This window comes from Miniopterus natalensis, chromosome 12, assembly GCF_054644295.1.
Source record: "Miniopterus natalensis isolate mMinNat1 chromosome 12, mMinNat1.hap1, whole genome shotgun sequence".
In the NCBI taxonomy this organism is placed as follows: domain Eukaryota; kingdom Metazoa; phylum Chordata; class Mammalia; order Chiroptera; family Miniopteridae; genus Miniopterus; species Miniopterus natalensis.
The window spans coordinates 22,949,034-23,093,212 of NC_142092.1; the positions used below are offsets into that span (position 1 = coordinate 22,949,034).

Genomic DNA, 144,179 nt, shown 5'->3' on the forward strand with positions numbered 1-144,179 from the left:
CTTTCCCTCCATCCCAATTGTGTTGCTTCAGGTTGTTTCTGAAATATTAGAATTCAGTTTTTACTACTACACCCTGCATTGAGACTATGAGACTATGAGAAAAAGAGAAAATTCGAATGTAAATGAAACGTACTGTATTTGACTCTGACTGAATCTCATTCTGCTGTCTTCTCCAAGGCCCAAGGCCTGACATTCTATTTTTCTTGAGTCAAGCTTTACTCTTATTTTGATATATTTTGTAATAATAATATTATATCTGTTTGGGGCTTTATAATTAAGAAAATATTTCCACATGGATTATTTCATTTGGTCTCACAGGGAAACTGAGGGAGGATGATGGCCCCGTTTTTGAAAGAAGAAGCTGATGTTCATAGGAATTAAGATTAGAATCTGCATCTTCAGAGTTCAGGTTTATTCTTTGTACATCATTGTGGTCCAGGGAGCCACGGAAATAGATTTTCTTCCCTTTCTGTCTTGTCTCTTCCCAGTAGGTGAATATTAAAGTCTTGGTCTTTGCCCTTATCTCCTAGTTAAGGAATTACTATGATATAGAGAATGAACTATTGCCCCATATACAGGTAGGTAAGAAGTTACAGTATTTAGCTGAATAGTGACTAAACTAAATTAATAGAAAAACTTGCAGAATAAGGCGATTATTAAAAGCATGGAGTTCAGTGATGAGTAACAGAGTAAACCTAAAGTAACAGTGGGTTAAAGCAGGAGACAGGCTTACATCCTCTGGTGTAAAATTCTGGAAGAATGGGCTGGTATGGTGACTCTGCTTTGCACACATCCCAGAGACCCAGGTTCCTTGTAGCTCACAGCTCTGCAGCCAATGGTGGCCCTGTTTCTCAGGTACAAGGCAGCATCCTCTATCTGTGCAGTAGGACTGCGGGAATCATAAAGACAAACCCATGAATGTAAAGGTAGAAATCCTCACCTTCATGGCTGGTTAGGCATGGCCACCCTGCAAATGTGACATTTGCTGGAGAACTTGAAAGTGGTGAGGTGGAAAGGAGGACATCTGGGGGAAGAATGCTGTGCCACAGGGAACAGCAAGTAGGAAAGCTCGGGAGGGAGGCAAGAAGGGAAAGGTTGATCTTGATTTGTTTGAAGAAAAGCAAAGATGCCAGTGTGGCTGGAGCAGAGTGAGCAAAGGGAAGGCAGACACACAGGAGAGAGATGGGAGATGTAAGTGGGGAAAAAGAATACATGGTGCCTATGGCTCACTATGAAGGCTTCAGCTTTTACTCTAAGATGAGAAGCCATTGGAGGTTTGGGCAGAGAAGTGATTATATAATTAACATTTAATAGGAACCTCAACTGCCATGCTGGGAAATGCCTAAAGAGGAGGCAAGAGGAGAAGCAGGGAAAGAAAATATGATGCTATTACAGTCATCCAGCAGGGTTGGTTGGTGGTGGCTTGGACCAGGCTGCTAACAGAAGTAGGTAGAAGTAATTGGATTCGGGATATGTTTTAAAGGAGGAGATCATTCAGGTTATATTGCTGTGTAAGTGCATTACTACAAATGCAGTGGCTTAGGACAACACAAGTTTATTATCTCCGAGTTTTCACAGGTTAGGAGTCCAGTTGTGGCTTTCCTGGGGTTATCTGCTTCAGGTCGTCATCCGGCTGCAATCACAGTGTTGACCGGGCTCCATTCCTATCTGGAGGCTTGATTTAGGAAGAATGTTCTCCCAAGCTCGTTCGTTTTGGTTGTTGGCAGAAATCATTTCTTTGTGACAGAACTTACGGGGGCTTGCTTCTAGTTCAGCAGGAGAGCCGGGCTGCGGTCCGCAGGGAGAGTGGAGTGTGATGTAATGCAATCATGGGAATGGCATCCCATCACCTTTGCCTCATTCTGCTGTTTGGAAAGGTCGTACGTTCTGCTGCCACTGAAGGAGAGAGGAATTCTGGATACTAGGAGGCTGGAATTATTGGAGGTTACCATAAGGCCTGTCCATCACAGTGAACAAACAGGATTTTTTTGGTCTGTTTGGATGCAGAGTGTGAGACAAACTGGAGAACAACCGAAAAGCTGAAGTTGCCATTAATGGAGAAAGGGAAGGCGAAGGTAGGCAAGACGCAGAGCTCAAATTTGGCTACATAAAGTATGAGTTGCCTGTTACACACCCACACAAAGATGCCAAATAGATAGTTGCATGTACAAATCCGGAGTTAAGAGAGGAGCTCAGAGATATAAATTTGGGATTCATTAGCATATAAATGGTGCTTGAAGCCAAGGAATGAGATCACTAGGGAGTGAGAATAGACAAAAAACAGGTCCAAGGACTGGACTATAGGCTCCTCAACATTAAAAAGTCAGGGAGTTACCCAGCTGGTGTAGCTCAGCGGTTGAGGGTAGACCTATGATCCAGGAGATTACAGGTCCATTCCCAGTCAGGGCACATGCCCTGGTTACGGCTCGATCCCCGGTAGGGGGCGTGCAGGAGGCAGCTGATCAGTGACTCTCTCATCATTGATGTTTCCCTCTCTCTCCCTCCCTCTCACTTCCTCTCTCTGAAATCAATAAAGACATATATTTTTGTAAAAGTCGGGGAGTCCAGGAAGAAGCAGTGAAGAAGTGAGATAAGAATGAGATAAGAGGAATACACAGGATTGTAGAGTCCTTGAATCCTTTACATATTGACTTAATTTGTCTAAATCTCAGAATGCAAACTTTTTCCTTATGTCTTAATTTTGGGAGACACCCATCTACCCTGCTTCCTTTCTTCTCTCTGAATGTACTGCTCTTTTGAGTGGTCTGAGATCCCAGATATGAATGGAAACAAGACTTGATTTTGTTGTGAAAGTTCAACACCCAAATTTACATTCTTGCCCAAATATGCCAACCTAATTAGGCCTGAGTGTGGGCAATGTGGTCAGTGGGATTATATGAACTGTTTTATTTTGAGGCTGACACCATAAAAAACCGGCTGCTCTCTAAAGAGTACACCCCCTCAGGTGTCAAGTGACACATGTCATGCACTACCTCAAAAGTTAAAGGGCTCAAACAGTGACAAGAGAATGAGTCTTTCTTTAATGTGGAATGAGCCTTTCTCTAATGTGTATTAGATGTGGATAATAGAGGCATTTTTTTTTTGGTCTACACCCTTCTGTCAAAATTTATTTTAGTATCCATCGATTATGTACAAAAATGTATTGTGATCATTAAAATGTAAAGCTTTTCTATGGGCATAATAAACTAGCATGGGCTCACCTAATCATACCCCGAATTTCAGGATGTATTTTAATACATGTTATTTTTGATAAAATCATTTCTGTTCTCATAGAACACAGAGAAATAATCTTGAAATTCTAAGTGGTTAAATTAGAAACAAGAAGACTCCATTTGGGGTCCTAATATATGGTGACGGGAGAAGATTTGACTTTGAGTGGTGGGCACACAGTGCAATATACAGACTTTGTAACATAGAAACCCCCACCTGAAACCATATGATAATATAAAGCAATGTTACCCCCCAACATTTAATAAAATGGCAAAAAAAGAAGACTCCATTTGGGCAAATTCAGTACATTAGAATACAATTAGCATTGGAGGGAATGTAAATACCCAGGCACATACACTGTTATTAGCTGTGCATATTGAAGCTATGTTACTTGATTCGTAGGCCCTTTTACACATGAACAAAAAACGTAAATGTTCACTTGATAAAAAAATATGTTTTCTGCAAATACCACAAGTGTTTTTTAAGGTGTTGTCATTGCCCAGCAAAGTCAGAATTGTGACTTTGTGACAAATTATGAAGCCCATTTCTTATTCGGGAGGCACTGATTTAGACTTAATCATATTTTCAAACAGTGTTCAAATAATTCTATCAGCTCTCTTCCACAAGTTAGGTTACAGTCCTCATTTAACAGATGAGGGAGCAGAGGCAGAGTTCAACATCTCTCTCTAAACACAGGGGACCACACGCTGCACTTGAGCAGCTGCTGGCTGGCTCCTGTTGGACCACACAGCTGACATCTCAATGGGGCCTGTTTAGTCCGGAAGCAGGAGTTACAAGCAGTGTAATGAAATGGCTGCATTGCCTTTCGGATGGGCCTGGAGGTCAAGTTAGTTTATTTGTTTTTAATTTAACTAAAATTATAGGCTGGCTGAAAGATTCCATTGTTGGTAGGGATCTTTTGAATAGCCACACAAGCCTTTTGGTCTCTCTCTTACTTTCCTCCAACCCCTACTCCCATTTGCAGGATTAGAAAAGCACATTAATCTTGCCAGCGTTGTCAGGAGTGATCAGCGAGTTTTATTAAAAGCCTTGGGATTGCCTGAAAGGCCTCCTTGTCTGAGTTTGCAATGAAAGAGACATGTTAAGATCTTGGGGCACATTGTCGGGACCCCTTGCCCTGCCCCTTGGACTATGAGCTGACATCCCTGGAAGAAGCACAGAAGCCGTCCTTTGTTGAAGGGATTTTGCCAGTGGACGGAAACAAGCTGGCCCCTGTCGGCATGAGCTCTCTCAGTTGGGATGGGCTGAGAGCCCTGCTGCTGCTGCTCCTCCTGGGCTGGGCCAGCCCCACCTTCATCAGTGTGAACCGTGGGGTCAGGGTGATGAAGGGCAGCTCTGCCTTCCTGTCAGAGGATGACCTGAAGTTTGCCATCCCCAAAGAGAAGGACACTTGCAAAGTGGAAGTTGTGATGAATGAGCCAATAACCCAGAGGGTTGGGAAACTCACTCCGCAGGTAGGTCATGTCCCAGATTTTCTATTCAGTAGTGTGTATGAATGTGAGAGAGAGAGTGTGTGTGTGTGTGTGTGTGTGTGTGTGTGTGTTGGCGGGGTGCGGGGTGGAGGTGGTGGGAGAGAACACAAAACAAAGACAGCCTTCCAAGGATTAGAATAGGCCATCTCTGGTGTGGTGAGATATGGTCAGTCTTTATGGGTTATCCCCTCCTCAAATGATCTCACCCATTGCTAGTCAGGTGCCTTTGGATAACATATCAGGATTTTGAGACATTTTTAGGACACACCTGTCACTGCAGAATAGCAAAAGTAAAACAGGAAGACATTTTCATCTAGTAACATCACTTGAATATTCCCTTGAGTATGGGAATAGACTTGGAAAAGAAATGTGGAGATATTTCTTTTTAATTATCCACTGTTCTTCAAAAATGTCTGCATAAATTTTTTTCCTTTAATCAAAACCTAGGAGATCTTGTCATTTAAGAGTATTTTATGCTCAATCCTTTTGTAGGGTGAAGAATTGCCTTCTAATTCACTGTTTTTTAAAAAAAAATCTGTATTGTCACATATTTGCTTAAAATAGGAGTTTATTTCTATACACAATAGATATATTGCTTCTGATTTTATTACTTGTTTCTACTGAGGCTTAATTTTCCTCCCAATGCAAACAATTCTGAGAATATTCAACACTGGATGCTGCTTCTGGAAAAATACATCATTTCCATTTTCTGAACTGAGAACATTAATTTTCTTCTCCATTTGACTAAAGAAACACATTCCTTACATGAAGTTATTCAAAAGTGGTGCTAGATGTTGTAGAGACTTAGACAGATGCTTCCTCAAATGGACATCTCTAGTCATCCTACTTACGACATTTAAAGTTATGGTCCAATTCTGAAGTACATCAGAATTCTGTGGAGGGCTTATTGGAAGTATTTCTGATGTGATAGTAACCAAATATTTCCCTCTAGTTTCCCATGAGATTTGCTTTTGTCAGTCAGAGAGCTTCAGATGGGCATCTAAAAAATGCTAGTAGATAATAATGGCCCCAGGTCCCTAAGTGTTTGGTAATTGCACTATCTCCTCACTTTTTGTCAATACAACTTACACTCTGAAAATGTATTTGATTGGCACCTACCACTCAAGGAGAAAGGAGAGACCAGAATGAGCAGGTGACATGAATAAGCTCAGTTGCAAGCAACAGAGACTCAACCCTTGGAGTTTTGGGGAGCAGCAAGATAGGATACTAATCCTCAGGGACTGTGGTCCCTGTAGGGATATATGTAGATGCTTTATAAAGACTGATGAACTGACAATTTGGTACCTCTTCCAATCAATATATTTTTTAAATGTCCAACATTTATTTAGAAGTGAGGCTGAATATTTTGTGGGGCAAGAGAAGAAAAATTCCTTCTGGTAGCATGCTGGGGCACCCTATGGTACAGTTGTGTTTAGCTCTGGCCCCAAGCATGCCCCACTGAACAAAGCAAAAGCCCTGTATTCACCAGATTCTCCCTTCTTTGAAAGCAGTTTGGGGAAAATGAACTGTTACTTGAGCCAGCCTATGAGGGGCATGTCTTCCCGTCCCAAAGAGCCTATGACTTCTGAACATATATAGCACCTTTTCTGAGAGTAATGAGATTGTCTCTATTATATCTTTTCTATGATGTTTCAGTGGTCCTCACCATTTGGCTGGCTCTGGGGCACTGGAGAACAAAACGGGATCTAAGTGACTAAAACTAGGCTAAAAAGCTATTTGGTCACAAGGATGAAGGGTTGTAATAGATCTCCCAGTTATCTTCATTTCAGACATTCTCTGGTTTTAAGACAAAATTCATATAGAAACACGATATGGATCAGAAACAACAACATGCCTGGCTGATTTAAGAAAGTCTGGACTGCTAGGGAAAGGAGCAGGACTCAGACTGTCCCCAGATGGTCCCCTAGTATGCTGCTGCTCATTAAAAACACACACACAAAACAAACAAATTTAAAAATGTAAAAAACCAAGTCCTGAATGTTCAGTGTATGTATTTCCAGAGGTAAACCTGACATCTCAAAATGCATTTATATCATACAAAGTAGATGTGTGATTTACACCTAAAATTTATTCTCTGGGAAAGGAATCCATTAAAATGTGAAAAATTTTTCACCTTTTTTTGTTCAAATGTTAGAACTTTGTACCATAAGGAAATCTATATATCCAGAAAACGTTTCTCAAACTGACAGGTGATCTTCCCGTTTTTTATTATGATAATTTCAACAAAAAAACAAGATTGCCAAGTAAATACTGCTTTTTTTGAACAGTGTGCTTGTTTTAATCCAGGCTGATTTAGCTCTCTCCAGCAATTTATTTCTTATGAAGTTTTTGAAATGAAGCATAGCCACGTACACACACGCACACACATGCACACACACACACAGCTTACACATTACTCTGTAATAGATCTTACTAGAATGTTGAAAGCAAGGCTTATGTGAACTCATTTCTTGCAAGATGACTGTATTAACAACACCCTGCTGTGTAATGAACAGTTTTATTTGATCTGCTCAGAAAATGTTTTGTTTAACATCTGTTCAATTAGTGTTTTCATTTCGTGACTGAAGTTTGTCTTAGGACGAACACGTTCATTTTCCTATTGGATATTTGGGAAGGGATTTCGATCCGCGCACACCAGTACCTTCTGTTTAGACGACCCTCCTGAAATAGTCAATTACATAAGGCCGATGGCAATGCGTTTTCCTCATGTTTTAGGGCAAGACTTCCTCACACCCAACACTTCTCACACCTGCCCCAAAGCAAGAAATTTCCTGGGTGGAAAAGCACCCCACTTTAGCCCTGAACTTGCTCTTTTGAATAAGAAATACAGCAGTAAGAAAACATCTCTAGTTTGAACCAGTTCACTGTCATTAGAGTGAGTATTGAGTTAGGAATGTGTGACAATTTAATTATAAATTGTAATTGAAAAGCAGTTGGAGTGGAAAAAAACAAAGCTAGACAGTAATTAGAAAAAGATTTAGCTCTTTTTTGTTTTACTTAGTAAATTTATGGACAATTATGGTTGTTGCCTTTTATAAAAGGAAAACATATTATGAAACATAAAACAGATGTTTCTTTTAACAAAACAGATTGTCTGTTTATTACCATGACTATTTGTCAATGATATGGGAAAGGTCTTTCCTTTATTTCCTTCCCTGTAGTAAATTAAAACAGGGAACCAATGATGTCGGTGGGAAAAGATCATTTGTATTAGTGGTAAAGTCTTCTCAGAGAGGACTATGTTGTCTGTAAATGTTTGAAGCTGTAATGAGGTACAGGCTAAACACCATGAACCCAGCAGTGACAATGTGTGAATACTTCAGAGGAACAGTAAGTCCTCACTTCACATCATTGGTAAGTTCTGCGACTTTAAGCTGAACGATGTATAACAAAACCAATTTTACCATAGGCTAAATGATATAAAAAGAGTTAAGGTCCTATTGCACCTATCTCATCAGTGTTATAACAAAGTGACATTGAAAGAAACATTATTTGAGGACCTGCTGTATTTCTTAGAACTCGACAAAATCAGAAGGGGCAGAATGAGGATCATGGTATAGGTGGAAGAGAAAATATATCTTTTAAAAACTAGGGTTCTCGCCCGGCCTGGCGTGGCTCAGCAGTTGAGCGTCAACCTGGGATCCAGGCGATCGGGGTTCGATTCCCAGTCAGGGCACATGCCCGGGTTGCGGGCTCGATCAATGACTCATCATTGATGCTTCTATCTCTCTCTCCCTCTCCTTTCCTCTCTCTGAAATCAATAAAGATATATTTAAAAAAACAACAGCAAAAAACTAGGGTTCCCGAAATATAATAGCTAGCAATTTTCTTAATAGTTCTGAGTGAGGCAATCCAGTTAATTATACTTTTACTTGAATAGAGGTAATTGCCTTTAGATTGCTATTTGTCTTATCAACCATTTCTATTATTACATGAATTATAAAAGCAGTCTCTCAAACATATGAGAAACAGTTGTGGGTCAGGTTTGTCTCTGATGAACCACAATAGTGTCCATAGTTAGTGCCTTCATTTTTGAATATAAAAATGCTATTTGGAAAAGAAATAAATAAAAGGTGAAGAAAAAAACATATAGAACTCATACAGTGTATTCACAGGTTGTGTAATGCATGCCTTTTAGTGCATATACACAGGTATATACTCTCTTACTCAATGGCCATGAACTCCTGAAGAGTATGGGTAAATAACATTTTGATCAATGGAACCATATTTCAAATGCACAATAGACTGTAAAAAGATAATTGTTTAGAGAGAAAATCACTCCTTAATTTATCTACGTGATGTGATTTTCATAATTTAGATATTCTCAGTACAAGACACAACTGTATAAGTAGGATGGTGAGTGGGCATGGGGGTTGGTATAAGTGGTGGTGGTTAAAACACACTCACACACACATGCACACGCACACACACAGAGAACAAAACAAAACAGGATGTTAACAGACCATCACTCTCCAAGCACTACTGCACTGCTGGAAAAATTGAACCTTGTACCAATTTTCTCACAGATCTTTATCCATTTCTTCATGTGAACTAGGTCTTTGATTGCCATTTTCTTCCCAATGAAGTAAAGTATATTCACAACGGTTGCCCAATTCTTGATGAAGACACCGTGAAGCTTAGACTTTATAGGTAAGCAGCACAGGAGCATTGCTCATTCTTTGCCAGATAATTATTCTGTGTACTTCTCTTTCTGTGGATAGGTATTACCATGGGGGAGTTACTAGATTCCAAACAAGGAAGTAATCAGTAGAAACTGGAGGCCTGAATGGGTGAGGCGAGAATTGTAGCCAATGCTCAGTTATCTTTATTTGTATCGTCTTCTTTGGGGCTTTTCTGTGGCAAATGATTAGCCCTATCCTGTTTCCTGTAGAGTTCTTGTACAGGTATCTCTGGAGCCAACCTTCCCCTTATAATGGGAAATGAAAATTATAAACTATAAATTCTTAATGAGAATTAGGAGGAAAATATGTTCCAAAATTCAGTAAAGTTCATTTTGATGAGCATCTGCTTATTTCTAAGAAGTGCAGAATCATTTATTTTTAAATGTATTAGATAATTAAAACCTTTTAAAAATTAATTATAAAGTGAAACAGAGTGACCATGTGACCCAGCAGTTCCACTGCTAGGTATATATACACAAGAGAAATAAAAATCTATGTTTATGCAAAAATTGGTACACAAATATTCATTGAACTATTATTCATAATAGCCAAAAAATTGAAACAATCAAACTGATGAATGTATAAACAAAATGTGGTATATCCATACAATGGAATATTATTTGGCCATAAAAAGGAATGAAGTACTTGATATATCCTATAACATGGATAAACCTTGAAACCTTCATGCTAAATGAAAGATGCCAGGCACAAAAGGTCACATGTTGTATGATTTCATTTATATCAGATGCCCAGATAAGGCAAATCCATTAAGACAGAAAGTAGATTAGTGGTTGCCAGGGGCTACGGGAGGGAAAATAGGAATTGATTGCTAATGGGTATGGATTTCTTTTTGGGATGATGAAAATGTTCTGGAATTAGAAAGTCATGAGGGTTGTACAACCTTGTGAATACTAGAAACCACCGGGTTGTGCTTTAAAAAGGTGAACTTTATGGTATATTAATTATATCTTAGTAAAAAGTTAATTTAAAAATTAAGCTCATAGTTTTGTTATTGCTTACTTCATATAAACAACTGAGAATTCAGTATGGGTGGAGTAGACCTTTATATAGTTTTTTACTTGTTTTTGTTGCTCTTATGAATATTTGGCTAAAATAACTCAATGTGAATTTCCCTTAAGCACTAGACTAATAAAAAAGAGTTTTATAGAAGACATTGGAACAGTGACTCATTCTATAAACACTTACAATTACTTACTATAGGTCAGGCCTGTCCTGGGCATAGGAAACACAAAGATGAGGATATATGGACTCTTGGTGCTCATAATCTGACACAAAAAACAGGTCGATAATTGTTATGCAGAGCGACAAGTGCTGACAGAGAGACATGAGCAAAATGCTGTGTTCAGAAAACAAAATGGCACTCAAGGATTCCTTAGGAAGCTATACAATCTGCATACAGGGCTGTTTGATCTTTCTGAGACTTTAAAGTTAAAAAAAATTAACTTCATAGGGACATAAAGTACAGCATAGGGAATATAGTCAATAATATTGTAATAACTATGGATGGTGTCAGATGGGTAATAGCTTTATTGAGTTAGTCAATTAATAAGTTATATAAATGTCTAATCACTATGTTGTAGACCTGAAACTAATATAATATTGTATGGGAGCTGTAATTGAAGCATACAAAATTATTTTAAAAATAAAGGGGGATATTGGGGATGAAAAAAAAGAGTACCTGAGCACCAGTAAATTTTGCCTTTGCTCTGTTCTCCCCACAGATTTACCGAGACAGACACCTTCACGGAAACCTTTATCCTGCGGGTCTATCTCCTAGATCCAGACTGTAACATTATCCGTATGAGTAACAATGTACTGGAGGTGTCTGAATTCTACGGCCTGTCCCGAGCCATTGATAAGAACCTGCTCCGATTTGATTATGATAGAACAGCTACCCTGGAGTGCACAGTCAGGCTGGACCCTGTGGGAACTCGGCTGCCAGCCCACGGCCAGGTGGTGGTGGTGGAGCCTCGGCCAGAAGAACCTCGTGGAGATCAGCCACACAGTTTTTTCCCTAAGTCTCGTATGAAATGTTTTAATAATTATCTAGCTGTTACCAAAACTGACAAAAGTATCTGTAAATGGTCATCCTCCACTATGACAGAGTTTTTGCTTAGTATAATTTGTAGCTGGTTGAAAAATGGAGGTTAGTGGTTAAGAGTGTGGACTTTGGAATCACACAGATCTGAGATTGAAAACTGCCTCTGCTACTTATTTCCTGCATGATTTTAAGCACGTTACTTAACCGGTACAAGCCTCTGTGAAGTGGGCAAAGATGACAGCTGCTGCATAGGGTTGTGTCAGGATGGAGTCAGTGAGCACAAAGTGCTTCACGCAGTCTGGCTCATAGTAAGTGCTCAAGAATTGTCAGCTGTTATGATTAATAGCAGCAACGGCAGTGGTAGTAAGAGTAGTTGGTGTGTTCATTAAGTATTAGTAGACTATGAGCAGGTTTGAGTAGAGCTGGTAGGCAGCAGCCATGGTTTAAATCCGGAAGAGTTAATAGATAATTTTCTTTCTGTTATTAATTTAATCAATATGTTTTGGGCAACTCCTATATGGTAAATAGTGTTCTAGGCATTATGGGAAGACCAAGAAATAGAAGGGATAATCACAATCACAGTAATAGCTTGAATCTGGACAGCAGTTTACAGCTAAAGACATACCTACACATGTCATCTCATTCAGTCAAGAAGTAGAATATCCATTTTGTACTTCAGGGAAATGTATAGAAGGCCACTCGAAAAAGAAGTGGCCTCTGTGTATGTATCATATGCCCAACAAGGGCAAAAAATGCATTTGGGCAGAGACATGAGGACTATTGGAGAGATGATTATGGTTTTCAGTAGAAGAGAGCAGGTTGATTGAGTTGGTCAAAGAACGTTTAAGGGAAAATTTAGTAAAAAGAGTAAGTGGACATGGAGATGTACGCAGGATTCCAGTGTGTGACAAGCACAATGGGGAGAGAATTTCAGTGTGTAGATCAGCCTAGTAGAGAGAGATTGCATGATGGATCCCTGGAGGAGGGTGCTGTAAAGGGAGACTGTGGCTGGACTGTGGAAGGGTTACAGTGAGCCACTGGCCTATTTTTCAGAGATGTTCAAGCACCAGAAAGTGCATTTCATTATTATTTTCCCCCAGTGTAACTTTTACTGGGCAAGGATCTCATGAGACAACTGGTCACCTGCTCTTTTTAGTAAAGGAAATTATAGACTTTTAGAATAATGATAACAGACTCAGTGAATGGTTGGAGGGCACACATGAATATTCTTGGGGTGTTGAGAGAGAATAAGTACCCACAGGAGAGAGGATTGGCTTTTAAATTTTATAATCGTTATGTTCAAGTGACTATTTTAATTCAATGCTGTACATTCTAGAACTGGGAACAGAACTCAAGTGTCCAGGTGGAAACTGTACCCTGGGACTGAAGAAAATAGGAAGTCTCAAAGTGAGCTGTGAGGAGTTCCTGCTGATGGGGCTTCGATATCAACATAAGGATCCTCCTTCTCCCGACATTGATTATATCTCCATCCGACTGGACCTCACAGATAGCAGGAGTAAGATCGTATACAAGGTAGAGTTTGGGGTGTTGTGTCTGTGTCCCCAGTTGATTCACAGAAAGAGAGCCAGTTCCGCGGGAGTGTTTATGTTGGTTCCCATGTCATGGAGAGTTCCTGGGCCTTGTGCATGGAACTGCCCAGTGACTCATTAGAACTGAAGGCTTGTTTATTCTGCCAGTAAGTGCTTAGAATAGTAGCTTTTGGGTGTAATGTTAGTGTAAATAGCTGAGGTGATGGTGTGCCAGTTAAACAGCTTGGCTGTCTTCTATCTCTGGACTGGGGCCAGTTACATGCTACCTTTCCCTTCCATATTCTTCAGCTTGTTATTTGACCTTTTGTAACCTCTTCTCTTTGATGCCTCATTTCCCCCTTCTTTATTAGAACCACTTTTCACTTGTTAGAAGAAATTGGGGTCCATATGCCCACTCTGTGAGGCCATGGGAAACTGGGAGGGAGGGGACCTCATTCTCACTTTTACGACTGCAGCAGATTGTACCCTTTTCACTCTTTCAGTCTTTGAGACGGAGGACTGGATCATCAGGGGGACAGGTCTCCAAAGGCCTCCTCCATCTTCCAATTTCTTTTAAATTCTCCTTTTCTTCCTCTTGATCGCTTCACATTGAAATGATGACATAAAGTAGAATCAGTTTATCTGAACTATTTAACAAGCTACTCTACTGATTCATGCATCCTATAATTTATTTACTTGGGTAGCTGAGGAGACTGTATACCAGCTGAAACAGCTTGGGTTTTGTGCTGATATACAATGATCCAAGATGACATTTGTGAAAGACCTCCATCTTTCACAGTATGACTTCTCACTAGGATTTCTCCTAAGAGACCCAGATATTGAACATTATTATCCCCAAGGAATTGACAAGACATCAAATAATAAGGAATTGATAAAATAGGATCACAAAATTTTAGAATTGAGATTTGGAAAAAACTTTGAAGTAGTGTGGTTAAATTGATTAGGTAATCCTAGAAGAAATTATATGCAGTAAAATCTCAGATATCTCACTTAGCAGTATTTTCACCAATCTCCTAAGACAAGAGAAACAAAGGAAAAAAATAAATGAATGGGACTACATCAAACTAAAAAGCTCCTGCACAGCAAAAGAAACTGTCAACAAAATAAAAAGGGAACGTACTCACCAATGATATATGTGATAAGGGGTTAATCTCTAACAACATCAGGGGGCAAACAATCCAATAAAAAATGGGCAAAAGACCTGAATAGACACTTCTCCAAAGAGGACTTACAGATGGCCTATAGATATGAAAAAATGGTCAATGTCACTAGTCATGAGAGATGCAAATTAAAACCACAATGAGGTATCACCTCACACCTGCCAGAATGGCTCCATCAATAAATCAACAAACAACAAGTGCTGGTGAGGGTGTGGAGAAAAGGGAACCCTCGTGCACTGCTGGTGGGAATGCAGACTGTTGCAGCCACTATGGAAAGCAGTATGATTGTTCCTCAAAAAATTAAAAATGGAACTGCCATTTAACCCAGCAATCTCACTTAGGGAATATATAGTAAGAATCCTGAAACACCGATCAGAAATAATATATGCACCCCTGTGCTCATGGCAGCGTTATTCACAATAGCTAAGATCTGGTAATAGCCCAAGTGCCCAACAGTAGATGAGTGAATAAAAAAACTGTGGGACATTTATACAATGAAGTACTATGCAGCTGTAAAAAAGAAGACTCTCTTACCCTTTGGCACACCAAGGATAGACAAGGAGAGTATCATGCTAAGTGAAATAAGCCAGTCAGAGAAAAACAAATATTACATGACCTCACTATATATGGAATCTAATGAACAAAATAAACTGATGAACAAAATAGGTCCAGAGGCATGGATGCATGGAACACATGGACAGATCTCAGAGGGGAGGGAGGTGGGGGGAAAGAGAAGAGATTAACAGAAGGACATATATACATATATGTATAACCTGCGGACACAGACAACAGTGTGGTGAAGGTCTGCGGTGGAGCAGAGGCTGGGTGGAGGGGGACAAGAGGGGGGAAAGGGGGGACATTTGTAATATTGTCAGCAATAAAAAAATTGATTAGGTAAGGTACTTGGAAAGCTTTCAAAGTATAGATTTGAGTCTAACATTTAATAGTTAAGATCATGACGCTGGGCTCATATTGTCTCAGTTTAATGTCTGTTTAACTAGCTGTGTGACTCTGAACTTTATGCCTTATTTTTTTATTCTTAAAATGGGAATAATAGTACCTACTTCTTAGAGTAGTTGAGAGAATTGAATGATATAATTCTTATAAAGTACTTGGCACAAAGCCTGGCACATAGTAAGCACTACACATATTTTGTTAGTTAAAAAGCTGCCCAGTAAAAAAACTGATCATCAACCAGGTTTGAAATAACTGGGTTAGCCCACGTTATTTTATATTAGGGCGGGAGAAATTGCATACCTTGCCTATACATGGCTGTTTTATGTCTGAGGCAAAACTAAACCCGAGGTCTCCTAACTACTCGTAGATGTCTTCTGTTTGTTTTGATGTGAAATTCCTTTTACTTTTAATGCTTTCTTAGCTCCATTAAAAAAAAAAATAGATCCTTTTTTTTTTCTCCATGATTGATTTTCCTTCTTTTCTTTCTATACCGAGTTAGGGCTTTGTTTATATTTTCAGGTCAGTGTTTTTGGGAGTTGACCCCTTTAAGTCACCTTCTTTGTTTATTTAGAATTAACCTATTTCATAGTCAATTTGGCATGTCATAAAACAGATTCTCTTATGAATATAAAAGTAATATGCTCAGTGCAAAGAATATTTTTAAAAAACACAGAAAGCAATAAGAAGAATTAAAACTACCAGTATTTCTACCATTTTAAGACACCCCCCCCTCACATACACATACACATAGTGGGGAGACATGTACACCAAAGTTAGTTTTGTTTTATGGAATTGAATTTATGCTATATTTAAAATTTTGTATTTTTTATTATTTTTATGCTTGTACAAGTCTATCCCCATCAAGTGACTAAATGACTTGACCCATATTTTTTTCTAAAATTTTAAAGGTTTTCTTGTTTATATTTGCCTTTTTAATCCACCTGCAACAAATTGTATTATATTTTGAAACACAGGAATAGTTTTTTCCAAGTAGCCAAAAATTTCAACACTCTTTGTTGAACAATTAAGCCATTTTCCTTGATTTCCAATGATTCTTCTATTGCACAGAAAGACATTATGTATACTTTTTCAAGGCTAGCTCTTTGTTCCTTCGATTTGCCTATTTATTGCTGTGTCGACACTGTATTATTCTAAATTTAATGATTGGTTTGTAATAAATACACTTTAATATTTTACAATCAAGTTCTGCCTTAACACTTCTTTACAAAACTTTCGTATTCATGCTCACCTATTCTTAGTTCCAGATAAATAAGCAAGTAATTTATGCTAGTTTAAAAATAAACCCCTAAGTATTTTTATCAGGATTCAATTAAAACTACGAATTATTTTGGGAACAATTGGAACATTAGGACATTTACTATATTGAGTCTTCTCATCCAGAAGTGAGGAGTCTTACTTCGTTATGTTTCTTTAATTTTGCAGTTTTCATCACGTAAGCCGAGCACACTTGTTAAGTCCAGTCCTGGGCAATTTGTTCCTGTAAAATTATTGTGGGAAAATAGACTCTTTTCCCTCTATTATATCTTCTCATTGGTTACAGATGATAAATAGGAGAGCTATTTTTTGGTATAATTTTCTTCTCTCTGGCTTCTTTCTTGAGTTCAATTATTCTAAGAAACATTTCAATTCTTTGGGCTTTTACAGACCATAATTATATCTTTCACTAATCATGATGATTTTATCTTTCCTTTTTCAGTAATTATTCCTGCTATTTCTGGTCTCTTCTCCACTGGGTTTGCCAGGATAATATTAAATATAATGATGCTAATAAGAAGCCTTGTCTTGTATAAATTATCATATCAGCTGCCCACGCTGTTTTTTTAATGCTTCTTGCCTTGGATTTATCTTTCTTTGAAACTGACATGGTCACTTTTGCTTTTTTTTCTTACATGATAACTTTGGATCATCGTTTTTTGTTGTTTTTTAAAATATATCTTTATTGATTTCAGAGAGAGGAAAGGAACGGGAGAGAGAGATAGAAACATCAATGATGAGAGTCATTGATCGGCTGCCTCCTGCATGCCCCCGACTGGGGGTGGAGCCCGCAACCCAGGCATGTGCCCTGACCGGGAATCGAACCCTGATCGCCTGGATTCTAGGTCAACGCTCAACTGCTGAGCCACACTGGGCCAGGCTGCACTTTTCTTTAGAAGAGAGAAGTTTCTGCACTTCCAGGCTGTGGGGCTGGTGGTTTGGGGGAGTGTTGGAGAGAGAAGTCTTTTATAGGATCAAGCACTATGCAATATGATTTCATGCTCTCTGAGTCTGGCAGATGTTTCCAGCTGCTCCTTTTTATCTGGGGCAATTTCATGTTTCCTCAAAAGACACCCCATTGTGGAGGCCTCTTACCTGTAGATCTCTCGTCTCAGGAGGATGCATTTCTGACCTGAGTGGTCACTTGTAATTTTTCCTACAGCTCCAAGGGTATGACTTACACTTCCAGCTTCTTGCTGCTGGGGTTCTTTGGCCTTTCAAGGATGCACCCTAAAAGTCAGGGTCCAGGATGACCCCAGACCAACTCTCTATCCCACTGGGCTTATATCTGGGAGCATTCATGTATTCTTTGCCACCACACACAAGGACTATTGGCTGATCCAGCACAGCTACCAATATCCTCCTGCCTCTGGCCACTTAGCTCCTCAGGTGTGAGCCCAGCTTCAGCCCTGTATGTGCTCCACCTGTAAAACACATTTGAAGGCTGGTCTCAAGAAAACTTCTCTTCTGATACCTGAGACAAGGGATGTAGCATTGCTATACCCTTCCTCTTTGTGTAGCATTGGTTGTCAAGGGAGTGACTCAGCACAACACAGAGCTCCCCTTTCTAACAAACTCTCTGTCTCCTACCTCTCTCAACCCTTTCATATTCTTACAGTGGGGAGAGGGACTCTGCCCATAGTATCTGTCTCACATTCACTTTGAAATCTGATATCTCTCTTATTAGAACTTCAATTGAGACAGAGCCAAGAAAAATTCCATTTTTAACATTCTGTTATATACTGAATACAAGTCATTGTCCAATGACCAGTGTTCAGCAGTATTAAACCAATGTGACTCTGATGCTCGAGCCTGGGTCCTTCAGCAATGGAAAACATCAAACCCTGTGATAACCAGCATTTCCTGCTGTGAGGATTCTTCCCACCTGTAGCACATGTTGTGCCCTAGGATCCTGTGATGCACGTCCAGGGTTTCCCTGGAGATCCCCCGCTGAGGGCCTCTTCCTCGCAGGTCTCTCATTTGAGGAGGGTGCATTGCTAGCTAGAGCAGTCTCTTGCAATTCCTGTTACCTGCTTCTCACTTGGAGATCTGGGGTTTTAACAAACTAGGAAACGTAACCACTTTTCAGTTGCATGAGTATCGAGTGATAAGAACACTTTCCTTCATTCTGCCCCTGCCTGCTTTAAAGCTACATGACAGGAAGTGGATGGGGGGGACAGGGGTGTGCGGAGGTGACTAGCGGTGTGTGCCACCTACTGCTACATGCTTTCCTTTGCTGTCTTGTGCAATCCTCAGTACTTGGGGGTCTAGTATTCCCATTTTACAGATGGAGGAAATGAGATTTGGGTATTAAATAACTTGTCTAAAGTCATACAGATCATAAGTGGTGGAGATAGAATAAAAGCCCAGTTCCTTATGATGCCAAAATGGGTGCCATTCCTCAACCCTGGCTGCGTGTTAAAATCACCAGACAGCTTTAAAAATACGTTTTCTGCTAACCTCCTCAGAACGATTGAATTAGAACCTCTGGAGAGGGAGCCTAGGCATCAGAATGTGTTAAAAGCTCCCCCATGATTCTTCCGTGCAGCCAGATACACCCTCCAGGCTGTGGAGTTATGTTAAACATCACACTATTAACCCTGTGTGTTCCATCTTTACTTACATAGTTTTCCCCTTCATATTTTCTTTCTCCTTCAAAAGTCAGAGAGCGCGTGGTTGCCCATCTACATCAGAGCTGGCTTTCCTAATCAGGCTCCCAGGGCGGCGTTCATGGCCATGTTTACCCTGGAGGTGGATCAGTTCATCCTGACCTCTTTGACTCCATCAGTTCTGGACTGTGAAGAAGATGAGACCCCCAAGCCCTTGCTGGTGTTCAACATCACTAAGGCCCCGCTCCAGGGCTTTGTGACCCACCTGTGGGATCACACCAGGCCAGTCTCCTCATTCACCTGGAAAGATCTCAGTGACTTGCAGATTGCCTACCAGCCACCAAACAGCAGCCATTCAGAGAGGAGACATTACGAGGTAAGAAGGAAGGGAGACAAAGCTGCTAGCCTCTTTGGTGTTCACAATGTTATTTAAGAAGCCACTTTCATCAGCTTTCAGGTTGGTTTGTACATTCACTGCCTCTGAAGAGAATCAATCACTGTCAATCAAGATGCAAACTCAAATGCCCAGAGAAGCCAGGCTGGTGATGCAAATAAGCAGACCTTCCTGGAAGGGACACTGTGGGGACCTGAAGAAAGAGCTGGTGCCCTGGAAGTACAGACGTGCCTAGTGTTGCTATAGTTCTTGTTGTCAAGAAAAGTTGGAAGTCTATAATTTCTTTGTAAAAATGTTTCAATTTTTAAATATAGAAAACATTTTTTAAAAGTTAAAATATATTGTGCCAGCTACAAAATATTTATTTCTAAGGTCCCCATTTGGCCCAGGACTCACCAGTTTGAGAACTCTGTTGACCCCAACAGCCTTCCTGCATTACATAGACCACTGATGTTAGAGATGAGTTTCATTTATAATTTTTTATTAATGAAATCTTTTTATTCTTTTTTGTTTGTAAAAGTGTTTTACTGGGCTCCTTAATTTTGATTAATAACACCAACTTAGGATAGATGATTCCATAGTCTCATAAGATAACTAATTTCACCATCCAACACTTTCCATCAGGAAAGTCCCCTTTCCGTTTAATCTAAATCTTTCCTTGTGGCCACTTCAGCCTTTCCCCTCTTGTTTTGCTTTCAACGGGAGGACAGAACAGCTGGTTACAGACTTGCACATAATAACCCTTCACATACTTAAAGACCTACCAGCAAGTTGAAATTTAAATGAGCAGATCGATATAGACTTGAGTTCAGGTTTATTAAGGGAAATGAGTGTCCCTGGGGTTAGCAAAGTTGTCCTCCATCTAATTTAGGCATTTGCAGCATTTAGTCTCAAGGGCAGACGGAAGACTTCAGACTGTAAGTGCTGTGTTTCGTCCTGCGCTTTGATTTTCTTCATTTCATAATAGTAAGTGGTTGCTTTTGTTTTCTTTCCTGTCCTCACCTCTCTTTCCTTTGATATTATGAAGTGATTTCTCATTAGCTGGCCCGGTTTACCTGCAGCTCACAAATAAAGCGCTTCGACTTTGCTGCCTCCCATGTGCATTTTCTGGCACGGTGTAACGGAGCCTCAACACAGAACTTGTTCAAATGTGTGATATTTTTGCTAGAAGGCAACTCAGTTATCTCAGTGGAGATTATGCATTGTTTCAGCATTGTGAGTGGGAAGCCCTGGGTCTCTGTAGAACTTTGCTCACTCAGTTACCTGGGGTGGGACCGCTGAGGGCAGAGCTGTGGCCAGAGCTCCAGAAGCCAGCTGACCCTCTCTGAGTTGTAATGCCAAGGCCAGTCTACTCTTTCAGTCAGTTTGCCTCTTTGGGAAATTTCAAACTCATTTTATTAGGTACTACATATATTTGAGAAGAAAATTCCTTAGTGACTACATAACATGCAATTTCATGCGGTTCAACCTAATATTTACATTACACCTGCAAAAGTACTTCTCCCACCTCAACATAGTCTCATTTTTAGTCTGTTACCTGGGCACCCTAGAAGCTGTTTCCTCTGTTAAGCCGTATTTGCTGATATGTTACTGACTGATGATTGCTCTTAGTCTCTCAAATGGACCACACATCCTTCCAAAGTAGGCAGTGTGCCTTCCGTTTCTGTATCCTACCTCATCCTTCTTTGTCAACACCTGGTAAAATACATACATATCACATAATAGGGCTCAAGACTTATATAGCTCCACTTAGTAGTTATGGATTTCATGAGCAAATAAAATCTGGATATTTAAAGGTATGACTAGTGGGATAGGTGCCTCTAGATTACAGCCTCCTAACAACAGCAGCAGTGATGGTTTGGACTAGAGAATTCTTCGTCATGGGGACTGGGCTATGCATGGTAGGATGTTAGTAGCATCCCTGATCTCTATCCACTAGATGCCAGTAGTGTCCCCTCCACAGGCACACGTATATGTGAGACCATAATTGTCTCCAGACATTCCAAATGTCCCCTGGGGGTACAAAACCACGCCCAGTTGAGGACTGCCTTAGACCCTATACCGTTGAGAGAAGCTTGATTGGTCTGATGCTGGGCTGACATAGTCTCCTGAGCAAATGCAGGGACATTTTTTTTTTCAGAGTATTGGCTTATTTCAGGTTAAGAATTCTTTTATGGAGAAGAAAATTTAAACATACCGATAAACTAAGGAACAAGTTCTAGAGTCTGGAAAAGTGAGATCAGGTTGTCAAAAATGAGATCAACCAGAGCAGAAACCCAAATCTGTTTAGCCTCCTTCTGTGGCACACACCCCAGAATAATGCTATTTTATATTCTCTATATATGGCTCACATGCAACTGTTTATTTACAGGTGGAGTTGGAGGTATATGACTTCTTCTTTGAAAGGAGCACGCCAATTACCGTCCACATCTCCGTCAGAACATCAGATACAAATGCCCCGCGAGTGTCCTGGAACACAGGTGCAGTGGAGGGTGCCAGGCGGCAGTGCCCTGAAGGGAACACCAGAAAGTATCTGGGTCAGGAAAGAAAGGCAGTTTTCTTCCGTTTCACACCCAAGGCAACTGAAACCCACACCACCTAGGGCATCAGATAGTTGGTTTGGTTTGGTTTCTCCTCTGGGGAGGGTAAGAAATTAAAATCCAGAATTCCTGAATCCTGAAGACAAGCTCTTCCTTCAGCAGGAGGTAAACCAGAAAGACAACTTTCACCTGAGCGAGCGAGGCGAAACAGTGACTGTGTGTGATACTGAGCTGTAGTTGGACGGAGAGAGAAAAGGTCTCCAACTCAGATTGTTCAGAGGGGTGGAAGGAAGGCATACACGGTGCCTTCTACATTGTCTCTCTCTCTCTTTTTTTAAAAAATATATCTTTATTGATTTCAGAGAGAGAAAAGGAGAGGGAGAGAGAGATAGAAACATCAGTGATGAGAGAGTCATTGATTGGCTGCTTCCTGCACGCCCCTGACTGGGGATCGAGCCCGCAGCCTGGGCTTGTGCCCTGATAGGGAATCAAACCCTGATTGCCTGGATCCTAGGTCGATGCTCAACTGCTGAGCCACGCCCCACAGGTGTTTGTTTTTTTTTTTTAACATCATCTCATTTTTAAGCTGGTTTGCATGGAAACCACAATGTATAAATAAGAGCTTAAACTGCTTTATTTGTTTTAAAAGAAGGCTTTGCTCTGCCTCTCATTTCTAACTGAACTTACAGTGTAATGTATATATTTTGTTTGGATGTAAATGTCGAATGTAAATAAATATTTTCTTTCTTTCCCACTAATCCCTTCAATAGTTTTCAAAACATATTTATAAGCAGTGGTAGTAGGTTCTATTAAGGGGATAGTATCTGTGTCTGATTTAAATCCTCAGGTGGCAGCTTAAATGAGTTGCCTCTTGTATTTGTGTGTGTGTGTTTTTGTGTGTGTGTATGTGTGTGTGCTTGCATGTGGGTATATGCACACACATATATGTGTTTGTATGTGAGTTTCAGTAGAGATGGAGAACATTGGTTGAGCAGCCTTGATTTATAATTTTGACTCTATATCTCATCTACCTCTATTAGAGGGGGAATGAAAGAAAAGAAGGAATTGGTAACCTTTAGTTTAGCCATAATCACATATTAGGTAGATTATTGCTTGAGCATAGAGACTTAATAGTCTGTATGTGTATGTGTGACCTGTGAAACCCAGGATTGTTAAAAGAGCTCCAAATCTGGTTTTGGCTACTCTGGACATTAGATTCCTTTTTAAAATAAATTTTTACTTATTGTGAACTTACATATTCATCATTGATAACTTGGAAAGTGCAATAAATAGAAGAAATAGTAAAAAAAGAATGAATAGTAATGAATGATCAAGAAAAAAATGAATGAAATAGTAATGAATGAATAAAGTCATTTGTGACTTCACCATGAAGACATAAGCCACTGTTAATATTTTGCTATATCTATTTCTAGTCTTCTTGCCTGCCCTTTTGCTGTGTCCCTTGTGATACCTTGTCCTGTGTCATACTGTGCACTCTTGGCTTCAAAACTGTTATTACCAGTCATAGAGATTGTTTATATGTACTTCTCTTCCACTCAGACCTCCTCCCTCCCTCCCTCCCCCCCCCCCCCCCCCCCCCGTTCCTTCCGTCCATCCCTCCCTTCTTTCCTTAAATATGCTGCGTCTTAGCCCAGGTTCCCTAGCAACAGCTACTGAGGTCGGTTGCATGCATTAACCCTACACCAAAAACAAGAGAAAGCGGAAAAGGGAAGTCAGGGTCGTGTAAATAAGCTGGTCACAGGTTTACCAGAAAATAAAGCTGATAATGGCCTGGTAGTGCCGATGTCTCCAGAAGGAGATGGATCACTGCTTGTGGGAAGAGTCAGGGGTGGGGTGGGGACAAGCTTAACAACCTGTCTGTCACCTCCCTCCCATCTCCTGTCTCATCTTGGTCAGGTTGCCTTACTGGATATTAACTCCCACATGTCCAGGTTGTGTTACCTGTTACCTGGCCCCTCTTAGCAGCTGCTGCGCAAACTCTTGGAGTCCTGAGGTATAGGACCTGATCACTGTCACTAGGGAGGTCATGTCAAAACCTGACTCTCACCCCAGAAGACAGTGAGGTAACCAGTCAGATCAGAAGACGAGACAGTAGCATCCAGGCCTCCACAAGTGGGAGGATTGTGGGAACTCTCCCTAGAGAGCAGGCCAAGGTCAGGGAGGCAGGGTAAACTGGCAGATCGGAGGGAAAGCATTAACTGGGCCTGCCAGTATACTATCTTTAAATTTTTAAAGTTCTGTTCCTTTTCAAGATTCTCTGTAATCTGTTGGCTCGCAGCTCCACTGGGCAATGGCAATAGTTAAGGATGCTCCCTGTCTCTACCCAGAGTTTAGTCTGGAATCTAAATTCTTGCTCTGAGCAGTACTCACTTCCTCTCTCCAAACTTCCTCCAGCCTGCTGGGTCCAAGGAGAAGGTTTTATTTTAATTCCTTTAGTTACAAAAGTCTCTTCCTTATTAGGGTCTAAACTAAAATACAGTCCTCATTGTAAAGTGTCAGACACTTTACATCTGACGCTATTAAACACTCCTTGCACAGCAGCTCTGGATTTGCGTATTTAACCACTTTACATTCTCTGTGCTGTGGGCTGCTTATGAACTCCAGTTACAGCTGACCCTTGAATAACCTGGGAGTTAGGCGTGCTCACCCTCTGTGAAGTCGAAATTGGGGTATAACTTATAACTCCCCAGAAACTTATCTATTAGTAGCTCCCTGCTGAGTAGAAGCCCTACTGATACCATAAAGTTGCTTAACACATATTTTGTGTGTTACATATATTGTATACTGTAAGGCAAGGTAGAGAAAAGAAAATGTTAGTAAGAAGATCATAAGGATAAAATATATTGACAGTATTTATTGAAAAAGTGGACCTGTGCAGTTCAGACCTGTTGCTCAAGGGTCAACTGTATATGTAAAAGTACTTCTGACTCTTTTGCCCACAAAATATCTGGATGTAACCTTTGCAAAACTCCTTGTGGACGTTTTTGAACTAAAGACCATGGTGAGCATAACATCTATTCTTTCCTTTGGTATTTATTTTCTGACACCCTCATGTCTCTAAAGCTGTATCACAAGGAACCAATGGACAGATTGGAGTTAATAGCACTAAAAGTGAAAATATTAGAAATAAAAGTTAAATTCTGGTTTCTTGAAAAGCTTTTGAAAGGATAACTTTGGGTTAGTTTTGTGAGTTAAAACTCATTAATTTTGTCTTAAAGTACGCCTGTTGGAGTGTCATAGACCATTTTTGTTTTGTCCTGCAGGTCTGAATCTCCTGGAGGGGCAGTCTCGGGCCATCACCTGGGAACAGTTTCAGATTGTTGACAATGATGACATTCGGGCGGTACAGCTAGTCACCGTGGATGGCCTGCAGCATGGACGGCTCACAGTGAGAGGTGAAGCATCGACCCGTGTGACCTAGAGAAGAACCCAAGAAGAACCTTCTCCAAAAGCAAATCATATTTAAGAGGATCTATACAGCATTTCTTGGGCCCCATTTCTAAATGAATTGCCATATCCCAAAAATCTGGAGATCTTAAAACATTTGTGTTAGGGTGCCTTATGCTTGGCTCATTATTTAAAGCTCAGATGCCTTATTGGGCTCCTTCTAAATATACTCCTTAATTGATTATCTTATCCCAGTTGGAAGACAAAATATTTCTCTCATTTCTCTGTTTCAGAGAAACATATTGAAAAACAGAAAACCACGCTTTTAAAAATACTTCAGTAATCATTATATTATTATGATATTAGAAGCAGTTACCATAGTTTAAAAGAAATGAATGTATAATTATAATTATAAGGATAGTAGTCAAGGTTAATGAGCCTAATAAAAATAATAGCCATACTTTATGATGATATAGCCCATTCCTTGTAATTGGCTCAGAGGCTTTAATTCAATTATCCTCTTAGTTTGCCTAATTATAAAGTGGGAAGAGAGCTCTTATTATCATTCGTGATAAGGGAATTCTGAAATCAAAAATAAAATGATAAATTCTCTTGTCTAATCCCAGCTTAACACGTGGGCCTGTCATTTAGGGCGGATGTTCAGCTGCATGTCAGGGAAACTCAATTACAGTGGCTTAAAAATTCAAAGTCATTTTTCCTCGTGTGACAAGTTGTCCAGGTGCAGATATTCCATATCCCTGACGGCAAAAGCTCTCTTCTGCTTTGTTGGTGGTCACAACATGGCACCTACACCGCTAGGCTTCGGTCTGCATTTGAGGAAGGAAGGAAAGATAAAGTCATGCCATCTAAGTTTGCTGCCTTTACCCACCTGTCCCAGGAGCCCGATCCAATGCCTCGCATTTCTATCCCCTGCCAACTCACCCGCATTCAGTGGAGCCTGGGAACGTGATTTTTTTAAATGGTCAGATGCCATTCCAAATAGAACTAGGATTCTGGTGCCGAGCAAGAAGCAGAAAGTGGCTACTGGGCAAGCAGCTTGTAGTATCCATTATACTAGTGTTTAATCATGATTTCAGCGAGGTCTTTACATAAACGTATAATGTGGGGAGAGTAATGAGGCAGCTGCCATCAAGGATCACAATAGTTTATGCAGAGCGAAACAGTGTTGATTAATACTGTGAAATGAAGTATAGAGAGAGCAGTAGCCTGTCAGACAGTGATGTTCTGAGCTCAGAAGAGGTAGGAAATAGTACTAATATTTATTAAGTATTTGCTTTGCACCAAATATGGTGCAAAGTATTCTACATGCTCTATCTTATACAACTTTATGAAGTAAGGTACTATTATTATTCCCACTTTACATATGGAGAACCTGAGACTTAGAGAAATTAACTTGTCTAAGGTCATGCACCTAGAAAGTGGCAGAACTGGGATTTGAGCCTAGGTCATTTGATACCAGAGCTTTAGCTCTTGGCCAATAAGTCAGTAATTCTCAAATTTTAGCATGCATTAGACTCTCTTGGAGGGCTCGCTAAAACACATATTGCTGGTTCCCACCTCCAGAATTTCTGATTCAGTAGGTCTAGGGTAGGGCTAGAGAACTTGTATTTGTGGTAACTTCCCAGATGGTGCTGCTGCTGCTGGTTCAAGATCACACCTCTAAGAAGTTCTGCCATGTAGGATGTGATAACAATGAGTTAAAGACTAATTATAATTTATTGTAGGCTCACTATTGTTTCAGTCCTCTCATCCATACTAGGAAATATGAGGTAGGTATAATTTCTGTTTTATAGACGAGTCTCAAATAAATTAAATACCGTGCCCAATCTACACAGCTAATAAGTGTTACAGCCGACATTCAAAACCAGATTTGTGGACGCCCAGAGCCCACTAAACAATCAGTGCTTTTTCCCCAAAAGAGGAGAGTATCAGCTGCACCACCTTCCTCGATGCCCTCTGGTCCAGTCCGCCTTGCACCCCTCCTTCAGTCAGTGCCCTCTCTGCTCTCTCCTCCAGGGGGGAAAGGATTTCTCTTCACTGTGGCTGACCTGCAGGCTGGGGTTGTTCGCTATCATCATGATGACAGCGACTCCACCAAAGACTTTGTGCTCTTCAGGATATTTGATGGTCATCACAGCATCCGCCATAAGTTTCCCATCAATATTCTGCCCAAAGATGACAGTCCCCCGTTCCTCATCAACAATGTCGTTATTGAAGTGGAGGAGGGACATACGATCCTGATCCAGGGTTCCATGCTGAGAGCTTCAGACATGGACTCCAGTGATGACTATATCTTCTTTAATATCACGAGAGCTCCTCAGGCTGGAGAGGTCATGAAGAAGCCAGCGCCAGGATTGATAGGTAAGTTCTGGGCAGTTAAGATTGTTTGTGTCAAAATTTGTGGGAAGGTGGACATCAGTTTATGAGGTGAGGTACTTTTATTATTCCCATTTTATAGATGGGAAGCCTGAGACTTAGAGAATTTAAGTTGATCCATTCAAGGATGGGCATCCAGAAAGTTCCAGAGCTTGGCCCAAAGGTAACCATTACACTTGGAAAAATTAAGTCTGCCAAGCACAGTGATAGAACAAATAATTTGAAGAGAGAGGTTTGGCCTATTGTAGATTATTGATAAAGCAATTTCATGAATAACATTTCCTCATATTTTGTTAGAATACTTTTATAACTACTTAAAGTAGTCAGGAACAACAAAATATGGATCAAGTAGTTAGTGTTTCTTGACATGTTTCTTAAAAATATTTTTCTAATGCTAAGTTCTCTACATATTTTAAAATATATCTTTATTGACTTCAGAGAGAGGAGAGGAGAGGGAGAGAGAGAGATAGAAACATCAATGATGAGAGAGTCATTGTGATCGGCCGCAGTCCCCAAACCGGGCATGTGCCCTGACCGGGAATCGAACCCCGATCGCCTGGATCCTAGGTCGATGCTTAATCACTGAGCCACGCCCGGCCGGGCTCTACATATTTTAAGACAGATGTAGAAACTTTAATTTTTCTCTGCTTTGTTATTTATAAGCTTTGATAAAAGCTTTGGTGAAGATTGCTTGGGTACACACAACATACGAGGCAGAGAAGACTTGGAGATAAGTCGAATATCTTTATACCCAAACACTTGGAGTTGGTTACAAAAATATTTGGTGCTTTGTGGACCCAACAGGCTATCCTGTCCCTGGCTTCCTCCAGAGGGACCTGTTTAATGGCATCATCTACTATCGTCACTTTGGTGGAGAGATCTTTGAAGATTCTTTTGAATTTGTCCTTTGGGACAGCCATGAACCTCCAAATCTCTCAGTGCCACAGGTGAGAGGCCATCTTTGAGCACCTTCCCAAAGTCTTGTCCAGATATTAGTCCTGGGAGATGTTATTAGATACTACGTGAAAATAGGTTTCAAGGTTCAATGATTGAGAAGCAATGGAGTAAGCAAAATTAATTCAGTTTCTTTGCAACACCACTTTTCTACCACTTACCTTTCTAACAACTTCTGTAAATTTCTGTGTTTGATATTTCAAAGGTTATTTAACCATGGGACTTTTTTATATAGACCACCTCACAAAATTTGCTGTCCTCGGAGCATTCAAGAAAACACTGACATGTTATGTGTAGTCGTTTAAATATAGGCTCTGGAGTTAGACTGTCTATGTTTCTCTCCTGTCCTTGATACAATTATCTGACTGACCTGTGCCTCGGTTTCCCCATCTGTAAAACGGGATTATACAATTTCCTTATAGAATGATTGTGAGAGTAAGTGAGATAATACATATAATGTACTGAGAACTTTCAAGCACATGGTAAGAACTAAGAGTTTTACTACCACTCAAGGATATCATTTAAATATATAGAAAGCAGAAATAATTGTAAGGGGGCATTCTCATATAAAAACTATAGAAAATGGAGTTAGTGTAGGGTCTGGACAACTATAAAAGGGGAGACTCTTTGCAAGGAGAGGGTGGTTGGTTGTAGGAGTGAGAAAAAGAGCTGAAAATAAGTGATCACCTACTACATGTAGTTTATTTTAAACTATATAGTTTAAACAATACTAAAATGCCATATAGTTTATGGCATTTTATCCCTAATATCTTGGAAGGTAGCACTATAGGGTTCTAAGCAAATCTTGAATCAGTTCTAGAATGACTACTTATACTATGTGTCCTTATTGGATAATCTCAAAGAAAGCTGTAAGATAAGGAATCAGGCAGGAATCAAAGGGCAGGCAGAGAAAGGATGGAGAACCCAGGTCTACAAAGAAAGTCAGGTGTCAGCCCACAGAATATCATATTATGAACACTGAGGGTCAAAGTTAGGCTTTGTCACTTTGTGTACTGATGTATCACATTGCATTCTGATTCCCTACAAGTCTGTGAGTGCTTGTGACCATAAGTAGACTGGAGGCATAGGAGCCCAGTGATTGGTCTGGGCATTAGTTTCCCTCTGTGTGGGAATGGGTATTTAATAACGTCTTTGTTACAACCAAATTTCAGTAAAATGTGAACGGTTTATTTCTCTATGGAGTTTGTTAAAATAGGATTTTTCTCATTCACAGACACACACACAGTAATTGTTTAAACAGGCATCAATGTGTAAAGAAACATCAACTTAGGCGGTCATAAAGCATGTTGAAAAATGTGCCCACCAAGAATTAGTACAGTGGTATAAAAAAGCATGCTTGTACATTCTTTTTACACAAAGAACGCACTGGAGAATAAATTAGCATGGAAAATGGTCTCTTTGAAGGCACAATAACTATTGTTTCCTTATTAAATCCAGTTTTTCAATTAAGTGGAGCCTCACTGATCCACACTGTGGCTGGGAGGTCCCACAGAGAATTCCTCAACTTTGTATATTAGCAAAAAACTATAATTGGGAAAAAAATTTGTGATACAGACTCCAGGAGACCAGAGAAATGACTGTCGTGTTTCTTTATTTTGAACACTGGCTTTAGTTTTTAATTACTGAAATGCTTCCTAATAGAGTAGTACACGCTGCAGACTTTTGTAAGGGTAATGATGAATGGAGGCAGCAAATTAATTTATTGAACCCCTACCACCAAGTGCTCACTGTGCTACTAGTTATCTCATTTGATCCTGACGACACCATAATAGTCACTGTTGTTATTCCCAATGTGCAGAGGGAAAAACTGATTCCAAAGGGGTTCACCAATTTGCCCCAGGGAACATAGCTCACTGGTGGCCTTGCTAATGTTCCAGCATTTTTTATGTCATAGTGAAAGCTTAACCATGTCTTGGTTTTTGCTTTGTATGTCAATTTAAAAAGGAATGCACTTCTTTTTCAAATTGGGTGTTGTGAACCCCATTATTGTAGGCAAAATTGACACTGCTGATCTGTGCTTCAATGACAATATCAAATTTGTTAAATTAAAATATTAAATTTATTAAAATAAATCAAAACCAGGATAAAAATACCCACGATACCAAGCAGATGTGCCCTTGCGAGAGAGAATAAGTCACTGATTTCTCACAACCAACTGTGGGTTATTGTAAGAAAATATGATGATACAAGCCGTTGGGCAGTCTCCTTGTCCTCTTGCAGACCTGTGAGTGCTTTAAGAGTTCTTAAAATCTCACACAGGGCACGCTTCCTCATTCCATTAGCAAACACTGATGAGGTGCTTTCTACCTACAAAATCCTGTGCCAGATGTTGTAGAGCTACAGAGATGGACATTTATCAAGCACCTACTATGTGTGAGACATTTTTATCCATATAGGGATATTTGATCCCCATAACAACTCTGTGAGGCTGTTGGCATTACGCTTAACTTACACATAAGGAGATCGACATTTTAAAATGTTGAGTGACTTGTTCAAGATCAATAACTACTAAGCGGCATGCTTAGGCCTTTAACGGTCCGTTCACTGCCAAATTCCATGTGGTTTGTACTATATTATGATCCCCCTCTTATGGAACTTTCAGTCTAGGAGAGACTGACATGTGAACTACTAACTAATAACACAATACAACAAAATAATAATGTTTCTCGAGGGATAAGAAAAATTTAGGGACAATTAATTCCTACTGAGAACTTGGGGAAAGTTTCAAGAAGAGCCTTCAAGGGTAAGAAAAACTCAGATTGCTGGAGAAGGTAGGAGAGAAGAATTCCAGGCTGAAGAAACAGGATTCAAAGCATAGAGGCGCGCTTGAGACAAAGCCCCCGACCTCTGTGCAGCTGGAGTGCTGGGTTAATGCTGAAAGGAGTGAAAGATAAAGTTGGAAAATAGGGTGTGTAAACTGTGGAGGGTTATATATATATATATATATATATATATATATATATTCACAATCAATATGTTAACAGTAATTTAAAAAACTCTATAATATTGGCCAAGAAATAATCACTACAAAAAATCAAAACCAAAGCCAAACTGTAGAGGGTCTTAGACGCTGTGCTAGGGAGCTAGAATAATTCTATCCCTCCTGGGTGGTGGTTTAAGATTTTTGAGGAGTTGAATGACCTGATTTGATTTGTATTATTTAAAACGATAATACTAGAGGTATGTTAAGTCTAGGTTAGCTGTTGGAGTTAGTGCTAACAGAAAGCTGTTGCAATAATGTAAGGAAGAAATTATGAGAGCTGGAGCTAGGCCAGTAACAGCAGGAATGACAGCTGGGGTGGGAGTGGGGTGTGGTCACTGCATAGGAATTTTACAAGTAGAAACTCTGGGAGGTGTGTGGTACATATGTGGGCAGAGAAGGAGGAGCCAAAATTTATGTCAAGGTTTTTGGAATCAATAACTGAATAGAGGGAGGTTGAAAAAGCACAGGTTGTTGTTGGAAGGGAGATGTAGAAATACCGTTGTATATAGCACTCATGACTGCATTAACTATAATTGTGATAATTATGTTCTTAAAATACAATGTAAGATGGGTGGAGAATGTTCTATTTTTGGCTCACCTTCTTAATGGCTCCTGAAACATTTCAATGAAAGTATGTTATAAATGACAGTTTTCCAAAATCATCAAAAACCTCTGTGACTAGGTGATTGTGGGGTGTTTTCTTTGATGTCTTTGGTACTTCAGATTAATGGTACAGATCATTTCTTTACAGGTGGTGACAATTCATATCACTCCAGTGGATGATCAGCTTCCAAAAGAGGCTCCTGGAGTTTCTCGGCATTTGGTTGTCAAGGAAACGGAGGTGGCCTACATAACTAAGAAGCATCTACATTTCATAGATACGGAATCATATGACAGGGAGCTGCTCTATACAATAACAACTCCTCCAATTTTCTCTTCCAGTCACAGGTATCTGTGAAAGGTCATTAGTTGAGGGTTGTGTCTAGGACTGGAGAGTCAAAAACGTCAATCTGTGGTGCTGTAGTTCAATTGCTTTGTTGGTTAGACATGAACTTACATTCAATTCAGCATTTACTCTAATTTCAAACTTACACCCCCCTTCCAAAGCTGAGTTAATTGGTAAGTGACCTGCATCTTGTAGTGTCTTCAGCTTAGTTGGCTAAAAACACTCTTTAATTCCCTTTTCTAAAGAAAATGCTACTTCTTTCTTTTTAGTAAAATGTATTGAGTCTTCATAACATTACTTTTAGGTATTGCAGGCCACAAAATGGTCATATTCTATGATCCCAATCAAGAAGAGTGACATGAATAGACCGTAGGCTGGTGTCACGTACATGACAGCAAGGAAACATTTCTAGGATGAGAATAATGATTCTCTTTCATGATGTCAAAGCAGAAAATATTATACATACTTTTTGCAATAGTGATGAAAATGGCATTGATGAGATTGGACTTACTATGGCTAGAATCCCCAACATAAAAACAGAATATGAAGATGGAATCTTTTGTTTCTTCCCACAAGGAGCTTTTTTAGTTTTATAAAATTTGGTTATAGGCTATTTGACTTAATTTTTGTTGCTCGGAAAATAAGCTGATGTGTTCAATATTTCTCTTTAGACATTTGGACGCTGGGAAATTATTCATGGTGGATAGCATACCAAAGCTAACCAAAAATCCTGCAGCGCAGGGCTTGAAGTCATTCACTCAGGTAGGATGCTGTGCTAAAATGTTGGAAGTGCCCTCAGAGAAGTCATGGTGCTCCTAGTATTTCCCTTGAGAATGATGGCCTTTCACATTTGTTACAAGTGCTTGATGTCTTTACTCTTTCTGCTTGTGCATTTGCATTAAGCATGCAACATCTGTTTGACAATGCTTGATCAAGCTGGATATGATTTCAAAATCTTGTAATTTGACACAGACGTTTGCATTGTTTTGCTAGCAGGGAGCTGGCACATAAGTTTTTATTCTGCCAATTTCAGTTTATCTAATATCCTACCATATTAGTGTGCTAGAACTGCCATAGCAAAGTACCATAAATTGGGTGGCCTAAAACAACTGGGATTTATTGTCTCACAGTTCGGAGGCTGGAAGTCTCCTGATTTTCCCTCCTGGTTTTTAGAAAATGTGATTTACAAAGGAGACCTTTTTACAGTGCTCAAACTGATGATGGTGGCATTCAGAATATTCCATATCATTATCATGATAGGTCCCTGAGACCTCGATTTCCGAAAGTTTCTAACCTTGCAAATTGACATCCGTGTGTCCATCTCGGTTTGCTTTGCAGGATGCTGTGAACTATATGAAGGTGGCCTACATGCCACCCATGCGTGATATAGGCCCCCATCTACGACACGTCCAGTTCATGTTTTCCATCAGTAACCAGCACGGAGGCGCTTTGCACGGGATCTGTTTTAACATCACGGTTCTTCCAGTGGACAACCAGGTTCCTGAGGTGTGTGCAGTGTGTGTGACAGGAAGGATGGAAGGGGGGCGGACGAAAGGAAACCTAGGAAGGACTTTAAGGCATATTGGAAATGCTAACTTTTCTTTAGACGTTTTTAAGGAACCTTCTTGTTTTCTAGTCACAGTGTAGGAAAAAGCATGGGGAGGGGGTGTCCTTCACCTCCCATGGGACTTTCTGCCTAAAAGGTGAGATTTTTCAGTTGCTGGTTTTGGCATTGTTTTCAAAGCTTTATCAGAATCTCTTTCATTTGCTTTTCTTTCTGCTGAGTTTCACATGTTGATCACGGAAAGGGGATTAAAATATGGGTTTCTTAGCAACCAGAAGGGCTTATTTGCTCTCACCGCAGGCCAGCTATGCTACTCTGTAATCTAAAGAAGCTTTTAATTTTCCAAAATGAATTAAGATGGGCCCTTCCATTCTATTCAGTCCCACTCCCCAATCTTTATACAGCTCTAAAGTACTGGGGTCTCTCATTAAAACTGAACTACAAAGGCAATGCCACCTTGAGTGTCTTATCTGAGAGGCTGAGGTTGAGACTGAGAGTCTGTTCTATACCCTGCCCCCTCCCCATCCGAGTGCTAGACTTAATTAGCATGGCTGTTCCTGGGCTCATTTTCCCCCTAAGAAGCCAAAAGACAAGGTAGGATTACCCATCCATTAGGAAGCTGAGGGGACTAGAACCTACACATGTCTCATCCCCACGGAAAGAGGTCGTCTTCACAGGTAGCCACCTGGAATACACCCAGAAAAGCACTGACGTTCCCTTTCTCGCTCACTCCTCGCTATCTCTACACCTGCCCAAGGCTGTGGGGCACAGGCTCCCCTGGAGGAACCAACGAGCTTACCCACCCACAGAACTTGGGCTGGGTAAAAAACAGTATTTTTGAATAATGAGTTGCCAACACTTAGTCATCAGGAGGTTTCATATTGAGCCGGGATTTCTGGCTTCTTTTGAAAATTTGGAAGCTCTGGCAACACGGAGCCCACATATCCCACAACGGTTGGAAAAGGCATGTTCTCCGGTCACCAAAGTCCCCACCCAATCCATACAGAAATTTAAATTACTGGCCGCGCGCCTCAAGCCTGTGCGCTTACAATTTTTGGTAGACGATGCACCAAGGAACGCAGGCAAAATAATCTGAACTCTATTCTTTGACTCTTTACCTGGCAGAAACCAGATCACATTCTGGTGGAGAAAATAGTTTAGTAAACAGTTACTTCTATTAGGTTTTATTCACACCACCCTTTTCTATGTGTGAGAGAGAGGCCTGAAATAGCCCAGCATCTAAAGAAGGCAAAACTTTTCTTGAATGATCGTGAAGAAATACTCTTTTATGCAAAGCAGTCCAAGTCTTTGCCTGGAGAAAGATGATCCATGGGGCAGACCAAAGATGCCGGGAGCAGTTACCTCCTCCATTTGAAGGTTGATTGAATAGTCATGAAGAAGACTTGGAGCTGAAGTGGCGTAGTGGCTTCTGTCTTTTTTCTACAGTCTATGGGACAAATGAAATAGTATCTTAGAGACCTGAGAATGTTAGAAATAAAATTAAATGAGTAGTTTCAGGGAAGCCAGTCACAGGAGTGGTTCCCTGATTTCAAATACCCACGTTGGGCTGGGCTGAGTGATAACCACTAGGGGATCTTGACACCATGCTAACCTGAAGTCCCAGAGCTTAAGCACTGGGTCCTGGCAGGGGCTGAAAGGTTAATGATAATCAGTGGGGAGCAAATGAGCCTTCTGATTTTATTTTTTGAAAGTTGTTCTAAAGATATATATAATATTTATACATATATATAATATTTACAATCATCTACTGTAACAAAGTGTATTCCTTGGGATGTTAATTGATGCAACTCAGAAAAAAATGAGAATGCAGACAAGGACCTGATCTCAAAGATAATACTCCTCTCTCAATGAGAGCTTCCTTTATTTATTTCTCCTACAAACGGTGAAAATGTAGGCTTGGCAAAATGAGGGTAAGGCCTCTGAGGACAGAAGGGGTGAAGGTGGTTGTAGGGAGAGAAAGCTCTTGCTTTTGTTTTCCTTTGCTGTTGGAAATAGTTTATTAAAGAACAGCAGGCAGCCGTCTCAGGGTTGCGGGTCTCATGATGTCTGTGGTCTAGGGGGGCTGTCCTTGGGACATCTGTGGATGCCCCTGGCAGCTGTGCGCTGCTGGGCAGGAGGGTAGAGCAGGGCTCTGAATGGAGCTGTGGCTTCTCCTTGCTGACTTCCCTGTCCTCTCCTGGCCCTTGTCTCATCTTCTTTACCACCTCTTTCCTTGGGAATGCTCTCCTTTCTGGGGGCAGCAGCTGCTCTGAGGAGAGGGGCTGCTTCCTCGGAGAACGCTGCGTCCTCACTTTGGCAGGGCACCCACCCCAGATCACCTGCGAGGAGCCCTCAGAGCCCGTCGCTTGCTAACCCAACTGTATCTGCTTGCGTTGCTTCTGTGTAGTAATACAAACTTGGGGAAATGCTAGTTAAACAAACAACCTTTTCTATTGTAGGATCGCAGAGCATAGAATATATATTATGTTCCTTATAAATCTCTAAGGTGAAGATGTTGTAGGTAACAGTTCTCTAGAATTATTTGACCATGAAGCATTTCTTTGTCAGCCCTTCTAACTTGCTTTTTACTTGCAAATGAGTTACTAGTCAGTTGAGCAGTGGGTTTTTCTATTATAAGCATATCTTTATGGCTTCAATATTTAAGTCTAATGTTTGAATAAATCCATTTCTCTATTTCCTATGGGACCTTAAAATTCTGACCTACTTCCATCTCTAAAATACTCACGATAACTGATGTTTAAAACTCCAATTGATTTCCCAAGTCTTTAAGAATTTTTAGGTTGAAAAAAAGAGATTGTTTTCTATAAGGGAATTTGATATAGGTTTGCTCAGTTTTAGATTAGGGTATATGTGTTGAGCAATGGTAGGTGGGGACGTGATGATGAATGTTATTTTCTCATTTTAGCTCCACTGATGGTAACCGATCTGCTGCTTTTACTGTACAGGGTCTGGCAATGAAATGTAGATATTTTCAGGTTTATAGACCTGCCTTGCTTCTTTGTATCCATCAATGCTTAGAATCGGAAGCCTTTATAGTAAACAGTATTTTTCAGCTGAGATGTTCAGCTCTGAGCTTGACTCTTTTACCACGTTCTTGAAAAATTATTTAACAGGTGAATATGGTACTGCAACTTTTTTATTAATTTAATGAGCTCTGTCTTCAGGGATATCTCATGGAACAAGGCTCAAAATGTTTCTTTCCTTCTTTCCAGGTGCTCACCATCCCCCTGAGAGTGGCGGAGGGAGGTCACTGCGTTATCAGCACAGAGCACATTCTGGTGTCCGATGTGGACACCAAACTGGACAATATCTACCTCTCCCCACAGAGGCTGCCCCAGCACGGAAGGGTGGAGCTGAATGGATTTCCTTTGAACGCAGGGGGCACATTTTCTTGGGGAGACCTCCATGCCTTAAAAGTTAGGTTAGAACATTTCTTGGCTTTTTTTCTTTCTATGCTTTGGCTCCCATCTGGATCAATTGTGAGGCAGAGTAAAAGAAAGAAGTTTGTCCAATTCATTCAGAAGTACTTTCGTGCCACCTAATACTTTCAAGGGTCAGTTGAAAATTAGGAATGACAAAATTTTAATTTTCCTCCAGACATTTTTTTCCCCTCTGGCTTGCTGTACAAATGGGAATGATTTTATGGATATTTAAACAGTGAAAATTTATTACCACGAATATTAAATTTGCTGAAACTGCACATATCACAAGTGATAACAGTCAAACTAGATGAATATGGACTGAAATAATCTGTAAGGTTAATCTCCATAATTGAACTTGGCTTTAAGAAAAGCCAGTTTCATAACCCTGGAAACTCTGGGATAGAATTCTGTTTATCGATGTCTTTAGTGTAAACTTTATTATATTCTACTGGAATGGGGATTTACAGGCAAACAACTAGGATAGGCTGGGTAGATAGGGCATAGAGTAGGAGTTGGCTTTCTGACAGTCAGGGATAGACTGACTCATGGTCCTACAGTAGTTCCCCTTACCTTGAACCTGGTCTTTCATGGTTTTATAAGAAACTTTTCTACAAAATCTAGTTAAAAAAACCCTTCTCTGTGAAACAGTGCAAGATACTCAAAAGTAATATTTGGCTTGAACAACATACTGGTTAATTTCTCACAAGTTCAAGTTATAGATAGGAATGTTAGGAATGTCGGCCTTTCTGATACAGTATAGTAGGGGGTGTTAGGCATCAAATGCTTAGTTCCACGCTTGAATGTTAACTGGTATAGGATTTGTGCACAAGATCAATTTTATCGCACAGTTTAGTTACATTGTTCAATCTCCAATATCTACATCTCTTTTCACTACTCTTTTCCTCATTAAAATTTTCTGTTCTTTTGAAATCCCAGCTCTTAGCCACATGTTAGAGAGCTGTTTAAGTAATTCTTACTAGGGTGTGAATGACGGATAGGAAAATAAAAGGATCAGTATTTGCCAGCACATGTAGTTCAAGCATTCTTCCAGAGACTTGCAATTATGTTTTTAAAAACTTAATTTTTACATCAATCAAACCCAACAAGGTAGATGGTTCTGTTCTCCAATTATAGTTGAAACTAAGGTACAAAGAGATTGAGGTCACTTAGCTAGTATATGGAGGAGTCTGGTTTTAAAAGAAGCTCTGCTTAACTCCATAGCCCATGCCTTTGGATGTGTATTCCTAGACCCAGTTGCCCTTTTTAGTGGTTTTAGCATGGTGAGGTAGCATGAGCACATTATCCCATATCAATCTGTTTTTAATAGAAATATCAGAGAGCGTGACAAAATAAAGGAGACAGCTTGTGGGAGGGATACTGGGGCTGGGAGGTGAACTTTCTCTGCCATTGGCATAGAATCCCAAACCTGAGTCCCTAGCCAGAGTATGGGGAGGCTAGTCCTGAGTAAAATGCATTTTAGCCCTGGAATTTTTCATGTGTAAATGTACACACACACACACACACACACACACACACACAATGTACTATACTATTTTTAATGCAACTTTTCTGTTTGTTTTTTTTTTTAACTAACTTTATTGAGATGTAATTTACATGCCACACATACACAATTCACTCATTTTAAGTATACAATTCAGTGACTTTTTGTATAATCATAGATTTGGGCAATTCTCACCATTATCAATTTTGAAATGTTTTCATTACCCCAAAAAGCGGTGCTGTGCCCTTTATCTGCCACCCCCCATCCTTCTCTTCCCAGCCCTAGACAACTACTAATCTATTTTCTATCTCTGTAGATTTCCCATTCTGGGCATTTCATATAAATGGTATCACATAATATGTAGTACTTTGTGACTGGCTTTGAATAGAACTTCTAATTTAATTTCCTAAGTCTTATTTCCTTTACTGAGTATCTTAAACAGATCGTTGATAAGCTAAAAATTTGGCTCAGTGCAGCAGCTATTTAGAACTTACCATGTATCACTGCAGTGGGCTGGAGAGTAAGTGGAAAGTCTAGGATTAGACAATTTCTTTAAGAAACTTGACTGAGAATGAAAGGAGGCCAAGGCTAGACCAAGGACAAATATTTTTAAGTCTAAAATCTTTATAGATTGGGAGGAAGAGAGCTAGTAAATAGAAAAGGGAAAATGGCAGGAGAGAGGCAATAAATAATTTATAGATCAAAGTTTTAGACAAGAGCCGAATAGACCCAGAGCACAGGCAAGGATTACCCTTAAAAGTGGGGGAGGAGGGGGAATCATCAAAATCCACACAGTGCCCCACTTTTACCTGCCTACTGTTACCTGGCGCCAACCAGTGTTTTCCGTAAGTAGACAGGCGCACCAACTGGTTCCTGTTGTGCTGCTTTTTGATTTGGGGAGAAATTATGAATGCATATAACACATTTTTCCAGGGTGGAGCAATTTTATATTCAGGGATACTTTAGTGGTTAAATATGTGACTTTATGATTATGTTACGTTTTATTTTGTTTTGTTTTTTTCCATTTAAAAAACATATATATCTTTATTGATTTCAGAGAGAGGAAAAGAGAGTAAGAGAGAGAGATAGTTTCAATGATGAGAGAGTCATTGATCGGCTGCCTCCTGCACACCCAGACTGGGGACCGAGCCCCCAACCTGGGCATGTGCCCTGACCGGGAATCGAACTGTGATCTCCTGGATCCTAGGTTAATGCTCAACCACTGAGCCACGCCGGGCCAGGCTATGTTGCGTCTTTTTATATTTATTGAATATATGGCCAAAGCCATGGAAGAGCTCTTGTGTTGGGCATCTCAGTGGACTCTCATAGTGGCCTTGACAGGTCAGTGACAAATGTCATCCCCACAGGTATCAGCATGATGGATCCGAGGTACTTCAGGATGACATACTCTTGGAGGTCACAGATGGCACCAATTCAGTAGAATTTGTTCTACACATTGAGGTGGGTAGAAAGTTTCCTCCCTGGTTCATATAGAAATAGAACATCTGATTTGGAAGCTTCTTATAGTCCCTGATAGAATTTAAAACACACAGACTCCAAAGAAGAATATGCCTGCTTACGTCTGTCAGCGTCTCAGGACAGGCAATAGACAGCAAAGTTGTACGGGTGAAATGGGCAATCTGTTTCTCTCTCCAGTCCATTTAAAGATAGAACTGCTCTGACCTCAAATCCATAAACTTAACTTAAAAAGCAATTGGTTTTATGTATAAATTATTTCTAATATTTTTGGGCTGTAACACTCAACCTGCAGCTGGGCAGGTTAGACTGGCATCACTAGAGTTTTCTCTGTAGTCTGGAAGAAGCTCTGTCTGTATATGCGTAGTATCCCTTTGTGAATTTGCCTGAAGTGTTTTTAAAATGATAATTTCTCCCTTTTTGACAAATGAGGAAAAATATTCACTTGAAGGTTGAGTACATGCCAAAAGGCCTTATGGGAATCCCCAAGTTTCACTTTTGAGTGACCACCCAAGTCCATAAGCATAACTCGTAGGATTTGCAGGTATTTATAGTTAGTGACAAAGGAAAGTCTTCAAAAAGACTCATCATGGTCCTGGAGGAGCCACTAATTATTCTTATTATACGAAGTTCTATTTCTGTTTTTGAATTTTGTCAGATTTTTGTGATATGAAATTATTATTTGTGATAATAACAATGTGTTTGTAAGATATTTTATAGTTAATAATTAATTAAGCCCTAACATATAGTGACAGGAGAAGATTTGACTTCGGGTCCTGGGGCACACAGTGCAATATACAGATCTTGTAACATAGAAACCCACACCTGAAACCTATATGATCATATTAAAAAATGTCACCCCAATAAATTTAATTTAAAAAAGAAAAATGATAATTAATTAAGAATGATCACATCCAGCTAGTGTTTTAAGAAGTAACAGGGGAGAAATTATCCCCATTTTATAGTGAAGGAAGTGTAGGTCCAAGAAGTTCAGTGACTTGCCCACAGTCATTATCTTGACTGTATAGACCTGGGCTGGCACCTCCACTCTCTACTAGTGAGGCCAGTGTCCCTTCCTACTCGCCACTGCCGCAACTGTACATTAGCAGGTGATTATAATTATCATGTGGCCAAGATTTCCTGAGTACTTATCCCTGCCAGTCACAGTGCAGAGCCCCTTCCTTCCATTTTCCCCCTTAATCCTCATGAGGGCCTTGAAGAGCAGCATGTTATTTTAGCTTCAGTAAGAAAAATATATTTCTCACTGGCAGATTTTATATAGAGAGAAAGCTTTTCTGAGTTACTTTTCCTGAAAAGCAAATTTTAGGTGAAAAAATCCAACCCTACCTATTTTCTATGGACGACCATCTTCTTATTAATGACAATACGCAATGCATTTTGGGGAAAACAATGTGTTTATTGCTCCTTTTTAGACAGAAGGGCATGGCTTTTGGAAGGCAATCAGAGGCACAAGCAATTTTTGGAATATTATGTGTGATTTTTTTTATCTAGGAGGAATGTTTTAATTCTGTTGCCTTTGGACTTTATTATTCATTTGAAGCTGAGGCTATTGTGTGAGCTACTGCAAGATGGTCGTTGTGAATGTATTGGTGAGATTCATGGATTGAGTCAAGAACAATAATAAAGAGGGTCTTTAATGAATCCACTTAGAGGAGTTGAACAAAGATATTGTTTCCTAATAAGTCAATAGAAAATAGAATATTTTCCTTTTTTAAACTTTGATTAAACAAATAAGGCTGGGTTTCTATCACCCCATCCCTCTATCCATTAAAGGAAAGTGTCAACATAATTTCATATATACTTGTTGTAGAGTTTAATGACTATTTAAATAGCAGGGTAACCAGGGCATATATACATGGTTACATTTATTTATTTATTCCATAAGTATTTAATTAGTGTCGTCTATATGCCAGGTCCTATCCTAGATGCTTGGGATATGATGATAAACATGACAAATAAAGCTTTTAGGCAAGGGATGTAGGCAGACGTTAAAAAGATTATCACTGAAGTAATTAGTCAAAATATGCATGTGTTCTACAAATAAATGGGGTGCTAAAAGAGAGTAAATAATAGAAGTCCCTACATGAGTCTGAGTTGTCAAGGAAGTTTTCCCTCTGGAATTCACATGTAACCTGGGGGAGGAGATGGACAAGCTGGGGGCAGAGACAGGATGCAGAGATGGTGCAGACACCTGAGATGGGAGGAATGCAGTGTTTTGGGGTGAAATGGAGTGGAGTGGCAAAGGCACCCCATGGCATGAGATGAGGCCAAAGGTATCCTGGAAGTGCTGGGAAGCCATTGAAGGTTCCCACAGGGTAGTGACTTGATGGGGGCCAACTTTTAAAAGATCCCATTGGCTGGAGTATGGGGGAGGGAAATGTAGGGCTGAGAGTATTCACAGGCTGGACTTGATAAATAAACTTGCAGCATCCACCAAGTTGCTGTTGTGAACACAGAGGAGGCATGTCCTACATTTCCATTTAGAAGACATAATGTTTTCAGATTTCTCCATCATCTTTTTAAATTCTGAGAGCCAGTGTGAGCCTATGTTGCTTTCCTTTCCCTTCTGCTCGGAGCTTTATTTTCATGACAGTAAGAGAACAATGTTGAGTCAAGTTGAAGCCTGGCATTGATTTGATGGTTATGGAGTTTCAGATTTAGCTGAAAATGTTTGACATGCAGCTGCTGCTTATTGTAGGTCCAGAGAAACTTCCTGGGTGGCAGGAAGTTGAGGGTAGAAGAAAGCTTTGTAATCACTAAGTAATTTGAAGTATAAATAACTTTGATGTGGGAAATGTAAATGCATCAGACGGCAAGGACCAGACTTCCTCGAAATATGTGTGAATTTAATGAAGGAGAACACGGGCCTTGGTGAAGGATGCTTTAGATCACATTTATATTTCGTCTGCCTGGAAACAAATGGGAGATTGGAGTCTCAAACCATAACTGTACCCTTCCATTCCTACCTAAAATGTCCCTCATGTGGGTCATTTCTTACAAGATGGTTCATATGGGGAAAGTTAAGATACAAACTGCTTGGCCAAATTCCATGGCTATTGTTTTATGTGTCAGGAAGATTGAAAATGCCTGTCATTGTGACTATGAGCTATGGGTTACCAGTTGGGCTCTTTGTCATTGCTTTCTTGTTCTTGAAAACATGCTGTTTTCTTCCTACTTAGGTGTTCCCCGTCAATGATGAGCCACCGATCCTAAAGCCTGACCTCAACCCCCGGATGCATTGCTCAGAGGGCGCTGAGGTGGTCATCACCTCTGAATACATTTCTGCTACTGACGCGGACAGTGATGACATGAAACTGATGTTTGTGATTTCTCGGGAACCTCAGCACGGGGTGGTGAGGAAAGCTGGGGTCAGAGTGGACCAGTTCTCTCAGGGAGATGTCATCTCAGGGGCTGTGACGTACAAACATACAGGTAAGTGACAGCATTGTGACTAGTTTTGAGTGAGGGAATGTAAGTCGCAGGGCAGAGTCTTAGCCCCACTCCTTACTATAGGCTCCAATGATCCAACAGTCTGAGTGCTCGCTTCCGGAGAAAGCAGCAGCAGCAGCCTGTATCCCATTGCTCAGTAGGGTCACCATCCTTAGAAGGATTTCTGATCTCAGTAATATAGTGAATTTCAGAGTAGAGAAGGAGGAAGCGTTACTGCTGCTCTGTTCATGACGCTCGCACGCAGACCTTCAGTCTCTCTGGGGTCATCCTCACCCCCTTTTTGGTCAATCAGACAATGACTCTATTTGACCATCACAGCCTCTGGGTTCATAAATCATGACATCATAGCAGAAACATCTGAAGTAAACTCCTGAAGATAATTACATTATTAATTTTAGAAGTTTACTGACCACCGTCTAGTTGCTAACAAGTAACTAACCTGCCTTTTAAGTTTCTGAGAAGCACAGATGAAGTCTTAGGCTTTGTGTGACTCGTCCACAGCACACGGCAGTGGTGGACACAGATGAGAGACACAGCAAATGCTTGATGATTAGTGTCAGGCTTACGTTTCTGGCATCACATTATATCGTTACCCAGGTGGCATGTGTTCCCATGTAAAATGTTCAAATAAGGGAGATATTTATTAATTCACCATCTGATATCTGCAAGGCACAGTACTAGGCACTGTCAGCTACAAAGGAGTATAATCCAGACCCTGCTGGGAAGGACTTTTCCTTTAAATGAGTAGACGAACCCATTCACATGCAAAAATGACCCTGTGATACATCCGCACTTCATCACCCCTTGCACATCTGAATTCTGGATTGGGGACACTTCCTCAGTAATGACACCATATGCTTCCTGACTCCCTTTCATTGCACTCTATTTCCATTCCATATTTACTCACCCGTATGCCTCGCTGACCTGTACATTCCATGAGGGAAGTACGATTAGATATGTAGGCCAAGGGGGTGGTAGTGGAAATAAGAGGTATCAGAATTCAAATCATTTTCTTATTTGAGGAGATATAGAGAGAATGCAAGCAGTGAGGGGTGGGGAGGGAACTCCAGGAGGGAGGGTTGAGATAGCTGAAAAATAAATTGGAAATGGGAGAAAACATTTGGAAATAATATTTGTATATGTACTTTGGAAAACAGTAATGTATTAGGATACCAGTTGTCTCATGCCAGTTAGTTAGTATGGCACATTTTAATCACTCCCAGACAACTTTTTTTCTTTAAATGGTATCTCCTTATCTTTTTATCTATGTTTAGTCTTAGGTAAGGTTTATTTAGTTAATTTCTTATCCTGGGAGCATCGTCCAGGTGCTTGATGTCTTTCAGTATCTCTCAAAAGTTCACAACTAGGTACTTCTTTTATATTTCCCCAGTAGATTTCAAATAGGCTGGCAGAAAGGGATCCAAAGACCAATGATTATTGTTTGCTACATAATTTTAACATCTTTGGCGGGCTCATGGAGCAAAGGTAAATTAATGAGAGATGAATGTGTTCTTCTCTCCCAGTGCCTTGTTCCAGGTGCTAAACAACAGATATACACATTTATAAATCTCTTCTAATGTAATAGCCGTGTAAGGGGCTGTAACTAATTGTTTCATAAGATCTAGAAGGACATTGGGACAAATTATTTCAAACGGATTTTCTTTTTTTGCTATGTTATTAAGTTAGAAGAAAAACTATATTCAAAAGGTGTTTACTTTTTTAAGTATTATGTTGTTTTATGATGTTCATTTAATTACTCAATCGGTAGTTATTTCACACTTTGCCAAAATTTGTATAAAGAACCACAGTATTGTAAGATCTGGGTTCAGTGGCCTAACTCTTGTCTACATATTGGTTATAAGGCCCACCTGAGAATAATTTTGTCACCATTGTTATATTTGCTTTCTATGTTACGTTCATAATACATGCTTACTGCAGAAAAATTGGAAAGTATGGAAAACTATTGTGAAGTTTTGAAAAAATCACCTTATTTACTTGTCAAAGAATCGCTGATGAACATTTCAGTATTAAAGTTTTTTATTTCCTTTTCTAATCATAATTTTTAGCATAGTTGCAATCATGTTGTATCTACAGTTTTATAAATTACCTTTTTCATTTAAATTATCACCAAAACAGTTTAAAATATTTATTAGATATTAAAAGTGATTATAAACATAAGCTTAATAAATGAATAATAGTTTATGATATAAAAGCACATTATTAATTTGCTATTCTCCCAATATCAAACATGAAGTCATTAAATAATTTTCTCTTAAATACCACTATGATTAAGAGTTTTAAGTATAAATCCTGTCCTTAGACTATATTTTATTTCAGGGTAAAGAATTCTTCCACCTGGGTTGGAGTATTTTCGTGGCTTGATGTTCAAGCTGCTTTTCCAGCTTTTCCTGAAAATGTTTCCTATGCTTCCATTATATTGAAGTTATAGTTACCGAATATACTACATTTGCTTTTTTGAAAAGCTGTCTTCCCATCCTGGAATGATTTTTCCATTTCTCTTTCTGATTCCCTCTCCGTATAGGTTTTCTTTTCCAGCTTCCAGGTCTTTGCCTTACGTAACGCTCAATACAAAGCCAGGAATGTTATCTGGAAAGACTTCTCTGACTCTCTGGCATGTGTGCCCTGCCCTCATGTCTGTGTCAGCCAATACTCTCATCTTCTTCACCCTCTGCACCTTGTACAGATCAGGCTGAGATATATGTATTTTCCATTTGATAGGTAAAAATTTGCTCAGTGGTGGCAATTTCATATAGTTCCATTTAATACACACATCTGTGATATCCTAAGCAAACTGCATTTTTTTCTATAATTAGACTGTCAGTGCCTGACACATAGTAGGTCTTTTGACATTTGGCATTCTTTTGATATTTTCAAAATGTCTTCCTTTCTTCACTAAAGTACCCAGAGCACTAATTGTCACATATTAGGCTTTACATATTTAATATATATTTATTGAGTGGATGATGAATAAATATACTTTAAGCCAATTTGATTTTTATGTATATTAATAGTTGATAGGCCTTTTATCTGTTACTTTTCCTAAGATTGAAGGCTAGCTGTTTAATTCTAATTCTCTCAACTTCAAGACTATTTTTCCTTAAAACACGTTTCTCATTATTTAATCATTTGTCTGCTCAATAGTATCATCTCTGTATTTTTTCTAGTCTTTTTTCAAACAGGAAAAATAATGCCAAGCACCACACTCTAGAGATGTGCTCCATGTGTCTTGTGAAAAAGCGATGCTGTTCTGATCTTTTGTGCTCCAGTCTCATTAAAACCTCTAGCACAATTGCCTCCCCTTTGGCACTTTCAAAGTAATGCATGAGAGGTACCAAAGCACGCCTGGTGAATTTTCTGTCCCCCGGATAGTGAACACTCGCACTTCAGTGCTGTTAGTAACCCAAGAGCGGATTGCCCTGTTCCCTGATAAACTACCTAAGCTTCCCTCCCCCTCCCTACCTAAGTGGGGGTATTTTGAAACTCATAGGTGTACACCCTAAAGAGTGAAAAAAAAGTGAAAACAAATGTCACTTCTTCCCCAGGTGCTGTTCTTGTTTTGTTACTATCTTGGCTATTGCATAAGGAGGAAAATACCAGAACAAATGACAAAAATGTGGATTACCTTTGTGCCTCACCTAGCCACGTCCTTCTTTTTCTTGGAACCACTATGTGGTTGATGCAAATGGGCAGACAACTGCCAAAGGGACAAGGATGCCTCCTGCTCTTCCTGAGGTGGTCCTAACACCGAACAATTATGAGGGAAGGATGAAACCGTCACTCGTCCAGTTTCATGTCTGTTCCTTGTTCATTTGTGAACTGTCAGGCCCCTGTTAGCCCTGTTTTGCCCCTCTGTATGGTGATAGGTGTCTGGCAGGGATCTCACCGAAGGCCACGGATGGGCAAGCATTTTTGCATTATTTTCATGACTCCATTTAATTTCATAATGATAAAGTTGAATTTCGCATTTTAGCCACATAGGTTCCTTTCCTTGACACTCTGTGCTTGTAGAAGAGGTTTGAGTAGATTTCCCCTTGACATTCTATATTTTTAAAAAGTCAGATCTCAGCTACAGTTGTGTCTTCCAGGTGGTGAGATTGGCCTGGCGCCTTGTTATGACACCATTACGATAGTGGTTTCGGATGAAGAAGCAGGTCCTTTTGTGAATGGCTGTTGCTACAACGGACCTCATCCATCTGTTCCTCTTCATGGGTCCTTTCCGCTGTATGATCTCAACATCACAGTGCATCCAGTGGACAACCAGCCGCCTTCAATTGCAATAGGTGACAATGATTTTTCTGTTAAAAGTCTTGTTATCTCACCCAGTCTAATACCCGGGGTTCAGTGAAATAATGCACTTAATTTATAGTCAGAATAGAAAACCGCCATATAGAACTGCCTCCAGTAATTGCCTTAATACAAATTTGTGGAAAATCCCAGATCTATAAAAGGTTATAGGGCAAAATAATTTACTTGTTTAAAAATTTAGATAATTCTGTGTGGAGAGAGCATGCAAGTGTGTGCGTGCAAGTGTGTGTGTGTGTGTGTGTGTGTGTGTGTGTGGCATGTTGGAATGAGGACAGCATTGGAATCCTCAAATATTCTGGTTTTATTTCACATGGGAAAATACTATATGCCTGCTGGAGAGAGAGAAATTTATTTTATCCATAATAATTGCTATTAGAGCAGAATGAGTATACCAGAGAGACCATTTATATACATTTAACCTTATTTGCTTTTTAGAAAGTCATCTCTTCATAAGCATTATGTATATGTTCTGTCTCTCAGAAAAAAAAATAAAAGCATATGTATGAATGTTATTGAAATTTGCAAACTATCTCCCAAGCAATGTTCTGGAAAGAAAGCATTGTCCCTACAGGATAATTAAGCACCAAGGCATGAAAAAAACGTTGGTTATGAGCAATTCATAATAGCTTGCAGGCAATTAACGGTCTGACAAACAGAGGTAACAACTGATCTTGAAGAGTACATAAACCACATTTAGTGGCTTATCATTAAAACAGTTTGGCAATTCTTATTTTCATTTGTCACTGCTATAGAGACGCAAGGGAAATCAGAGTTCCTTGAGAATGACCTAAGGGCTGTACTGGAGCGTTTAGTATTTCTGCTGTCTTTCCATTATTGTCTGGCTTGCTTGTACAAGACAAAAAATATAATTCCATAAGTCAAATTAAATTCCACCCATTACCCCTGAATATTTTCACTGCAAGGAGAATTATGCCAAAGGAAATAAACATCTCCCATGGAAGTATATTTGCATAGGAGAGACTTCTCTGAATTGGAATTTCAATCACTCCCTTTGTCCTCACTATTCTGATTAGAGGATTTCACGCTAAGTCATAATTGTGCTATTATTTGTATGCAGGTACCATGTTCGTGGTAGATGAGGGTTTCTCAGCAGCCCTCACCATTAACCATTTGTCAGCCGCTGACCCTGACACTGCAGCAGATGACTTGGAGTTTGTTTTGACTTCCCCTCCCCAGTTTGGCTATCTTGAAAACACCCTCCCTTCTGTGGGTTTTGAAAAAAGCAATATGGGCATAAGTATAGGTAAGTCAGTTTCATGACCAGCAACAACTCAACCTGTTTATGGATCTTACTGGCTCGATCAGGCTCAATAACTGGGTAGGGACTTAAAAAAATGTTGAAAGTACCATGTACATTTAAGGAATTGTTATAACTGATACTTTTGAATATTATTATTTTTCATTTTAACTTTGAAATTTCCCATGCATGCAAGTTTACTTCCAAATAAATGGAAATTTCACTTACAAAAATGAATAATTTCTAGGACTCTAAGGTACAGCTTGGGGACTGTGTTTAACAATAGTCATTGTATATTTGGAAGTCGCTTTGAGAGTCTCCTTTCCTGTTCTCACAGCCCCAACCACAAAATGGTAATTATGTGAGATGAATGATGTGTTAACTAACCTTATTGTGGTATTTTTAAAAATTACATGATTAAACCCTCTATCAGGAGAAAATTAATATATAAACAAGAAAACTGAAGCCCCAGGAGAGGCTATGTAAGTCCGTAAAGGGTAGATTTTCTGCATAGCCCACACTCAACTCAGCTCATGGCTTAGAAAACATTTGGCTCCGTGTCTTTACCCTCTGCCAGAGATGGTACAGGGACTTCCTTAGTTTCTGGTGAAGGCAGAGAAATGGCCTCTTAAACAGAGTATGACAAGAACTGCTCATACAGAAGTTGTTTTAATCAAGAGAAGATTTCTTTGACGCACGTATATGAAGAATAGTCATGAAGTCCCTACACATCCTCGTTAGCAATTATTACCCTTCTGTTCTCCATGCAAATTCTAACCCTTCATTAGGATTTATGGATATCAGTTTTTCTGTTGACAGTTGACAGTCATTGTAGCAGCCCCTGATAGCTAATTCTTAGGTCAACCGCCATGATCTCTTCTTAAAGGTTTAAGGACTAGTAGCTTGGAAAAAATGCTTTTCTTATTTACCGGCTTACTCTTGGTGGGTTTTAGCTTCATTTCAGTGGAAAGACATGAAGGCTTTGCATATTAACTATGTGCAGTCCAGGCACCTGAGGATGGAACCCACGGCCGACCAGTTCACAGTGTATGTCACAGATGGGAAGCACCGCTCCTCAGAGATACCATTTTACGTTATAATCAACCCCACAAATGATGAAACTCCTGACTTTGTGGTGCAGAATATTACTGTAAGATCAGAATTTTCTATTTCTCTCTTACCATTTTCTGATTTTATTTTTACCTCGTTAATTTATACTGGCTCAGGTGTACTTAATACATCAAGTTGATAAAGAATGGGGATGGAAGTAACAGATGTCATGTAATGCACTCACTTGAACAATATTCTAATAATCATGATGATAATGATAATAATAACTGCTAACATATAGCAAATGCATGGATGCAATTATAGCTGCATATATATATCATAAATACTTACTAGGTTGTAGGTAGCATTCCAAATCCCGTACATGTATTTTTATTTAATCCTCACAATAGGCTTTTAGGGTGATGGTATTATTATTGCTATTTAGTAACTGAAAAAATGAGGCATAAAGAGGTTAACTAAGTGGTCCAGTATCACAGAGCTTGTAAGTAAGTGGCACAAAAGGAATTTGCACCCAAGTAGTCTGTCCACACCACACTGTCTTCACCAGTGCTATAATGGCAAAGACTCTTAACTCACAAACTACAGGCATCTTTTAAAAAATATAGCTACTTATAAAAGTTTCAGAAATAAAAAATACAATTTGGACCATTCTTTTTATGCAGTTTTTAAAATGTTTTTATATATTAATATTTGTTGCCCAGCTGGTGTGGCTCAGTGGTTGAGCATCGCCCTATGAACCAGGAGATCATTGTTCGATTTCCCATCAGGGCACTGGCTCGATCCCCAGTAGGGGGCGTGCAGGAAGCAGCCAATCAATGACTTTCATCATTGATGTTTCTCACTCTCTCTTCCTCTCCCTTCCTCTCTCTGAAATCAGTAAAAAAAAATACTAAAAAATATATATAAAACAAACAAACAAAAAGACACATTTGTTAGTTTTCTTTAAGAATTTAGATATATATAGTTAAAATGGCCCATAATATAACACTTGTTATCTTGTAAATAATAATGATAAATGTATGTTATTAAACAAGTTAGAATGCTGACAAACATATATAGTGAAATATGAAATTCTCCCTTTTCAACAGCTCTTACCCATAAGTCATTCTCCATCAATTGAGGTTTTAGTAATTAATACCACCAAAAATGTCTATGCAATGCCAGTGATGTTTATGTGTGTGTGTGATTTTTCTGTATGTTTTTACTTATAAATCAGGGGCCATATTATACCTATTACTCTCTACTCTAAAGAATAACTAATTATGTATGTTGAAAAATTTTTTATACCAGCATAGAATTATTTATAAACACTTCTATTTTGTGTATATGATGATTTAATCCAAACATACATATAGTAAGTTCTGATTAAATGGATGAGCCCAGACTTTGGAATAAGAGGGAGTTGGGTATTGCTATTTACTAGTCGCAGGGTTTGGGCTAAGTAATTTCTCTATGCTTCTGTTTCCTCGTGTGCAAAATGTATAGCAAATCTTCTTAGGGGTAGCCATGATGATCAAGATGTTCATGCACGTAGTCGATTCAGTAAATAGGTGCCATTTGGATTATTGTCATTGTTATGTTTGGCATTTTTTTTCTGACCTTGACCAGACCAAATATTATCTATTTTGAAACCATTACCATAACTTATTTTTCACTAAAAATTATCAGATTCTAAATGTAAGAGTCTTCCTTTGATTTTGTTTTCTACAGAATCTTAATGGTATAGGAGAACTGCCCCACGATGAGATTTGAGTGCCAGGTACTTCCTTTCCCCTTCAGTTGGAACATGGATTTCTCTGAAGCTCACTTATGTAATTATGAGACAGAAAAAAGTATCTATAAATCATTTCTACTCCACCTACCTCTATTGTCTTGTATCTATCTAGGATTTAGGGTTGGGGTTTCTGAACTAATTAGGCCACTGAGAAATTGTCCCTTGCTCTTCTCTGAAAGTAAGCATTCTTTCTACCCGAGCATTCCTTAGAGACACTATTGAAGAGTAACAGATGTGGAGCCCTGTGTGTTATTAGCAGAGCTAGCTTTAAGCTACAAGTGATTTTTAAAAGAATAGTCATTTACTTTTCTTTTTCTTTTTTTAAATGTTTTTTATTGATTTTGGAGAAAGAGGGAGAGGGAGATAGAAACATCAATGATGAGAGTCATTGATCAGCTGCCTCCTGCATGCCCACTGCTGGGGATCAAGCCCGCAACCTGGGCATATTCCCTGACTGGGAATCAAACCTAGATCTCCTGGATCATAGGTCGATGCTCAATCGCTGAGCCACACCCAGCCGAGCCATTTATTTTTTTTTCCTGTCAAAAAAGTATATTTATTTTGTAGGTAGCTGGGCTTCCATCAAGTTGTATGCAACGTGCAAAAAAAGTGAGGTTTTAGTTTGTTATTATAATCCATTTCAAATCTGTCTACTAGTGAATATGTGCATTTTGTGTATATTGATCTAAACCTTTTATTTATAATCTCAATAAACAATTAAATGGGCCAAAAAAGAATTCCACATTTTTTCAATAAAATTTCCCAGTCATCTTGTGAACTGATTTACCGTTTTTGCCATATAGCGAGTCCGGGAATCCCAAGCTCTATGAAGAAGGAAATTAGAACATATTTTTAGGTTGCTTTATTAAATTTCTTGGAAAAAAAGACAAGTTACCATCAAAGGTGATTTCATAATTATATCATTGTGCATTAAATTTTGATGCCATCTTCATTCTTAATAAGTAGGGCTAGATTTTTTTTTATAAAAGCATAATTTTAGCCCAGGTATCAGATGTGACAAGTGATTCTTCTTTAGGCAAATTTAGTGAAAAGTGGTTGCAGGAAGGCTCCCTTTAAAGTCAATAGGAGAGACTGAAGAGAATGAGCATTTTCACAAATTTAAACCACATATATAATTAAGGCTAAAATGCCCATTCGGCCATAACGACATTCCTGGTCTCACCACCCTTTTGCACTTCTTATTTACCCATATTTAGTGCACTAGATGTTTTCTTCCTTGCGTTATAATTATTGATGGACAGGCCTTCACAGTTCCATCTAACATAGATTCTTTAGAATATTTATATTCCCCACAAAATGTAGCAAAGGGACATTGCAGATTCCCCATAAGCAATGTTAAATCGATACACTTTTAAATTAGATCTTGCTGTATTTCAAAATAGAAAACAGAAATATTTTTTATTTTCTTTATTCTTACTATAAGAAAAAGAAGAGCAAGACAGCTAAGTACCATGTGAAGTTCTAAATGACTAGATCCTACATGAAATAAAAAATACTCAGTTCTGTTTGTGCTTAAAGGAGTAGGAAGCCTGACGTGGGCTGTGAGAGTGGGGGAAGGTAGTTCAGAATAATTAGAAGTGTGAAGACTGCGGAGAAATTCTGGGGAAGGACCCAGAATTAGAATTTACACTGCAATGCATCCAGAAGCACCTTCCTCAATTGTTGGTTTCAATTGAAATACAGAAGTTTTTACTGTAATGACAAAAATTAAACACCAAATATGCCCAGTGTGTCTAGCAGATATTTGTGCCATTTCTAAAACAGAAACATAAGAATTATAAAAGGAACAAAGTCCAGGAGGTTAAAGTCACAGACTAGGATCTGAAGGTGAAGGGTCTCTCTACACTCAGTTTTACAAGTGAACTTCTCTGTGACTTCTATAAAGCAAGCGTCTTTTGTTGCTTTTTCCCCAACTTTTGAATTATGAAATTTTACACACACACACACTCTCTCTCACACACACACACAAACACTTTCACACATACAGTCTCTCTCTTTCTGTCTCACACAGTATCTTTTGTCTATCATGGAAATGATTAAAGTGTTTTAAAATCTTCAGCAAAAATAAGAGAGAGATTAAAAGATTTATTCTTGTCTTCTAAGGTTATGTTAAACCAGCAATATTTCGGACTCATTACACACAAATCTCATGGAAAATTTGCAACAGGATAAATTAACATCATTTCTTTCGAGCAGGTGGCCAAAAGGCAGACCAGTTTGATCTGCACGCAGCTGACTTTTCTGACTTGTGGTCGTTCAGGTGTGCGAAGGTCAGATGAAAGAGCTGGATTCTTCCGTCATCAGGGCTGCCGACCTGGACGTCCCCGAGGACCCCTTGCTGTTCCGCATCATTCACGCACCTCGCCATGGGCTCCTGATCCGCGGCGCGCTCAGCGAGGACTTTCCTCGGCCTGAGCAGCCCGCCCACCCCGGCCAGAAGCACGAGCTTGTTCACAACTTTTCCATGGAACTTCTCAGAAACGGTATACTGTGTTCCTCTTTCATTTGTTTGGTATTGCCTTAATAATTTAACCCGGAAAAGACATTAATAAATCACAGACACACGAAGTAAAGAAATGGCATTTACCTACTTTATGCATTTACCCCTCAAGGATTTTCTCTTGGCTCTGCATTAATGTAGGGCATGAAGATCCAGCTAAAGATAGTGGGTAATTGGAAAGGAAACAAAATGTTTTCTTTCACTTTTAGAGCATCAGTAAAAATTATATATGTGATTTTTGGTATTTTAGCTCAAGCTTTTAATGTCATAATTAAAAATTCCTTTTTAAAACTATTGAGATCACGGAACTAAATTTGAAGCGATTTATCTGCCAAAATTTCCACATTTGAACCATATATATAATAATTTATTATTCTTTGAGGAGATAATTTCCTCCCTAAGGAAATGACACATTGGAATAGTAGCCTGAATTACCTTTTTAATTACTCATTTAAAAAATTGATCTGAGCCCATTTGCTATATATAAAAATACTTTAAAAATCTTTGAGAAAAGTGTGTGGTTCTAGAATTGCTGCCGACTGGCACCCTCCTTCCCGTCTTCATGTGTCGCTTCCCCAGCCTGGAGGGTCCCCCCCTCCTTTGCGGGGCTGGCCAATTCTGGGCCTTCAGAGCCTCCTCGCAGCCCACCCAGACCTGCCAGCCGTGCCTTTTCTGCGCTTCCCCGTAGCACTCGGCCAACGCTTCCCACTGCCTTTTCATTCCCCCACCCCCCCAGGAGAATGTAAGCTCTCTGCCCCAAGGTCAGTTTTGTAACACTTGTATAATGTAATTTCATGTTTGAATATGAAAGGCTAATTCACACACTTCTCAGTTTTTATCAGTTGCAAAGATACAAATTCTGGAGCTTAAATGATATTACCAAATAAAGCCATGTGTAGCAAATAATGCAATATAACACAGACAAAAGGAATAATAATTCAAGTTTTAGTCTCAAAAAAGTCAGTTTAAAAAAAATAACATTCAGTGGTTACTGTTAGGTTAAATAATTATATATGTGTTGTGTGAAGTTTGTACTATACAATCATTTTAAAGAAAGAAATAAAAGTTGTTCATATAAATTAATATTTTAATATGAAATAAATTAAATATTAAATAAAAATAAATTAATATTTTAATATTTATCTCAGAGATTAGATTTTCACCTCTATTTTAGTTTTGGTTCATTTATGGCTACATTTTTTTAAACTTTAGTATGTTCTCACACACATTCCCCATCCCCCAAAATATAGAACTTATAAAACTGCTAACATATTATGTAATCTGTTTATGATTAATTATTTTAAGCATCTTTTTTACTTTTAAAATATAAATTGAAAACATGGCTTGTGTTAACTACAGGTTTTCATTCTATGGGCACACTGCACTATAACTTCATACAATTGGCTCCTATTTTTAAATATGCAAATAGCTTTTAATTTCTTGATATTACAAGTTACATATCAATAAGCATTTTACATATATTTATATAACAAAAATCTTGGCATACATCTCTTAGTATTTCTTTTTCATAAATTTTTATAATGAGATTACTTGGCATTTATAATACTTTTAGGGGAGAATGGCCATGGCCACCATATGCATAGCATGCCTATTTCCTAGTCAATAATATTATTTTAAAAATCTTTGCAAATTTGATAGTCAATAATAGTCTCTCATTGTTATCTTGATTTGAAATTTCTAGGTTATGAGTAAAATTGAAACTATTTTTATTTTTATTGACCATATATGTTTCACCTTTTTTGAATTGCCTGATAATGTCATTTGCCCATTTTTTCATCAATTCATATTGATTTATAAGAGATAATTAAATATTAGTGTTCTATATTTGTCACATGTTACGAACAAGGTTTTTCATATTTTATTTGCCTTTTAATTTATGTTTTTAAGTACAGAAATAAAAAATTGTGAGTCCTCCAAAGTGCTTCTTCTTTCTCAAGATTGTTTTTGGCTTTTTGGGGCTCTTTGCATTTCCATATAAATATTATATAAGTTTAAAAAAATAGTTTTAATTTAAATTTTTATTCATCTAGAACTTATTTTGGTTTTTTTACTTGAGGTAGGGACCTAACTATAATTTTTCCCAAGTAATGAGCTAATTTTCTATTTTATTTCAGCACCTTGACACCTTTGTTCTCATGTAGTTTATTAATATATCCTTTCCTCATTGATTTTAAATAAGAACCTTATCAAATGCTAAAGTATTTAAATAGGGATTTTTAATGAACTAAAAGGATACTCTTACTATATAAAACAGTTTAATTTCACCCTGTTGCACTGATTAATGATCTCCTGTGACTACCAATGTCTTGGAAATTAAAACAATTATTTGTGACATGTTTTGGAATCGCCCAGTCATATAAGAAAGGTTTACTTTCTCTCTGTTTTCCTTTTCCAGGAATGAGGCTGATGTATGTACATGATGACTCAGAGAACCTTGCTGATGACTTTACAATCCAATTGTCGGATGGGAAACATAAGATACTTAAAACCATTTCAGCAGAGGTCACCCCAGTCAATGATGAGAAACCAATGCTGACCAAGTAAGCTACCTGAAAAGAGTTCCTTTCAGATTCTCTATCAAATTCTGAGGTCTGGAAGGCTAGGTGTGTCCTCAGAGAGAAACAAGTCTTTGATTACTCCTGTCTATCACAGTTTGTCCCACCTACCCATGCACCTAGAACTTAAATGCAAATGTTAATGTGACCCTTCTTAACAATTCTCAAATGAGCCCTTTAATTAATTGACTTTTCTCTATAATTTCTATTTAATTGTAAATAATTAAGAATGAACACACAGTATAAAATGAACAGTATATTAAATTTTTAAACACACGAACACACATGCACCAAAGTGCAATAAATATATAGATTCAACTAAAGTGTGATAATATTAATTGCAGAAAGTCCTCACTATGGATCTGGTCAAACTTTTAACTAAGAGTGGCTGAGGGAAATATAGCAATGCCACTTTTTTTACCATTTGATATTTCATTGTCCACCAGTCCTCTAGTGTGTTCCACATGAATCAATATTGCCTTGCCACCTGATGTCAAAATAATCATGTTTTTAAAATTCTGAGCTGATATTATCGATTGTAGATAATCGTGTCTCCCTTTGTAGTTGATCAGAGTTTGACCATAGGGTACAATCTTTATCAATTATATTTCTACAGCCCCAGCCATTTCTCTTATTGTGGCAACTGTACAGAAGTGGGCAAGGTTAGAACTGTCTTCCAGTGCTGAGTGCAGACAAGTGTCTGCTCTTTGACCACTTCCCCTCCATATCCAATGGTGCAGCAGTGAGAGGCATTGAGTAGACAGTCCGAGTTTTTATCAGGAAGTGAACAACTTTCTGAAAGTGTGTAAACTCCCAAAGTCTCTTCCACTTTGCAGAAAAGAGAGCCTCAACCACGTCCCTGTCTGCAGTTCCCTTAGGGGGGAACTATGCTTACTATGTGACAGACATTGTATTGGATCCTTTCACGTATATTGTTTTCTTAAATCCACCAAAATTGGAATAGGTATTATTACCTCCACTAAGAAAACAGTCCAGACAGGTAAAATTAATATGACACACACTCAGATCTGTCTTTTTCTCGCTGCGGTCTTGCTATTCAACTTCCTGGGATAGCTTCACCTACAGAATCACCAAATCTTCATCCCTCCTTCAGCCCCCCCTTTCTCTTTCTTTCCTTTTTCCTTTCTGTCCTGTGGTGAGGCAGTTATACTCTAACTTCTTTCCCCTCCATAGGAGTTCTTGGGTATATCACCTCTTGCCTCCTCCCAGAATACGCTCCATGATATTTTTTCTCCTGCATCTCCAGTCTCTCCCTTTTTATTTCTTCTGCTAACAAAACATAGGGATATAGTTAGTGGCTAAGAGAGCAAATTCTGGAGCCAGATTGCCTTGGTTCAGCCACATACTGGTGGTGTGACCTTGAACACGACCTTGAACATGGTAGTGAACCTCTCTCTACCTCTTTGTCAACTTCTTTGTAAATGGGGATAATAATACACCCTCTTCATAGGGTTGTTGCGAGACCTGAATGAATTAAAATATGTAAAACTGCTGGAAAAATGAGCCAGTGCATAGTGGGAGCTCATAAGTGTTATTATTATGATGATGATGATGATTACAAGCAGGCATCCTCATTTTAAAACTACAAAAATGACCCAGCTCCTCATTTATTTCCAATGATTTGAAAGAATAGCTCATGCTCGCTTCCTCCATTTCTGCCCACTGTCTCCATCCTCAACAGCTTTATTGAAGCTGCTCCCTTGATTCCTACCAAGTCCGTCGGCTCTTCTCATCTTACTGGACCCTGCTAGGGCTTTTGACACCATTTCTTTGATGTTCCTTTTAGATGCTGTAGTGGATGCTTTGGGTTCCCTGGGTCACATCCCGCAGCCCACCTCTGACGCAGCTGGGGCTGCGGGGGCCTCGCCTCAGCGCCCACGGCCTGTGGCTCCACTTCCCTGCCTCAGGGCTTTCTCTGAAGCAGCCGGGGCACATCCAGCCCATGTCCAGGCATAGCAGAGACTCCCAGGGAAGCCTTCAACCTATGGGAGCCAGCGGATGAGATAAACGTCCCAGCCTCCTGTCCTTCAGAAGGACAATTTGATACATATTTTACACGGTTCTTCAAAGGATCCCGGCAGCACTGAGCCCCCAGCAGTGAAACACTCTTTGCTGCCCTTCCTCCCCTCCCTCACTCCTCACTCCACCTCCTGGTCCTGGAAGCTCTTCCCAAAGAAATTGCCTGCAAAGTTCTCGTCCTGGGGCCTCTTTCAGTGTAACTCAGGCTATGACACGCCTTCCCCTCTCTCTGCTTCTCTGTGAAGAGAACACTAGCTATGTGACAGACACTGTGTTTGATCCTTTCACATGTTACCATGGAGACAGAGAGTCACATAGGGGCCACCGATTACCTTAATATCACCAGACTCCTAATGGTATATCATAAAAGGCCCCAGAACCCCTATGGGTAGGTCGTTGAATCCCTGTAAGTTTCTGGCTGTAAAATTAGAGCAGTGCTACCCGAACCACTTACTTATGGAGCTGATGTTGTATGAAATAAGATACTAGAAACAAAATAATTTTATAAAATAAGTTACAACAAAATTATGCTCTTATATATGCAGACAATTAGAAGTAGGTAATTACGTCATGCCATATTCATTGTTGCTGACTAATTGTCTTTTAGGACTTTTATGTGTAAAGTGAAATGAGAGCCTATTGCATGAGTCTCATCATTTTCAGTACTTTGGATATTGAATATTACTCCCTGATTGTTGAAGACTGCAAACTGGAAGAGTCATTAATGAGTATCCCCTGCTAAAGCAATACCTTCTATTTTCGTATCAACCCAGACATCTTCCTTTTTACAGGAAGGCTGAAATTACAGTGAATATGGGTGAAACTCGTGTTATTTCCAGTGCTGTTCTCTCAGCCATAGATGGAGACACACCCAGGGAGAAGATTTACTATCTGTTTGAAAGGCTTCCCCAAAATGGGCAACTTCAGCTTAAGGTTAGTGGTCTTTTTACCTTTATTTTTTAAAATAACTATAGCTCATATAAATTTTCTTAATACACAGATTTCTATAACTGAATTTATTCTCAAATAGCCATATTTTGCCCAGGAGTAGAAAATTTAGTTTTCCTACTCTGGGCTTCACTCACACTATTCTAAATTTTCTTACTCAACCCGGTAAATTCAACCAATATTAAGGATCTTTATTGCTCCCTCCCCACTGGGAATGTACTTAAATTGAGGGGGGGTGGAGGGAGTTGCTGGGGTAAAGCAAATTGCCTAGTTTCTGATGAGAATCCTTAAGATATCTTCATTCCTGTCATATTTAAAAAAATTTTTTTAAATAGATTTTATTTCTAAGAGCCATTGTTGTGAATGTCAATAAAATGATATTAAAGTTTATATGAAGCTCTGGCCAGGTGGCTCAGTTGGTTGGAGCATCATCCCATACACCCAAAGGTTGCAGGTTCGATTCCCAGTCAGGGCACATACCAAGGTGTGTTTGGATCCCTGGTTGGGGCGCATGTGGGAGGCAATCTATCAATGTTTCTCTCTCACGTTGATGTTTCTCACTCCCCCCCTTCTCTAAAATCAATGAACATATCCTCAGGTGAGGATTAAAAAGAAAATTAAAAAAATAAAGTTTATATGGAGAGGCAAAATGCACAAAATAGATGGCATAATATTGAAGGAGAAGAAAGTTGAAGGACTGACACTTTCTGACTTCAAGACTTGCTATAAAGCTGCAGTGATCCAGACAGCATGGGTTTGGTGGAAGAACAGACGAATAGATCAGTGGAACAGAACAGAGATCCCTGAAACACACACACACAACGATTTAGCCAACTTAATCTTTGACAAAAGAGCAGAGTCAATACAATGGAGAAAAGATAGTCTTTTAACAAATGATTTAGACCGTGTGCCTGATGCCCAACACAAATTACAGATCAGCCACTTGAAAAGGTCACTTGAGTAATCCGTCAATTGTTTGTTTGAATGGTGGATTAAGGCGAGCAGCAGCCACCACCAACCATCCCCAATGTGATTATTTGACTGAACGCTTAACTTTTAATGTCATGTAGACTCTCCTCGAAAGGCAGCAAGGATTCATTCTGTGTGGAACAGCTTGATCGTCTTAGATTGTAGGTACCAAAGAGAATCAGAGTGAAGAGCAATCACTGATTTAAATTGAGGTACAGCTGTGTCCTTATTTCATTCCAGAGAGTAATGAAGCAGAAATGCAGTGAGAGCTCACACGTTTGGGTGGCTTGGGGCTGAAGTGTTTTGGATATGTGGAAATCCAGATGGGTCCAGGTTCCCAGCATGGTGCCACGTATTCTCTCCCAGCTCTTGAGCGGTTCTCCAAGTCTCTCCAAGACCAGGGACTCCAGGCCTCCTGGAATTTCTCCAGGGTTCTTGTTTGCTTGTTGACTTTCCTCAGTTTCCCCACATTGAGTCTGACTCTTTATCTTTTGGGCTTGCAAATGATTTTGTCTAGTCAAAGCTTGCATTTGGGAGCCCAAGTGGGGAATTACACAGAGATGAGAGAGAGCAAAAGATATCTTTTTCTGTATTTACTTCCTGGGGAAAAATTACAAAGGAAAAACGTTAAATAGAATTACAGGCTGTCTAGTTAAAAACCTGAAAGAGAATGTTTTAAAAATTAAATTTGCAAATAGATCTTATGACAGAAACAATGAGCTTAATTATTACAATGTAATTAATTTTCATCCTGTGAGCTCTGGAGCAGAACATACCTGTGAACAAATATCGGGGGGGGGGGGGAATTGGGGGACATCTATAATACTGTCAAAAATAAAATAATAAAATAAAATAAGATAGAATGACTAAAAGGAAAGTGGTAACACAATGAGAGGAGAGAAAGACAAAGCATTTTTGCCAGGAACTGGGAGTCTGAGGAAAAATGTGTCAAGAAAAAAATGAGTGATTTAAATTTCTGTTTCAGTCTCTTAAACCAGATAGGAAAAGTGCAAGATAATATCATATGATAAATTTTTAAGATGGCAGTTTTCTTGAGTTATGTCTAATAACTTATGGATTATTTTTGGGGAAAGCTGTGTTTTGAGAGAATAACAATAGAATTATTAATCACATACAGATTTATTATTTTTATATTTTCTAATACTCTCAGTTATCAGCTCCCCCTAGAATAAGGACCTCTTTTAATAGAAAATACCACAATTTCTGAACTGAGTTCTGTACAGAATATATGCATAACTAATGTTGACTTGCTTTATAATGATTCTGCTATTTGTAATTATACTTTTTTGCTTAGTGTATAAATGTAGAGCGCAGTAGAGAGCCTGATAATTTTCTTTGGGTATTAGCAAGGTATTTTCGTTTTATCTTCTTCAGATAAACCCTATAACAAACCAGTTTGATAATACAGGTTTGAATAGTTGTACAATGATATGAACTAAAAAAATAAGGAACCCCATGTGAAATGCATTTAATATTTAAAGAATCAATTCCAGCAGCTCAATTACCCACCTGCTCTCATTAATTGGAATATTTAATCAGCTATGATTGCTTATGATAAATACCTTGCAAGTAGCATTGCTGTTGATTTGCCACATGACTGTCAAAAATCCTTTGGCTAACACCATTTTTTCCCAAAAGGCTTAAATTATTTTAATATATTTCTATGAAAGGAAAAAATAAGGTAAAATGGTAAAAAACTGAATCTGGAGTTTCTCTGCACTATCATTTATATTGGAGGTTTTCAGGGGATATAGAAAATGTTCACCAACACAGCTTGGAAATAAAAAGCATGGGCGGCTGACTAATTCTGGCACCTTTCAGATAGGGAGGGACTGGGTGCCCCTCTACCCTGGCATGAAATGCACTCAGGAGGAAGTGGATCTGAACTTGCTGCGATACGCACACACCGGGGCACTGGATTCCCAAAACCGAGACAACTTCACCTTCTACCTCTGGGATGGCGACAACAGGTCACCTGCCTTTGACTGTCAGATCACCATCAACGATATGGGAAAAGGTAAAAGCATTTCTACCAAGGTTGACTGGGATCAACTTTTATAACCGGAAATGAGCTGGTGCCAGCACTCCAAGGTTTTTTCTTGTCTCTCTCCGTCCTTCTCTCCCTCCCTCTCTCCCTTTTTTTCTTCCCTTCTTTCTTTTCTTTTCCTTCCAGTCTTTACACCCGAAATTCCATCATTGATGATTCAATCCTTTGGCTGCTCACATACTTTGCCTGGAATCTGAGGTTCATGAGAATGGCCAATATATTTGTTACTTTTAGTTTTTCCAAAAGCCTATTGGAAATCCAGGCTTATCTAGAGCATGGCTGCATACACTACTTTAACTGTCAGGGTGTTTTGCTTTAAGTAAAAATTTGCCAAATCAATGTGTTTTATCTTCAGAAAATGAGTTATTACTTGAAAATGGAGTTTCAAAGGAAGGCAGAGATGAGCAAGGGGGAGTGTAAGCCGTGAAGCCCAGTGCCACTACCCCATACTGGAGGATAAGGGTCATATTTCAGCCATGTATGTAGTCCAGGGTCTGTATATTCCCAGGACCAAGCATAGTCTTAGATCCTCATTACGTGCTTGATTGGCTGAATGCTTTCTTTTTTTGCCTTGGCTGCCAGGAACCTCAGAGCTAAATAGGATGCTTAAGTGTAGAAAAAAATCTTCCTTCATGTGCATGGTGAAATTACAGTTGTCTTGAATCTTTTGAAACAAATTTTAAGTCAGTTTGGTTGATTTTGAGATGTTTATTTTGAGCTGTATAATAATATGTTTTATTTATTTGTTTCTTGGTTATAAAAATGTATTCTGTTAAGATGTCTAATAAGTGACTCTCAGATAAGCTAGATGTTTCTCTCTGCAAAAGTAAGACTTGTTCATCATAAGTATATGTCCAGGCAAAATGTAATACAAGTAATATATCAGGGCAGACAACTAATTAATGTGTTAGGATGGACTGTCTTCTCATCGCCTTAGCACAGTGCATTCCTGGGGAGTGCGGTCGGGTGGAGGAGGTTCTGTTCCACACAACCATCTGGGGGTTCTTTCTAGCTGGAGGATCCTTCATCTCCAAAGGCCTTCAAGTCACTCCAAAAGTGAGATATAGAGGAAAATGAGAACATTTCATAGTTGAGGCTTGGAGGTAGGGTCCTGTCTTCTACACATCCCAGTGGTCAAATTGCAATTACTTCCTATGTTAAGGAAGGCTAAGCAATAGAATCTCTAGCTGTGTGTCCAGGAAGAAAAGGAAAGGAGGCTGCCAAGTGCCTCACCAGTCTGCCTCAACTGGCATGTTATTATTTTCTAAAAGGACTTGTAAATACACTAACCTATTAATGTTGTCAGAGGTTCCGAATTTATGTTTTGTTTCTTTTTACATTGTGATGTTTTATATCTGTAGAGTGTATCTTTTTTTTTTCAACTTATGAATTTTCTCAAGTGACAGCATAACTTTAAAACCATGATTGTGCATCTCTAAATAAAACTACACTGAATTGTTCGACTAAATCATACCCCTAATATTGAGCTTTTGGGTTAATCCCATTTGGGAGCTATTATTAATAACACGAGGCCCTGCAGGTGCTCTGTATTTTCTGATTTGCACAGTGGCTGAGATGATGTGGGGATCTTTGAGAGAGGCTTGGAAGGACATCATCTGTAGTTGACTCTGCTCTGAACTCCGTCATTACAGTTCCTATTCTGTGCATTGAGGCAAAGCGCAGGTCCTCTTCCTCCCTTCAGATCATCTTCTGTTCTTGATGAAACTGCTTGTGGGTGGTTTTTGTTTCCCACCTTTGTTTATCCTCTGGCTGCTTTGATGTGTTCAGCTTGACTCCCCTGAAGTGTGTAGGGCTCAGGTTTTGATTTAAAGTTAGGATGGTCATTGATACTGCATTACTCTAGTTGCACAGCATTTTCTTCAAAGCAGAGTATACCAAAAAGACCAATTTGATAATCTGAAACAGGTTTTCCCAATGTTGGCCCTATTGGCATTTGGGGATGAATAATTCTTTATTGTAATGGACTTTCTTGTGTATTGTAGGACGTTCAGCAACATCTCCGGCCTCTACAAACTAGAAGCCGATAGCAACTCCCAGTTGTGATAAGCAAAAGTGCCTGCAGACATTGCCAAATGTCCCCTGGGGGGCAGAATCACCCCTCATGAGAAGCACTGGGCTAAAGTTATATCTGCTCGCTGTTTTATTTTCACTTTTTAGTTCCTCATGGGACCGAATATCTTTTCAAAATTTTATTGACCATTTGTATTTTTAAATTTAGAATTGGTTTGGAATTTACTTCACTCACATTTCCTTTTGGATATGCACCCATTTAGTGTTTAAGTATAATAAATCCCTATATATTAAAAAGAGAAAACAAAATAATACAGTGTTTAAGTTTGTGCTCTTGAGTCAGATGACTTGAGTACAGATTCTAGCTCCACCTTTTATTAATTGTATAATCATTAAGAAGTTAGCATTTCTACGCCTTAGTATCCTCATTTATAACCTCGGAAATACAATAATACTCTACCTTGCAATGTTGGTGTGAAGATGTAAGAACCCTGAGGCCTGAGCCTGGCACAAAGCAGAAGCTCTATCTGTTAGGTATGACCATTATTTTTAATGAGCAGAATTGGATTATAATCCTTAATTTGCGAAACACTGCATCATTAGTCTATGTGCAACCCACTCTGCTTCACTCACTCATACATTTAAAGATATATATATTTCCTGCCTGCGTGGCTCAGCTGTGGAGCATTGACCTAGGGTCCAGGAGATCGAGGTTCAATTCCCGGTCAGGGCACATGCCCGGGTTGCGGGCTCGATCCCCAGCAGGGGACGTGCAGGAGGCAGCTGATCAGTGACTCTCTCACCATTGATGTTTCTATCTCTCTCTCTCCCTCTCCCTTCCTCTCTCTGAAATGAATAAAAATATATTAAAAAAGTAAAATGTATAATAAACATCGTGCAACCACTGTACAATTCAAGGACTGAAATATGAACAGTAACCAACATCACCTCTGTTCTCTTCCCATCCTCTGCCCTGAATTTTGTGTTAATTTTTTTCTTGCTTTTGCTTACAGTTTTCTGGGACTTACAAAACTAACAAACATTAGTAAGCTACATCTGTGTGGCTGCAGGTAGCTGTAGTTCATCCATTTTGCTATTGTGTAAGATTCAGTTATATGAATGGGTCACGGTTTGTTTATATATTCACTTTCCAAAAAGGCATTTGGGTTGTCGCCAGTGTTTTCAATTACGAACAGTGCCGCGGTGACCTTCCCGGGACGTGTCTCCTGGGTGCAAGTGCACGGGTTTCTCTCCAGTACACAGCTGGAGTGGCGTCTCTGGGTCAAGGTGTACGTGATATTCAACTCTTTACAAAATGATGCCAAATCACGTGCCAATGTTTTCTTCTACCAGAATCACATGAGTCTCTCGATCTACATCATCTTCAGCACTTGGCATCATCAGACGTCTGCATTTTTGCTAATCAGAGGCTTACAAGATGGCAACTTTTTGTGATGTTGATTTGTATTTCCATGATTATTGAGATTGAGCATCTATTTGTATTTTTATCGGCCATATGTGTTTCTTCTTCTGTGTAATATCTTCTCATAGCTTTTGCCTAATCCTTTCATTAATCATAGTTACATAAACCTTCTACATCATGTTAGTTTTGATTTCTGCACAGATTGGCCTTTGGTTTTTTTTTTTCACCTTGGACATTTTGTTTTTTTAAATTGGGTTCTTGACCTCTTCTGCCACGTAGGTGATATTGTCATCCTTGCAAAACCACTTGTGGTGCCTCAAGGTGACAGAGGTTTCGTGACGACCACCACTCTCCTTGCTATGGACGGAACAGACAAGCCTGAGGAGCTGCTCTATGTCATCACCTCCCCGCCGCGATACGGCCAGGTGGAGTACGTCCGCTACCCGGGAGTCCCCATCACAAGTTTCAGCCAAATGGACATAGCAGGACAGACAGTCTGCTACGTACATAAGAGGAAGGCACCTGTCCCCAGTGACACATTCAGGTGAGCCCCTAGGAAATGCTTCAGAACCCCTTCCCTGAATTAATGCTTAGAAAGACAAAAGGAGGGGGAAATGAGCCCTTTTCCAGCTCTGGTATAGCTGTGTTCTTCTACTACCTAGCTGGGTAAAGGTGAAAGTGCACAATTAAAATGACAGCAACAAGGCAAGAAATGATGGCTTGTTTAAAAATAAACACATAAGCATATTTAAGAGCAAGCTGTTCTATGAGAAGGAATGGGAAGACCTGAGGATGCCATCTAAAGGGAGACATAGAAAAGGAATTTACCACTCTTTTAAGGATGTGTGCCTATACGAGGGAAAGGTATTTACTAGTAAACATTTGGCACAAGCAGATACTGCCTGTGACATAATGTGTTTGGGTAACCATATCATAAATCATGTTGTCATATAGTGGGTCTTATTTCCCCATAGAAACAACGTTGTGATTGGGGGCTGTGCACCTGTTCAAGGATTGTGTATCAAATAAATCATTGAAATGAACAACAATCTGGTGAAAAGGCAAGGATACCACATTAATGAGTCTACATTCATTTAAAATACTGAAACCTGTTTCCAGGCGCATAAAGCAGGAGAAACTCTAGAGGGTCTATCATCTAGCAGTTCTCAAAGCTGGCAAAGTCCAGGTCCTCGATAGAAACACAGGTCTTCAGGGCTAGGATAAAAACCAAGAAATCCTAGACTAGCCTTTGGGTGAACCATGGTACATATCCAACCCTGAGTTTTACCCATTAAGGAGGCCCGGAGAGCATTGGTTCATCTGTCATACCCTCAGGGATGCTGAATAATTTTCACCGTGTCAGAGTACGACCTTCACAAGAGTGCTAGAAAATAACATAAATGCAGCCTACTCCCATATTAGTCAGTGGTTCCCCATAAATAGTAAAGTGTACCAACACACTCATGTTCAGATATCATGCTCAATCCTGCATTTTTATCCATCTAAATTCAATATGTCACTATGATAAACACTGTTTAAATGTCAGTCAAGATGATTTTGGTTGCTTTTTTAGCATTTAGAATTATGATTTGGATAGCTGAACTGTTAAAAAATTCAGGGAAGTTTGAACTATTACCCTTTTTTCCCTCTTGACAAAAAGCAGATAATCATTTGATAACTATTTGATTAATCAGTATCTTCATAACCAATTCAGTGCTTGAATGTTGCTAGTCATCAACTAAATAAAACATGAGATGTGGGGAGTCCTTTCACACTGCTGCTTTTGCTCCAGAAGTGGTTTAATTGTTGAGGCGCACGCTTGGGTCAAGCACTGCCTCCGTTACTCCTTCCCCCCCTTGCCCTCGCTGCCGCCGCGGGCCCTCGAGGGCCAAGCCACACTTCCCTGTGCCCCCGTTTCCTCTTCTGTGAACACGAATGATGCTCATAGTACCTGTGTCCAGGGTTGTTGGGAGGTTTAAATGAGCTGATATATGAAGTAATTAAACAATATGTGGCATGTAAGAAGAACAAAATAAGTATTAGCTGCTATTATTACTACTATTGTTGTTTTATCATTTTTTATTATATTCTTTCCTTGGCCCCCTTTTTCCCTCTGATCTTTACAATACCAAGCATAACCTTAAGGGAGGAAAGAAGTTACAATGGAGATTGTTCTTTTTTCCCCGTTAACTACTGGACAGTGGTTGCTTCTTGGTTCAATCCATGTATATCAGATTCAGGGCTTTTAATTTTATGCTTGTTTCTAGAATTTTTTGCTTTCATTTGTTCCCACTCCCCCCTGGTCAGTGCCTACCACACAGTCTACTGAAGACATTAGTAACTTTATTGGAGAAACAGTGACCCTGCAGAAGAATCCAGTGGATAAATGTGTAAAGATGTTGACAAAGGCATGTTAGGTATTAATTAGATGGTAGTGATGAACTAAGAATGAAAAACAAAATCTCCACATTTGGTGATACTGTAAAACTTTCCTAAATCACAGCTATAGAAAGTCTTACAAAAGGGCACTTTAGAAATCATTTACCCCAGAAATCTCTAAATTTCTATATCCTCAAGAGAGTTACCTGGGAGATTTATAAAAATACAAATTCTCGGGCCTCCCTGCAGAGAGGTGACTTTGGTAAGTCCTGACTAAGGAACCTGTATTTTTACAAGCTCTCCAGGTTTGTCTGCTGGAGTCAGGACCAGCAATCACTGCCCTGGCCCAGTCCATTGTTCTAAGTACACGCGGAGGGGTTTTGAGGACATACAGAAAGCCCTCTCCGGGTCCCAGAGACAGAAAATGAAGGGGCTGAATTGGTGGGGCCCTGGGCCCTCACCCCAACTTACTAATAGAGCTTTGTTTTGTTCTCTGTTTTGATAGTTTGGTTTTTTGTTTGTTTTGCACACTGGACTTTCTCTGAGCGGTTTCCTTTTAGCAGAAAGGCTGTGGTTCTGTTGCCCAAGTGCGTGATTTGTACCACCTGTAATATAAAGGTGCAGAATGAGGCAGGCTGGCCCCGGAAGAAGGAAAGGGAGAGTGAGAAACCCCCTACTACTCCCTTTCAGTTTGCTCCATGCTTCGGATTGTTTCTAGAAGGAAGTCTCAGGCCTGTGCTGATACGTCCTGGGCAGCTTTTCAATATTTACTGTTTTCCCTTTTTAACAGACAGAGTACAAGCCTCAGGCTCCGGGCCATTGGGCAACAATATCTAGCTAGAATAAAAAACATTCTTTTCTTATATGTATGTTTGTAGTATTTATGGTGATTCCATTTTTAGTAGTTAAAAGGTTTCCTTGTAAGTGCCTTTATTTAAGTAAAAAAGTGAGATGATATGAAGCAGTATTAAGTAATAAGAGTTCAGGTAGTACAAGAAAATGGCAAAAATTAGGACTAATCTTGAAGATTAGTCAACAGGCCTGTAGGGAGAAAATAAACAACAAAGGGTGAAAGCATTGATTCAGTCCAGGCTTTTCATTTACACATAGGAAAGATAATACTGCTTGGCCACCTGCAATGTATCAGGCGGTGCACTAGACACTTTTTTGTACATCATTTCCTTACACCTCCACCTTGAGAGAGATGGTTCGTTCCCATTTTATGCATGAGAAAACTGAGGGCCCAACGGGCAAAGAAAGTCACCCAGACTGAAAAAAACCTGAGAATCAGAGCTGAACTGGGGCTGAGACCTCATTTTGGAGAGTTCTTTCCATGATACCTCATTGTAACAATAATTTGTGGAGAATCTGCGCTTGTGCGAAGGAGCCTCCTCAACGTGCGGTTCTGATGCGCGGCAGCACTTTTGCACATTGAGAACGGAAGAGCCCAGCATCTGCCCGGACCCGCGTCTGGATCCTGTCGTCCTCCTGACCCAATCGCGGCGGCTGTGTCGTTTGTCAAGTGGCGCCGAACCGAAGCCGAAAGCCCGTTTTAATGAAAGTGTGATCATGGTACTTTTTAAAAATTAAATATATGCAACCAATCTAATCACCTAAATTTATGTTGCTCGCTGTTAAATCTGGCAAGAAATTTGGCTGCGTAGGGGCGATAAATTCTGTGGCAGAGGATTCCCCCCCATCTCTTTTTAATGTAAGGTATGGCAGCATTAATTAAACGGGGAGAGGGGGGCGTTTAATGATCAGATTTTCCCTTCTGCAGAAATATTTTGCGAATCATAAATTTCTCCAGCATTGTTTGGTGCTGCTGGCCTGGAAGAAAGATTTGGCAGCACTTTCGAGGACAGATGACACCAAGTGATTAGCAAGCTGACTTCAGCTGCTGGCAGCCGTGCACGAAAAGAACATGCTAATGTCCTCCATTTTGACATGCCGGCTGGACTTTTTTTTTTTTTTCCCTGAGGAACTGGCTCTGTTTATGATTCCATTTTTATCCTTTAAATGCCATGACAGATGGCAGATTCTTCAGCCAACTCTATTGCCAGGAAATGCAGAAAGCTTGAAAGCACCATGGTAATGGTGAAATCAGACCAGGCAGGCACCCAGGCAAATCGGAGAGTCATTCCCCAAATTTCATGAGAACAATGGTCATCTTGGCTGCTTCTCAGGGAAGCACAATAAAGGGAATGAAACAAAATAGACCCCCAGAAGGAGCCGCTACCCCGATACCAGCTTCTGAGCCTGGGGGTGGGTGCCGTCGTGGCCACGGCATTGCTGCTTGAAAACTTGAGAATATATTTGGAGGGTTTCTTTCGGGGGCAGGAGGGAATGTTGTGGAAGATCGTCTGGTTACCCTTTGCAGACATGAACGGCACTGACCTTGCTGCTCTCGAAGGTTCTGCTGGGCTTGCTTTGCCTGGGAAGCCAACCATGACTGTTGACCCTGTCTCTCCCCGGGACAGTGTTTCTCTGCCCGTGAGTAGTTCGCATTGTCACTTGGGAGAGCGAATGATGAGCTTGCCCCCGTGGCGTTTAGAAACGGCACCCTTTTCACCGCGGGCTTACTAGCTGTAGGTCAGCGCAGACAGCTGCCTCGGTGCCCCAGCTGGGAACGCTGGCCTCGGTACACGCACTCCCTTCTCCTCCGTGGCCCCGGCCCTGCTTGCCCTCACTGCCATCTGTCTGGTGTCAGGCAGCTGCTTTCCAGCGCTGTCAGATCCCCATCATCAGGCCGAGAGGAGTCTGAGGCCTGACCATAGACGGCTTCATTGCCCTCACAGCCGCACACTCCTAGGTTAACGCAGCCCTCCCAGGACAGAGCTGCGGCGCCTGGCCAGGCCTTGTTGGAATTCAGTCTCTAGGGAGGAGGGTCAGGGTCGGCCTCACAGTGGCCCCGGGCGAGCCCTCCGCAGGGCCCCGAGCTCCTGCCTAACCTCCTGGCTCCTAAACCCGCCTCCCGCCTGCTTTCCCCTCCCTTCTCAGCGGATATCTGACACGTTTTAATAGGGCACCAAGCCTTTATTCCACAATTAATGCTAATACTAAAGATATATGCCCCTTGGCTGAAATGTGTGCTAAACCAGAAATGGATGGTTTAAAATTCTCCATGAGAGCACATTTTGATACAGGGATCTGGCAGGGCATAGAACACCACTTTATCTGTGAAAGGGGGTAGAATGGGAGGCATGGAACAGGCTTCTGGGTGGGCTGAGTGGGAAAAGGGGGAATCAGAAGCTCCGAGGGAACGCCTCGCCTACTCCCTGTTTGATCCCTGGTCGGCTGACAGGCGCCAGGGAGGACGTGAACAAGTAACAGGAAGCCAACAGAAGAAAGGCGTCATTCCACGGAGAGCTTTCCCTGAGCAACAGGCCGTGGTTTTTATATCTAAAAATACACATCACTTGGTCTTCGAAACTGTCCAGGTGACTAATAAGTAAACAGTTGAACACACATTTTTCTGGGTGCGCTTCTATTTTCTTTTAAAAAATATCTAATTTTGTAAATACCTCACAATTCAACAGTGCAAATACCCCATTTGCTTAGAATATATTTATTAAACATTCGGTTTTACAAAAGGAAAACTGATGGCTTTCTTTTAAGGAAACCAGGTGATTTTGCTGAATCTAAAATTCTAAAATGAATTCAATACCCTTATTCAAACTGTAAAATAATGCTGTCTATGGGGGAACAACACAGGTTATATCCTTTAGAAGTCTAAATGTGTGAAATGTTGAGACTTGCTTTATTTGTTATATTTCTTTTAGCGTTTTAAACTTTTTGGACATAGATTCCCTTTTTCTATCATCAGATTTTCCTTGTAGGCAGACTTATCAACTAGATAATTAAAAAGCCCCAAAATTTTAGCCTAGCCTGCAAAGCAAAATCTGGGTCAGCCAAACTCATCTCCCTTTACTTTCTGTCCAGCTGCTCTTCTGCCTCAGTCCTTTGCCTCAGGCCAGCTGGTGGACTCCTTGTGCTCACACAACCTGGTTCCAGGTCCCTTCATGTTCAAGAGCAAATCAACAACCCTCAAACCTTGAAGGACAAGGCACATTTTGCAAAGAATAAAGAACTTGTTAGTCAAATTTGTGAGATTAGTAAAACAAATATAAACCCCATTTCTTCTCTGGTTAAAAAAAGAACCTCCAGGGTGGGAGGAGATAGAAGAGGGTAAGGGGAAGGATAAATGGTGATGGAAGGAGCCCTGACTTGGGGTGGTGAACACATAATACAATATACAGATGATGTATTATAGAATTGTACAGCTGAAACCTATATAATTTTATTAACCAATGTCACCCCAATAAATTCAATAAAAATTTAAAAAAATAGATTAAGTTAAATTAACCAAAATAAATAGGAACCTCCAAAGAAAATTTTTATATAATTTAATGTCAGCTAAAGTCATTTTTGAGATTTTTTTGCATATGTGAAATGTAAGAGTGTGTCCTCCATGAATATTTCTAGCAACTGTGGTACATGGAGAAAACTAATAAACACAATCCCATGATCATTTTGAAGTACATTTTTGGGGTCTATGATGACTCCGTCAATTTCATTTTGAGAGTATTGATTTCCTAACTTTTTGGAGTTTTAATAATGCATTTTGTTTGCTTAATTTCATGATATTCTCAATTCTCCTTAAAATAAAAATTACACATTAAAATTTTCTAAAGAGCGTTTAAATTAGTTTCATTTTGAGATTGGCAGTGGTGGGTGTAACACTAACACATTAGGGTATCACAAACTCAAGATTGTGAGAGAGATTTTGCTTACCTTGAATTTATATCATTTCAGCTTCCTCTTTATTATTCAGCAGTGGTGCTCAGACACCAGCACTCTTTCTTGGTGGATTGCTAAACCAGCATTTATTAAAAACTCTGCAAGAGTAGAAGGTGTAGGGTTCAGCTCTGTCTCCTACCTGCCCCTTATGATCTCCACCATGTTTCTGAATCTTTCTGTTATAATTTTCTTTTCTTTAAAGCAGGGAAGTAATCCTTGTCTATCATAACTCCCACATACCTTTAAGGGGCAGATGTAGAAGCACGAAAACATAAGGGATTAGAGCATCACATATTTTTAGAGCTGGGTGGTAGTTAGTGATCATTTGGTCCACCTTTCATTTTGCAGAAGAGAAAATGAGACCCAGAAAGAGAGATGAGTTAGGCACGATTACATGGTTCAGTAATGTGGCCTGTCCTTAAGAAATATACCCCAAATATACTAATACAGTGAATTATTTGAATTCAGCCTACTCATCACTTGATTGAATTGGCCTCCAATTATCATTCTTAAGGTTTAGCTTATTAAATTCGCACAAAGAAAATACAATTGCAAAAGTATTAATATATAAAATGAGTGTTCACTGCAAACTAAGCAACAGGGCTAATTGGATGTGCCATTCCTATTTGGAGCAAGGAACTACACGAGGCCCTGACAAGCCTGAGAAATATCGCCAGCAGCATTTGCCTGCTCAACCTCAAGAGTTACAACATCAATATTAGTGAGAAAATACTTTTGGGTGTGAAATGGGCAATTTGTGCATTACCTAGTGACTTATTTAACAGAACGATGTCCTTCTGAAAGACCCGCCCTTTAATTTTCGTTTGAGTCCCAGCACGACATATCCTTTAGTAAAGGTGTGTGTTGTTATCATTTCATTCCAGTAGATGGTGACACAAGAATCCATGCTGAAGGCTGCCTTGCCTCTCTTTGCCAGATTCATTGTCAGCAATGGACTGCAGACCAAGCACGGGGTGTTTGAGATCATACTGGAGACTGTGGACAGAGCCTTACCGGTGGTGACCAGGAACAAGGGGTTGAGGCTGGCCCAAGGGGCCACAGGCCTGCTTTCTCCTGACTTCCTTCAGCTGACCGACCCTGACACTCCCGTGGAGAACCTCACCTTCCTTTTGGCCCAGCTCCCACAACACGGCCAGCTCTACCTGCGGGGGACAGTGCTGCTTCAACACAATTTCACTCAGCAGGACGTAGACAGCGGGAATGTGGCCTACAGGCACTCAGGAGGGGACTCCCGGACTGACTGCTTTACTTTTGTGGCCACAGATGGCACAAACCATGGCTTTGTTGTGGATGGGAGAGTGTGTCAAGAACCTGTTTCATTCACCATCCAGGCAAGTATGAGAAATACCCAGTTCCTTGCCAGAGAGGTGCAGAAAACAACTTCAAGGAAATGTATTTCCTTCTTTCCTCCCTTATTTCATTCAAATATGTACTGTGTGTCTACAGCATGCCTGGCACCAAGCGAGGAGCAGGCATATTAATATGAACAAAACAGATGTGGGCCCAGCGTACGGTAATGACTGACCTTGAGAGTCAGTGGTAGGTAATTCAGAAAGGGACCAAAAAAACAGGCTTTGGAGTCAGACACACCGAGGTTGGGGTTTCTGCTTTGCCATTTATTTGTTGTGTGACCTTGAGAATGTCCTTGAGCTCTTCTGATTCTACTTTTCCTTTGAAAAAATATGCCTTACAGGATTCTGGCGAGGATGCAATAAGATTAGGTGTTCAAGGCTCTAGCATGCTCCCTGAGACATATTAGATTCTCAATATCTTGTAACTACTGTTATAATATTTAATGACACTATTATGATGGTGCTTACTGATCCATGTCATCTACTGTCATTTTAATGGTTTCCAACTAAACATATGAAAACTTACAAGGCAGCATCAAAATTACATGTGTAATAATGAGGAGGACAGTAATTGCAGCAGCTGCTTTTTTTACCGTTAACTCTAGGTCAGACCCACTTCACAATATCTTATTTAATTCTCATAAAAATCCTCTGAGGTAGGTTTTGTTATCTCCATTTTATAGATGTTTAGAAGTTTAGAAGTTAAATAATTTTTTAAAATATACATAAAAACCTCAAGTCTTTCTGATCCCGAAGTTGGTATCCTTTCTACAGCCCTGTGCTGCCGCATTTATGTTGACTGTGATGATGATCCTAGGAGGGCATAATGTGTTTTTCTTTTCTTAGTCAAAACACATCAAGTATGTCTGGCTCTCAGAGCCTTGAATCTGCTCTTCTTGGATGTAGTTCACCCGTTCTACACACTTCCATCCACAGCAAAAAAGATATCTCTGTCTCTTACTTCAGGATGCCTTCTGATTATGCAAAATAATCATAATTTTCCCTTGCTTTTTAGTCTCTGTGCTAGTCAGGATTCTCCGAGAAACAGAACCAATGAGATGTATATACACACACACACACACACACACACACACACACACAGACTTATTTTCAGGAATTGGCTTACACAGTGGCAGGATCAGACATGTCCAAAATCCGCAGGACAGGCCAACAGGATGGAAATCCCAGCAGGCATTAATGTAGTCTTTAGTCCAAAGGCAGTTCTAAAGGCAGAATTTCTTCCTCTTCAAGGGACTTCAGTCTTTACTCTTAAGGCCTTCAACTGATTGGATGAGGCCCACCAACATTCTAGAGGGCAATCTGCCTTATTCAGAGTCTACTGATGTAAATGTAATTACATCTAAAAATATCTTCACAGCAACATCTCGACAGGTGTTTGACCAAACAACTGGGCATCACAGCTGAGCTCTGTTGTCACATAAAATGAACTATCGCCATCTCATTCTAAGATGGGACCTGAGTAAAAAGGTGGAGAGTCATGATGACATAGAGTGGATGCATTAAGGGTCTTTGGCACTAAGGAAGTCCAGAAAATGTAATAAAATTATGATGCACTGGGAGAAGACATAAGGTATTGATATCATTGATACAGTATATAAGAAGCACTTTGTACATAGTAAAATTATTGTTTTATTTCTTATTATATTTTCATTGTTATTAGTTTCAGCTCACTCTTTAGTCTATCAAAATCTTTTTATTGACTCCTGACTCCCCACACTAGGTAGAGAAATGACACTGTACTCTCCAACTGGAAGTACTTTTCTGGGTCTATTGGCAGCAAATTTATAGCAGTTGTCAGTTGTGGATGCAAACCTAGGAGTTTCTTGTACTCTGTAGCACAGAAGGAAAAGGGGGTAGAATGTGAAGAAAGTACTAGAACTTAGGTCTCTCCCAACACCAATAGTCAAAGAGCTTGGTTATCATGAGAGAGTCATCTCTTGGAAGTATCAGAATTTACTGTCAGAAAATTGTTGGATACATGTTAGAAAGGTTCTTTTTCATCAAAAGTACAAGCCCCCCCCCCCCCCCCCAATTATTACATGTAAAAATCTCACAAAGAAAGCCTCAAACTTTCTGCCGTAAGTCCTCTGAATTCTCTGGTCTGTCTGAGCAGAGAGGTCAAGCAGTTTCGGGAGGAACTAACCATGTCTTGCCCCAAGCAGTGCAGGAGAAATAACCCCCTCAGTCTCCTGCCTTCAAGAGCTTTTTCTGACAAGACAATGTGATGTCTTCCACCACTGAGTGATGAATTGGTCCAATTAAGTCTCCCGGGTAAGAGTGTACTACTCCTATGGTACCAAGCTCAGAAACCAAGGGCAAAGCCACTGGATTTAGGCACAAAACTCAAGTGTGTTTTACTAATACGAGCAGGCGCTAATCTGACATTCATTTTGTAGGAAACCATGTCTGCCTGATCAAGATACTGCAATCTTGCTGCGAGGATTTCTGTAATCTTCCTTAAAAGGGGATGGGGCTGAATGTGAGGGAGAGGACCACTGCTCTCTGTGGTTTAGGCAAGTCTCAGGAGGTTTTCAGTAAATCCAACAGAAGTAATCGTAAGGATAGTAGCCACTGCCGCCTTCTCCTCCTCCGTCTTCTTTAAAATGAATCATTGTGGTGTTGAGTCACTATGTTTTGGAGTCATTTCTTACACAGCAGTAGACAACTGATGTCTCCTGACATTTCTCTCCCATGAAAGCCTTACCTTTCCTTCAGCTTTCCCAACTCGCAGCCGCTTTCGGGGATTATTATTTCCTTCGTAAAACCTCCTCTGCATACTCCAGGACAAGGACTTTCTCCTATTTTTGTGCAGAACCTTTCAATACACGGCTCCTTAAAGCAGTAATTCTTTGCCTTGTTTTATCTTTTTAAATTTCTTTATATGTGTTAACCATATCTTGCTACATGACCTTTTATGAATATAGTCTTCTCTCTTTTTTAAAAAATAGCAATGTCCTGTACTCCAGTATTTTAAAATGCTCCTGGTGTACTGAAGCAGAAGACCTGCTTTTAAACCATCTAGAATTTTAATAAGACTAGGATATTTTAATAAGATATTTTAGCACAAGTATGACCAAAGACACAACAGGCAACCATATAACCAGAGTTTAGATATTAACATTTTTAAGAAAGAAATGATCACAACAGGTATTCATTCCTCTTGCAACAGTTTTGTTTTCAAGGGAAACATAACATTTAAAAAACCCCACCTACACTCAGCTATTTATAACTTTAAGAATGCCTGACTTGGCGAGAATCATCTGATTCTCCCTCTCCTGACACTGACCACCTGTCCTACTGGCCACCGTAGCTGTAGTATCTTCTGCACTCAGAGGCCCTGAAAACTATAAGACTCCCTACCTTCCGGCCAGCTGCACAGCTCCGAGTTCGCCATCTGTACTTTTCAGAAGAGGAGAATGACTATGACTTTTTAAAAATGTTTGTTGCTTTTCAACTTATAAAATAATTGCTTATTGCAAAGAATTCATAAACTACAGAGAACAAGAAGGAGAAAAATCCTTCATGATGATACCACTCAAAGAGAATTATTGTCGGTGACTTCCTTCCACTCTTTTATTCTGTGCAATAAAAATGACACAATATTATATGTACTGTTATGCATATTGCCTGTTTCCACTCTTCATTATGTTATGAAATTCTTTTCATGTCATTAAATCTTCCTCAAAAACTTAATTTTGAAAGGCTGCGTAGCATTCAGTCTCAGGTAGGGATGGTTTAGAAATCCCCTGTTGGACTTTTATGTCTTCTGGATTTTTAGTGAACATCTGTATATAGACATTTTTGTGTTCACGTCTAATTATTTCTGTAAGATACACTTAAAAAGTGAAAGTTTTGGATCAAAGTATGTGCACATATCAGCACACATACATGCCAAATTTCCATTCAGAAAATTTTCACTAATTTGCACTCCTATCAGCAAAATAGAGAATGCCTATTCCTAGAAACGTTACCCAACATGACTTATTATTTTTTTTCAAAAATTTTAAAATTATAGTTGACATACTATTCATATTATATTTGTCTCATGTTTACAACTTTACTGAGTGACCACCACGAAAAGTCTAGTAACCATTTGTCACTGTAGAAAGTTATTACAGTCTTATTGACTGCATTTCCTATGCTCTGCATTGCATCCCTATGACTTATTTAGTTTATAACTGGAGGTTTCTACCTCTCTACCCCCTTCACCTTTTTTGCCCATCCCCCACTGCCCTCCCCCCTGGCAACTGTCAGCTTGTTCTCTGAATCTCTGAGTTTATTTCTGTTTTGTTTTGTTTGTTCATTTGTCTCGTGTTTTAGATTCCACATGAGTGAAGTCATATGATATTTGTCTCTTTCCATCTAAATTATTTATCATAATACCTCGTAGGTTCATCCATGTTGCAAATGGCTAGATTTTATCTTTTTATGACTGAGTTGTATTTCATATATATCACATCTTCTTTATTTATTTGTCTATCAATGGACAACTAGGTTGCTTCCATATCTTGATTATTGTAAAAAATGCTGCATTGAACATTAGGGCACAAATGCCTTTTCAAATTAGTGTTTCTGTTTTCTTCAGATAAATACCCAGAAGTGGGACTGCTGCATTCAGATGGTAGTTCTATTCTCAGGTTTTTGAGGAATCTGCATACTGTTTTCCACAGTGGCTGCACCAATTTACAATCACATCACCAGTGCACTTGGGTTCCCTTTTCTCAACATCCTTGCCAGCACTTGTTATTTGTTGTCTTTTTCATAATAGCTATTCTGACAGGTGCGAGGTGATAAATAGCTCATTATGGCTTTGATTTTCATTTCCCTGATGATTACTGGTGTTGAGCGTCTTTTCATGAGTGCGTTGGCGGCATCTGTGTGCCTTTTTTGGAGAAATGTCTATCTAGGTCCTCTGCCCACTTTTTAATCAGGTTGGCTGGGTTGTTTCTTTGTTGTTTTTTTTACTGTTTTGTTGTATAAGTACTTTTAATATTTTGGATATTAACCTCTCATTAGATATATCATTTGTGAGTATTTTCTCCCATTCGGCAGGTTGTTTGTTTTGTTGATGGTTTCTTTTGTTGTGAAAAAAATTTTTAGTTTGATGTAGTCCCAGGTGTTTATTTTTACTTTTGTTGCCCCTGCCCGAGGAGTTATATCTAAAAAATAATCGCCAAGACCGACGTCAAAGATTTTATTGGCCATGTTTTCTTCTAGTTTGATGGTTTCAAGTCTTACAGTTAAGTTTTTAATCCTTTTTGAGTTTATTTTTTTATATAGCAAAAGAAGGTGATCCAGTTTCTTTTTTCCTGCATGTAGCTGTCCTGTTTTCCCAGCACCATTTATTCAGGAGACTGTGTATTCCTCAGTATATATTGTTGCCCCCTTGATTGTAGATTATTTGACTATATCAGCATGGGGTTATTTCTGGCTCTCTCAGTTCTGTTCCACTGATCTGTGAGTCTGTTTCTGTGCCAGCACCATATTGTTTTGATGACTATAGCTTTGTAGTGTAAATTGAAATCAGGGAGCATGATACCTCCAGCTTTGTTGTTCTTTCTCAAGACCACTTCAGCTACTCAGGGTGTTTTATGATTTCATATAAATTTTAGAATTATATGTTCTTGTTTTCTGAAAAATGCCATTGGTATTTGGATAGGGATCGTATTTAATCTGTATATTGCTTTGGGTAGTATGGACTTTTAAATGATATTAATTCTTCCAGTTCATGAGCATGGTGTATCATCTTCGGCTTCTTATGATTATTTTTCTTAATCAGCAAGGGCCTTGCCAACCTGAGAGGAAAAAATATTTTGTTGTTACAAAGTTCCATATGGAAATACACAAAGGAGGAGTGGTGAATTTTCTCCACTCCAAGACAAATGTATAGGTTTGTGCAGGTGCTCCCACAGTTTTGCCTATTTCTGTGTGAACATATATATGAGCTTAATTTGAACAAAAATGGTATTATAGTTGTCTTCTATTCTAAAAAAAACCACAAAACTAACTGGTTTTTTTTTTAAACCAGTTAACACTAAGTTGTGGAAATTATCAGTTCAGCCTACCTCATTTTCTAATAGTTCATTATATCATCATGGACATAGTGGCTTATCATTGTCACTTACTCTTTACTTTGCTAGTGGTATCATTTTCAGGTAAGTAAAGTTAAGAATTGAATGGTTAGGAATGAGGGGAATGAAGGCAGTGTTTTTGTACCTGTTCTCTAGTATCAGCAGTGAATTGTACTAATTCATCTAAACCTGCTCCATCCCTGACACAACAGTTATTATCAAGAATGACCGAGCTCCATTCCACACCTGAATGAGACCCTTTGTAGTGTTTGAACCTATACACCTCTTTCACTCATGAGTAACTGCCCATCCACTAGCTTCAAAAGTTGTCTTCACCTGTTTAGTTACCTGATTCTCATTCTCAATGAAACAGGCACACAAATGCCTATAAATAATTACCTCTCATTATTTTCTTACTGAGGTATTTCTATTTTTATTGAACATTTTTGCCATTTGAACAAAGACATGACAAAAAATGTTCAATGCATTTGTAAACCCTTATAACTTTGTTTCTGTAAATAACTAAACAATGGGGAAATGGGGGAATCCTGTGGAGCTAACATTAAGTTTACAACGCAATTCTTGGGTCAATCTTAATATATTCATTCAACAGATATTCCTTGAGCTCCTGTTATGGTTCAGGCACTGTGCCAGGTGTAAGGAATAGATGGGGGAGCTTAAATCCTAATGGGGGAGTCAGACAGATAAATAAAGCTGGGTAAAAGGTTGCAATGGAAAGGCCGCCTCTGTTCCAGGCACCATGATATTTGCTGAGGTTATTGTGAACAAGACAGGCGTTGGCAGAAATTAACCAAAGAATAGGATAAGGAATCTGAATGAAATTCAGGAAAGCTTGTCACTGTTAATAACCATTAAGACCCCATGGGGATGAGAAGTCTTTGCATAAACTCGTATGTAATTGTTGACAATTTAGGTGGACCAGTTGGACAGAACAGCCCCCCACATCACACACTTGCATTCTCCTTCTCAAGTGGGACTCCTGAAAAATGGCTGTTACGGGATTTACATCACTTCCCGTGTGTTGAAGGCATCAGATCCCGACACTGACGACAATCAGATTATCTTTAAGATTTTACGAGGCCCCCAACATGGACATCTGGAGAACACAACAACAGGTACTGTCTTCCTTAATCCTTGTAATTGCTCATTTTAAAATAACCAGTGGCTGGCAATGCTAGAAAGTAATTTAATTAAGTGCAGGCCCATTTGGTAAACACTCCCCAGGACTTACTGATAGATGCAGTTTCTAAATCAATATTGGTGCAAAAGAGAGTTTGAAGCTGAGCCTTCCCAAATTCATCTTGACTGGGAGAACCAAATACTAATACATTATTTCCTTATATACTTTTGTTGTTTACTTTAAAAAAAAAAACACCCCACAACAGCCAGACTGTAATATATTCAGAGGAACACTTGGTGTCAGGGCCAAATTCATATTTGTGACTAATATTTTTCTATCATAAATTCTAAATGATGTTAGTTTATTTTTGAAATTCTGGGGTTTTTTTGTATAATGGTTTCTCTGGATTGTATATTACTTCTGTTTTCTGAAGATAGTGATCAAAATATATCACTAGAGAACAGCACAGAATTACAGATTTTATTACTGTGTCTTTCTACTCTCCCTCTAGTTTTATATTTTCTTTAAGGCACAATATTTCTGAGACAGAATAAACTTTAAGACTAATTTAAGTTCATTGCATATGATTTTTAAGACACTTGCAATAATGTTAATTTCTTTAAAAAATATGCTTAGAGATTTTTAAAGCTGATACTTAAAATAGCCATGCAACTTTATCAGCTTTTATTTACTATTTTGTTTGCTTACCCACTAAAGTCATTTATCTCTTTTTCTGTAGGTGAATTTATTCATGAGAAATTTAGCCAAAAGGACTTAAACAGTAAGACCATTCTTTACGTCATAAACCCATCTTTGGAATTTAATTCAGATACCATGGAATTTCAAATCATGGACCCCACGGGGAACTCTGCCACTCCTCAAATGTAAATTCTTTTGCTTATTCAGTAGTCCTGCATAGAATGTCCAGAATGTGTCTGATTAGGAGAGTGAAATGTTGTTTTGCAAACAGAATCTAAGAGGGTAAATTAATAGACCGTTTCACAAGCTCACAGAGTGTATTTTGGAGAGCCATTTTTCTATTACAGCTTGATCATGGGAAAAGCCAGTAGCTCTACAGAGCATTTAAACACTCTGCAGTATTTAATACAGAGTATTTAAACACTCTGCAGTATTTAATACAGAGTATTAAACATTAGAAAGTTGAGTCGTGTGGTGCTGGGTGGTTCAGTTTATGCACATAAATGCATTCACTTTCCCAGGCGGAGAGGGTTCCGCCTGGACAATGCCCGAGCATCAGGACCGAGCCTGCAGGCTCATGCACGAATCGTGCAGCCAGAGGTCACTCTAGGACCGTGTTAGCCGCGAGAGTCTAAAGCGCGCAGAGCAGCAAGAACGACCAGACAGGAGGGGTTAGCAAAACAGCTCTTCCCCTCCAGAAAACCAACCAAACCAAAACAGATGGCTGGAGCCTGCCCTACAAGTTAATAAGCCTCTCGTAGGCAAGGTGAAGGCAGTGTAAGAGGAAAGCGGGCTTGGCCGCAGTGAGTGGCACTTAGATGTTGTATAATGTGTGCCGCCCTCAGAAAAACAGGAGTCAATCCTCAACATTAACAAGGTTAGCAGACCCCAGTAATTTCGCTCCCTGGGTCCGTCCGTGCTCTAGACGCTTCTGGGAGGTAGACTTTGAATAACTGAGCAGTTATCGGGTGGCTGTAGAAAGGTGTGTTACAGCCCCGTTCTTGTTCTGCTGTGTTTTCCTTTCTTTTAAAATTTGATACCCTTCCCTAGTCACCTCTAAGAAAAATTGGTATTAACCATATACTAGTAAAATTACACATCGTGAGTGAGTACAGCCTCTTGATGGGATTTTTATGACAGGATAGGGACAAGGGAAGGAAAAACCGAGAGAGTTGCCTCTGTTCTCTTCATGCTTGTTTTTTTTTCTGATCCTGGTTGTAGTTCCCAACAAGCACCGGCAGAGGGCTCTGCAGCCATTGTTAGAAAAGCTGGCATCCTCGTAACAAAACACATTCCCAGGGTTCCGCCTGCCTTGCCCTGATAACGTATAGTATCTGGCTCGGGTTTATTAACCTCAGAGATTTTTATTGAGTGGCTGCTATATGCCAGGTGCGCAGTATTAGAAACTGGTAAGTAGATATGAACAAGGAAGGCCTCGCCCTTGACGTTTAGATATAATCATGAAGTTATAAAATTAAAACAGGTCACCACCACCCATTAAACTGCTCTTGCCTAAGAGAAATGATTCCTCAGGATTTCCTTTATAGAAAATATATTAACTACTTGCAATTTCAATCAAACATCTTCCAACTCAAGAAAATGTTTTAAAAAAAAAAATCCTGCTCCGAAAACATCAATAAATTGACTTCGCTTGCTTTTTAATAGTCCAACTGAAAAATATTAGAATGCTGATCAGACTTGCTACTGCTGGTCCTGCATGTGTGAACACAGCATAGCTGATAGGAGATCCGCCCCCCCCAGCATTAGTATTTACATGCCCATTTTATTCTTCATCGTTACAAAGGACATTGCTTTTGAAGATGATTTATGTTTTTAAATAATCCTCAGATTTATAGGAGAGTCATGGAAGAAATTATAACCTTAATGAAAGCTGTTTTAAATAGGCTTCTGCTTGTGTTGCATATTAATTTTTATATACCTATGCTGAAGATATTTCAAATTCAGCTTAAAATAATTGGAACCAATGGAACAAAATGATGCCTACCAAGGGCTAATCCAAATATAATTTAAATTTGATTTTGATGTATATTAAGTTGTTTTCTTTAGAATGGGCAAGGAGAGGTAGAAATTACTCAGCATTTATGTCCATAACTTCTGAATGGTGTAATTGTCTCCAGCCTCATTTATTAGATGTTTTTGGAACAAGAAGCACATTTTCCAGTAAGAAACAGTCTTATCAGTAGTGGGTTGTCTTCCCAAGACAGCCAGCAAGAACCTAGTTACACATACAATATAAATCACAGGCATTTGCAATATAATTGTTTTCTTCTCTATTTCATCACCCTTCATTTAATCATCACAACCACCTATGCATTAGGTACCATCATAATACAGAATTTACACGTGAGAAAACTGAAGCACAAAAATAAGATGTGATTTTTCCAAGCTTATGTAGCTAATTAGCGAAGGAGCTGGGATTCAGGCCCAGGAAGTATGGCTCTAGAGTCCATGGTTTTCCTCACTGCATGAAAGAACTTCTTGTCCACTCTTACCAACGTATGCTAACTGGCCTAAGGGAAGGGAGCTGCAGGCTTATCTCCCTTCTTTCACTCCAGTTATTGGCCACCCAGGCAACAAGAAAAAGCAATACTTACTCTTCAAGGACCTTAAGTTTTAGTTATTTTTTTAAATGTAAATTATAGGTATTAATACTAGCATGCACTCTGTGTCTAACACACCAGGAATTAGTATAGATAATAAACAATAAACCACTGATTTAGAGCCAAAGAACAGGGTTTGGGCTTTGAGTCTGCCATTGACTTGGGCGATTGTTCAGGCCTTACTCATTTCATCTGTCAAATGGGGGCAATACCAAAATTTGTTTAGAGAAACAAATGCTTAAAATATTTGAAAGTATCTTGTATATTTGAAGTCCTTAACAAGTTTAACTTGTGGTAGTGATTACTATTGTTGTTCATTCATGTGGGTGCAAAGATTATTTGAAGAAGTATTCCAGAGACATTGGGTGGCCAGCTAAAGCCCAGCTCTAATTAGAAATTGATGCTGGGATGATTCACAAAGTGAACAATCAATATGCTCATTAATCAATAAGCTAAATGCTATACCACTTTGTGTCCTTTGGCTTAGACAGGATAAATAGATTAATATTCTGCTTAGTTGAGGAGTGAAAACCTTCTGTAATAAAGCTAAAGGGACTGATGGGTGCAATCTGGAGCAGAAGGGGGCCTATTTTAAAAAATGAGAAGGTCCTATGTTCAGTGGGAAAGTCCCAGAATATTGATTGCTAGTAAGTTTTCGCTCTTGCAGCATTTCTATGGAATACCATTCCTGAATGGTCAATGAATGTTCCATTAAAAAGGGTGTTCGGAAAGCTGATTTAGGCTAAACTAATCAAGTTGTTACTAGCTAGCTAGCTTGTGTGCTGTTGAACTGCATCACATCCCAGAATCAGAGATGCTTGCATGGATTGGGGCTCCCTCAGGGAGGAATATAGTCTGTAGCACATCTGAACTTGATTTGACTGTAGAACCACCTCTCCATCCTTTTACCTCCCCCACCCCCCACAATAGCTCATGGAACAAGTTTTTCATGGAATACATTTGGGAGGCATTTTATCATGAATAGAAATTATTTTATAACACTGAAATTCATGGAGATTTGCATAAAGATTTAGACGTGGCTCAATGCCTAAATTTCAGGTACTGTGCTAGGTACTTTCACATATGTTGTCTAATTTAATCTACAAAGCACAATCCTCTGAGGGTTATAAGGAAATCAGGCTCAAAGCATTTAAGTAATTGGCCTGAAGTCACTTAAGTGGATGAGTGGCAGAGCTGAGAGTGAGCCCTGATCTCCTGACCTCAAAGCGCACCCTCATCTTACTCACCTTGGTGGCTCTCGCCTTGATGTCACTCACTCACAAGCTCAAGTCTGTTCTCTAGTCCAACTTGAACCTCAAGATGATCTTCAGAATTCTCAAACTAAACTACACAGGGCCCACATCATTCATCCAAAACACCTCTGCAGACTGTAGAATGTAGCCAACTTAGACCAGTTTCTTCATACATCTTCTATGTTGACCTCTTTCTTGAGCGCACTGACAAAGAGTGAACTTCAAAAGAAAAGCTGACCCACCGAGGTTCTTTATCACTCAGAGGCTGCATCCCCAGCTGCTGCATGACTCCAAGCACCCGATTCCTCTCTTCCCTCCGGCTACCCTCAGCCTAGCTGGTCTATCATTCATTCTTGGCCTTAAAAGAGAAGGGACAAAAGAAATGATCAAGAGAAGGAATGTCTAATAGGTGAACTTTGCTGTGGTTTAGCAGCTTTTATGAAACACCTTGCAGGGGAAGAGGTGGGAACAATTGGCCAGGTAAAGCTTTCATCTTACCTGCAAGCCAGAAGTTGAAGTATTCATTTCCAAACTTGATCTAGGAGAGCACAGAGGAAGGAAAGGGAAATAGCACTTATTAAGCACCCACTGTGTACAGGTGCTTTCTACATATTAACAAATTGTAATTTTCATCATTTGACGTCAGTATAATTCTCCTCATTGTAAAGATAATGAAAGCCGAGGCCTAGAGAGACTGAGTAACTGACCGTAATCACACACTAATAAGTGGTTGCAAGATGTGTCTGACTCCAAAGCACTTATTTGGGTCTCACTCTGCTGCCTCCTGGCTAAACACTGTTTCCCCATTATCATGAGAGAAAGACTAAAAGGAAAACACAGGTGTTCGTAGCATTAGATTATGGAGCTTAATAGCATCCTCTTTGAATTGATAAATCTTAGATTGACTACTTGGAAAAATATTTTTTAACATCTCAATTTTCTTAAGTCATATGCTACTTGATTATAGATGAAGATCTAGTTATAAGAATAATTTAATCACAATTTTAGCTTCTGTAAAACCTTTCACTGAGAAGCTCAAGATACTTAATGGGTGTTCATTAAGGTTCATTTAACTCCTTTGAAGTACAGACTCATGATTATTACACTTAGGGATGTGAGGAAACTGAGGCATAGGAGTGGCTAAGTACCTTTTTCACACACCCTTATTAACCCAGATTAATGTCCCAAATCCCAAACTGGAGTTTTAATCATAAATGTTTCTTTAAGTTTAATGTTTCTACATATAAATAAATCAAGGACGTGGAGAATAAAATATTAGAAAGTATATATTTATGACTCTACCTCAACACTATTGACATTTTGGGCCAGATAATTCTTTGTCATGGGATGCGGGTAGGGTGAGTGTCCCGTGCATTGAGGATGTTTAATAGTATCCCAGTATTACCCTCCTCCTGTGGAATAATCCAAGCTGTCTCTAGATATCTGCTGAATGTTGAGAACCATGCACACAATTTAGGAAATAGCATATATGCATGTTAAGAAATCATGATGCATGGTAGAATGCTTTCTTATCAATGCCATCTCTCTCTCTTGATAGCCAAAGATAGCCAAAGAATCCAGAATAAGTCAGGGCTAGAAAGAACATATGAGGATCATCCTAGCCTAGCATTTTTTTAAAAATTGTGCGTAATCTGGTGTTAATAGGGCTGTAGAGAAAAAAAGTTTTGGTAGTCAACGTAGCTTAGTGGGCTAAAGAAGATTCATTTAACAAGTATTTATTGAACACTTACTATATCCTACTCACTCTACTGGGTACTTGGAAATACCTCAGTGAACAAGACCCCTTTTTACTCAGAGCATAACATAGTATATCTAAGGTAATTGAACAGTATTTTAAAATGTATGTGATACATACTTTGGAAAATGAAAAAGTTGATTGGGATAAGGGGAATCACAGATGCTGGACTTTGGGGGTGGATTGCTATTTTAAATCGAGTGTTTAAACAGCTTTTGTTATACCTGACTTAGTGTCAGTGAGTGACAGAGCCTCATGACTTCCACTCCAGTTTAATTTCCACTACTTCATCCTATGTCTTCCATTCACGACAGTGGTTTGGGGAACCAAATTTTAGTTTTCACATCCAACCAAATTTTCTATTGTGATGAGTGCCCCCAAATCATTTAGCGAAGTATTTCTCAACTGGGGATGACTTCCCCCCGTGGGACATTTGGAAATGTCTGGAAAGAGTTTTGATTGTTGTGACTGAAGGGGAGTGGTGAGTAGAGGCAGGGATGCTGCTAAACATCTTACAGTGCCCAGGACAGCCCTCTCAACAAAGAATTGTCAGGTCCCAAATGGTGTTGGGGTTCAGAAACCCTGACCTAGGGGCTGAAGGACTTGAAGTGATTCCTGTATGGGTTTTGCGTAAGTGTGTCCGGAAAGTTCATTTCTGACCTTAGAATGAGCTTTACTCAATAGTAATAGTGGAAGGGAGGGATCATTAAAATGTGTAGGTTTGAACCAACCCTTGTCTCCATGACACCTACACATCCAGCGCTTTCCCAGCCTCTCCTGGGCTCCTGCATCTGGCTGCCTGCTTGGTGTCAAGCCCGCAGCTGTGTGGCTTGCAGCGGGGGGAATTCCCAAGCGAGTGACTACACCTCTTACTTTCCCTCCAGGTGTTTGTGCAGAGTTTAAGCAACCACAGTCTCAGCGTAGAGAGATCTTCTCAGATGCAGCACTGCAAAAAGCCAAAAAACATTCAAAACACGTGTTGCATATTTCCTGTAGGTATATAAGTGTTTGGCAACTTAAATATTTTTCTGGAAAATATATAGCCTGGCTTGAATTTTATGGCTTTTCAATAGATCTTTATTATTTGTAGTGAGTAGTTTCAAGAAAATAAAATAGAACATTGTGTAACGACAACCTGAACATCTAAGCATTATGCAGTATTCTAATGGGCATCAGGGAAATGCAGGCATGTCCCAGATGCCAAGACCCTTTATGCTTTGAAGCTGAGCAGCACTCCCCATAGCCCCTTTATTGATCTAGGCCAGCAATCAAACTGCATTTAGCGTGGACCTTGAGGTCCTCTGGACCTGCACAGTGACAATGATGCATTTTTGCTCGACATGGTTAGCGTTAACTGGACAAGTTCTCAGGAGACTGGACATGGAACCTCATTTGAACCGTACGGAGACTTAGCTGAAATTCTTCCCCATTTTCTATTTTACATGTTCCCATTGCTCTCCTGTCTTTCCTGTTTCATGTTTTTGTCTTTTCCCCCAACCTCTTTTGCTGAATTTTTCCTTTATCCTTTAGCCTGGATCCTTTGCTACGTGTTATTTAAAATAACAATTAATTAGAATAATAATAATAGGATGTTATCTCTATTGGCATTTACAATATCCATGTTGCTTGCTATCTTGTACTTTTTTAAAACATAGTCATTTAATTCTTTATTTCTTGATCGGTTTCATGCCAGATTTGAATTCAGGTATATTAAAGACCCATGAGGTTTGTAATATTATTTAATGTAAGGATCCTGCTTTTATGTCAGAATTTGATGAAGCCCAGCATGCCAGTAACAATGAATTTCATATCTACTGATAAACAAAATATCAGTGTTCATAGAAATTCATCAATCTCTGCAATAATTCCTTGCTTCCTCACCTGTCCCACTGGTCCATGGTCCCTGAAGTAGGAGACAGAGCTAGTGAGTTTATTTTGCTAGGGAACTTAATATATAGGATGTGACTGTGACGCATGATTGGTGTGAGGACATAAAGTGGTTGTTAGAGTATAAACTTATTCTCTAATAAGAATGGTCCCCAGGAAAGCCTAGAGAGCCCTGTGTGATTTGAGAACTCCATGCTCCATCCACATGGTGGCACCCAGGATTTCTAGTTCTGTAAGAAAAAAATTATTAAAAAAAATTTAAACCTGGAGGAAAGAGCCTGAATCCAGTTGGCCTGTTTGAAAATACAGTAAGGCAACCACCATGGATTTTGTAAATGTAGATGAAAGGGAAATGAGTGAGACAAGCAATGGAAGTGTGTTAAAGCATCATAGTGAAGACTGCTTGTGTCTTGTATATTGCTGAAGGTTACAGGGGGTGAAAAAAAAAGTAACAACATGTTTGGGGAGAAATATTTGGGTGTAACATCTTAAGTTTTCTAACCTGAAAAGGGGACATACTTCAGGAAAAGATAAAATTGTATTTTTCTGCTCTAGCTCAAACACAAGAGTCACGAATTTCAGTTATGTCCTTTCCAAAAGTAAGTGTCTCCTTGAACTTCACAACTGCTGGCTCCTTTCCCTTCAGAACACTCCAGTTTAAGTACCCTTTTTTGGGTCATTAATAACTGCGGGAACTCCAACAGTCTTTTAACCTTGGTTTCTGCATTTGTAAAATAGAGTTCTAATAATTTCTCTGCCTACCTCATGGTGTTGTTGTGTTAAGTGAGATGATGTTAGTAAGAGTTCTTTGTGAACTAAAGCGCAGCCAACAAGTGTAAAATTTCCAGCACTGATGCGGGTTGGTGGACCACCTCCATCACCAGGATGTGCACCACTGGTTCCGTCTCCTACCCAGCCCAGGACCCCTATGGACATGTATATACATGTCTAATGATTTTCCCTTCCCTTTTTCTTTCGTGCACAGGTTGGAACTGAAGTGGTCTCATATTGAGTGGACACAGACTGAATATGAGGTCTGCGAGAACGTGGGCGTGTTGCCCTTGGAAATCACCAGGAGGGGCTATTCCATGGACTCAGCCTTTGTGAGTGTAAAGGTAACAGCTCTAAAATGTAAACTCTCAAGCTAAAACTGGGGTTGCTGGTTGGTGCCTCTGATTATTTTCTTAGAGAAGATCAGAGTAAGCAAGGAAATTTTCAATTGTGGGAGAGTCACACTATTCTGGAGGTTCTAGGTATAGAATCTCCTTGCCCTTCCACCCTTTATCTAGCTTCATTAGCTCCTAGAGATGATATTTTTAACTCATTTTTAGTTTGTAAATCTGGTTATTAAGTCTTGAAGTTTGATTTCACTGGGAGATATATACAACCTGGTGAACCTGGGCCACACTCTGCTTTGGAAAGAAATGTTTGTAGGCAAGACATCCTGTGACCTCACAGAAAGGTACCCAGAGCGACTATCAGTCCCCAAATGGCTTTCTCTGAGCGTGCACCAGGATCACTTCTTCTGGTTTCAGCAGGGAAGGAAAATCAGGGGACAAACCTATCATAAGAGTCCCCAAGCCTTATGTACAAAAATAAGAGAGCATATTTCAATACAGGTGCCCGGAAATATAAGGAATTTTCAGTAATCATTTTGGGATTTGTCAACTTGCTATTCCCTTCTATTGACATAGACCTGGAAACAGCCTGTGGCTTCTAGAATTGAAGGATGCTTTAGGAGCTGCTATCTCAATGGCACTTCAGGAGAGGGAAAGCATGAGAAGCTTTTACACACTAATGACAGCAAATCGCCTTAAGACCCCCTCTTCAGCCTAATGAAAGGGACTCTGGTATTAGCTTCTGGGAAAAACGGCATCTCAGTTAAGTCTCAGTTACAATAATAAATTCAAATCACCCTCAGAACCTTGTGCACCTAAATTCTACCACATTTATCTTTGCCGTGGGCATAGGCTCTTTGCCCCAGGTCCGTGGGTGCTTTACTGTTGTAAAAGCATCAGACAGAGCGGCATGCCCTGTAATTCCCCGGCAGATTGCTTAGGGAAAGAAGGAATCTGCCTGGGTGGTTTTCTAATAGCCCTCTGGTCCTGCTTAGAAAGCACCAGATGCTTGAGTCTGGAGTTTTGGGCTACACCACCACTCACCTTGCCAGGTAGGAAGAACATACATGGTATGACATGGAACCTTTTGTCTGCTTAAGCTGCATGCACACCGTGAACCTGCCAGCCGAGCGCACAGGCCTCCATCAGACGCAGCCGAGTCCGTCAGGGACGACTCTGTCCACAGCACACGGCCGGCTGCTCCACCCCAGAGCTTCCTGGCTTGACCAGGAGCCGAGAAGGAGAAAGCCCTTTCCCAGGTTGTTTGCCCTGGGAACAAATCGTGCATCTTCACTGGGCTGATTTCTCCAACCACCTTGCCTCAGACCATTCCTTTTCCCACGTAGGATTCTGTAAACTCAGTGGTGGTAAATACTAGGTAATTGCACATGCAAGAACCATGCGGGGATATGTAACTCCTGGCATATGGTGCGTGCAGGTGTACAATGGGCTGCCTCTCCACAATGAAAGACTCTTCGGGAGCAGCCTTGGCACTGCAGGCGGAGAGCAAATGGGTTGTAGGAGGTAATACCCTTCTTGAGCACAGTGTTTCCAGGGCAGACCCATCGGCAGACGGTAGGGCCTTTGATTAGAAACAGAGATAATGCCTGAGGCCATAGAAATAAGAATTCTAGAGTTTTTAATTGTGCATTTTATTTCTTTGTAAGAAAGTAAAGAAATATAGTAACCCACTTTCCTGACCATCTTAAACATCTAAAAAATGCAAAAAGTAGTAGTAGCTGCCTGTGTTTTCCACAGGGTTCCCATCCAGTGACCTCTTTTTCAGCCAAGGATATCATTCTTAACATGTACATATGTAGGCTCCCTCTGGGGGAAGTTAAGGCCATAACTTTAGAGCCCTAGGTTTTTAGCCCTAGGAATGGGGAACATGGGATCAGTCAATAGTCTCTTTAAATTAGAGCAATTTTTGTGTTCTTTTGCAACTGACTTGGTAGAGCCTCTTGGTTCTTTCTGGGTGTGGATTGCCTTTCTGGGGTTGTTCACCAGGTCTGTCATCCCCACACAGTCCTCATTCATGTCTGTGAAGAGGGATGGCTTCATTCCGACAGGAACACGGAGCAGACTTGCTTTAATTCATCTAGTCTGAAGGCTTTCAGGGCCCTGGAGCTCGCAGGAGATCTCAGAGCTGGCTGCGCAGTCAGCACACAGGTTGTCAGGAGCACCTACATTTCTTCCCCGCTTCACTCCTTCCCCTCTCTTTCCTCTGAGGCATTATTTTAAAATAAGGTTGGGTTAAAGGGAAGGTAATAAAATAAAATCCTACTCATAACAAAGAGAAAAAAATTGTTTAAAATTCATGTTACTTTCTCGAATAATGGAATCATTTATAAAGAAGCAAAAAATAATTTTACTTTCATTGATATTAGTTTAGAAGAAAGTTAACTTTAAGGAAGATCCATGTAGCTTGGATCAAAAATGGTTTATTATAATAAAAAACACGTTATGTTAAAAACATAGTGAGTTTAGTCTAGTATGAGACTAGACTAGAGGTTTTTCTATTATAGAATATTTATTTTTATTTAAAAATGACATTTATTTCCTTTTAAGGTCAACCAAGTGTCAGCTACAGTTGGAAAAGATTTTACAATTACTCCATCTAAATTGATTCAGTTTGACCCAGGTACGTTTTGTGTCTACAGTTTATTTCATGTTTTTGTAAGGAAGTCTGGAGATTTGGGAGAATATGGGACATTATGCAACTTACCCAGAATATGGGACATTATGCACCTAACCAGAAACTCCTTAGGGAACCGTATCACCTACTCCAAGAGAGATCAATTTGGACTTGGGGTTTTGTCCCTCATATTTTATTTTATTACAAGTGAGTATTTATTTAAAATGAGATCATAACAGCCCTGGCCGTTGTGGCTCAGTTGGTTGGGCGTCATCCCGTGTACTGAAAGGTTGTCAGTTCGATTCCCGGTCAGGGCACATGCCCAGGTTTTGGGTTCAATCCCCTGTGGGGGGGCATGTAGGAGGCAGCCTATCGATGTTGTGCTCTCACGTTAATGTTTCTCTCTCTCTAAAGATCAATACTTTTTTTTAAAAAATGAGATTGTAACAAATAAGAAATATAAAATATCAAAGCAAACATCCAAAAATACAGAAAAAATGTCATTTTAAAGATTAATTAAAGCTGAAATAATTTAATTGCCTCATATCTTGATGGAAATTTTCAGAATGTTATATTCACGTGGATTCCTAAAGGTCATTTCTAAATTATTTCTATTGGAATAGGTTGTTATGAGGATATTCCAGGGAAATTGTTGTTTAATTAGATAGCACATATTTTGCTTTCAATCTGTGAAAAAATTTTTGCTAGGTGCAGAAGGGAATACAAACTAGGGTGCCTGCTCTCAAGGATGTTCTATAATTTGGGAAGTACAAACATGAAAACAACACCCCAGTAGTACATTGGGGCCCAAAGGATGAGCCATTGTTCTAGCTAAAGAAAATCCTGGAAGATTTCCCAGAATTCTGAGCAGGTAGAACAAGAAGATGGGGACTTTCAGTTGAAAGATGACACATTGGTGGGGAAAGCCCTGAGCTGGAGCCTTGCCTTCTCCCCCTGGTTTCTGCTGGTGGGGGCAGGTGGCACTCACTGCTCTGCACAGTTCTCTCTCCTTCCCTCTGCTCTGGCTCACCTGTCCAGGGGCAAATGGGAAAGGCCTTGAGAAGCAGCCACCCTTGTGGCTTTGCGGTCTCCTGCAGAGGAGGTGCTCTGTGCTCTGAGAACTCATTATCAAGTCCAAACTCTTGCCATTGTCTGCCCCTGACACAAAATGTTTATGGCAAAACAAAACGGCTGAAATACCATCAACACTCCATCGGCAATTTTAATGTTAAACATAGAAAATAAATGCCTTTCTGCAGTTCATCACAAGCAGCATGATGCTTGATGACTCTATTTGTTTGCGGGGACTGCCCTAACAAAGAATCACAAACCAGGTAGCTTAAAGCAGAAATGTATTGTCTCACAGTTGTGAAGGCCAGAGTTCAAGATCAAGGTTTGAAGACTGTGAGAAAAAAATCTGGTCCGTGCCTCTCTTCCGTGCTCTAGTGGTTTGCTGGAGTCTGTGGCGCTCCTTGGCTCCTGCTGTCTTCATGTCTCTACTGGCATTCTCCTTGTATCTGTGTCTCTGCTCAAATTTCCCCTTTTTATAAGACTTTATTTTCCATTAAGGTCATATTCGGAGGTATTGGGAATTAGGGCTTCAAGATATGGACTTTAGAGTGACAAAATTCAACCTATCACAATAAGATTTAAATTTACACGGCAACAACCCAAGTATTGTTGTTGGCCTCCTTCCTGTGAAACTTACAAAAGTTTGTTTCGTAGGCTGACCACACTCTGACAGAAGAGACGTTCCCATTATGTACTGGATGTTTCCATTTAGGTTGCCGCAGGCTCTTAGGTTCTGGTCAGCCCTAAGATGAACCGGTGTGGCGCATTTGCAGCATGCCCTTTCGTTCTTCGTGTTAAGGCAGTCCCAATCTTTCTACTTTTTGAGAGCCGGGAGTCTCTGTCACATATCATCTTTATTATCTGAGGCCTGTTTGTCACAAGATTATAAGTGATCTTGGTTTTCAGTAGATTTGAGCAGCCCACTAGGTGCTCTGTTTGGAACTAGAATGCATGACAGTTAGAGGACTCTCGGAAAGCTACTTCTTGGAGCTGCTGCTGGATAAGATACATACCCATTTGTCCAGAAGAGTTTATATGCTGTTTTGAGTAGATACTGATGGCTTCTAGGGGCCCTAAAAAGTCATGATTTTAGAGCTTACTTAGACTTGTTAAGAAATAAATAAACATACCTTACAAGTTATAAAGAAACAACACTTACTTGGATGTTCATTGTTTAAGAACGTATTAGTCAGAAACAGTTTCATAAACTAAAGGCTTACTTTAGAGCATTTGTAAGTTTCCCATGTGCACAGGTCCCCTAAATATTTATTCACTCCCATTTGTTAATTCTTGCCTCTTTTGTGGCTGGTACCTCCACCCTCTCACCCACCCCTTTGGCCCAAGCAATCTGTGCGTTCTTTAAAAACAGCAGTTTCCACAATTGGAGACGAAACAGAGAGTGAGAAATCAAAGACGGTGGGATATGATAAGGTTACGGAGTTCCTGGGAGGCAGCTGGAGAGAAGCTGAGTGATTTTTCAGGCCACTGAGCTATACTCAAGTAAGCTCACCTTGCAGCCATTGTACCAAACCAAAAACTAATCCTGACTCCTCTGCATTCAGCTTTTGTGACTAATCGTGAGTCAAAGTGTAAATATTCGTAATAAAGTGATTGTTTTCCTTTAAAATATGTGTTCTTGGAATGTCTGCTGCATTCTTAATTGAGACTTCATCATTCCTGAGAGTCAAAATATTTTCCAAAGGATCAGCTCTCTCAGGTGGCATTTACTAAAAAACATGGAGAAAACGTCTTTCAATGGAGAAATCTGCCTTTGCAGGAAAATAGCCAGGAATGGAGCTACTCTGTAAAGCGGGGTATGTCTGCATAAAATGACACCTCTCTCTCCTCTTCCACACCTTTTGTTTTATGGGAACAGGGGGCCAGTTCAAGCCTCCTGAAATTGCTTATAATCGGGGTAATTTAACAAATACTTTTCACCTTGAAAGTGGGAAAGGAAGGAAAAAGAAAAAAAAACAAGACAGTTCTTACTTCCAATCTCGTTAACCTAAGAAAGTTGGTCCTATGTGCACACCTGGTCGGCATGGAAGCAGAGTTGAAATGCAGGCAAACAAATCAGAAGCACTTAAATGAAACTGGGAATAGGTTTTCTCTAGCCATCTGGTTCTACTCCATAAGAAAAAAAATTGTTAAAATAAGAGGGCCTTGGAAATAGTGTTTTTGTATTGGATTTTTATTTGAATAATGCTTAACTGAATGGGCTTTGAGAGTCAAAACGTTTCTCTGAATAGTAAAAATCTTGTATTCATATGTTTTCTTCGTTGTCCAGCCTCTCGTTTCTTTATGCCAGTTTCATTAGAGTAGTTGCCACCTGGTCTCCCAACTTCTAGCCTCTCTGCCTGGGCCCCTAAAGCTTCCCACATCACTTCCAGCTTTCTTTTTTCAATACATCCATTTTCAAGAGCCTTCCCTGTTGCTTGTGGTTTAAGGTCTGAATCCAGCCACCTCTTTAGTGTCCCGGGCTCTGTGCAATCTGACTCAAAGCTGCGACTGTGGCCTCATCGCCCCCTGCTCATCCCGTGGCCTCTCTATTCCTGCGGCTGATCCGCTCAGCTTTCCCTGAGCAAGGCCGCTGCTCTGCTATCTTCTGTTGTTTGCCAATTTCTTCCCTCCAAATCCTTCCAGCTCTGGAGCTCACATGCATATAGTACTCACCATCTACTGTGTGTCTTTTCACAGCTAATCATACATAGCCTTGAATAATTGACTTTGCTTGTACTTACATCTTGTCTCTTCAGAGAGGTTTTAAAATCTTTCTGTCAGCCTTGCTTAGGTTACACCTCTGGTATTTTCCATAGCATCTAAAGCAAAAGTAAGCACATGATAGATACAAAATAAAATATTTTGATGGATTGATTTATCCATCCATTTTGGTGGGACTTATATTTTATATTAGATACTTCACCTTCTATTTTTAGATAATGAAAGCAATCGATTTAAGAACTCAGTTGATACTGAAAGCTTAACAAATGAGCTGTCAGCCTATTTTTTTAAAAATAAAATTATTTCAAATACACTTATTTTTTTCCCTTTAAGCGCAGCCAAGAGTAGTATAAGTTAACAGTTTCACCTCTCCATCGGATTCTGTTGGGGATCGATGAGACTTCGGTTAGATCACGAAATCTATATTGACATGCTTTCTAGAAGGAGGCCATCGTGTAGGTGGCACAACCGAGAGGCATAAATCTATAGAAAACAATCTGCAAGGAGAAAAGAACTTAGATTTTCCGAAGGCTAGAAAGAGAATGTGTAACTGTTTGTGTAGATGAATGTATGGGAATAAAAGCGCTGAAATAGCCAATGAGTAAATGAGGGAGGAAAGGTTTCAAAACTTAGTCCTGGAAGGTTAAACCATAAGTTTATTATCTTTCTTCCCCTTCAACTTGAGCCTTTTTTCCTTCACTAAACTTCCTTTTCTTGCGGCCACCACGTTTCCTCTAAATAAACTCCAGAGTCTGCCCTGGGATCCAGGTCACGGACCCTGGTCAGGGTCCCACAGCCTCAGCAGTTCCCCCGGCTTTAATGTGTTGGGGTTCGGGCCTGCTGTTGGGGTTCGCCCCATCTTAGCGGTGGTGGTAGGATGGCTGGGGATATGTTTGAAACATCACAACTGTTCAGTATTAAATTCACAAAGTTACTGTGAACCAGGCTTGATTGAAACTCCATCAACAGAGGCAGACAGAAAGAAAAGAAAAAGCAAACTGGCTCCATCTATTTCTAGAACTCCCAGCCCATAACTTCTCTCTAGGAGGATATCAAACTACCGCGTATGACATCATCAGAAAGGGGATTTGCAGGCGAGAAAGATTTCAGGAAGCGGGGCAGCCGATGGAGGCAGCTGTCTTTAGAAATCAATCACGTCAAGGGTTCCATGAATAGCACCAAGTACCATCCAATAATCACTTATAACTGTCTGCACCGACATCTTAAGGGTTTTGAAACTGGTAAGCTTTTAAGATTGCAGTACTTGTTTATTCTTAAGTAGAGAAGGGGCAGGTCGGGAAAAAATTAAATCTTGGATCTCATCTACTAACCATTTTTTTGTTCAACCCCTTGCAAAATGCAGCGCTTTTTTTTGGTTGTTTTTTTTTGTTACAGTGTTTGCATTTAAATGAAATCATCATTGTCCAGGAACAAATGTGGTCTTTTAATATTATTTGGGAAAACAGCAGGACTTCAGCGAGTTGGTAGCAGTACAATAGCTCACTCAGGCTACCTCATTCTAGCTGCAGACATGTTAATTAATATATTTCTCTGACACCTAGGTGATTGAAATAGCAATTAAAGAGTAATTAAAATGTTTACTTCTTGTAGGAATGTCAACTAAGATGTGGAATATAGCAATTACCTATGACGGATTAGAGGAAGATGGTGAGGCCTTTGAAGTGATTCTGAACTCCCCTGTGAATGCCGTGCTTGGCACAAAGACAAAAGCTGCGGTGAAAATTTTGGACTCAAAAGGAGGTATCCTTTTGATCATCTTGAAATCAGAAGCGGTCCTAGCGCGGCGGCTGCCTGCTTTCAACAGCCAATGCGCTTGATAACGCCTTCACGTCAAAATGCTTAATTTCTTGTCAAGAAAGCAACCTCGGTCGTGATGCAGGCCCTTTATTCAGCTTTCTGCCTCATGCGGTTTTCCTCCCGCTAAGAACTCTCGTTTCGGAAAAGCAACAAGTCAGGGCCGTCGTTAGTTTTTTTCCTACCCGTTTGTTGTTCTCACCAAGGGGGAAACAATGTTGGTGAGAATCTATCGACAATTATTTTCCCTCGGAGTTTGTAGGGCTGTAATTATCTTCCCCTGTTAAAGAGAGCTCTTAGTGCCTAAAATCTGAGCCCCCACTGGAGTGTGACCAGGAAAGGTCTAAAAGAGGAAGGAATGGGAGAGAAATAGATGTGAAAGGTGCAGCTGGCCTGGGGATTCAGGAGCAGCTGGAGAACATTAATGAATAACCTTGGGTTGCAGAGCCAAATGGGTCCTGGATGGTATGCTAAAAAACAACCTGTGAACTAAATAAAACAAAGACCCACCAAAGTTTTTGGTGCTTTGATTTAAAAAAATTTTTTTTGGCCAAATACCTTCTTATTTGTCTGTTTAGCATTTGACAACTGTCCAGTTACCATGCTAGCTCTTAATCTGCTGCTTTTATACCTGTCATGGCCTATGGTTCATATATTTTCCTGATTTGGAATCTATGGTCTCCTCTTCCCTTTGTCATCCTATCATAAAATAGACACTATCACCTTTCTCCTGTAATATTCATATTCCCACAACACCTCTTCCCACCACCTTTCTTCCCCCCCCCCCCCCAGTAGAATTTTCTGGCTATATTAAGTATATAAAATATATGAAGCACACACTTTACACATGAAGTATAAAATATCCAGGTGTGAGTGCTGGGCTTAGATTCTTTTCATACTAATTGGCAATGTTTCCCAGTAGAAGTGGCTCCATTAAGACTTATTGGATCTTGGCTCTCTAGCAGTTGAATGCTAATTTTTGTAATTCTTGCTTGATTTCACTGATATCTTCAAGCAATTCCAGTGTCTACCTCTAGGAGACCGGGGAAAGGAGGACCACGCTGTAGGATGGTACTTGAGCAGTGACTGAACCTGACGTGTTGAAGAGCGCTGTAATAGGGACAGCAGTGAGGCTGCTGGGGTATAAGTGTGATTCTAAAACCACGACGATTTTCATTTGTGGTTTGGGAAATCAATTCCATGATTTTACAATCACCCTGTAGATGTGCAGAATGGCATAGCTTTCCTGGATGGAAACTGATTCAGAGTGAAGGAGTTTTTGGCAAATGGCAAAAAGGCAACATCTGGTGGGAAAACCATCTGTCTAAGTTTCATGATAGGCTGCTCCAGGGGCTGTGTCAATGTGATCACTTATCTGTTTGTATAAAATGAATGAACTGACCTGCCATCTTGCCTGCCTCCAGGACAGTGCCATCCTTCATCTCCCTTCACCCCAAACGAGCACAACGCGTGGAAGAAGGGCATTTGGCACCCGCTGGCCCCAGGGTCTTCCTCCCCCACCACTCCTGGTTCCTTTCATCTGGAAAGAAGACCTCTTCCGTCTTCCAACCAGCTAGCAATCACCAGGGGAGACACCCCACAGGGCTTTGATTCTACATATCTTTATGGAAGGAAACTTAGAACCCAAGGGAATGGCAAAACAGTAAGGATGGGGACCTCCTGGGATTTGATGTATGGAGTACATATTAAAAGAATCAAAAGATATTAATGAATATTCCTAAACACAGAAGAAACTGTTTTGATTTTTATAGTGAGTGGGGGCCATGGTTCCTTGCACAATCATGCAGTGCCTTTTGTATACAAATATCATAATGCTATCCATCTTCATTGACTGTACTAATTAAGGGGATAGATATACTGACTCATCCATATGATTTCCGCTTTGGTTCCTTTTGAAATCAAGACAGATAGGGAATGACCAGTTACCGTGGAACAGAAGGAGATTAAGCAATCTGCTTGGGTGTGGAAACCATGGCTTTTACCTTATTAGCACAGCAGTCTAACCAGGCACACACTCATGAGTGTGTGTATGTGCATGTGTGGTGTGCACTATGGATGTACTGACAAAATAAGGATGTCTTTTCTCCCTGACTGGGGCTATGAATGTATGAATCAACATTGATAAGTTGTGATTAGGTCCAGTGATTTTTAAAATCCCAGTGATTTAGACATGAAAAATCTTGAGAATCATGTTTATAAAAAATCAGACATTAATAAGATGTTGCTGGAAAGGTTTTAGCCTATTGCTAATTATTATTCCAGCTAATTTTGTTCATATTTTGTTCTCTGTTGATTTCAGGTTCATCCATCCTCTGTTTATAGAAATGGGACAGACATCATCTATAATGTAAGCTTAGTCTGAGAGAATGGCTAAATTTCTTGTATTTATGCGTGCAAAATAGTTAGTGAATCCATTTTTTATGTCGTATGTAAATTTCTCTTAAACACCTGGTTTGAAATTTGTTCTGAAATCCAATTTTCAAATTGCTCATTTTTACAACAAATGTTTTTGTTTGCTACCTCGCTGTCTGTTTTGTCTTTATTGTTGTTTATTGATTTCCTCAGTATCATGGAATGATTTCCCTGCACCTGGAGGATGACAGCTCCCCAACTCACAAAAGGAAGACCAAAGTATCCGTTATTAGTCGGCCACAAAAGACAATCAAAGTGGCAGAAAGGCCTCAAGCAGATAAGGTGGAATCCACAACCAACTCACACTTCCCCAGACAGGTAGGAAAATCTTTTCACTTCCTATTCACCTTGCAATGAGCTGTTTCCTGGGCCGTAAAACAGCCTTCAAGCTCAGGGATAGTTTACTCAACACAAACGCTACTCCACACATGGGGACCTAAAGGGCGTAAGAATTCGATCAGCGTGCGTTAAGTCAAATCTCAATTGCCTTTCCTTCCCATAGAGCCATGTGCCCTCATTTCCAAAGAACTGCACACTGGAATTGGAGGGGCTCTTCCATTTCGATGAAAGCCTCCAAAAGCTGTATAAGTGCAACGGGATTGCCTGGAGAGCTTGGAGCCCCCAAACCAAGGTGAGACACAGGCTGAGCAGCCAGATACCTTGACTTGCAGGGTGCCCTGTAACACAGCGGCCCTGTCAACATGTGCTGTGGCTGCCTGCTCTTATTATACATTTTAAAGGAGAAAAGGGAAAAGTGGCCCAAGTGACGTTTTCAAAATCACAAAATGCATTTGTTATATCAATACAATTTTAGAATTTAAGAAAAAGAAAATACATGAATTATATCAACACAATTTAAGAAGCATTTGTTTAATTATCAGAATATCAAAGATATAAAAGTGTTTTGCTAACTTTACTAGTGTTTTCTGTAAGAAGGTGGAGAATTGGGATTAGGGCTGACCTTCCTGGTGACAAAACGATTCAAGTTAAGGGACTCATAGGACTCTTCTGCTGAGAACAGACTCTAGACTGGAAAGACTGCTATGATGTGAACACAGACAACTGTTTTTCAGGAGGTGGAAGACAAATCCTGCCCGGCCGGGTGGCACCAGCACTCCGGCTACTGCCACACCTTGATCACAGAACAGAGAGGCACGTGGAACACAGCGGCCCGATCTTGCAGGGGACAGTAAGACACCTTGTTTCACATTTGACTGATGTTTTATTTTCTCCTGTCCTTTTATTTTCTCATGGAATTGTAGGGTTACGTCACTCATTCAAGTGTTGAGTGCCTAATACCTACCTGGCTTTGTTTTAGGAGCCCAGAGAGAGTTCTATGGTTCAGGATGGATTTGGGACTGATCTTTGGTTTAGCTTTTTTATGGTAAAACTGTATCATTGCCACGTTTCTATTGTCTAGCATCTCTGTCTCAATCTTTTGGAGAAAGTCAGAAGGAGCTTTTCTGAGTCAGCAGCATTGCAAGTTCTATCATTTTTTTTTATTAAATAAGAATTCCTGCTCATTGATTTGAAAATATGTAGCAGTGAAAGGTCTTATAGCTTCAGACCTATGACAGTGTAAGTGACATTGATGATTATGAAACCAGACAAGTTGGACAAAGGGTCACTGGGTAATGGAACACTCAGTGAAGGATGACTTGTGGTTAAATAATGACAACAAAATTTACCTAGTCCAGAAAGACTTTAAAAATCCTAAATATCCCTGACCCTCCTTTTTAGCCTACCTGGATATTATCCAAAACAATGCAATTAGACTAATATGCCCTATAGCTGGAGATTGAGACTAGAGAAGTCCCTGGTGGATATCAGTCAGATCTTGCAAGTTATCAAATTTTAAAAGTTATGCTTTCTAAAAACACTGGTAATAAAATGAAAGGACAAACCATCTTTGGGAAAAGCTAATCTCAAATTGTATATCTGATGAAGATCTTCAATCTTGAAAATACAAACAACTCCTACAAATCAATTATAAAAAGACAACCTGCTAAAAAAATGACAGATGACTTGGAGACCTCACAAGAGAAGATATACAGTTGGTCATCAGGTACATGAAAAAATGCTTACCACCATTAGACACAGGGAAATGCAGATTAAAATCACAGTAAAATACCATTTCACACCCACTAGAATAGTTAAAAGTACAAAGACAGACAATACTATGTGTTGTAGAGCAAATGGAATTCTAACTTATTGGTGGATGTATAAAACGGTACAACCACTTTGTAGAACTGTCTGGAAGGTTCTTTAAAACTTATATGCATCTACCCTGTGATCTAGCCAGTCTATTCCTTAAGAGTTACCCAAGACGAATAAAAATATATGTTAAAATAAAAAAAATGTTCACAACAATTTCATATCAATAGTCTTCATAATAACAATCGTTTGAGTCATTTGTCTTTTTGTTATTTATTTATAAGAGCTCTTTATATTTTCTCCATCAAAGGGAATATTGTAGATATATTTTTTTATAAATTATTTTATAAACAATAACTGTAATGAACTTCTGAAACCTCCAATGATGTGGATAAATTTCAAAAACATTATGCAGAGAGGAAACAACCCAATATAAAATACATATTGTGTGCTTTCATTTAAATAAATAGGAAAACAACTAATCCATTAGTTGGCATTATAAATAAAAAATAGTTATCTCTGGCAAGAATTGTGGGGTGACTGGAAACTAGATGAGGCTCTAGACTGATAAATTGTTCTATGTCTTGCTCTGGGTCGTTGTTATGTGGATATATACCATGTCAAACTTCATCAAATTGAACACTTTAAAATGTATGTATTTTAGTGTGTGGAAATTATACCTAGATTTTTAAAAGCTGATAGGTTATTTTAACAGTATATTTAAAAACTGATGAAATTAACCACCCTTTTCTTCACTGGTATATTTTATGTCCTAAGTATAAGTAAAGGTAACATAGAGGTTAGTCAGCGACTTTCACGTATTTGTAGATGGGTTGGTGGTATAAAATAAGTTAAATTTTTATTCATTTTATTTTGTAAATATATTTTAAATTTTTATTTTAGAGAGGAAGAGAGAGAGAGAAACATTGATGAGAGAGACATCAATCGGCTGTCTACTGCACGCCCCCTACTGGGGATTGATCCCAAAACCTGGGCATGTGCCCTGACTGGGAATTGAACTGGCGAACTCTTGCTGGTTCATGGGTCAACGCTCAACCACTGAGCAACAGTGGCCGGGCTAAGTTAAATTTTTAAAAAATCCTATGAATATTCTTTGTTTAAATACATATATTCCCATAATGCTATATGTTAAAGAACAATGAAGACATTTTTCCACCAAATAACCAAATGTCCTTGTTATATGTTGTTGACTTGGCTGTGGCTCCTGGTGACTCTATGAATGAGTGATTTCTACAATACCCTGCCCTCAACAGCACTGCTCAGCTCCGTAAACTCATGCCTGTGGCTTCTTTTGGGGAGTAAACCCATCTCATACTTGGTCTTTCCCTTTTCCTGCTGCCTTCTTTTTCCCCCCAGCATTATTGTCTTTTCCAAAGAACCCTGTCCTCTCATGATGTGGCCAAAGTAGGATAGCTTCATTCCTGTCATTTTTGCCTACAGCGATGTTTCAGGCTTAATTTCTGTAGGACTCACTTGTTCATCTTTCTGGTGGCCCAGGGTCTAGATGTCCTACTTTTACTGAATGTTTGTCTTAAAAATAGTGGGATAGGTCTTTTTTCCTCCTTAAGAAAAGAGCTTTGGTGTGGAATGAAAGCTTTCTGATTAGCAAGGACAAGATTACAACGTGCTGCAGAGGGGAAGATATGGTTTCTCTACTGACAAAAATGAGGGCAAGTGCAGAAGTGCAGTTTCTGCTGTGATTTATTGGTAAAATATGACGAGCAGAGCAACAGAACCCCCAAACCTCAAGTTTGGAAGCAGCCTATTGTTCATCTTCCAGTGGTTTTAAAATGACAGTGCAAGGAACTCTGGTGGCCTTAATGAGGCTTTACTTGATTCTTAATGTTATGAGAAAAATAAGGATGTGCTGAGTGATCTCTTTCCATCCATTCATCATTGTTGGTGTAAGGTCACCAACTTTGTCTTGTCTTCGAAGGACTACTCTTCATTCTGAGATTATAACCTTCTAGCTTTTTGGTGTCAAATATCATTTCTATGGCAACTGATTGTAATATTGCCGATGGCTTCATGGTGACTACTCTGTATTTGTCCTCCAATGTCTCTGTTTATCTATTATATTGATCCATCTAATTGTAGCTGGATTTTAATGGTGAGTAAGACTAGTTATAAAGGGGTTTTCTTCATATTACTATTACTATTATGCAATTCATTTATCCCAGTAATAAAATTAAGGTCCAAGTTAAATTAAAAGCCTAGCTACTTCCTCATGCATTTGATCTAAGATTTTATCTACAACCTGGTTTGAAGCATCATGACCCTTTTACAGGGACCTAGTTCTACAAGCTTCTTTGCCAATAACACCTTACTTTTAGATTACATTTTATAGTTTACAGAATTCTTTCACATATATTAGCTTATTTGATTGCCCATCACTTCAGTGAGGAAAGCAGGTGTCATTATCTACATTTACAGATAAAACAAAGAGACTCAGGGAAGCAAAATCACATGTTCATGTTTATACAAGCAAATAAATGAGAGAGAGAGAGAGAGAACACACATAATTTTCTATTATACTCTCCAAAATAGTTCCTTAAGTATAGGGGGATATCTCAGGTGTACTGACAACCACACCTATTTTAACTTTGTATTGGACTAACCTAAAGCAGATTTTCAGAACTATATGTTAATGTATTTGTATCTTTCACAGCAAAGACATATTAGGAATTTTTATTAAATCATGAATCCTAAGTTTTCTATGGGTTAGAATTGAAATAATGTCTCAGGGCAAACCTAAGGTACAATTAAGTTCTGAGTTTATAGGTTCATTCATTCAATAATTATTTATTTGGATACTTACTATAGACCAGACCACACTTTTAAGTGTTATTCCCCAGTGTTGACCCCACAACCCAATAAGACTTAATTCATTATTCCTCACTCACCAATGAACTTCAGAAATATAGATGCCATAACTCTTCATATGGCAGGTCCTTAAGCCCTGCATTTCACATCAGTAAAGTTGTCATCCAATCCTGATCATTTCTTCCCACATGACCCTTCCCACAAAGCTCTCTCAAGACTGGAAAAGTCACTGAATTTAAATTACAGAATTTAGCTTTCATTGAATTGATATCTTATTATAGGTTCAATTTAAAAAGTTCTGTGGACCTAATTGTAATAATAGAACTTACCAGCAATATTTGTTGATTGCACATATAAAAACATAAATGGTATTTAAAAATAGTATAAATAGGTATATATTTTTTCTGAAATAAACTATGATAAAATCTATTATAATGATGTAAAATTCCTATCTCCCCTATTAATTTAAGGAGATTAGTGATCATATCTAGCAAATCAAACATGCATCAGCAGGGTCAGAACTAATTTGTTCATATGTTTTGAGGTTATTTCAATGAACTCTGGTCTCAGAATTGTTTTAAGCTGTAGGATTGTGACTTCCTTTTAGATGTAAAATTGAGAAAGCTTTCAGAACAAAAGAAAGTTTTTAGGGGCAACTGGGTTTTTCACCACATTTTATAAAATGATTAATTATGTATCTATTAGTAACATAATTTATTTTCAAATTACACATTGTCTATTCACCATATTGGTCCAGAAATTAAAACATCTATCAAATACCATTCTTTTTAGTTTTCCAGGATGTGTAAGAGAGGCAAAGAATATATTTGGTATGAGATTTTAAAAAATATCATAAAAAGCTTCTAACTTGAAATTTTAATTGAAAGAATGGGTATGAATATTGATCTGATTTTATTGGTATGATACTTCAGTATGCTTTTTATTTCAGAAGGACAGCAAGAATGATTACCCCAAGAATAGTTCACATTTGTTACAGGCATTTCAGAAAGTGTCAGCTGCAGAGAAAAAGCAAACTAAAAGAAAAGAAATGCTCTGCATATCCTTTGGACTGGTCACTCCAAGAGGAACATTTTTGGGAGGCAAGGGCACCTCCTCAGTACAATTTTTCTCTGAACCCCAGTTTCTCTCTGACCATTCAACATGTTTTCATTAATCCTCCGGGCCTCTCCGCTTCCCTTCACCCATTACTTTTCAAGTTCATTTTGTTCTATTTTTCCTCCAACCCATGTGGCTTGAAAAATGGGTATTCCCCTGGGAATTATCAATTTCTTCTGTGATGTCAAATGTACAATTTCAACATTTTATAACCTAGATGTTTACCTTCTTATGAAATACGTTTATGAGATGGTTTTAGATTCTATAATTAGAATTACTATGCATCTAATATGTCTTTGGTTTGGTCTCAGGGACCATTATTCATTTTGGGGCTTTGTTTCCCTGGGCTGCCTTGCTACTTGGAGTCCCTTGCAGAGGGTCGTTTACAGCCCCCATGTTTCAAGAAGAGCAGAAAATTTTACTTTATCCCTTGTCCCTAATCAGATCACTAGCTCAACTAAGTCTTTATCTCCAATCACCTTTCCTCCCCATTGGGGTTTTATTATTTTTCTAACCCAAAGGAGCCAGACTGCTTGATTGGGTATTTCTTGAATTTGCATATTGTAATCTCGTCTGCTCATTTCCTTAGGTAGTCGTTGTACAATTGATAATTCTATTATTATAGATCATTATCTTTGAAACCATTTTGTTTTTCCAAAGGAGCGTCTGGAACCCCTGCTGACCTAGTCTTAAAGAGTTGTCTGAAATATATCTACGCTTAATCAAAAAGTTTTAAAAAAGTAGATGTGTATTTCTCTAGTAGAAAAATTGAGATTTCTGTTTTAAATACTATACTTTGAATGATTTAAAATTTCAAAGCTGTCAAAAGATTTATTTGCATGTTTGCCTCTGTATTTTATATTTATTTCTCTATATATACATATTTACCTATCTAATATCCACTGTACCTTATATGTTTATGAGTATAAAAGGAATTCTATGTTTATAAAATAATCAACATACAAATGCCTAACTATTTCTTTTATAAATAACCATGGTCTCACATTTTACCCACTCTAAACAGCTATTTTCTCATCTTGATTTTTTGGGAATTTTTGCTTCTTGGAGAGTCAAAAAAGAAATCAAACTTTCACTTGACCAGCTAAAATGGATTTTACAGTCTCTTTTAAAGATAATTTCGAGAATCTTAAAACAGGAGGAGATGTCAAATAAAGCCTGTATACTTCCTGATGATGCAGATGAGGCTGAAGTTACATCTATAGGGGAATTAGGGGCCGAGCAGAAAGTGGAAGCCAGGTCTCTCGTACTCTAATATACCATATAGACTGAGGAAGTCACTGAAGCCTTCCCTCAGACTATATTTAACACGCATTTGATATTCTATGTCATAACTCTCATCACATTAGAATTACCATATTGGATGTGAGGGGTCAGGGAAAAAGTGTGCTCTCATGTCAACTGAACTGTCAGACAGGAGCTGACAGTAAATAATGAAATCAGAGACAAGTCACAAAACCCAAATCCAGTGCCTAAGGCCATTCAGAAAAGGAGTGAAGAGCCTCACACATCTCAGAAGGCCTAGAAGCACCCCTGCATTGTAGAACAGTAAAGGACTGGTATTGATGGGGGAAAAATCATTAAGAAATGGATTAATTATGCTCACTGTATGTGATCTGGAAAAGCAAAGAAATGGATCCGAAGTATGGAAGGACAAGCAAATAGAATAAAATTCAGTTCAACAGTTTTCCAAGCTTATACAAGTATTGCTAATTTTGTTTTCTATGTTTTAAAATATCCGTGGATATTAACCAGGCAAGAAGATCATGATGACTTTGTTCCTTGCTGGAAATGTTCTGTTCTAAAAAGAGAAGAAAAGAATTATCTATTAGCTTTTTACTTGAAGCATTTTTAAAGAGCTTTTAATGAGCACTGCTGGGGAATTAGACACAATCAAGTATTGCTTTTAAGAATAATTCAGCTAACTGCAAAAATGAGTCATAAAGAATTATCATGCCAGTCTGTTCCATGCTTCTATGGTGGGTGGGGAGAGATTAACCAAAGAATTTACATGCATATGTGCATAGCCCATGGACACAGACGATAGTGTGGGGAAGGCCTGTGGGGGGGTGGAGGGTGGATGCGGGGTGGAGGGGTCAGTGGGGAAACAAGGGAACATCTGTAATACTTTCAACAATAAAGATAAATTTTAAAAAAATAATTATTATGCCAGTTAGAATGTCTATCATCAAAATGATAAGAAATAAATTCTGGTGAGGACAGAGAGAAGGAAACCCTTGCGCACTCTTGGTGGGATTGTAAATTAGTGCAGCTACTGTGGAAAGCAGTCTGGAGGCTTCTCAAAAAGTTACAAATAGACCTACCATACAGTCAAGCAATTCCACTTCTGGGAATATGTCTGAAGGAAATGAAAACGCCATATTGAAGAGACATCTACACCCTCATGTTCACAGCAGCAGTGTTCACGATAGCCAAGACATGGAAACAATCTAAGTGTTCATCGCCAGGTAGACAGATGAAGAAGCTGTGGTTCGGATATACAATGAAATAGTGTTCAGCCATAAAAAAGAAGGACGGACATCTTCCCCTTTGTGACAATATGGATGAATCTTAAGAGCATTAACTGAGACAAAGAAATACAAGTATTGTATGGTCTCACTTATATGTGGAATCTGAAACACAAAAACAAAAATAATGAATAAAGAGACCAAGTTTGTGGTTACGAGGCAGGAGATGGGGGATGGGGCAGTTGGAGAAAGGTGGTCAAAATGTACCAACATCCATTTATAAGATAAATAAATAATAAGTACTTGGGAATGGAACGTACAACATGATGACTGTAGATACTGCTGTATGGTAGAGTCAAAAGTTGTTAAGGGCGTTCTCTTCAAAAGTAAAAGACATTTTTTTCCCTCTTTTCTGGTATCTATTGGAAATGATGTTAACTTATTGTGGTAATCATTTCACAATATATCTAAGTCAAGTCATTGTACCGTGTACTTTAAACTTATAAAAAAGAATTCTGTTATGGGGAAAAATATATATATTCTTAAGAACAGGTGCTTTAACTTCTACACAACACATGGAGGTTTGACAGTGAGACCATGCTCATTTCACTGAGTGTGATGAAAGGACCACAGTTATCAGGGTGTTTGACTAAACACATCAAGCTCAAAATGTAGGCCTCAAGTCATTTGATCTGAATTGTTTGGGTTACCTTAGTGATCAAATTAACTGGATGACTGCCAAATTTATGCCATTTAGAGAGAAACTTCCTATGAGAGGAATAATATTTTGGCATTGGGTAATCTTTATGAGTAAGCAGTTGCTGATTTTTCTAAAAAAATATAGAAAAGCTATTGAATTTGTGGTTTAAAGCCCAGATATTATAATAAAATGTCACATTCTTTGCTGTTCACTTACCCAACCCTGCAGATACTCATTAAATTAAAAAAATAAAATAGAGTTTTAAAATCTTGGAAAGGTTTTTCTGCATATGTACGTTTTTCTAATTTAACTTGAGTTTGATTTCTGCTATGCATATCAGCAGAAACATTGAACCCTTGTCACTGACGCTCTCACTTTCATTCATTTGCTCGTAGTCACCTGGGCAGCCTTGTAACTGTCCTGTCCAGGCAGCATATGCGGTGGCTCTGGGACTTCAGTGGAAGGAAGCCCTTCTGGATAGGCAAGTATCTGTGCTACATGGAAGAGAACGTCTCTCTTCCATGGGCCAAGTGATTGTTGTTTACAATAACTAGTTACATTGCAAGGTTGGACAGTTTATCTTTTAAAGCTCATCTTAATTACACAATACTTTCATTTTTAGACATCTATCTAAATGAAATAATAAGGGTTTGTTTATAAGTAAGAGAATCCAACAAATGGTTTTTCTAAAAGTAAAAAATTAGAAATAGCTATAAATAGGGGATGGTTAAATAAATTATAGTATAGCCATGTGAAGCAATATTTAATATTTAGTGCTTTGCAAAAGCATTAAATATTAAAGACATGACAAAATGCCTCGTTTATTAATATTCAATAAATATCTATTGGATGAACATTATACATAAAATATGTAATGCATTGCATTTGTGCCAAGTTGTTAAGTAAAAAGGCAGAGTCCATAACCATATGAGACATGAAATAATTTAAAATAAAAAATAAATTTATACAAATGAGATATATATAAATTTATATACATATAACATATACATATACATACATATATGGAAACAAACATGTCAAACAATTAGAAATGTTTAACCTCCAGTTGAGAATTATAGGTGATCTTAATTGTATCCCTTCTTTTCTGAAGTTTTAATATTTCCTACATTTTTAACAATAATACAAATCCTTTCAAGCCACTTTCGAACTAGAATTCTCAGGGCCCATCAAAGTCAGTATTCTCACCACCTCTCCTTAAAGGTGTTGTATTTCAGGGAACACTAATAAACCATTCTTGGCTTTTTAAGATCTCTTTACTTCTAAGCGAGTCTCTGAATTCTGAAATCATCTGAGTGTATTAAGCTGAGGCTAAAGGGTAAGTTTTCTTTACATCCACAGCTTATTTCAAGACTCTGTTCCCGTGAAGTACCTGGGCATAGCGTGACCTGATCACTAATTCAAGGGAACAATCCAGGACAAGCTAGCTTATTCCTAACTAAAAGTACTTCATCTTATTTTACCTCAAAGTATTGACTGAGAATCGGTTGAGAGCAGGTTGTGTGGTGTGTAACTAAGACTGTTTTCACAGTCACGTTTGGTTGGGAGATGTCAGATCATGCTGTTGCAGGACATCATTGTCTCACTTTATTTTTATTATTATTATTATTTTAATATAACTTTATTGATTTCAGAGAGAAGAAAAGAGGGGGAGAGAGAGAGACAGAAACATCAATGATGAGAGAGTCATTGATCGAGCCCGCAACCCGGGCATGTGCCCTGACTGGGAATCGAACCCCAATCGTCTGGATCCTAGGTAGACGCTCAACCGCTGAGCCACACCCAGCCGGGGTCACTTTATTATTGTTATTTCTCTTATAAAAGAGAGTGAGGAGGAGGAATGCTTCTTTACGAAAAATCGTAAGAGCTTTGCAACATTAAAGTGTAATGTGCAAAAAATTGCCAGTGGGAGTAGAGGGACGAGTTGAGAAAAGCTGCTTTTTGTTGGAATTGTCGAAAATTGAACAAGTCTTAAGCTGCAGACTAAACATGATACTTAGCAAGCTCCTTTCACGTAGAAAAACCAAGACATTTAAGAAACAAGGAAGAAGAACAATAGGCAGGAGTGTATCTGTGTCCCTGTGATAGAAGCTCTGCCTATAGAATAATATAAATAACAATGGCCAGTTATTAAACATGTGTACATGCCATGTGCTTCTCATGTATTATCTTACTTCGCCCTCAAAACAGCCCAAGATATCCTATTTCTTAAAAGTATATTTTTATTGATTTTTAGAGAGAGGGAGAAACATCATTGATAGGTTGCCTCCCGGTTGCCTCCCAGGAATTGAGCCTGCCATCTGGGCATGTGCTCTGACTGGGAATCAAACCAGCAACCTTTCGGTGCACAGGACAATGCTCAGCCAACTGAGCCATACCGGCCAGGGCGATATACTATTTTTATTCCAATTTGTAGGTAGGGAAACTAAAACTTAGAGTGGTTAAGTAACCTGCCCCAAAATGCTCAGTGAGCACATGCTGGAGCTAGGATTTAAATTCAGATCTGCCTAACCCCAAAGCCTTATGAGTTTAGTTGTGCCCTGTAGGATCCCCAGGACCTATTCCATGTTTTAGAACTTAGGCCCATGTTTGCATGTGACTGTTGAGCTCAGAACGATGGACTGATACGACATCCAGGTATAAATGTAATAAAATCGTTTGGCACATTCTTTTTGGCTCACATCAGGTTTGAATAATAAAGTGCATGCTGGCCGCTGGGAGTGGATTGGCGGTGAACCTGTCACCTTCACCAACTGGAGGAGAGGACCCCCTCGACGTGCAAAGCCTGGCAAGAACTGTGTTTTGGTTCAAAGACAAGGCAAATGGCAAACAAAGGACTGTAGGAAGGGCAGACCTCACAATTACGTGTGCTCCTGGAAACTGTAAATGTAACTGGCCTTACAGGTGCCCATGGGATTTCTCACCTATTTATTTACAGGATTTGTGCATATTGCTCAATAGAAAACAAGGTGTCATGACTGACTTGGTACTTTTTTTTTATCATAGTATATGACTGATTGTATTTTGTTAAAAAAAAAAAAAAAAAAAGGACCATAAATGAATATAGCTCCAGGAAAAGTGATAAATGAAAATTTCTTACAGGAGGAGATACAATTCTTGCATCTCAGTACTTTTCAAAATAATGCCTGATATATTATTTGGAACAAGATTTGCTTCTTCTAGGAGACCACCACCCGACCCTATTCCATATCTCAGTCAGCACCCAGTTCATGGTCTTTGGAATTTTTAGTCCCAATACTTCAAATAATTCCATGCTGAAATCAATATTGCAGGTACTTCTATCACTTGAGTCTGAGTGAAGCTAACCCTAGTTCATTAAATCAAGGTGGAACTGCGAAGGGCTATTTTGTCCTTTGGAGCCCTTTCAAATGTGAAACCTGAGCTAAGAGGCTATGGCTCAGAAGGAGAATTCTCTGTGGTGAAAATGGGAAGCTTTAGATGGAAGAATCTTGCCGATGGAAGCTCATCTGCAAAGCTCTAGCCAGGGAAGAATTCAGAGGCTCCCTGTGCTTCAGGGGGCGACCCGTCACTACTCACGAGCAGATCCTGCAGTAAGCATGCTGGCCCTGTGCCATTCCCAGGCTAGTGGCTGGAGTTGCCCAGCCTTTCAGGTCATGGGAAACTTGAAGTAACATGAGCCTCTCTATTCATTCGTGTTTATAGTACTGACTAGGATTTCTCAAGGACATTTGGAATAAAAAGCATATATAAGTAATGGTTAATATATGGAACAAAAATACTGCTTCCTCCGAAGTATCCGAATGAACTACGCTGACGAACAAAAAAATAATACTGAAAACAAAGCCCTTGAAAGCCTATATTCTCAGAAAGGATTTTGATGCAAATATTAAACCTTTAATATTTGAAATGCCACGTTAACTCGATTCTCTAATATAAAGGTATCTTATTGATTTATAATGTCAGCTGAGCCAGACGTTTTTGTAGCAGTGAAGCATGTTGTGGACTTGTAAGAACTCCCTTCTGAAATCAAGGTTTAATTACAGGAAATTAGACATTTATTTTTGAAACATTTATTCAAAATTTTTCTCTTTTCATAATCACTAAAAAATATGGTTCTGCCAAATGTAACTTGCTGCATGAGCACCAGTGTAGCTTTAGAATCAAAATGAGGTTACCAAGGCCAATGCTTCAGTGCAGGTTTTATTACAGTAATACCTTGAGTGAAACTAAGACAAAGTGAAGAAATTCTGCCAAGTTTCAGGAGATAAAACACGACAAGCTTGTTTTACTTCTGTTCATTTATCAAGATTTTGGTTAATAGAAATATTTACAAAGAGAGGCTGGGGATAAGATTTAGGCATTCTACCTCTTAATAAAGCTAAATATCATTGTGGAGTCAGGAGGCTCCTTACCTTAAATATGACAAGTAGGCTCTGGACTGGCACTACATACGTCTCCTGCGTGACACAAGTAGTCTCTGGTGTTTAACCAAAAGATGCAAAACCCATCCTTCAAACCAGCTCCAGTCCCCTCTGACCAGCTGGGCTCTGCGGTGCGGAAAGGTGTGCTGCCTGATAAACAAAAGAAGAGTTGTTTACATCCTAGGAGAGAAAGTAAAAGTTCAAGGAATGAGGAGTTCAAGGGCCATACATTCCTACTGGGACTCTAGAACTGTATTAACGATTTGAAATTGAAAATCCAGAACCATGGCAGCCGTGTAGACCTGTTTGTCATGGTGGATTTTCTTACACAGTGACTATAACGGCAATGGCAGTGATGTTTAAGTGTAATTGCAGTGTTAGCACAAAGAGAGACCGTTTTGAATTTTTATAGCAATGAGAAATATTACAAGAATGTTTAAAAATATTCCTGGTCATGGAGGCATTCATCACGTTGTAAAATCCAAGTAATTGAAAAAAGATAGAAATAAAAATTCAAGTGTGGGTGCCGGGCAATATTCATCGTGACCTTCGTTTCCTTCTCAAGGCTGAGCTTGACACAGGGTGGGGAGAAGTGAATGATTGTCACGGTTCTCTCCACCTTGATCGGTCACTGTCACCATTCAGGCTCTGGTTGGAGCAGGAAGGAAAGAAATGGAGTAACGGTAGGATGGGAATGGGAGTTGAGGGAAGAGGGACGGGAAGAGAGGAGAGATGGGTTGAGTAAGAGGTGGGCCCGAGGGTAGCTAAGAAGAAAAGCACTGGAAAGAAGGCCCTGAAGCCACCCTGCTCTCCTCCCCTCACTTGAATACTGACTCAGGAAAAGACCCTCTATATCCAAGGCCATCAACCCGGCACAGTAGTGTGTAGCTTTGCAGGGTCTTGTGATATTTGGTTTTTAACAGAAATATACATGTATACAGCATATATTTGCTAAATATAAGCTTGTAAAACATAACAACCATTATTTTATCTCCTTCCAAGGAGTGGTAAAAATGAACCAGGTGGCATTGATTTACATTTCTGCTTTTGTTAATTTTTAGTACAGCCAGAAAGAATATACACATATTTTCATTCATAGTACTGTTCTATATAATTTAAACCATAAACTGGTGCTGATTAATTTCTGCAACAAAACAGCATATTAAATGTACTGTATCTTGTGTTGTATCAGAATTAATAAAATAAACATTTCTGAACCACTGTTCCTTTAGTTTTTAACATTTTGTATTTATTCTACCCATTGTAAGCTGGGATGGAGAAGAAAACTGAGCGTGTCTTTTTTATTCTTACCATTAGATCAGCCTTTAATTATATGGCTTCCATCCATTTACCCAGCCACCCAGCCATTCATCCACTATTCACTCACAAAATACTGAATATAGCGTACCAACCCTGTATAGCTCATCTATGCAAATTTCTAATGGCTTTTTTTTTTTAAGTGTGGAGCTTTTTATCAGGGCGGATGTCCTAGAGGAAACCCTCATCCCTCTTCAGAAGTGAAGGGAAACACACACTGACACAAACAGCTCAGCCGGTTTATTGTTACACTTCTCTCCTGCCTATGACGCTGGTGTTAACTTCCTGAGTTTATAATCAGCTCCCAAGTGTTATTGACAGCAGCTATCAAATGTCCTGTCTCCAGATCAAGTTAGGAACTAAAGTTTTCAAATCTAGCTAATTGTTTTTGCAACAATTGCTATCCCCCCCCCCCCCCCCAAAAAAAAAGACAGGAGTATGTGTCTCTGTGTCCTTGAGATCCCTGGAGTAACAGAAATAAAAAAGAGAGAACTTTGATATGATCTCATCTGATATCCATATTGTACAACGGAGGAGACCAAAGTCCTTGGAAGTTAAGAAGAAGCCACCACTAGAACTAGAGTCTTCTAATCCACATATCTATTTCCACCTTGAGCAAGTGGTTTTCTTGTTGTCAAGCAAAGTATCTTCGAATGAGGAGTATGATAAAATTCATCATGTACTTGAAAACATTGTATGTGAAAAAAGATGGACACAGAAGGCCACATATTGAATGTGGCTAGAATAGGCAAATCTATAAAGACAGAAGGTAGGTGAGTGGTTGCCAAGGGCGGGGCGATGGGGGAATTGGGACCAACCGCTAATAGGTGCAGGGTTCCTCTTTGAAGGGATGGAAATGTTCTGGAATTAGATAGTGGTGATGGTTGCAAGCCATTAAACTACACACTTTAAAATGGTGAATTTTATGTTATAGGAAGTGTATCTCAATAAAAATGCTATTTAAAATCACCACATAAATATTTACTTTAGAGAGCTATAAAGGGGTTGATGTATTTGACTCATCCAAGCTACTTTTTCCAGTCTTCGCCCCGTGTCTCACCCAGGTTTCTGCTTATCTTTTATATAGCTTTAAGGGGAATAGAACGCTTATTTAACATATTTTTTAATTTACAGTACAGCTTTATTGATTTTCCTTCTCTTTCTCCCCATTAATCAGGGGAGAACTGTTCCTGATTCAGGGTGTATCTGGATGTCTGTAATGTCCAGAATGCCATGGTTTTCTTAAAATTAATTTTACAAGTCTTTAGAACAGGATCGTGCAGGAAATGGATATACTGTCCTCATAACTTACACATATAACTTCATTTTTGAACATTTTTATAGGTCTTATATTCTACTAGGCAATAAAGTTCGTTTATCTTAAGATGGAAAGGAACAAAAATAAGCCAGCACTTTAATTAAAGGCCTTATGGTAACCTGCAGTACTTTTTCCAAGCAATGAAATATGAGTTTACCTTTTGCTTTTATCCCACTCTGTATTTTTGCTTCCCAAAGGCAATCAATCCTAATTTACCTTACAGAAGAAAAATGAAAAAAGATATACTATCCTAAAACTAGTCAAAATAAAACTGAGTGGCTATATTAATATCAGAGTAGATTTTAAAGCAAAGACTATTACCAAGGATAAAGAAGGGTTTTCTTGTGTGAGTGTTTTTTAATATAATTTAAAGGGGTCAATACATTAAGAGTACACAATAATCCTAAATATTAATGCATCTAGTAACAAAGCTTAGAAATAAATGAAACAAAAACCGATACAACTGCAAGGAGAAATAAACCTATAATTATAGTCAGAAACGTTAATACCCCTCTCTCAGAAATGAAGAGAACAGGCAGGCAGAAAATCAGCAAGGATTTAGAAGTATGGGCACTGTTAATTCAATTAATTTAATAGACATTTATAGGACACTCCACCCAACAAGAGCAGAATATACATTCTTTTCAAGTTCGCACAGAACATTTACCAGAGCAGACAGTTTTCTGAGACATGAGTCTCAAATTTAAAATGATTCACATCACACAAAATATATTCTCTGACCACAAGGGAATTGAGAAATCAATAACAGAAACATCTTTTTGAAAAATCCCCAAATGTTTGTAAACTAAGTTATAGAATTCTTTAACTCATGGGTTAAAGTAGAAAGCAAAGGGGAATTTAAAAGTATGGTGAACTGAATAAAAAGGAAAATGCAACATACCCACGTCTGTGGCATGTCATTAAAGCCACACTTAGGGGAAATTTTATAGCACTAAGTGTCTATACTGGAAAAGAAGAAACGTCTTAACCTCAGCTTCGGCCTTAAGAAACTAGAAACAAGAAAACAGAAATAAGGAAATGAAAAATACTACAGTAGAAATAAAATAGAAAACAGAAAAACAATAAAAAATAATGAAACCAAAAGCTGGTTATTTGAGAATATCAATAAAAGTGGTAAATCTCCAACCAGACTAATCAGGGAAAAATCAGAGAGGATACAGATTAATAATATCAGGAATGAGAAGTTATTCCAGGTGAGATCACTACAGTTTGTACAGCCTCTGAAAGAACTATAAGGAAATATCATAAACAGCTTGTGCCAATATACAAGTTAAATACAATGGACAAATTCCTTGAAAAACACAAACTATCAAGCTCAATCAAAATAAAAAACAGGTAACCTATAATTATTACAAAAATTAAATTTAAAGTTTAAAACTTTTTCACAGTGAAATTCCAGGCTGAGATAATTTTACTAATGGATTCTACAATTTTTTAAGGAAGAAACAGTACCAATTCTACAAAACTCATCCAGAAAATGGCAGAGGAAAGACTACTTTCTAACTCATTCTGTGAGGCCAGTATTGCTCTGATACCAAGCCATACAAAAATATTATAACAAAAGAAAGCCACAGGCCAATATCCCTCATGAATATAGATTAAAAATTCTACACTGAATTTTACCAATTCAAATACAATATAGACAAAAAGGTAATACATCTGGACCAAGGCAGTGTTAAGAGAATGACAAGCCACAGAGTGAGAGAAAATATTTTCTGCACATATATTGATAAAGGACTTGTATCCAGACAGTATATATATCTCTCAAAAATAAATAATAATAAATTTTTTTAGTGGCAGAAGATACTTCACCAAAGAAGTATATTAAAATTGGTCAGCATATTAGCCATTCGGGAATTGTAACTTGAAGCCACAATGGGATAGTATTACACACCTATTAGAATGGCTAAAATTACAAAGAGCGACCATACCAAGTATTGGCAAGGATGTCAAGAAACTGGAAGTCTCATACGCTGCTGGTAGAAATATAAAATAGTCCAGCCACTATGGAAAACAATTTAGCGGTTTCTTAAAAAATGGTAAATGTATACCAGCCATTCTACTCCTAGGTATTTACCCAACAGGAGAGAATATATATTTTCACCCAAAGACTCACACATGAATGTTCATAGCAGCTTTATCTGTAACAACCAAAACCATAAACAACCAAATGCCCACTATCATGTGAATAGATAAAAAATTTATAGTCTATCCTTTCAAAGAAGTACTATTCAGCAATAAAAACAAAAGAGCTATTGCTGTAACAACCAGGATCATTCTCAAAATAACTTTGCTGAGTGAAAGAAGTCTGACAAAAAAGAATACATGATGCATATGTAGTCCATTTATAGAAAATTCTAGAAAGTGCAAACTAATGGATAGTGACAAAAAGGAAACCAGGTGTTACCTGTGAGGAGAGGACAGGAAAGGGCAGAGAAAGGGACTGCAAGGGAACACGAGGAAACTTGTGGGAGCGATGGATTTCTTCACTTTCTTGACTGTAGTAATAGTTTCACAGATATACATACATGCATATATATATATGTCTAAATCTACCAATTTGTATGCTTTAAATACATGTTATTTATTATATATGTCAATTTTATACTTCAATGAAGCTGTTTAAAGAAAGAGAAACAAAATAATTTCTACAAAATAGTGGAAATTTTTCAAAAGAAAATGAAAGCTATATGCATGAAGATATCTTTATTTCAGGGCAATAAAAAATTGGAGCAAAATTATGATTAAAATGTCCAATGAAAGAAAAATGCTTAATGGAATATTATATTGCCTCCATCAGAATAATCATCCTATCACATAATGTTAATTTAAAATAGCAGAATATAAAATAATATATTCATCATTAAATAGCTATGTTGCAACAGGCAGACTGATGGGAAAGGAGAAGGGTTCTACTACGTAAATTTAGGTTCCTTGTCCATAAAATGGGGATATCAGTAAGTTCCTAGAAAAAATTGTTTTAAAAGTTAAATGTGAAACTATAAAGAGTATAACTGGGACGTAGTAGGCACTCCATAAAAATGCCTTTTTAAAAGCTGTAAAATTGTGTGTGCGTGTGTGTGTGTGTGTGTGAAAGAGTGACAGAGAAAAGAGAGAGACAGAGAGAGAGGGAGAGAGAGATGCAAATTACTCGGGAGAGGGTGACAGCCTCAAACAGTGCTTGTCCTCACCTGTAAGAAGGGAAAGGGGCACTGGGGGAGGGAGAGTTGAGATTTTAAGTTCCATGTTACAGGTGAGAACTTGCCCACATATTAGGACATTTGTGTTGAACATGGAAACGTTTCCAGTTTTTGGAGAAATCTAGGCGACTGAGGAAGCTCTTTTTAAAACGCAAATAGGCCTTGCTTTCAGACATGATCTATGATACGTCTATGAGCTGTGGCAGGTAGGACAAAGTTCATGTCTGTGACCTCATTATGAAGAGAGACAAGTTAGGGCTAGTTTTTTTCATATGACAGAAAGGACTGTTTGCTTTGCCAAGGAATTGTTTGTTGGTAAGGACTTGCGGATGTTTTCTCAGAATGGTTTCTCCATGGAGCCACATTTTCAGAATTTCAGTATGTGAGGAAAACACTTGTTGCACGTACTGAGCAGTCATCAGGCCCCCAAAGGAGACTTTGGTGACACTCACTGAAGAGAAAAGTGGTTCAGGGTATGTGGGAATCAGGAAGGATTCAGGCTAGAAACTAAAGAACAAAAGACCAGCAGAGACTGGTTCCCAGGAAATCACCTTCTTGCTACAGATTTCCTACCCATTAGAATCCTTGGGTCATTTTAGTGCCTAGCCGCAAATCATAGGCTACTTCGAGTTTCAGATCTGAATCAAGAGTTGAACTTTGGCAAATGCGACCAAGGCCAGCTGAGCTTTACGAAAATCTTGGGCTGAGGGTCCGGTACACAACAGAAGTCAAGCCTTACTGGAAAGTTCTGCTTTGCTTTTGCATTTTATTGTCATGATTTTTCACAGTTTGTCTCACGCAACCTTGTTACTTAATCCCCACACCTTGGAGGGAGAAATGTGTAATATTTTAATATTTATGTTACAGATACTTAACATTAGGTTTCTGCCTAGGTGTTGCCAAGATAGTCAAGCCAACCTTTATTTATAGAGGGTAGAAAATATAAATCTGTCTAAAATGCTTCATGAAATGGTCTTAATATTTCCAGAGTTGGTTTTAGTGCCTAGTCTTGGAGAGCCTTAGAAGGGTTGTCAATACAAGGTGTCATTGTTTTAGGTTTCCGATCCACGACTTGCCTTTCTCCCCAACTTCCCCCTCTTTTGGCAACTTTTCCTCGCATTCTGTCCTACATTTGGCCCCGAGTCAGTTGAAAGCTTTGCAAGTTGATTTTCCACTCCCATCTGAATTTTAACTTAGCTCCGGAACTGTTTTCCATGTGTTTTTAATCATTTGTTCATGTGTTGTGAGCTTAAGGGGGCAATATGGTTCGCTCAAGCTGCCTGCATTGTATAAGCAGAAACCGGCAGGGAGGCCGGTGGGGAAGCGGTTTTCAGAGGCCCCTACACTCGTTTCTGTCGGGGATGCACCACCGGCGTCCTCCAGCCGTAGGAAAGCCATTTACAACCTGCACAGAGTTAACTACCCCGCAGTGAGTCCTCTGGTGTGCGTTACCTTTTCTAGGAGTGCAATTCTCCATCAGCAGAGACTTGCCTGGGAACGGTGGCTGCTAAGACAATGTTCAAAGTCCTGCTCTGGCACTGTGGCCAGGCTGGGAAATAAAGTTGTATTGTGAGTCTTCCCAGATTCAATGGAAGTTTGAGTCTAGACACAGAGAATTAAGGATATGTTCTCCAGGACAAAGAGATACCTTTTAGAAAGTAAAACACACCAAAGACCTGTGTCAGAAGTTCCTGTCCACATTTTTATTGGATTTGGTATGTTAAAACAAACATTCATTAACCTCCTAAGTGTAGAATGAGGGGCCAGGAATGGGAAGTAAACAGAAAGATGTATTCAAAAACACCCCTGTTCTCAAAGTTGCTGACAACGCAGTCTCCAGCAAAGAGAGACCTGGCCTACAAGTAGCCTTCTCTCCCTGGTTAGACACATGTGCACCCAAATTATGCCAAGTCTGGGGAATCACTGCATGACAGAGTAAATAAAATCATCTATTACTCAGCGAGCCGGCGGGATGGTAGATCTGTTTTTGTAGCTTAAGTGTTCAGGACTCTCATAATTCTTTTGCCCATTCTGACCTTTTTTTCTTTCTCTATTTTATTTAGGAACAAATTCATGATAAATGAGTTAAATGTTGCAGAGAGTTCCAACAGCTACAGGAAGGTGTGGGAGATCCTGGGAAGAAAGATTTAAAGGTGTCCTAGAGCGAAAAGCTAGGCCTCAGTGGGCTGACCATGTGTCAGTGAAGGAGAGGGAGTGGAGATGGGGTTTGGACAGTTCTTTCCAAAATTTGCCTGGGAAGGTAAGAGACGACATTGACATGCAAAACCCGAAACCTTATGAAACTGAGACATTTTTTAAAAGATTCAAAACAAGCAAACATTATATCAATACTGATGGGAGGCCAGTGGAGCGGGCGGGGTTTGACAATAAGAAGGGAGACCAGTTGATAAAGCAGACTGGCGGGATGGACTCTCAAGGGCGGAGTGGAAAGCAGGGATTAATCGCTATGGTTTGCTGGTCAAATGGGAGGACACCGTCCCACCTGATGGCTTCTGTCTTTCTCTGTGGAAGACGGGGTGAGGTCGTTTGCTTGAAATTATGAAAGAGGCAGAAGAGTCAAAGGTTCAAGATAATTAGAGAAGTTTTAAAATAATCTATTTGGAAAATGAAGAGAGAGTTGACCAGAACAATAAGAAAGATTGCTGGGCAGAACTGAAGGTTCAGTTAGGACGAGAGGTAGTTAATTTACATAGAATCGATTTTTGCCGTTTTCTCACTGTCTCTGCCAGCGTCCCAGAGCCCAGGCGCAGCTCCGGGAAGGCGGACAGCTGGGGGTTCCAGGGCTGGACTTTTACGAGATGGGTGCGGGAGAAGGAACGGGGGCAAAGGAGTCAGGGATATTGCAAAAGCGTGAAGTAATGGGCGTGGATACAGCCTGGAAAGGGAAGGCAGCGAAGCAAAGACCTTACAGATATTTTTCTCTCATTCATTCATTATTTTTAAACCAATATTTTGGAGCACCTACTACATGGAAGGAACTGTTCTAGGGCTTGAAATGGTGGCTAAGGAAGACATAGCCCCTACGTTCATGGATTTAAATGCAAAGTGGAGACAGATGTTGGACAAATGTTCACAGCCATAGCTCTCTAACTACAAACGTGGCAGTGCTCTTGTAAGGATAAAGCAGAAAACAGATGCTGTGGGAGCCACCGTGAGAGCACCGAACAGCAGGACGTGGCCACGCGGGAGCGGGACGTGCAAGCCACAGTTTGGAGGCCGAGTAGTTCCTGGTAATAACCGGGGTTAAAATGTAACGCCGGGGAGGGGAGGCTGGCTGGAGCAGGGATCACCAGGTTTCAGCCAGGGTATCGAATGTGACGTCATGCAGCGCTAATGGCATGGTATCCGTCAGACCCATCCACGTGGACACTGACGTCATCCAGAGTCGTCACTGGATCAGAGGTGAAAAGAAAGGCGATGAGCCAGATGAGGGAGGCAGGGCAGGTGGTGTCCCCCCAAGGCTTAGGAAGGCGAAGGCAAGGCCCTGAGGTCGTGCAGCCTGCCAGCTGCAAGGCAGGGCCGGGAATCAGACCACGTTTCCGGGCTTCAAGGTCAGAGTCACTTCAACTGCTTTACTCTCTCTGGGAGCAGCTTTCTGCAGAGTGAAAAATGATCGAGGCGAAGGCAAGGGTGGGCAAGAAGGGGCGTGACGGAGGCTGGGCATCGGGACAGCGCCCTGGGCTGCGCAGCGAGGGGCGCACGGCCGGACGGGGGGCCCACGGCGAAGCCGGCTCACTGCCATGCCCCGGGAGCCCTCTCCGCAGTCTTGGTAAGCAGCTCATCGGTCACCTTTAGGTATAGTCCATGACGAGTGTGCAGTAACAGAGGAATCCCAGTAGCAAAAAAGAAAATGCTTCTTCGTGAGATAGGAGTGTTTTGGACAGAGAGCAATAAGGTGGCTGAAGCTGCCGGCAGAATAATCAGATGTCATCTCAGGGATCAGTGCCTAAGAGTGGAAATGGGGAATTTTTGTGGCATGCTATGCCACTTGATATTTCTTCTTTTCTATTGGCTACACACTTTGTTCTCTTAGTGTCATCGAGTTAGTTTGCTGGCCTGCCGTAAAAGGTACAAGACTGGGTGGCTTCAACAACAGAAATTCACTTTCACGTAGTTCTGGAGGCCAGAAGTCCAAGATCAAGGTGCTGAAAAGGTGATTTCTTTCTGAGGGCTTTCCCCTTAGCTTGGGGCCGCCCTTCTTCTTACTGTATCTTCACATGGTCTTTCCTCTGTGTGTGTCTTTGTCTTAATCTCCATTTCTTATGAAGACACCATTTTTATTGGAATAGTGCCCACTCTACTGACCTCATTTTAACTTAGTTACCTCTTTAAAGGTCCTATCTTCAAGTATGCTCACACTCTGAGGTACTAGGGGTTAAGACTTCAACATTTGAAGTTTGGAGAGACATAATTCAGCCTAGAACAGGTGAAAATTTCAGAAGATTGCACGTAAAAAGTTGAGAAGTATGATTGACCCTCTGTCAGGACAGGAAGCCTGGGAGGTCAGAGGAAGAGTTATCTTTCACTGTGCAATATTTTGTGTTATTTTAATTTTGTTACTATATATATCTAATACCTAATCAAAAATAAAAGGAAATGATTGTATGTCTATTGCACTTCCTTGAGCTTAACACATATTTAGTGAATACAATTAGCAGAAACACAGTGTGACAGTTCACTGTGCCTTTGGGACTTGGATCTGAACGTCCTCGATTGGTACAGGAATGCTGTCTGCCCGGCTGTTCCTTGTGTAACATATTTTGAATAAACTAGTCTCTCCAAACTCCACCGGGCCTGGATAGGGACCCCCTCACCCAGACCTAGCACCAAGTTGGCACTCAAATGCCTGCTATATGAATGAGTACATCGGTGAGGCCAACGAGTGGAGCGGCTTTGGGGAATGAGCCCTTTCAAATGTATTCTTTCCATAGAAAGCGGCAAGGAGGGCAGTGTAGGGGGCAGAATTCTATATTTTGAATAATTGATTAAACCAAAGTGTGATAAGAGATTCCAGGGGAAAGCACTTACTCTAATTTGCCCTCCTTTTTTTTTTAAAAAAAGAAAGGAAAGTTTCTGCCTTCTTTTGGGTTTTTTGTAAATAATCTAAAGTCTCTCGACACTGCTGCTATTCTTATATTTGAAAAGAGAGGTACTGGTGAGGCAATGGCATTCACCCTAAACCGACTTCTTTCACAAATCCATCAACCTGATTCCCTTTTCTGTCTCTCAGTTTAACTCCAGTGCTCACCTTCTACCCTAACACTGCCTCTCACCTTTTGTTGATTTAGGTCTGAGGTTTTCAGGAAAGAACTTAGCCTCTCTGATTCTCCTCAGAGAGCGCTAGACCCCTTTTTAGCTCCTTTCTGAGAGTCTGTAAGAGGGACAGAAAGTATAGCTTGTTACTCTCCCCTCACAGGCACACTGGGAGCTCAACCGGGTCCTGAAGACATTTCAGCGCTTAGGACAACCAGGTCAAGTTGAAATCAGAGAGTTCAGATCATGCTGAGCAAGAGTTGTGAATTGGGATGAATGAGTGAATGAGTGAGTGATAAGATTGGCCCCACTGGCTCTCATGCAGGCATGAGGTTGTTCCAAGAGGTGGACTGAGCAGGCTTGGGCACGTGTAAGCTCAGGCCCGCCTTTCCGTGGCATTTGGTACTGGCTGCACCAACAATCTGTGGTGCTCTCTCCGCAGGGCAGCTTCCTGCTGCGTCTGGAGGCCCCCTCCAGACCTCTGTCCATTTGGCTTCATCCAGATTGGGAGGTGACCGCCTGGGTCACTGAAGACCCACAGAAGCAGTATGTTTTTGTTGAAAGCTACAGAATGTTTATGTTCTTAAGCATATCGCATTCCTAGCTTTTACATTGATGAGAGGTGGTGAAAGGTGAATGCCATCTGCCCTTAGCTGTGAAAGACGGGGTTTGAAGACTGACTTATGCATCATAGTTTCTATCACAGTGGTTTTACTTCGCTAGATTAACCTGTAGGGATGTTTGCACATTTCCCAACAGGAATGACGGAATAGCAAAAGGAAATTCTCTATGAGGCCTTTTAAAATGACATTTATAAACACCAAAATTAGGATCAGAAGAAGGGGAGTTTAGGACTAAAGAAAGTAAAAAATGGATAATTGACATCCCTACAGCTAATATAATAAAGTTATAAAATGTATGGCACCATTGGACCAACTTGCTTGAGGGCAAGATCCAAGTTTTTATCATTTCCTATCATCTTCTAGTGTCTAACATGATGCCTGGCCTAATTATTTTAGTATCCAATGTTCAGAACTGAGTGACCCAAGACCCTGAGTGGAATCTCTGGGACAGTCTTCAGTTTGGGGAAATGTTGGGCACTGTGATCGACAGCAATGAAACGTCAGGCACTAAAGTAAAGTTTAGAAAGAATCAGGAAATCTGTCAGAGTTGGCTTTCATAGCATATTTATAATCAGGGAAGAGGGGCCAGCTCTGGAAAGTCTATTGCATTGGCTAGCTGGGGGGAATTAAGAAATCGAATAGCAGGCAATTAGAAAAATACTTTAAAAGAAATGGCAAATACTAATGCTCATTTAGTGTGGATCAGCTGTACCTTAATTAACACGAGCGCTGGTCCGGTGGTATTTGGTACAAATAAAATATATCTCTTCTGATAGAATTCTGGGAAAATGATGGTCCATTTGGAAATAGTTCATCATTGTAGGTAAAGGGACATATCTGAGGCTTTATCTCACAGAATCAAGCATGACTATTAAAAAGAGCACATGTCTGAAAAAGAGTCTAGTGGGATTAGGTCTTCTTAAAAAGAAAGCTTAATCAGTAATGAAAGTTGGGGGTCAGGGGGGAATGATCCGGGATTACATGTGTTACTAAAAGCAAGGAATATGGAGATTAAACTAAAAGAGCAGAAATATAAGCAGCTATCTGATCGATTTCCAATGGAAATACTGTTCAAATGGTGTGGAGGGTCAATTGGACTCAACTGTGGGGTTTCAGTTTTGTAGATGTGTTTCTTTTTCTCATCTCCTGGCCTGATTTACAACATTTTGGCATGACAGTCACCTTAACAGATTTTCCTGTATGTATCCTGGTCATCGATTATCATGGAATAAGGAACATGATATGGATTCTGTAGGGTCAAGGATTGACCAGTGGCTTCATGCCCAAGGCTTTCAAACCTGGTTCTTAGAATCCACGTTCTCAAGTCTGGCTCTTTGTTTAGAGAAAGAAAAAAACATCAGTAGGGAGGCATTGCCCTGTCCCCAGTGAGGACTGATGAATGCCAGCCTATTACTTAGGATCTTGTTGAGAAATTTGTGAACAATTGAAAGAGTTTATCTGACCAGCTGTGAATTTAGCACTGAGCATCTGATTCTTAAAATGAGGCCAATAACTTGGAAATTGTGAGTTTCCCTTTACTCTGTTACTACACAAAATCAACAATCCCAGCCATAGCTGAGTAAGAGGGAGAGTCCTCTGCTCAACACAGTTAACATCTTTCTATTCCTTCCTTTCCCTTCCCTGCAATTTTGATGTTCTTCTTTGGCTGCTCGTGTGTGTGTGTGTGGGGGGGGGGGGAGGCGGGGGGTACATGTGTAGAGCCTAAAGGACTGGGCTTTTGCCAAATCCATGCCTTTAATTTTTATCTGATATTCTCTCATAAAAACATGTTTTATCTATTTTACCCCAGCACAGATGCACTGCAAATGTTAGCTGACTCTGGTCTTCTAATAGCAGTGATGGGAAATCAGGGCAAAGAATGCGTTGTTTTCACTAATGCTGCTCTTCCAAATCTCAGACGATAAAGTGTCAGCTAACGACCCCCTGGGTCCCAGGCTTTCACTGGGGCCTTCTAAAATACACAAAACCAAAGTGAAGGCAGGACACCATTAGCACTACATAATTTAAGCAAACAAACGTGTTTACATTGCCTGGCTACTGACCACCCGCCTTCCCCTCCCACTAGCAGGTGTCTATATATGGGATCTGATCTCCTTGTTCACAGCCCCGGGGGAGTGAGCCTCTCCGTTGGGCCTCGCCTTCGGTGAACCTGGAAGAAATTTGGGCCCCGCCAGCATGCTCCTCCTCTTCCTCCAGCTGCTGGTGCTCCTGCCTCCAGGGGAGGCTGCAAGGGCCCCGGCCGGCGGCCAGAGGCAGAGCCCTGCTCCCCTGGTGCTCCTGGAAGGGAATCACGGAGAGCGCCCCGTGGGCACCCACGAGGAGGCTGAGGAGAAGCCAGATCTGTTCGTGGCTGTGCCACACCTGATGGGTGCCAGCACCACAGGGACAGGCCAGCAGCAGCCAGAGAAGATGCTGTTCAGGTTTGGCAGGTTCTGGAAGAAGCCTGAGAGAGAACTGCACCCAACCCAGGACCCTGTCAGTGAGCCCGTCCCACCCGGGGCCCAGGCCCTCGCTCAGCCTGAGGATGGGCTGCAGGTAAAGAAGTCTCCTCTTCAGGAGGAAGCCAAGAAATTCTGGCACCGCTTCATGTTCAGAACGAGTCCCGCTTCTCAGGGGGTCATCTTGCCCATCAAGAGCCACGAAGTGCACCAGGAGACCTGTAGGACAGTGCCTTTCAGCCAGGTACCTGTTCTGGGCCCAGAGGGGTTCATGGTTTGCAGGAAGGGGGTGGATAGTTGAGACGGGGGTGAGGAGGGGAAGAGGCTGCCAGGGGCCCAAATCTTGCCTAACTCCCAGACCTGGTCCTTGGATATTCCTCCTAGGACTTGGCAAAGTAAGATCATACTCCTTAAATTTCCTTCTAAACTTCCCACTCTTTCTTGGTATTCTGGAAGTGCTGCAGGAGTGGTAGGATTGTACTGCCAGTATTAGGAATTGTTCATATTGATGGCACAGAGCTTCGTTTTATGTGGTTTTATTTATTTATTTTTACCAGGGGGATGGTCTATCTGGAGAGATAAGTAAGACTGTACCCTCAGTTAGGAAACTGGGAATTTAGACCTATCACCAGAACTCTCCCTAGCTATAGTTCTACACTCTACTAGGATGTGGGTGAGCAGGTCAGCTCCATGTGTAGATAAGATGGGATACCTTGGACTCCTCCCCCAACATACTTGTGCCCATATATGATGGTCGTAATCCCTGTATTCCACATGTGACTACTTCATAGGTCTATAAAATATGTTGAGGTTGTCAGGCCTAAGTTACCATGTCATTTCTGGTATTACCACAGCAAAAATCATTTAACTTATTTTCTCATAAGCTTTTAAAAAATAATCTTGATGTGAATCATATTTCCTCCCCTTAGTAGCACTTATCTCCTGATTCATGCTGTGTTGGTTGATTTGTGGTTATCATGATTGACTTCACACTATTAAGTCAAAGGGGCATTCTGCTATCTAATTCCTCCTGTCCGTCCTGGCAACCCCCATAACCCAAATGTTGAATTAAAATATGAGAAATTGTATCAGGTTCTTAAACATAAAGATACTGAACCAAAAGCAATGCAGGATAGAGTAAAATTTTACAGTCCAATAATGCTACCCAATTAAGCAGGCCGTAGTATAAGGTAATTGGAGTGCAAGGCAATTAAAGTATTCTGCCTAAAAAGGCGAGGGTATGTAACAATAGCAAGTAAACTATCAAATAACAATGACCGCTTTGTTGGCCACGTGCAATTAGAAAATTGCCCCTAAGAATCATGCAATCAAATTTCCTTTGAAACTCTTATTTTGAATTCTACTGCTAATTAAATTCAAATTAAGGTTTTGACTGTTGCACATTTTGAAGGCCACATAAAGCTAGGGGTCTGAGGTTATGGGAGACACAGAGGTAATGCCATGTGTGATGATTTGCAGGCATGTGTTGTAACTTTGCTCCATGCAACTTCATAGATTTGGATGTACGATAGGCCCTGGAGAATGGGATAGAATTAAATTCATGATATTCTGGTCTATTCTATGAGCAACTGAAGAAATATTTATAGAGAATCTATTACGCACAATGCTCTATGAGTAGAAAGGTAAGGCACATTACTTACATAAGAAGCCAGCCATTAGAATTTTTTCACCTGGTAACATCCAATTAGACAGAATTTCTTAAAGTTTGGCACTTAAAAATTAGAGTAAATTATTTTCATATTAACTTAGGGATTTCCTAAAGGCTAATTTATTTATTTACTTAATAAAAAATATTTGGTTGAGGCGGCTTTTTGCTCATATAAATACCATTACTTGGATTTTGCAAAACGTCCAAAATTGTTAAGTTTTTGAAATTTTAGTCTGAATTATCCTTGGCTGTACAGTGTATAGCTTCTGCATCATGTGTGTTAATGAAATGACACCAGATAATTCAATATAGATATGTTTGCCTTTTAGACTATCACCCATGAAGACTGCGAGGAAGTAGTTGTACAGAACAACCTTTGCTTTGGGAAATGTGGGTCTGTTCGTTCTCCTGGAGCTGCACAGCACCCCCATACCTTCTGCTTCCACTGCTGGCCTGCCAAGTTCACCACAATGCACTTGCAGCTGAAGTGCTCAGGCCTTGCCCCCGTGGTGAAGGTGGTGATGCTGGTGGAGGAGTGCCAGTGCAAGGTGAAGATGGAGCACCACGAGCATGGACACCTCCTCCAGGCAGGCTCCCAGGCAGAATTTCATGCTCAGGACCCCTTTATCCCAGGGTTTTCAACTTAAAAAGCTATCCCACTATTACCTTGAAAAGCAAAACCACAATAGCCAAATTGTTACTTATTCAGCCTGGAAATGTGCAGTGGGTACATAATATTTTAAGGGAAAGGTGATTTAAAAAGTAGTAAGACTAATTCAGAGGAAATGGTATTCATTTAATTATCAGCACACGACTGGTATCTTATTTTGACTCTGCTGTTTACTAGCCATCGAATGTTAAGTTGTGGAAGCTTTCTCCACCTTGAGCTGCTCATCTCTAAATGAGGGACTTGAACTAGATGATTCTAAAGTCCTTCCCACTACTCATATTCCATGATCTATTATCTCCAAGTTTTGGTAAAATCCCTCCATCTGAATGAGGAAAAGAAAAAACCACAAAAATAGGTTTCTTTAGTAGCTTGTCAAAGCACCAGCTAATGTATATATACATAAAATTGGTAGAAGGACTCCTCATATCTATAGCCGCCTTTGCATCTCAGGGAGTGTTTTATTTGACTTCTATCAGATGATTAAGTAATTCCATAGATGTAAGGAGTAATTGTTTGGCTGCCTCCTTATTTTTGATACTCCCCATATAAAGTTATCTGGCTTTGAAGAGGGACATTGACCTTACGTTTAGTGCTTTTCATAGGGGTAGGGAGCAATCATTGGTAGCCAAACAAGTACCTGTTTTATGGGGGAGGAAAAAGAGGTTAACCCAGGCTTAAAGGTCAATCCAGAGATGCTAATGAAAGTAACCAACGGAATCCCAGTAGATGTCACATTAAATAAACTGCAAATGACTTAAAATGGAAACAATTTACAGGTGAAATTCTTTATCCACATGCATTTTGGATTAGGTAGTAAGTAAGGGTTCTGTGTTTGGATGACTGTTTTTTGCTACCATATAAAACTTCGTATTACAAATTTTATTCTGTAAATGCTACAATCGCAAGTTCTTAAAATATTCTGCCATGACATTCGATTGTCTTATATGTTGTCCTTATTTATTTTTTGGCATTTTAAATATGTTTTTATTGCCCGGCCGGGCGTGGCTCAGCGGTTGAGTGTCGACCTACGATCCAGGCGATCGGGGCTTGATTCCCAGTCAGGGCACATGCCCGGGTTGCAGGCTGCAGCCGATCAATGACTCTCTCATCATTGATGTTTCTATCTCTCTCTCTCCCTCTCCTTTCCTCTCTTTGAAATCAATAAAGATATATTTTAAAAAATAAAATAAATAAATAAATGTTTTTATTGATTTTTAGATAGAGAGGAAGGGAGAAGGAGAGATAGAAACATCGATGAGAGAGAACCGTCCATCGGTTGCCTCCTGCACGCCCCCTACTGGGGATCGAACCAGCAACCTGGGCATGTGCTCTGACCAGGAATTGAACTGTGACCTCCTGGTTCATGAGAGGACACTCAATCCACTGAGCCACACCGGCTGGGCTCTCCTTGTTTTGTCTGTTCCATAATTTAAAGGCACTATCTGGAGGTTACCTAGCTAGAAACATTTTGGAAATGGCTTTAGAGGCTAATGACAATGGCCTGAGTGTTCCTTCTGACTCTTCAAACTGCTTTCTGTGAAGGTCCTTCAATCACTGTCTTCTGTGAATTGTATTTGTCCCATTTTTATTTAGATGCACATATTATGCAGAGCTGGCTTTCTCTGCCCGCATTTCCTTTTCTATAATTATTCTTTAAAAATTCACCTTAGAAATTATTTTAATTATTTGGATCCCTCTGATTTCAACATACACGTAAAAAGTGTTTCCCAGAATAATGACTCTTTTCTTTAAAAAAAAAAAAAAAGAAATCAATACATATTTTAATTCTCTTTACTCACACTGTCCTGGTGTTTTGAGGAAGTGAATACATTTATACTTAGTGTATATTCTACAACATCAACATAGTAGAATATGAGCTACACAGATACACATGTGGCATTTACATCAGAATATATTATGCCCTTTGGTAGCCAAAGACAACCTAATTGACTAAGATATGATCATAAGAATAGGACTGTTAAGCATTAATGATATCCCAGCTGGTCAATATATCTTGGTGCCAAAAGCTATTGAGCAGCTGCCTAGCTTGCAGTTTGCCTCACCCTGATCATGTGAACCTATCTTTGCCAATTGGACTAGACTTCTCCTCCTGACACACTTGCAAAGCCCTTTCATCTATCCTTGCATATAGACTCTCAAGCTCAGGCCCCAAACAGTCATCAGTTTTATTTAAACTCAGGCCTGCCCTTCCCTCACATGTGAATTCAAGATGAGATAGCTGATGATAGTGGTATCAGAGCTTACATTCATAGAGTAATAACATGAAACTCACAAAATTGCCCATATTCAATCATTTTACTTACAAAAAAGGCAATTTGCAATGGTTCAACATAATGCATGGGAACATAAGAAAACAAGAGGGAACACACATATATCAAACATCTATTAAGTGCCAGATACTATCCTAGGTCTTTTACATAAATTACAGAATTTATGTCATACATAAATACAAAAATTATACATTCCTCTCAAAATCTTGTGAGGTGGGTAAATACCCTATTTGATAGGTGAGGTAAATAAGTCTTAAAAAGTTTAAGCAACTTGGAGTATATTTTCTATTTGTATTAAAATGTTTGCTCATTCATTGTCCATCAACTTATATTTAAGTGTTCTAGGTCTCATGACTATAGACCTCAAAGCTAATTTCTTTTTACCTCTTTTTTAGCTCTCATATTGAAGGATGTTGATGTTGTTTCTTGAAAGAGAAATCATGCTTAGGTCTGGTCTTCAGATAAGCATTGTCCTGACTTGAGAGGTGGTCACCGCATGCCTCCTCATCAATCTTTGTCTTGTTTTCCTCCCGATTAAAATTAAGCTGATAATGATTACTTCAAAATTCCTGTGCTGACCAAGTGCAACTAACAGCACATCAGGGAGTTTCACAGTCTGTAAAACTACAAGGAGTTAATTCATTCTTCTCTATTCAAACTTATTTTAAAATTTTTGTTTTGAGGAATTAAAAATACAGCTTATTTGTTGATTGATTGATTGATCAATTGGTTTTTAGAGAGTGAGGAGGAGAGAGAGAGAGACATCCATTTGTTGTTTCACTTATTTATGCATCGATTGGTTGATTCTTGTATGTGCCCTGACCAAGAATCGAACTTGCAACCTTGGTGTATCAAGATGATGCTCCAATCAGTTGAGCTAGCCGCAGGGCTTGTTTTGAGAAATTTAAAAGACAGAAAAATGCAGAGAATAACATAACACTCAAGTTTTCACCAGCAGAATAGTTAATATTTTCTTATCTTGCGCTTCTTGTCTATTTTTTAAAAGAAATAAACCATTTTGCATATAAGTCAAGTCCCCTTTAACTACCATGCTGAGTCCCATTCCCCAAAACCCTGACCTAACACCCCCAACCCAAAGATCCCTGTTTATAATTCCAATGTCCTTTAATATTTCTGCAAACATGCATACACATCCATAAATAATATAGGATGATTTTTGTGTATATGTTCCTTTGTTCACCAGCTATGTGCAAGATGCAGCTCTAGATGCTGCGAATATAGAAAGGAAACAAGTCAGACAAGATTCTGCTCCTAGTGGGGGGAGAAAAGCAATTTGAAAATCAGTGGAGCCTGGCTGGCATGGCTCAGAGGTTCAATTCCCGGTCAGGGCACATGCCCGGGTTGCGGGCTCGATCCCCAGTTGGGGGCATGCAGGAGGCAGCCGATCAATGACTCTCTCATCACTGATGTTTCTGTCTCTCCCTCTCCCTTCCTCTCTCTGAAATCAATTAAAAAAAATTTTTTTTTTTAAATGAAAATCAATCAATTCATCCATCAATCAACTGAAAAGGAAAAATATCAGATGGCTATAGGTACAATGACATTTTAAATACATTTTAAATAATTGTTCTACAGTTATTTTTCCACACAGGATTCAGGCTTGTTTTTATAAGTTTTTGGTTTTTTAATATATTTTTAACTCTATTCTAAAAACTTGGCATTAAGTATTTCCTACAGAGAGTGATTAAATTAACTTTGATAATTTATTTTTAAATGTACATAGTCTCTTTAACCTGCCTATTTAATTCCCAATTAAGAATTTCAGTATCATCTGAATTTTTACAAAAAATTTATTCTATAATTTTTTGATTATAGACACTATACTGAGAACTCTGGAATAATTAAAGGTAAAAAGATACATTTCCCTCCACCCCACAGCTTACATTATAGTAGCAGAGATAATATATGGAAATCAATAACGATAGTAATAATAGTGACAACTACTAATTGCTGAGCCCTTACTATGTGTTCAAGTGCTTTATATTCCTCGTGTCATAGAAATAGATATTTTATACCCATTTTTTTTGACACAAAGAGATTGAGAGTGAGAGATCTTCAGTTATTCAGTTCCCAAATATTTATGATAATGATGAGCCTGGTTACTCTGATGGATACAGAGAATATAAAAAATGAATGTATGAGTATCCGAATATAATTTCTGATTTTAAGACGTTTACAGTCCAAGAACAAGTAACAATGCACTTGTTTCTATAAATGCTAGAATGATGTTTCTCCTCACCACACCCCAACCCCAACTCAAATGCCACTTCCCCAGAGGCCCCCCTTAACTCCTAGACAAAGCCAGGTTCACTCTTTCTATGACTTCACGACACTGTTCACCTTCATGTCAGAGCACTCACCTCAGTTTCTAATTATCCCTTTGTTTGTGTCATTATTAGTCAAATGTAACCTCCGTAAGAGCAGGAATTATACTGGGTTTCTTTTGCCACTGTGACCAATGCCTAGGAAAGTGTGCCGCACGTTGTAGGTGCTCAAAGAGTTTTTGTCTGCGTAAAAAAAACAATATCAGCGGGTATTACATGTTGAAAGTAGACATGTTTTAGGCACTGTGCCAAGAACTTTACATACATCATTTCATTTAACCCTCGTGAAATCCTGTGAGGCGGGGAGCACTGCATTATTTTAAACAGGAAGATGATGAAGGTCATATAAATTAAATAACCTACCCAAAGTATACTGCTGGGCAGGCTGGCGAGCAGCAGAAACGGAATGATTCCAAAGTCCCCTGTCTTCCCTACTATTGCGCAGTGCCTCGGGCTAGCCACACACACACACACACACACACACACACACACACACACACACACACACACACACAATCAGGGGCAAACACCTGATTCATCCACTGGTCCGTTCCTTCTCTGATTCTCACAGCCCATTATCCATGCCTGTCTTAAGTCACTTATGTCAGTGAGGATGCTTCCACCACAAGTAAACAGAAAACACAGCTCAGAATATATTAAGTTATAAAGGGATTTGTTACTTCACTAATAGGAAGTCTGGAAGGCAGCTAGCTCGCTTGGTGGTCAAGCCAGAAGTTCCACCATTCCGTCAGTGACGCGGGCCCCTTCCGCCCCTCTGCTCTCCCGCTCTCAGTGTGCTCTCCGCCAGCTGAAACTCCCCTCTGGCCCGGCCGGCGGGGCTCAGCCATTGAGCGTCGACCTAGGATCCAGGAGATCGGGGTTCGATTCCAGGTCAAGGCACATGCCCGGGTTGCGGGCTCGATCCTCAGTAGGGGGCGTGCAGGAGGCAGCCGATCAATGACTCTCTCATCATTGATGTTTCAACACTCTCTCTCCCTCTCCCTTCCTCTCTCTGAAATCAATAAAAAGATACGCTTTAAAAAAATTAAAAATAGAAATAAAACTCCCCTCTGTCACAATATGGCTGCTGAGTTCCAGACATCATGTTTCACCATTCACGCATCAATGTCCATAGTAGAAAGAATGGATTCTCTCCCACTTGTGTCCCTTTTAAAGAGCTGAATGAAGTCAGCAATGTTGAGGAAAATTAAACAATAGAACCAAATCTTTGCCAGCAAAGGAATAAAGAGAACATAGCTATTGAGTAGGCAGGCACATGTCTGCCACAGGCTTTGCAACATTTTAACTTATGTTATCATTATTTCTTTACCTATTTTATATTTTTTTCTAGATTATAAACTCCTTAACAGCAAGTCCTATATATTAAATATTTTTATTATCCCTTTGCTTCCAATATAATGTTTTTTGTTTAATATAGTATATTGTTTTAATATTATTAAACGCATAAAATATTATTTTATATATTGTACTATTAATATAGGAATATTTTAATATAAATGTATTTGCACATATATATATATATAAACATGGACACATGCATAAGATGTATAATTTTTGCATTTTCTAAGGGATAAATGCTCAATACATGTAAGCTAAATCAATGAATCTGGGAGCAGCTCTTGGAAGGAAGGATAGTGTACATAGTGCGGGGAGTTTTGAATGGCAGCCAACAGGTTTTAAGAATGTATTTGGTAGGCAATGGGGAGTATTTGAAGGTTTCTGAGCATATTAGGATGGGATAGGCTCATGAACCCCCCGAAATGTGCACAAATGTGTACATGGCCATATTTTAGGGGAGAAGGTCCAGAATTTTCATGAGCTTCTCCAAGATTTCCATGATTCAAAACTCCTAAGAGGTAAGACAAATTAGAATGGAGAGAAGGCAGGGGTGCCAGAAGAGCTGGAAGAAGCCTAGGAAATTATATGCACAAATCTCTCTGACTGGAACTCAGGAAAGTCTGGTTTCCATTTCAGGAACAAAGGGTGGATTTTAAATGTTCATCAGTGGGTCCGCTTCACCTTCTTTCATCTGATGCTCGCAGTCAGGGGCGTGCAGTGGTGAACCGGGTGAGTAATAATACCCTGAGCGGAGGAATGGACTTTCCTGTAATTCTAGTTTTCCAAAGCCAGGTCCTACTTATCCACCCACGTTTCCGGGAGGGAGCGCACATTTTCATTTAACTGCCTCTCTCTCATTCTGTTTTGTTCCCCTTCGCTCCCTCCCAGCAAAACAACCACCAGTGACCCACCTGTGTGTGGGGACTCGGGTTAATATTTTTCAAGAAGTTATCACGGCTTCCTCTTGTCGACCAGCTAAGGGAAACACACCTATTTCCATCCAATATCCAAAGAACAAGAATTTCCAGTCAGCACTTTGCCAGTCCTAATTCTGTTACTGAAAGGAAACCTGCATCCTGCCTGAACCTTAGGCAAGAAATAGGTGAAAACAAATGGATACACAGATTTCACATTTTATACCAGCTCAACCAAGACACTAAAAAGATGCCTCTTTCAGGGGCCTGGGGTCCATGGGATTTTGTAGTGTCTTGCAGGACCATGAGAACTCAGTGTGAACCTATCATTGAAGGCCCTCCCAAATGTGCAGCTGGCACAGAAAGAGACTATACCCCCATCCTTCTGATTGTCTCTAACAGAGATTATGAACCCCAGCAGAGCTCTAAGAAAAATTGCAGAGCAGGTGGACTTTTCTTTGGCGTCTGCTGTATCTTTTTCTGCCTATGATCTCTCCCTTGAGCTTCCTCCCCCTCTCTCACCTTCATTTTCAGGATATCCAATTATCTAAAATTGTCCAGAGCTCCTAATTCCTGCCCACTCACCTATCTGGCCCATCAATGTGTTTATCCAATTAACATCTATTTAGGACTTATTCAAGGTCAGGCATTGTGCTGACACACTGGGGTACCAAGGTGGCTATGACAGGTTCCTGTCCTTCAGGAGCCATAATTTACCTGCCTGGAGAGTTTGGGTTTCATGCTACAGGTGACTGCTTCCTAATCGAGAATTACCTATGAACTTATAAAATGCAGAAGTTCTGTTTCAATGGGTGGGGGTAGGGACAGGGGACAGTAGGCAATAGTCAATATATTTTTAAAGTTTCACAGGTGATTTTGCCAGAAGGCCAGATCATGAGGAGGTGGGTGTCACTGAAGAATTCTGGTCACAGGAATTCTGGACACTTGCTCAGATTTCCTCTAGAAGGAAAGCATTGTGCTCTCAGACACCTTCTGAATCTAGTTCTTTTAAGTTTGGTGGTGGAAGTTTCAGACATCATTCCCTTCTGGAATCTCCTGTTGTTCCAAGATTCTCTTCTAAATTCTTCAAATTTTATTTCTGTGTGATTTGTAAGTAACATTACTCTTGCACAGCTAATGAAATTGCAGGGGTTTTTGTTTGATTTGGTTTGGTTTTTTTGCCCAGAGGAAATACAGGTGTTTGAATTGATTTTTCTCCCCCAAATAAGTTGCTCCTTTTTTTAAAAAATTACATACCTATTGTACATCTTCCTCCATTAGCATTTAGCACTGTAGTTCAATAACTCAAATACTAGTGGCCCTAAAACTTACTTTGGGTTCTTACAACAATGCTTCCTTGGCTCCACACCCAGGACTACTGATTTACTGATATGCTCAGGGATCTGCATTTTTCTATTTTTTTATTGTGAAGATTTTAACACAAAAATGTTGAAAGAAAAGTATCAAGAAACCTCTATAGCTACCACCTTAATTCAACAATCATTGACATTTCACCATATTTTTAAATTTCCCAGTATTTTATGAATATGTGTATGTGTGTTCTCTATGTGTTTTATATTGTGGAACCATTTGAAAGCTAATTACAGATGTCCTGGCACTTCCCCCTTGATACTCCTAAGAGTATGCATCTCCTAAGAGTGAGGATATTCTCCTACATAATAAAGATGATATCATTATTGCCCCTAAGAAAACTAACATTTCCAAAATATTGCATCTAGCCATTTGCATTTTCACAGATACCTTCTGAATCTAGTTCTCTTAAGTTTGGTGGTGGAAGTTTCAGACATCATGGTGGGCTAATGAAGGAGATCTTTGGGGAGCAAGCAGGATTCACGGGAAAACCCAACTAAGTCTTGAGTTAGCTTTGGGTAGATTTTACAAATCAGGGCAGACAACTCTTGCAGAATGTCCTTTCCACTTGAGATAGAGTCTCAGAGAAGCCAGACAAGTCCTACAGCTCCTGGGATGCACTTCCACGCGCTGGTTTGAACTATAGGAAAGGTGAAAGGTTCTTCCCTGCCCTGAGCAACTTCAAAGAAAATCCTCCTGTTCTCATGTTTACGATGGGAAGTTGACTGTTGAGTCAACTTTCTACAGAGTTAACAACGTACTTGGTTTAAGGGATAAGATGTGCTTCAGTGGAAATGATCAGTTGAATGAGTCCCTGCTGTGATTAAAGAGTTAAAATTGTGGCTCAGAGTCGTGCTTCAGGGGAGCTGTAGGAAACGGGGATCGTGGGAGTTGCAGTGTGACACTTCTGCGTGCTCTCTAATCTTGTCTCCATAAAACAGCATCGGCTGCGGCTGCACGTGGTGTCATTTTAACATGCTCTTTTAATATTTACAGTGTGCCTGTAAAAGACTTCATGATGACAGTTGGTAATTCCCGTGGCACTTTGATGCAGGACAGCACGACTGTGGTCAGATTGCCTCGGAAAAGAGTCTCTGAGAATACGGGTTGTCACAAATGCAGGCCTGGGAAGGATTCCTGGGCATAGACCCCATTTCATTGCCTGCATAGTTCGGTAATTTCCCACACAGCAAGAGCTGAATAGGAAAAGGAAGTGAGAAGACTGCTTACTAGAACGGGTGTGAGCTTGTCAGTGACTTTTTGGTGTTGTAATGCAGTTCCAGTGAAAGTCACTCCTTGACTGAGAGAGCAAAGGACAGATGCGAGCAGAAACGGTGTGCGTGCGTGGTATGTGCATGCCTAGGAGTTCGCTGCTGTTCAAGGCAACACAGGTATTTATTAAACCCAAGATGCAGCTGGTTTAATAAATAGTCAATCCTTCACCATTGCTTCCCCTGAATTCCTCAGTTAGGGGCTTGCTGGCCCTGTGCCGTTCTCCATCACAACACTCTGAGCCTGCACTGCCTGTGAAATTTTCTCAGATATCTCTCTTTATTGTTACATCCATGGGGACCACATTTTTACCAGCTAAGGCTAAGGCTTCCTGCTGTGGTGCTGCAGGGTGCCAAACGTTGAAATGTCAGGTGGCTAAATTTTTCATGTGTTAGGTGTAGATACCATAAACCCGAGCGAAGCAGGCCTGTTGAGTTAGTATATTTGGACACCAACAAAAATTCATTCTCCAAAGTGTTTTAGAGCCATATGTTATAGCACAAAGTACTGTTCTTATTACTTTTGAAACCTGGATTTTCCTTTTAGGACTCAGATTATTTTATTCCCCAGTCAGCATCCTCTCCACATGAGCCAGGTGAGCTCTCAGCGTCTTCATCTCCTTCCAGGCCCTGAACACTCCCCTCTTTCCTTTCCCTGTCTGAGAGCCCTGCACCTCCTGTTCTTTTGTCTACATGGAGATGAAAGCCATTGAATTTATAAATCTCAGCTTCCCTCCTCTCCTCTGAAAATCTCCCACTTGGTCACCCTCTGGCTCTTCTTTCCCTTCTGACTTTGAGAATTAACTGTTTCTTTTTCTACCAAAGATAACCTTCCTATTTGGACTCTGGAGTCTACTAGTTCTTTGCCCCATACTTTAAGTTCCCAATTTTAACTTGTCTTCCTTTCCTCTATTTTTATGGTCTTGTCTTGGCTACAAACCCAGGCTTCCCACATTTCTTCTGCTATTTTCATATAATGAAATCTCTCAATGAAAATCTCACTCATTAGAAGAGTTTGGTATTATCAAAATTGCCCCATTTTTAAAGTGTTCTTTCCATTAAACCAGGGCAGGGCTTTCCCTCATTTTTTCTAGACCTATTTTACTTATTTGGAACTCTTTTAAGTCCACCTGCTTTTGTTTTCTAAAAATACTATTCACAAAAAATAGTCTTTTTAAAGCTAAAAAAATATTAATTTAAAAATTAAAGCTCTTTTCAGTGTTAAAAATCTTGTGTACTATTCACAAATGAATTATTAGGCATTTGGGAATACAAATTTGAGTTCTGACAGTTGTATTGATCTGCTAATGGGCTGCCTTTACAAGGCATTTTGACATCATAACTGTACGTTTCTGTTTCACAGGAAAAATTTACTTTACATTTAGTCCTACTGTTTAGCTGTCGTGGCATTTAACTGGT

General features: G+C 39.7%; 2 protein-coding genes across 2 annotated transcripts; both read left to right on the plus strand.

Moving 5' to 3' along the window:
• The first annotated feature begins 1,545 nt into the window (after positions 1–1,545).
• On the plus strand, positions 1,546–115,774 carry FREM1 (FRAS1 related extracellular matrix 1). The gene is made up of 37 exons (XM_087822653.1): positions 1,546–2,075; positions 4,217–4,706; positions 9,301–9,395; positions 11,170–11,471; positions 12,826–13,022; positions 19,093–19,416; positions 21,806–21,914; positions 25,259–25,390; positions 27,420–27,764; positions 28,584–28,726; positions 32,489–32,685; positions 33,355–33,445; positions 34,022–34,189; positions 37,481–37,689; positions 40,559–40,652; positions 43,868–44,120; positions 48,245–48,439; positions 49,543–49,728; positions 50,676–50,872; positions 54,849–55,071; positions 57,505–57,649; positions 60,496–60,637; positions 63,464–63,659; positions 67,423–67,687; positions 75,260–75,674; positions 82,722–82,923; positions 83,668–83,812; positions 92,130–92,259; positions 94,831–94,903; positions 100,301–100,450; positions 101,929–102,167; positions 102,825–102,872; positions 103,091–103,255; positions 103,440–103,568; positions 104,011–104,126; positions 112,633–112,718; positions 114,942–115,774. Exons 2-37 carry the CDS (start codon positions 4,473–4,475, stop codon positions 115,139–115,141), a joined length of 6,540 nt encoding a protein of 2,179 aa, XP_087678779.1. The 5' UTR covers positions 1,546–2,075; positions 4,217–4,472; the 3' UTR covers positions 115,142–115,774.
• Positions 115,775–130,607: 14,833 nt separating this feature from the next.
• Positions 130,608–133,186, plus strand: CER1 (cerberus 1, DAN family BMP antagonist). The gene is made up of 2 exons (XM_016214594.2): positions 130,608–131,114; positions 132,869–133,186. Exons 1-2 carry the CDS (start codon positions 130,608–130,610, stop codon positions 133,184–133,186), a joined length of 825 nt encoding a protein of 274 aa, XP_016070080.2.
• Positions 133,187–144,179: the final 10,993 nt, after the last annotated feature.

Excerpts from the sequence above, each read along its gene's own strand:
- FREM1 (XM_087822653.1), top strand. The coding sequence starts at position 4,473 with ATGAGCTCTCTCAGTTGGGATGGGCTGAGAGCCCTGCTGCTGCTGCTC. Across the intron at positions 63,660-67,422 it reads CATCAACGATATGGGAAAAG|GTGATATTGTCATCCTTGCA; the intron begins GTAAAAGCATTT and ends TCTGCCACGTAG. Across the intron at positions 100,451-101,928 it reads AATTTTGGACTCAAAAGGAG|GACAGTGCCATCCTTCATCT; the intron begins GTATCCTTTTGA and ends GCCTGCCTCCAG.
- CER1 (XM_016214594.2), top strand. The coding sequence starts at position 130,608 with ATGCTCCTCCTCTTCCTCCAGCTGCTGGTGCTCCTGCCTCCAGGGGAG. Across the intron at positions 131,115-132,868 it reads GGACAGTGCCTTTCAGCCAG|ACTATCACCCATGAAGACTG; the intron begins GTACCTGTTCTG and ends TTTGCCTTTTAG.